The sequence below is a fragment of the Sceloporus occidentalis genome, unplaced genomic scaffold (genome assembly GCF_023333645.1).
Source record: "Sceloporus occidentalis isolate IW3139 unplaced genomic scaffold, rSceOcc1.0.p SCAF_1, whole genome shotgun sequence".
Lineage (NCBI taxonomy): Eukaryota > Metazoa > Chordata > Lepidosauria > Squamata > Phrynosomatidae > Sceloporus > Sceloporus occidentalis.
This window is the reverse complement of record NW_028316981.1, coordinates 119230557-119364970: the sequence shown is the minus strand read 5'-3', so window position 1 is coordinate 119364970 and position 134414 is coordinate 119230557. Positions and strand designations below refer to the sequence as shown.

The following is a 134414-nucleotide window of genomic DNA, read 5'->3' as shown; positions in this document are numbered from 1 at the left end:
CAGATCTCTTCCAGCAGGCCTTTCTTGAATAAAAGCACTTGGCTAAAGAATTATTACTCCTTCAGATCTTGTATCATGATACCACTCTGCCCATTGTTTATATTGCTGCTAAATAGCTTCTTTTAAAAATTAATTTTAATTCTAATGTGTTTAATTCTGTTTTAAGGGGGAATTTTGCAATATTATATGTAATAAGTACTGTTATGTTGGATATTTTAACTATGTTAGCCTCTTTGATTGTTCTTTTACAGAAAAGCGGAGTACAAATAAAAGTTTTATTTATTATTTTATAACTTATTCCCAGAATCCCCCAGGTGGTATTTTTGATGAGGGATGCTGGGAGTTACAGTCCAAAAAGCAATTTCCAAGTTCTGAGGAGGCTTGGAGGGTGGCTCATTACTTAATTGTCGTTTTATTTTTGGACTAGAACTGATAGACTGCCCCAGACATCATGCTAGCCAGGGTATTCTGGGAGCTAGGGTCCAAAAAGCAATCTTTTGCAGCTCGTTTTTAAAACAAAATCAAGAAGATGGAATTGCAAGAAAGTATATTTTAGGAGATGTCTTTAGTTAGAAAAAGTGTTTGTAAATTTAATCCCTAGCTGTGGACTAGAGAAAATATGAGGTTTAATCCAAGGATACTAGATTTGGTAAAGGAAGTCTTGCAGATCTAGGTCTTTAAGAAGAGGTGCTAGGATCTGGTGCATTGGCACGTTTGGAGGTTGGACTTTTTAACTGGCCTGTAATGGCTTCCAAATGCTTCTCATGGATGCGGTTGATGAAAGAGAAATAATCATCCACTGGTGTGATGGTGACATGTGAAATATCCGAAGCTGCACTTTCTGATAAAGCCAAGCTCATGCTCTCCTGTTAAAGCAAACAGAAAGGTCAGTTGTATCATCTATTTTTTGATGCCAGGTCATTCTGCTATCCAAAAGGTCTACTGCACATAGCTTATGCTGTGTTGTATATCAGCATCCTGATCCCAGCAAATTTTCTCTAGTACACAGCCTCTTGTTTCCCAATGAAAGTGCCACCACCAAACATCACCCACCCTTTGCTGGAATCCCATCAGGCCACACTCATGTACAGATAGCTCTTGGCAGTGGGTTGGTAACAGAATTACAAGGCTTCATACCGTCTCTAATCTATAAATTGCTATTGCATCAAAAGCATTTGGAAATGCTGGTTCAGTCATAAAATTGAAAGACATGTTTAATGAAAGATGCTTGGGGGGATTCAAGATTTGATAAGAATGAAGACAGCATTGGTTATTATACAGGAAGCATGAAATGAAAACCTCACTTGGCTTGTACTTTCACAGTTGGCTTTTCCCAGCAGACAGGGTCCTAACCTCCTGTGTTCTGGGTTAAGCTCTTCCTATTCGCTCCTGTAGGCAGGGACAATAAACAAAAAACCGGCCCCTATATAGGGAGGAGCTAACCCCCCTGGGCCTTAGTCTTGTTCCTGCCTAAACTCCTAGCAGGATGTGTCTCTTCGAGCCAGTGAAGTTTTTCCTTTCTTCGAAAGTGGTTTGAGAGTTTTCTTGGCCTTCCCTTCTTCTCCTCTCTCCTGCCTTTCCCCCCTTCCTTGGTGGTGGCTATGGCAGAGGATCCCAAGAGCACTGGCTAAGGGTCATCCTTAGTTCAGGCTTCCCTAGCTCAGGGTCTGCCAGCTCAACAGAGGGAGCTGGCTTCAGAGGGAGACCCATTGGGATGTGTTTGCTGTTGCTCTGCAGTTTCTTCACTACAGCCACTCCAGTCCTTTTCTTCTCTTCGTTTCTCTTGCTGCCTTGGAAGCATGAAGAAAGACTTCATATGGCAAGGGCTCCCAGTATTGGAGAAAGGTCTTGGCTTTGCCAATGACTCTCCCTCTCCTCTTAAGCTGCCCCCTTTCATGGTGGGAGCACAGGAGATTTCTGTAAACAGCACTGCAGCACATGGGAGCCGTGGGAACAGATGATATGGGGTATCCCCTCCATGTCTCTGTTTCTCCACATCACCTCTGCCCTGCCTGTTTAAGGCCAGGGATCAGTGAGGAAACTGGCCAGAAGTCATGGAAACTTCCCTTCTCAGCATCTCTGCTCACCCCATTTGGGCCAGAGTTCAGAGGACAGGCCAGCCAAAAGCCATGGCAAAGGATTTCTCTGCATCACCTCTACACAGCCTGAAACAGGGCCAAGGTCAGAGAGGCAAGCCAGCCAGAAGACACAGGAGAAGAGGTGAGTACAGGGGCCCTCTCTCTCTAGCCAGCAAGGAACCTTTGCCAGATCTAATGCCCTTGCGCAGGACAGGCATTGCCATGAGGCCTCTACCATGGCCATTGCAGGCACTATGCCTAGCAAAAGGTTCGGGACTCTGCCAGGAGGCCAGATGGGGGCATAAACCCTTGTTCTCCCCCTTCCTTCCCATCTCTGGTCCTAATGGCACCCAGGACCCCAACAGATGTGGGAGATCCTATTGCAGACTGGGAAACACATGGTGGTGTTGCCAGGGCTCCTGCACATTCCTTTTGAATTCTTATAATGAGATGGTGTATAAGGAGGCAGAGGACTCCTCCTTTATGTTGTACAGCTGCATGGTTGTAAAGGAAGCTGGACTTGGTCCAGCACCAACTCTAAAATGGTCTTTTTTGGCTGCCATAGAGCATCCCACAAAAAAGCACAAAGTGGCTTCATGTCCTGCCCAGAGAGAACATGGCCTCTGTCATCCACTTCTAAACAGAGGATGGAGGGCCATCTATTGGGTATGCTTTGATTGAGAGTTCCTGCATGGCAAAATGGGGTTGGACTGGGTGGCCCTTGGGATCTCTTCCAACCCAAGGATTCTATGAGAGAACACATGGATACAAATCCTCCTGTGTTCCCTCCCCAAAAATTACAACAAAAAATGGGGAAACCACTTGTGGATATCATGGATGGAGAGTTCCCTTCACCCCCAATTGTGTTTGCCTACCCCAAACTATGGCACTCTTCAGAGAACAGCTTGAGCGCTTGGCCTCTCCTTTCTATCAGAGATTATCCTTTCTCAGGACACAGACATACCTCAGGTAAATGTAGAGCCATGTCCCACAGCAGCCCCTCTGCCCTTCCCAGCTACCTATGCAAGTGGGAAGGGAGTTGAGGACCAAGCTAGCTTCTATCATGCAGCCAGGTTACTATAAACCTGCCTGAGATAAAAAGGGCTAAGCTGTAAACCCCAGCTTGAAGTCGGGGCTGTCTCAAACATAAATAAAACAAAGTGCCCTGTGAGTATGAGGGCTACACTACAGGCCATATGCAGCTATCTACCCATGATTACAAATGGTCTTCAGTCACTGCTAACTTAAGAGCAGTTTCCTCAGTGCTTGGAAGAAGCTACTGCCCAGGCAGCCTCCCTTGATGGGGCAAATAAAGGAGGGGAGAACCCCCACAGCAACAGGTCTAGGGGCTCAGATTTGCAAGAGATACTGATTAACTTTTTCTGGTGTTCATTTTATTACTGTTAGCCCATGAAGTTTGAGTTGTGCTGTTTCTACTCACCCCCTTCTCTTTTTTCCAGGCCAGAGAAGATGCCTGGAAACTAATTCAACAAGGGAAGAGGCTAGCCATAAGCCAACATGATGACTTTTCTTCCTTCCTCATGGGCCTCCATCCCTGTCTCCATTAGGGCCAGAGCCTTTTTGCCTTAGCTGGAACAGCCTAAGACATAAGATGAGCGCATGGTTCTACCTCCTTTGTGCAAAACGTTATCAGCCGTAGCACTTCTCATTAAGAGCATAAGCTTTAACAATACAGATTCATTTAAATGCTAATAAACAGGGTGACTCAAGCAAGGAGAAGGCCTCTGGTCACTCAGCAGACCTCTAATGCTTACATGCATTGAGGATCTTTGGTAAAAACATCTAATATGAGGTGATATATTGGATTAAGGTGACCAACAAAGCTCCACTTTAGTGGCAAAGGGTTATGTTCCTGTTATAAAACACAGGGAACCTCAGTCAGCTAGCCTCAGGAGAGGTGGCTCTCCTCTCCTTCCCTTTTTTCATAGGAGAGATGTCGGTTAAAGGGAAGAAACTAAAAAATACAGTTTCTTCCATGAGATGGTTCTCACTAATACAGAGGGTTAAGAAAAATTCTTATCAAAAACAAACAGACAAACGGCCTCCTCTCCATGGGGGGGAGAAAACCCTCTTCCTCCATGAGTGTTTTAAAACAATATAATCAGGTTTTTCTGCTAATGGGTTGCTTCAAATCCCATTCAGACATCCTACAGAGCCCTGAGGAGTCTGCCACAAAGATCACAATTACCTCTTACCTTGTCTAAATAGTTGCATTTTAAATAAGAATGCCTGCTGATGGGCTTGCCATTCAACTGCTCCCTGCCCTGGATAGGCCTATTGTAACAAGGTCTATCATGCATATGATGAGTTGGGCTCAAGGCCATGAAGGTTCATGCTGCCAATCTCTTTTAGTGGTCTCAGGGTGCTACAAGATTCCTTTGCATACTGTTGGACATGCTTTGATTGTGTTATCCTGCATGGCAGGGGAGTTGGACTTGATGGCCCTTGTGGTCTCATCCAGCTCCATGATTCTATGATTTTATTGTTATAAGTTTAGCTGCTGTGTGGGTGAGTGTCTTATCCCTGACTGGGTTTTCATGCCAAGGTCTGGCCCAAACAACACCATTCTGAGGCTGGGAAAATGGACTTCCTAGTGCCTGTGCCTTGTTTTCTGCTAGCACATGTGCTCAGATTTAATATACCATAGACTTACACCAGCCACCTATATGCCCACAGCGTGTGTGTGTGTGTGTGTGTGTATTCCAAAAAAAGGAAAAAACAGAAACAGAAAAACAACACCAAACTGTGATTTTACTATGCCATTATATTTTATGTGACTTGAGCTTCCATGGATTTGGTATCCATGCAAAGTCCTGAATCCAACTCCAGTACATATCGAGGGCCCACTATAAAATTTAGGTTTGTTTTCCTTTGACAGATCCTTTTTGTGGAGAAAATCCTCTCCTCAAAATTCGATACCAGAGGGCTATCCTTGCCAAGCCCTCTGTTCTCATTTCATGACTCCTTAATCAGCAGTTCATTCAGCAGGGAGACCCCTCAGCCTTCATACAGGTTGATGATAGCCTGCTACATGGAGTTGGGGTGATTTTTGAAGCCTCTAGACAAGTTCATCCTCAGATGAAATCAGACTTAATTCTGACCACAGGCCCTGTTAACACAGAGTGCATCCACGCTTCTGCATGGACTCACCAATGTCTGCAAGGTAAAGGTTAATCCAGTGTCTCCCTTGCGTAATCATGGAATTAGTCTTATTTTACACAGGTTCACAGATATTCCAGTAAAGAACTGCACATTGTTTTGAAATATTAGTTGGAGGTCAGACATTAACATTCCTCTTTCAGAGCGGTAAGTCTTAATTGCTACACATGAAATCACCTTAATATCACCTTCATTGCTATAACCAGTTGACCAGGTGATCTGTGATAGGGTGGAAGCTGCCATAGGTCCAGATTAGATCAGGTTCTATTCTGATTGATCACATCATCCACCATAATCCACCTTTTAGACAAGTTCTCATCGACTGCTTCAGGTTTTCAGTGGCTGACCTGCTATAGTCCATCCAAGATGGCATTAAAAGGGACTAAGACCCAACATGGTTATAAGGCAGGTGTCTGCCATCACGTTGGTTCTGCTCCATATGAGAGCAGCTAGAATGGTGGCCATCCTCACATTAAGAGGCTGTTGAGGGGAGTTTCCAACAGGGCCAGCCTACCAGACATCGTTTTCCATCTTGGGACATGAACACGGTCTTAAAGGCGCTGATGGTTGGTCCGATCAAATCCCTTCGGGAGGCCTTCCTCAAACACCTCTCCCTCAAGGTCATCTTACTCATGGGCATTACTTCCACCAGATGGGTGTCAGAGCTGGGGCCCTGTCCGTACGTAAAGACTTGTGTATTTTTAGGCCAGTCTCAGTGTGCCTTCGTCCAGATAGACCACTGTGACTCTGCCTCCCCACCCCCCAAGACTCACCTTTTGCACCACAGAGTACCCAGGTGGACAAAGCTAGGAGAGTCCCCCCCCCCACGGTCATCCAGCCAACTCTCCGTAATACAAACTCAGATGGCATGCTCATCCAAAATTATGTTCTGGATTAACAGCGTTTTTTCCATTTTACTGACCTGGCATAAAGCAGCAGCATTTTCAGCCGAGGAGGCTTGTTACCATGGCTATCCAAACTATTTCAGGTGGAAGACACCTTTTCTGTGGCTCTCCTTTCCCCCATCTTGATAACTCTGAATCCCCACTCCGTATTGCCTTCTACCTATTAATGTTGCAATGGTTGCTCCTTTGGTTGCTCCCTTTCCCATGTTCTCTGAATATTCCATATTTACTTTTTGTTGCCAAGAGATCAGTCTAAAGGAAAAGACTAGTTAAAAGATGGGGGGGGGGGTTTCCTCTCCACTTCCAAGCAGGGTAACATGCTCTTGCCCTCGCTCAGTCTTTGGAGAAGCTCCTCCAAAAGGGAGACCATCTTTGATGTGCCTGCCCTCCTCCCCTGGTTTCAAACTCCTGGTTTCCTGGAATACTAGGGCCAGAGTACTTGTAAATGTATTATGCAAGTTGCTGTGGATCTTTGTACATTTGTATTGACACATAATTGTCTTTGCTTACCAGTGCATCTATTCATCCTCCCTTTGCCAAAAAAGTGCAGCCACGTGGAGCGGATGGATGGCTGCATGTTTGGTAATTTGCATGGTTATGTTTTAACAAGGAAATGGTGTTCAATCTCTTTTAAACAGCTCTTGACAGTAACTGGAGAACTGCTCCCAGAGGATCCAGTTTAATGAGCTTTTGGAGGCCATGCTAGGGAATTTGGGGAGGCGTAGTCCAGAAAAAAGGTTACAAGCTATGGCTCTCTCCCCCCCCCCCCCCACACACATTTACCCAAGCTTTTAATGACTTTTAATCATTTTATACTGTTTCAATTTTTTGCATATACTTTTATGATTAAATAAAATTAGGATGGCATTTTAATCTTCGTTGCTTGTTGCTAACAGCAAGTGCCATAAGCTGTCTTGGAAATGGTTAATTATCTGGAGCAGGCTTTTAAAAATATATATTTCAAATTATACATGCAGTAAACAGCACACCAAGGAGAAAGAGCTCACCTCCATCTCCATTCTAGAGAAGAGAGGTCTGTGGTCTATAGCTGGTCTCACCATCTGCTTGCTGTTGCCTCTATTCTCTGAGAACTGCCTGCCTTCCTGTCTGGTTGCTTGCTGAGAAGACCATCTATATACCGCAGGAACAGGCCCTAGACTCCTGATTCTGAGCCAGGAACTGGGGAATCAGCATTGCCTTCACCCCTGCCTGAATGATGGTATAAGAGGCTTTGGGGGGGAGGAGGGCAGGCACATCAAAGATGGTCTCCCTTTTGGAGGAGCTGCTCCAAAGACTGAGCGAGGGCAAGAGCATGTTACCCTGCTTGGAAGTGGAGAGGAACCCCCCCCCCCCCATCTTTTAACTAGTCTTTTCCTTTAGACTGATCTCTTGGCAACAAAAAGTAAATATGGAATATTCAGAGAACATGGGAAAGGGAGCAACCAAAGGAGCAACCATTGCAACATTAATAGGTAGAAGGCAATACGGAGTGGGGATTCAGAGTTATCAAGATGGGGGAAAGGAGAGCCACAGAAAAGGTGTCTTCCACCTGAAATAGTTTGGATAGCCATGGTAACAAGCCCCCTCGGCTGAAAATGCTGCTGCTTTATGCCAGGTCAGTAAAATGGAAAAAACACTGTTAATCCAGAACATAATTTTGGATGAGCATGCCATCTGAGTTTGTATTACAGAGAGTTGGCTGGATGACCGTGGGGGGGGGGGGGGGGGGACTCTCCTAGCTTTGTCCACCTGGGTACTCTGTGGCGCAAAAGGTGAGTCTTGGGGGGTGGGGGGGCAGAGTCACAGTGGTCTATCGCAGGCGTAGGCAATCTTTTTTAGCCGGGGGCTGGGTTGCTTCGGGGGGCCGAAGCCAAAAAATAAATAATTAAATAATTTTTTTAAAAAAATAAATATATAAATAAACCAGGACAAATGTAGGACAAAATTTTCAAATGGAAGACACTTTTTTTAAAAAAAATGGAGGACACGTGAAAAAATTTGCTGATTTTAAAAAAAAAATGTTAATATAAATGCATGTTTCTGAGGCTTCTATAGACAATTGCCCCCCAAAGGCCCCGGCGGCAATTGGCGGCAGGACTGGGCTGGGGCCGGTCCCAAGGCCTTGCCGGGCCGCATCCGGCCCGCGGGCCGCAGGTTGCCTACCCCTGGTCTATCGGGACTCTATATCCCTTCACCAGGTACTCCATCCCACAATCTTCTGGGTTTGAGCGAGTGTACTTAAAGGTGGGTGGCCAGGACAGAATAAGGATTCTGTTGATGTATTGCCTGCCCTTCTGCTCAACAATCTCCTTTCTTTGAGCTGGCTGATTTGGTCTCAAGAGTGGTGCTGGAATTCCCATTGTCTAGTTGTGCTTCAACATCCGTGTGGAACCATCTCTTTCAGGAGCAGCTCAGGACTCCATGTCCTCCATAACAGCCCTAGATTTATCCCAGGTAGCATCTAGTGCCACCCATGCTATAGGAAACAATCTAGACCGAGTTTTCTGTGCAGGGTGGGAGCATGGTGATCTGGTTGTGGAGGATGTTTTTATAGTTTTATTGCCATGAACAGATCACTACCAGGTGGGATTTAGATTCACTGAAACTCGGAACCTCTTTAGGGGTGGAGGGTGATTAAGATGGTCTGCCCCAGGAGGGTTATGAATCCAGATGGGTTCCTGATGGCTCCTTGAGAATTTCTTGTTGCCTCCACAAGTTGAAGCCTTGGCTGATCTCTAGAATAGGGAAGTGGCCAGGGCAGTGGACATGATTTATTTATTTACTTAGAGTATTTATACCCCACTCTTCAGCCACAAAGGCTCTCAGAACAGCTTATAAATGGTTAATTAGACAGTTCCTTGCTTAATTGCTCCGAAGAATCCTCTCTGATAGAGTGGAGCCAAGCGAGGACCCTGGCTCACTACAGAGCTAGTAGTGATGAAATGAGTGGGACAGAGACTACAGCGTCAATGGCGGAAGATTTGAAGTGAGTCTGACTGAACACAAGCTAGAGCTCTTTGGAAAGCCTATGCCATGGCGGTGACAATAGCAAAGAAATCCTTCTTCGCTGCCACCATTGCATCCATACAATATCATCCAGCAGGGCTGTCTTGAATTGACAGGGGCCTTTTATATTCTGCCCCACAGGAGCAGTATCTAAACCATTCAGAACCTGCTGTGAAGAATTTGCACAGCACTTTGCAGATAATATTGCTTGGATCTACTCTTATTTGGATGCTGTACTTGATATATCCCTCTGCTTGTCCAGTGTTGGATAGTAATTCAATTTAAGTAGCCTGAGGACGTGGACAGGATCATTGGAGAAATAAGAGCCCCCACATATGTAATAGACCCATGCAGTTCCTGGTTCCTAAAAGCAGCCCAAAGGAGCCTGTCTGAGTGGGTTTGAGGAATAGTGAATGCCTCACTAGAGCAAGACAGGTTTTAAATTTGCCTAAAACAAGCTATGATGAGGACACTATTGGAAATATTCCTCCCTGGACCCTACCATACCAGAGCACTGTCCGTCAGTTTCCAATATTCCTTTTGGGGGCAAGTTTCTAGAGCATGTAGTGACCTTCTGGCTCCAGAGATTTCTGGATGAGACAGATTTTCTAGATCCATTTTAGTCTGACTTTAGGCTTGGCTATGGGACAAAGACAGCTTTGGTCACCTTGGAGGATGACCTATGCAGGGAACTAAACAGCAGGAGTGTGTCCCTGTTTTTCTGCTGGATCTCTCAGTGGTTTCGATACCATAGACTATGGTATCGGGAGTTGCCTCTCTGGCACTTGACTTGGGAGCACTGTTCTGTAGTGGTTTCAGTCCTTCTTGGAAGGGTGGACCCAGAAGGTGGTGCTGTGTTTGTCTGTTCAACACTCTGGCTGCTGTCCACAGATGTCCCTCAGGGCTTGGATCTGTCCTCCTTGCTGTTTAATATTTAAATTAAACCACTGGGAAAGGTCATCTGGAGTTAGGGGGTTCACTGTCATCAGTATGCTGTTGACATCCAACTCTATCTCTCCTTTAAATCCAATTCCAAAGCAGCTGTCTCTGTACTAAACCAGTGTCTGATATCAGTAATGGATTGGATGAGAATGAGCAAACTGAAACTTAATGCAGGCAAAACAGAGGTGCTCCTGGTCAGTCATTAGGCAGTTCAGGGGATAGGGATTCAGTCAGTGAAAGGGAGTTACATTCCCCGTGAAATCCCAGGTTTGCAGCTAGAGTGTACTCCTAAGTGATGATCAGACAGGGGAAAAAACTGGGCGTAAAAGGCATACTCCCGGCATAATTGCATGATCACACTGAAGATTTTCAGATGATGTCAAGCTCATCCAGGACTTATCCTGGGAAGATCCAGGAATGCACCAGCAACAAATCATTCACAGGGAAATCCTGGGAATGGTTTAGTATCAGGAACATTCCTGGATCTTCATGGGATAAGTCCTGGATGAGCACAATGTGTCAGAAAACGTACAGCATGATTGTGTGATTATGCTGGGAGTATGCCTTTTACTCCTGGCTCCCCCCTCTCCGAATCTGATAATCTCCCTAGTCTCTGATCTGAGCCTGGATGCCAGTGGTGGCCAAGAGTATTTTGCACAGTTAAAACCAAGGCACCAGCTGCACCTATTCTTTAGATGTCAGATGTGGCTTCAGTGACACATGCCCTGATTACATCCATTTTGGATTACTTCAATGTGCTCTACATGGGGCTGCCTTTGGAAACTGCTGAGAGACTTCAGCAGGTATAAAATGCAGCAGCCAAGATGTAGACTAGGGCGGGTTACAGACCGCCATTTAGTACGTAATGAATACGTACTAGGGTTAGGAAGGGGCGGTGCTTCCACACACCCCTAACCCTAGTACGTATTCTGTACGTACAATATGGCGGCGGCCATTCCACACGGCCGCCGCCATATTTACGTATTGGACGCTGTGCATCCGCACGTGTCGCGGCGTCTATGACGTCACGAGTCCGCCTCTGGCGCCTCGCGACGTCATAGAGGCGCCGCTTAAAGAAGCTCCATTTTGGAGCTTCTTTTTTGCTCTGTAACGGAGCCGCGCAGTTTGGCTGCAGCGGCTCCCTTATGGAGCAAACAGCGGCGGTGGCAGATCGCCGCAAAGCGGCGATTTATAACCCGCCTAGGTTAGTTACAGGGATCATTTGAACCCCTACCATTGAAAAAATGTCACTAACTACCAGTTTCTTTTGGGGTATAAATCAAAGTGCTGGTTTGGACCTTTAAAGTGGATTGGATCCAGACTATCTGAGACCATATGTTGCCATACAAGTGAGTGCAAGGTTTAACATCTGCAGGGGAGGGCTTTCTCTTGGTCCTGCCACCTGCACAGGCCCCATTCCCACTGGCGGGTTTGCTCCTGAAGGAACTGGGAAGATTCGGGGGGCCCCCTCCCGAATCTCCGTTAGTAAGTGCCCTCCACAAGAAGAGGGGCATTTTAACCTGAATGTCTTCTTCAGAAATCGGGGTTTACCATGAAGGCGCCTGTTGTCAATCAATCGATCGTTATAGGTGACGTTTGCAGCACTCATTGGGGCATCGGAAGTGTGCTTCCCCCCTCCTTTTTTTAAAGAGCCAGGCACAAAATGCACCAAAATGTGCATCTTTTGTCAAATTTTAAAACCTCTTTTGTGTGTGTGTGTGTGTGTGTGTGTGTGTGTGTGTGTGTGTGTGTTATGGGCATTTGGGTCAGTGCAGGTTATGATCTGCCCTTGGCCCCTTTTCAACCCCAAAATGCAAGCTAATGCATCCTGTATCCCCCACTCCTTGCCACCCCAGAATGTCTCTTACACATGTAATAATAATAATAATAATAATAATAATTATTATTATTATTATTATTATTATTATTATTATTATTATTATTATTATTTCCTCACCTTGGAAATGCCAGAAAAGAATGTGATTGCCGTGCATTCTTTTTGGCTTTTAAAAGCAATTCAGGGCTACCCCTGAATTCCTTAGAGACAGTAGCAAAAGCATGTATCATTTTGCCAATTTGCCAAATAGAGCAACAAATGTAACATTCAAATTGTAGCATTCCATTCGCAAGTCTTGCCCTTTGCAACATTTCCCCTTTGCTGGAAGCCAGCAAATGAAAGTGAAAGGGAACAAGCTGCTAGCCACGTTCTATCTATATATATCTGCTTCAAGAAAAAAAAAATGCGCCTATTTTGTCAAAAATAATTTTGAAAAATATAAAAAGGGGGGAAGGTGCCATTCGTGCCCTGCCTGTGACCTGAACTGAACTGACCCCTTTCCTCCTGCTACATTCTCTTCAGAGGAGCTTTGCCATTGCCTTCCACTGAGGCTGAGAGAGAGTGACCTGTCAGTTCCAACTAATGTAGACCCATGGAATCAATTGGGAATAAAAGGGAAATGCAGCACAGGCATTCTGACTGTAGCATCCTCATATAACACTAATAATAATGATGATAATAATAATAATAATAATAATAATAATAATAATAATGCAGGAGCAAGAGGAAATGAAATTAGCACAAGCAAGCACCCAAAATATCATGCGCATAAATTGTCAAAAATAAAAGAGGCTGCTTCTGCAGCCTGATTTCCCTACATCCCCCGGCTTAGCCCCACAGCCCTATTTCCCTTGGCAATCCTCCTCCTCCTCCTTCCTTCCTTCCTTCCTTCCTTCCTTCCTTCCTTCCTTCCTTCCGACCCTCCCCTCCCTCTGAGCTGCCCTGGTTCCTTCATCCTCCTCCTCCTCCTGCTCCATTATAGAATGCCCTCTATGGCTCCCTTCTTCCCACGGCTCCTTCATTCTCCTCCTCCTCCTCCACCATCATCACTTTCTCCACTCCCCCCTCCCTCTGACAGCCCTTTGCAGCCCCCGTCAGTCACCCTGATTTCCCCTTTTTGCTTCCTGTCACCAGATTCCCCTTTTTCCTTTGGCTCTTTCCTCCTCCTCTTCCTCCCCCTCCCCTCCAATGAGGGAATGCTCTGACCTCTGCCCACCCTCTGATCTTAATCCCTCCCTGAATTTGCCCCGATCATGATCAAGGGCAAGTTCATATTTCACGGAACCCAGGTCTTTTCAGAAAAGACGGATTTTAGCCTGAATCTCGATAGCCCGCGCTAAGGGACATTTCCTTGTGCAAGCCTCGACATGGATTGTGACAGAATCGGGCCCAATATGAACTTCACGTGGAAGAATCGATTTCAAAACTGGGTTAAAAGGTAGTATGAATGGCCCCACAGTCATGTTTGATGAGGACACAGGAGAGGGTCTTCCTAGCAGCTGTTCCCAGGCTGTGGAATTCCGTTCTGCAGAAAATCTATCTGACTCTCTCCCTCCTTTCTGTCCAATGGCAGCTGAAGACCTTTTCATTCAGGCAGGCCTTTGAGTTGTAAATTCTGCAACAACTATATGGGTGAAATGGTGTGCTGTATTTTATTTTAGTTGTCATTAATTATAGTTTAGTTTTAAATGTGTAACTATTTAACTCATGGATTTAATATATTGCTATTTAATTCTTTTAAAAAAACTTTTGTAAAATTATATTTTAATTTAATTTAATTTAAAACTTCTGGAAGCCACATTGGATCCCATTACAGGAGAAAGGTGGGGTATAAATCCAATCAACAAACAAACAAACTCTTTACAATCTGTTATTGTTGCTCAGCATTTCTTCTCTGTGTGTTTCTTTAAGGTACCAGCTCTAGTAGGTTTAAGGAGGAGGTTCTCTTGGCTGGAAAGGGAAAGGGAAAAAAATAGAGGCTCAGGTAGCTGCTGAAGGTGGTATGATATGTCAGTTACCTTGCACCTGGGAGTTAATCACGGCGCTGGTAGTTGTTAGTCCAGTAAGAGAGTTGTAGATCTTGGCATGTGTGATCTGACTTGGGCAATGGTGTAAATGGCATTTGATTCAGAATCACAGTGGTCATTACTGTGGCTTGACGACTGGGCTATCTCCTTAAATACAGGCTATTTCAGGCCACAAACCAGAGACTGAACCCACTAAGAAGCCCATGATTTGGTAACAGATGCATTCTAACAAAAAGTTACATGCACTGAAGACCACTGATCTCAGTGAGCACTTGAGTGTACTGGACTGGGACCAATACATGTATATTTGTTCCAGGAGGTATCTCAGCATTATCACTGTATGGCCACTACATGTGTATTCATTCCCCTTATTCCCACATGTAATGTTGTCTCCAATATTCTGGAGGACCAGTGCTTTTTCTTAACAGGGTTCAGGAGGAGGGAGTACCCATATTTATGTAACCAAAACAGCAGCAGCCCAAGAGGGAGGTATATCTGTATGTGCCATCATCATCTTCTTCATTCTACTTTTATTCCCAAGGACTTAAACTGTGTGTCTGTGAGCATCTCAAACATGCACATGTTTAATAGATCTGTTTACCTTTGTTGGCACACATAGTATCTTGCTGCAGTGATGCATTTTGTAAGCATGTGAGAGAAAAAGAGAGGAGTAAAATATGAGGAACCGAAGATGGTTTTTCCTCCTGCTGGCCCGTCTATTTGTAATGGAAGTTCTACTGGTCTGTATATGAGAGGTAAATATATGCATAGAGGTAAATTGTGAGCTGGGATGTGTGTGTGTGAGTCACTGCAATCAAGCAAGCTTCTCCTCTCCAGTGAAAGTCCAGGAAGGGAAAATATTAATTGTTTGCTAATTGTCCAGCTCACTTGGTCTCTTTTTGCTGTTGAACACCTTGATAGAATTTCAGTGCCCACCATGTCGGCAGAAAGCAAGCTGCTGGAGAGGAAAGCAAGAAGAAGGTATTGGCTAGGTATTTCAGCAGATTATCTGAAGAGCTAGACTAAAGTCTGTTGAAGGCCATGACTCAGATTAATAGTTAAAGGATCAAACGGATCGGATTTATTATTGAACAAAGAATGCCCCTGATCCCTATCATCCCAGTGGCTTTAGGAATGAGTGCCACCCACTACAGTGTACAGTGGCTGACAGCAAATAATACATAGCTCATAGTACAACTCTGGTGATATGCTGCAACACAGCTGAAAATGTGGCCCTTATCTTTCAGATCCTGAGCTGCAGATATATTTGGGTGGGAAGCTTTTATCCTGTTAGGTAATCAAATGTTATTTTCATGAAGAGTCATCCTCATTTATAAAAATGGCTGATCATGGCATTTAGCTCCTTTGATGTCCCCTCCTTTGGCCATTAGAGGATGACTGTGATATTTGCCAGAAATGTGTTTTTAAAACTGGTAAGAGTCCTGTAGCATTTTACGATGCTCAAATTTGTCATAGAAAAAGCCCTATTAGACTACTTGAAACTGATGGTTCCCATGGTGGGAGAACTCATTTTTTCATTATCCATCTAAGTGAATAAAAGGATCAGATCATTTTTGGCTACAAATGACACATTGAAATAATGAGGAGCTTGGGAGGAACATTTGGCTAAATGTTGCATTGTCTATCCCATGGTCCATACACAGCCCAACAGGTGCTAAGAGATTTTGCATATTTAGCCTCCTTAGTTAACTCCATGGAGGGGATAATTATATGCACACATCTTTTTGAGCGTTTACTATTGCCATCTACAATGTAATGGAGGAGGCAGCTCCTGCAGATAGGGGGATTTCAAATATGCATTTGAATCCTGTATCTTTTGCTGTTCATTAGGTTAGGATGTGTATCTGAACCAACATGGTGGAGTGGTTTAAACGATGGACCCTGGAGATCATGTTTGAGTTCCAGTTCAGTCATGGAAATCCACTTGTGCAAGTCACACCTTCTCAGCCCCAGCAAGCCTCATGATAGGTTCACCTTAAGGTCTCCATAAGTCAGAAACAATTTGAAGGTACACAATAACAATTGTTTTGCTGTTAATTAGGTCAGGATGTGTATTTGATTTTTTTTAGAGCATAGCGTGGTATTTTGTTTTTGTTATTGTTTTTTGCTTTTTTTTTTTTACTGAAGCAATTTATCACCAGCCTGTTATTACCTTTTGTATGAACAGTTAATCTTGACTTTCTGACATATATTTGTTTTTCTTTGTTCTTTCTGTTTCATTGTGGCAAATGTTCTCCATAGCTCTGGTAAAAGTTTTTCTGTTCAGCATTCTGTTCAAAGGTTGTGAGGTAACTGCAGCAAAATGTTGTCTTTATATTCTTACAGGTCCAACTACTTGTCTGTGAGTATATGTTCTTTACTTGGTATGAATAGTTGAGCTAGTTTTGGGATATTTCCTCCATTTTTACATTACCTTATACTTGAACATTTGACTGTCTGCTTTTCCTGTATAAATGTAAATCCCGCATTTAAATATTTCATTTCCAATAGAAATGCTTGAAAGAAGCATTACAATTCAAAATATGGTTTGTGTGGAATAAATTCAGATTCATGTGCAAGCCCCCCCCCCCAACACTGTGCATTCTGATGCAATGTATTCTATAGGCATTTCTCAATGGATTTTAAATGTACAGTGCAGTGTAACTGATATGTTCCTAAAGATGTTCAAAATGGTGTGCAATAATCCTTGTAGGTGAATACTACTTTTCATCATCAGGAATCATTTACAGATAGTGCCAGCCATCTTATCTCTGTGCTTTCATGAAACATTCCTATCAACTGCTTGCACACAAATAAAGCAACAGTGATAGCTAGTTTGTATGGCAGGCCCACTATATGGGAATAGCTTGCTGCAACGTCACGGGCACAGGTTTCAGCTGTACATGGTGGCTGTTTCATATGAACCTGCTGTTGTGACTGAAATGTTTCCTGCAGAAAAACAGTGGTTCCTTTTCCCTAGGAAGGAGGCTTAAATATATCCCTACTTGATGGTTCCATTCTGACATACTGTATGTGTCTTTTTAAATGAATGTCTTAGAACCTGGGATGGGGCAGGTGCAATGGCTTGGGTGACCTGGAATGGAAAAGCAGCAGGCAGAGAAAAGGTGTACATGAAGATCTCTACACACACTGTTTCCAACTTCAGATCTCTTTTTGAAAGCTGATTTTTGTAAGAAAATACGCTGCTCAATGGTGATGTGGAGTGTCTTTTTCGCTATTTGCATACAGTTTGTCCATAAATGTGTTCATCCTCTGTAGGCATTATCAGTGATGGCCCTTGCTTTTTTCTTTGGATATGTATCATATCCACCTAGTTACTACCTGATGTACTGATACGAGCCCTTTTTAGCTATCAAGTAGCGTTATGAAATATTCATAAATATCTTGTGCAATTTCTGTGAAGAATACAATGAAAAGTCAATGTGACTATAAAGTACTCCAAGGCTAGGAAGGGCTGGAAGATGTGTGTGTAATGAAATGGCTTTGGTAGGAATGCTGAGCTTGGATGTTAACAATGACAAATTTAAATCCATTCGTAGCTATGACGTTTCCTCGTCTCCTTTTGAGAAGGCACACTCTCCCACTTCTCTCATAGGTTGATGAGTTTGCAGTATGTTTTTGTAAACCACTGGGAGAATACAAAGGTAACAAAACTGACAGTTGGGACAGGAGTCTCAGCAGATAAGGAACCCAGCTCAGAAGACAAGGGTGAAGCAAGATAGCAAACTAGGGAATAATCTGGCAAACTGAAAACGACAAGTTGAAGAGGGAAGGGACCAAGGTTAGAGAAGTGCAGAGGCTAAATAAAAGCCTCTTACATGGCCTTGTGACAGGATGAGCTTGTTTGTTGGCAGAAGGGGATAGGCAAAAGGGAATTTAGGAAGCAGGGGAAGTTTGGGCCTGATACTGAAAATGGTAATGGGTTGGAAAGTTCACAAACTAATTTCAACTGGCCACCTAGAATTGGCTGCGGGTATCTCTTCTCATCTTGGTATATGTTCTTCTTTTTGCCTTGCACACCCAGTATTGTTTTGCCCATAGTCTGTGGAAATGTACCATTTCGTTGTGTGCCTCTTTGTTCTAGCTCCAGTGAGTGAAGTATTAAAAACAGTTCATATGAAGCTATATGAAAACCACTTTTCTAGTATCATGCTGTTTCACTTTAACCTTGGTCGCATCTAATGTAGTTCATTCAGCTGGGCTTTGATTCCTGCTGTTGTAATTTATTCCATGGATATACTGAAATAGCACTGGGAATACAGAAATTAAAGTAATTATAAACTAGAAAGTGTTCAGGTGCCAGAATGCTTTTTGACTTGTCTGTCTTAAAATACATTTTGAGTTTATTTGAACTCTCATTCTGAGCTGTGATCATCTGCCCCCGCTGAGAAGGTGGTAAGTACCCCAAACCAAAATGGGTTTTATGCCTTTCTTATAACTACAGCATACTAAATGCACTTTTTATATTTCAATGTGTGCATAACCAGGAACTTCTTCCCCCAGGTAATGGCATCCTTTGTTGTACTTCCCCACAGTCCTGTGGAAGTCTATAGGAAAGAAGCAGACATCACTATAAAAACTCATGTTGTGTGAGAATGCAAATCTTGACTGTGTAGAGGGTAGGCATCCTGTGTCTCTCTAATGATGGATTGCAACTTGCATGATGACTCATATTGACTGGGTTGGATAGGGCTGATCGGACTTGCAGCCCAACCCATGCCCTTGGCTTAGAGCACATAAATACCGCACCAGGGATTGGTTGATGGGGTGGATGGACTTGCAGTGAAGTGTTGGAGGACAGAGCAACAGAGCAGCCTTGCAGCCATAACCAAGCATGATGTCCTTGGTTGTGTGGTGGTGGTGGCTGCACCATTGCTCCTGTTGAAGTAAGATTCAGCTGTTACACTGGTTGATTTCCCTATAACAGTGTTCAATAATGTGTGCATTTTATCTTTTGCATTCCCAGATGGCTGGGTTTCAGTTCTGATTCCCTGTCAGCTACGGTGGTTTATTTCTTATTCAGAAAGGAAGCCCTGTGTGCACTGCATGTGTGTTACATTTATTGAGGAGAGTATGAACCAAATGGGCCCTCATGAATTATGGTCTCAAAGCATGGCTTTCTTTTCTGTACAATGTACAACAATATACTGTTTGCTCGTGCCAAGATTTCCAAGAGTGTCTGAATTGTTGTTAACCACTCCATGAAGTGTTGGTATGATCTAGCAGGTGAAGTTATTATGTCACCTTTTCCCTCTGTGTGTGTTTGCCTTTGGCAATCCCTTTCCCCCAAAGTAACACGATACCATGCTACTAGCAATAGCTATTCCTTGTAGCAGCAGTAGTGTACCATCACTGCCCCCAGTCTGCTGTTAAGGGTCATTTGCTAAGGCAACCAGCAAGGACTAAAACATCTGAGCCTTTATTGGAATGGTAGGGCATATACAGAGATTGGGTGGAGCAGGTACTGCAGAGAGGGGGTGCTATTGGGTGAATGGCAGAGTGCTGTGCTTGGTGGCATCAGGTCCATGTCTGTCTGCTGCCTTCCCTGACCAAGGTTGGGGAGGTACTCATTTCTGCAAAGAAGAACACACAAACGATGGTGGTAGTGCAGCAAAGGTGAGAGCATTTTTCCTCCCCTTGGAGCTGCCCTACTAGACATGGAAACGCACGCATGCACACATGTACAGATGTAACACAACACACAAGACTCAATTCAAGCTATGGTTAGGTGTTACTCCCATATCCATTTTGCAATTCCCACTATGGGCTGTGAATACCTAGTGCTGCTGCAGAGAAGTGAAACCATCAGTTATAGCCTGTGACTGGGACAGGGTTGCTTGCCCAAAAGAATTTACCAGCAACGTTTTGCTTTTGTTAAAAGTGCACATTCTCTTGTAGAAGTGTGAAAGGGGAAAAGTAGGAAGAATAGAAGATTGAAGTTTGGGGGGGAAGTTTTTTTTTTTTAAGATGTCCGCATTGTAGTAAGGTAGTTAAGGCATAGATGTTCGATACGTGATAGTGTATGTGAACTTGTATTTGTATATTTGTAGTTTATTAATAAAAATTTAAAAAAAAAAGTGCACATTCTCAGTTGTATGGGTTACCCTTATCAGTGTGCCTTATACTCATTTTTGGAAAACCTAAAGAACTATAATGAATCAATCCATTATTTGTAACTGTATGCTATATATGTTAAGATATATGGTAGTATTTGACAAATGTTTCAGTTCAGCTCATCTTGCTTTTAAATTGATGTTACCTGCTAGGTTCTAAGCCTAGCACCACCCATCTGTTATCCAGGTGAGCAGGCAGAGATACAGGGAGAAGCTAGGTGCTGTCACTCGGAAAGCACTAATACTGAGGCTGGGACATTAGGAGAGGAATATTATAAAAGATCTCTGGTCCTTCCTTAAACTCCAAATGGAAAGTTAGAAATCTTCTCTTCCTATATCAACTTGGGGGGATGAAGCAAGTGGGTGCGTGAGGAAGCACAAATCCAGTGAGCAGTCAAGGAGATTCTTCTGTGAGAGCGTGTTGAATCTAGCCATGAAGACTCCATGTCCCTCAGCTACTCATTTGGTCCTGGAACTCTCCCTGTCGTGCAGAATTCATGTGACGCTAGTACTTCCAATGCACAATCAGGGAACCTCTGGCCCTCCAGGTATTGTGGCATTCAGGTCCCCTCAGCCTCACTCAGCATGGCTAATGTAAGGCATTGTGGGCATGATAATCGAAAGTATCTTGAGAGCCAAAAGTTTCCTGCCATTATGATAGGGAAACATGCTAGAAAAGGGGCTGGGGGAAATGTTACCTGAGTACTGTTTATGGAATCTGGGCCCACCCTTCAACAGCAGTAAGGTTGCCTCCCAGCCTAACTCTTGTGTTTGATGGACATCAAAGGAACAAGGTAGGAGAATGGTTGGAAATGCCCTACCACTTTCTGTCCTCTATGTTGTATGTTCAGCAGCTAATCTGTTCCCCTTCTTTGTATAATTTCCCACTTTCATTCCTCTTTTACTGTCCCTAAAAGGTGCTCCTAGATTTTTAAGGGCTTCATGTAGTTGTTCCATGCTCTGTCTGTCACCCATGCATGTGAAAGCTTTGTAGACAATTCCCACCTGAAGAAGCCTCTTGTGGACATGACACAATCACAACACAAAGCCTTGGGTTGATCCACTCAGAAAACACAGGAAAGAAACAGAAAGTTAAATTGTTGAATCATGAGGAGTACATTAGAAGACCTCTCTGATCAGGGGAAAGTTAGTGACAGTCTGTCAAAGAGACCAACAGGTGAAGTTAATAATTGTCATCAGGAGGAGGATAAAGGGACTACAGTAAATGAGGCATTTTATTTATATATGTGGGAGAACTATAAGGCAGACGTGCTCTGCTCTGTCTGATGTATGCTTGTGACTGAAAAAGCCCAGTTCATTCTTCTATATTTAAAGAAGATGTTGATTGTGTATTTTGCCAGAAAGGATTGGAAAATATAGATGAGATAGTGGAGGAGATGATCTAAAACATTTAAAGAGCAGGAACACTCCTTAGCTGTAATACATATCATGAATGGTTGAGATTGTTGTTTGCTGTTTGCTGTTTTTAGCATAATTCTTGCAGGCAAACAGAAGCACACACACTCTGAGTGAAAAGAGGCTACTGTGTGTGTGAAGATTTCTTTCACCCATAGATGATTATAAAGCACTTTTGAGCATGTCTCTTGTTTGTGTCGTGCCTGAAGCTATCAAAGTGGGAGACAATGCAGAAGAAAGTACATCTCAATCAAGGCAGTTTTTACATTAGGAGCTTACAAAAGATGATTTAAGTACACATGTGAAAACAAACCATTGTTGTTAGCTGCAAAATAGGATTTTAGCATCAGTAAAATACAGGGGTGGTTTGGTGTTCTTATTAGATTAGATAATCAGTGCTGACTTCAAAAAGGTATGCTATTGTAGGAAAGAAAGGCACGAAGGCCATGGGTCTTGACAGGCAGTTAAGTAGTTATTTGACACATAAATGAGGAGAGGAATCTCTGAATCATATTTCATAGTTTGTAGCAAGCATTACCTAACGTAATTCATGAAAGGTAGAATTATCCTCGTTAAAAGTCAAAGTGACTATTGTGCTTTTGGCATGGGAGGCTAAAATTCAGATCTAGCACGGCCATGTCCTGTTTTGTCTTAATATCAGTGTTTGTCTTCCCAATGTGCCACTGCACCAGTTCTCATGTGGTGCCTAGGCATGGAAAGGACGCAGCACTGCTCTCTGGTGGTGGCAGGGTGAGGGATTCTTTTAGACACAAGTCCGGATGGCTGCTGCGCAGGTGAAATGACTGTTTCTCTGGCGAAAGGCAATGCTCTTTTTCAGGGTATTGAAAGCATCATACCCCATGAAATTCATGCACATCTTGCTATTCGCTCTGGGGAAGATGTTTTGCAGGTTTTTGTAATACTTGTAAAATACTTTGTTGGTTGTGCCAGTGTTGGTAGGGAGTGTTTATATGGCTTGTGGGGTTTATTTATACCTTTTCCTTTAAATGCCACTTTAAAAATGTGAGTGTGATTTTCACATTTTCTTAATATTTTTAAAAACCATTTTATATGTTTTTATTAATTTATGTAAGCCTCCTTGAGGGCTTTATAGAGGAAAAGTAGTGCAAGCATTTTAAAATAAATAAAACCGAAGGGACAGTATTATAGTGCCTGTGCATTTCATAACCTAATGTCTATTTTCCAGTGTTTGAGGGTGTGGGAAGAGGCTATGACATAACCTGGTTGTATGGCTTATTAGCCAAGCTCCCCTTGAGTTAGAAAAACTTGGGGATTTGGGAATTCCAGATTCTCCCAGAATCTGGCTGCATTTCTGGACGTTCTATTCAAAAGAGGTAACTTCAAAACTCTGAAGTATTACAATGTCACCCCCACCACCTCTTTCTACCTGCCCTCACCTTTGTGGCTCCAGAGTCTGATTTGTTGCTGGCATTACGTTCAGTGTTTTGGAATCCTGGGAGGTAGTTAAAGCTGACACGTTGATCATCCATCCGCCGGCTTTGTGTTTGTGCCAGCATTTCCATAAGGTTGTCCATCTCTGGTGGTGGGCTGGGGCTATCCTCTGTATAAAACAAGCAAACAAACAGAACTGGCCCTTAGAAAAAGAGAGTATGGAGGAAGGAACTGGCAAGGTCACCTCTAAATATTCCTTGCTTAAGAAAACCCTAAGAAATTCATGGGGTTGGCATAAATTGACAGATGACTTGAAGGCATATATGGACACAAGAACACAACCCTTCTTATTCAGATATCATACACTTATGCAATAAACTTAGACTTTGCTAACAGTCTCTTTGGTGTCACTGAGAAGTCAGTATTAAATGATTTCACAGAATAGTATAAGGTCTTCACACAGAGAGCATCCTGTTCTTTGCCTAACATTGCTCTGTGAAATAATTTTTTCCTCAAGTAAGAAGTTGGTTTTGTCAGAGGCCCCCAAAAAGCCTCACAGACTGCATCCCTCTCCATTGTCATAGCTGTATACACCTTCCACTTTAAAGATATACAGATGTTGTTCTACACACACAAAAGGCTACCCATCTGGTTAAAATGATGTGTCATCAGAATGTTCTAAAGTGTCATTTAATGGGATTATCTCCATCAATGCACTAGTCCTCCCCTTTCTTCTAGAAATAATAATTCTATTCCCTTGTTAGAGCAAGTGGAATGTACTAAAAATTATCCCAAGACTTCTCAAACCTTTGGAGAAGTAACCTCCCAGTTCAGTCTATGTTCCAACTCCGTATACAAAAGGAGTGTGTTCACAATAAAACAAGATTTAGAATCTGAACAGATATCACATAAGTTCCTCATATCTTTGCTTCTACATTTTTACCATCCCTTTCTAGATGAACGTAGAGTCTCTGTGCTCAGCTGGAATAGGGTCCTTTTATTATTTTCCTGTCATGATGACACTTCTTTATGATGCTGACACTTTTATATGACAGCCTGTTGATTCCACCTACCACAACCATTTGCTCGGTGAATTGTGATCAACATGGAGTCACCTAGATGTAGCTCTTTGCTTTGGCATATTTTTCATCTACTTCAGCATCTTTCTATTACATTTGTCTAGTTGGTGCTTGAAACAAACTCCGCTGACAAAGTCATGATTGTGCTATAGAAAAGGAAAATGGGCTAACATGAAAAGGTTTCTGTGGGCTATTGGACTTGTACGTAAGATTCTGTACAGGCTTTGGAAGACATTATGGCCAGCAAGAAAAACTCCCATAAAGTACTTGTTTCCTAACATGAGTCGGGCAGCTTTCTTGGACCTTCAAAGACTGGAATTTTCTATAATCTGGGGTTTAAGTAAAATCAAGATCTTTGCTCACTCTCTTACAAAAATGTATTCCTCAAAGATGATGTTCATGGACCTTTCCCCCTTACACACCCCTTCACCCAATCATGTTGAACTTACTCTTCTCAGGATCTGACCCACTCTTGCTGTGCACAATCTGAATGTTGCAGCGTTGCTCATCCATGCGTCCTCCTTGTACATGCGTCAGCAGATTAAAGAATCCTTCTTGTTCTGGGGAGCCTGACTGCAACACAAAAACAATGAATGAGCTAGGCCTGACACCTTCTTCTCAGAGACCTTACCACTCTAGGTATGCTTCATCAGCAATTTCACAAAGAAATCTCTGTGAGTCTCTATGTTCTGGCAAGCAACTTGGCAAAACACTGGGAAAAAATAATCTCTGGCGCATTACAGACCGTCCGTTTGGGGTGGCCTGTAACCGGCCCTTTCCCCGCCGGATTGGGGCTTCAGCTGCCACAACGGCAGCCTCCGAGGCCCCAATCCACTGCTTCTCAGGCAAAAGGCTGCTTCCCCGCGGCCTGGAAAGGGGTGTCCTCGGGGCTTCAAGCCTCGAGGACACCCGATGGCGGCAGGGAGGAGGAGAAAGGGGCTGCGTTGCTGGCGCAGCCATGTAAAGGCTGTGCCCAGTGACGCAAACCCCAGAAGGAGCTCTGTTTTGGAGCTCCTTCTCGTGCCGTGGAAAGGGTGCTCTAGGCGCCCTCGCGCGACGTGACGACATCACAACCATGGCGCCTCGTTTGGAGGCGGCGCGGTGGTGACGTTGTAATGGCTGCCCCCGTGTGGAACGGGCGCCGCCATTTTGTACGGACTGGGTCCGTACTAGGGTTAGGGGCGTCAAGAAGTGACGCCCCTTTCTAACCCTAGTACGGACCCAGTCCGTATTTTTATGCCTGTTTGTAACGGGCCTCAATAAACTTTTCCTCCCTCTTGGTAGAAGAAGAATTACAAATACTAGCCTAAATTGAATTGTTAGTCTCAATTATATCTTTATGAATTTGGAAACTTACATTGACTCAACAGGGCTATTTTAGTTGGGACTAATTTGTATACTAAAAGGATCTTGTAGTATATGCTTGTAGACCAGTGTAGCATAGTGGTGTGACTCTGGACTATGACTCTGGAGACTAGGGTTTGATTTTCCACTTGGACATGTAAACCCACTGGGTGACCTTGGACAGGTCACATGCTCTCAGCCTCAAAGGATCAATAGCAAACCCCCTCTGAACAAATCTTGCCAAGAAAACATCATAATAGGTTCAGCTTAGGGTTGCTATAATTCGAGAACGACTTGAAGGCACACAACAACATATCTTTCAGTTGAACTGGGAGAAAGAAACATATTTGAGGGTAGCTGTGTTGGCCATGCAGCAAAATGAAACAAAATCAAAAACCCACAAAGAGAGATTCATTTATGGGACCAATTAAAAAGCACAAAATACACCATGCAAGCTTTCAAAGCTTCACTGGCATCTTCTTCAGGCAAAGATGTTAAAAACCATACTGGAGAAATAGAAGATTGAAGGGTGATATAGGGGATTTAATGTAGATGGATTAGTTGAGATTATTGTATGATTGTAAATTTGTATATCAACATGAATGCTTATTGTAATTTTAATTGTTTAATAAACTTTTCTTTAAAAAACATACTGGAGAAGAAAAGTGACGATGTCAGTCTCAGACCTACTATTTGTCTCAGATGTTACTTCTGTTCTCAGTTAAGATGGTCTAGACTAGGATATCAATGTAGGCAGAGGCCACTTCCCTTTTTCTGAGGAAGGGGCCCTTAACAGCTATATGCTGCACTCTTTTTCTTAATGATTTTTTTAAAAAATGTTTTTAATTCAACTGCATTTTAGGACTGTAATTTATTTAATTGTGTTTGAATGATGAACTGTAAATATGCTGATGTGAACAATTTTAATAGATATTATTGCAAACCATCTTGGGTCAGGTTTTGGAAAAAGGGTGGGACATAAATCAAATGAATAAAAATAAATTCATTCCTTCTAATAAGTCATCCACAAGAGGTGCATCTCTGTGTTGGAGCTTTGCTTTTGACTAAGGGCTTCTTGTAGCCAGCTGTAGAAGTTTCAGACCAGCTGATTGCTTTAGGCTTACAAAAAGGTTACCTTCTGAGCTTAAAATCTATGCAAGAACTGGAAGGGAGGCTAAATGATAAAGGGAATATTTGTTGGAAGTGTTTTCACACAATGAAGCCTGAAATTCAGATCCAGATAATTCAAATCACAAAATAATGTGCTCCTGAAAAATAGGGTTGCCGTATCCACTCCCTCTTATCAAGACAGCTAATATGCATATTAAGCAAATTATTATAATATACATTTATTTTCTACCATTGTGTTTCAACCCCAGTACCAGCACCAAGTTAAAAGCTGGTGTAAAGAGAGGCAGACTTCCAAGCAGCTCCAGAGAGGCTGTTTGGAAGCGTTCCACCATGCTGCCTAGTCCTAGGCTCAAGCCACCAACACATTAATCACACAACACAAAGCTATCTCTGCTTGCCCCCTTTCCTTTCCCACCTTCTGGGCCTGTCAGGAGAAGCAAGGAGGAAATGGAAAAGTAAGGTAGCAATCCTACTAGCAACTAGAGCCTGCAGGGCAGGATGAGATCCTGCCAGTGCCAGTTTATTGCATGGCTTCCTGCTTTGTTGCCACTGTCGCATTTTAACCTATCAGCCTGCAATGAAGTAGAAGTCTGGGATTTACTGCTTTACCTGGCCCAGACAGCCGGGACATTTTTTAGTTCCTTTGGGTTTTCCAGGACAAATGATAACCTTACAAAAAGCAGGATCTACACAAGCCATTAGGTTGCATAAAGTAACCAGCTCAGACAGCAGAAGCAGCCATTTGTTCCTTTTGAATGCCTCAGCTGTTTTTGTTTGGTTGGTTGTTTTACTGTTGGGGGATAAAATGGTGTAGGGCTACACAACTTGTCCCGAGCCTCATAAATGAGTATGCTACCTTGGATGTGGTTCACCATGTGGTAAAGGTGCCCCAATGCTCTGAGTATATCATGCTTGGCGTAGATTTTCTGTAAACTTCATGGAATAATGGTGTATATTTTACATTATCTCATGAATGAACACTGCAGACATAGATTAGAGATGATGACATCAAAGGGCCAGCACAAGGCATTTACAGAAAGACCAGCGAATGGCACCCCACGACCATATTCACACAATTTCCACCTAAACCAAATAATTTTGATGCATGTGGCAGAAAATCTCACAAGTATCTCTTCCCATTCCTGGCAGTAAAAACATAACATACATTAAGGAGATGACAATTTTCTGCTTTTTTCATGCTACCCTAAAGCTAATGCCCAAGGCAGCCATCTCTCACTAATGGTAAGGTCAGCTCTGCTGACAAGTACATTGTAAGGTGGAGATATATGTAAAAACCATTGTTGGTTCCAGACTTAAATGCAATCTTTCATATCTAGAACAACCTTGATGATTCTGTCTGTTCCTCAGCCTGTTCTCTACTTCATTCTCCTCCTTTAACTATCTTGACTCTGGACATCCTATCTTTGGGTTTTGTTTTGTTTTTGGTCTTCTGAGAAAGAATGAGAGGGAAAAGAGAGATCCAAAATGCTTTTCTTAGAAAACCTAATTTGCAATCTTGCTAGCATTTCTGCAATGTTTATGTATATTCCATGTCATCACATCAACTCAGCCAATTGATTGTCAAAGGCTTTACTACCCCAAGCATAATATAGTATGTATTTACTGTTGCACACGCAGTTTGAGTACATCAAAGCAAAATGAACAAAATTCATTTGGACAGACATATAACTTCCTACAAAAAATAAGATCAACCCCCCCCCCCGCCAACCACCTCAAAATAACAACTTGGGTCTGATATGAAATGTTTGCTGTTACTCTGTAAACCTAATAATTTTAGTCTGTCATTTAATAGTCATGGCATTGTTTCTATCAACATGTCTACATTACAAGTCATGAATCTGCACTCCTCTCCCATTTTCTAGGATTGGTAACAACTTACCTATATCTTCCTGATGGCTATCTGCAAAGAATTTTTCACAAATCTTTTCTTTTTTTCTTTTTGTACTGGTTCAAAATTCATTGCCTTTTGACTCTCCCATTGGGAGAGCCTTTTTATATTTCTCCATCTCCACATTGTGGAGATTTTTTTTTGTATTGTTCACTTATACACACAGGAATTAAGTATTTCTATACAAGCTTTTCGAGATTGCCCACAACTGCTTTTCATAAATCATTTTCACAAATACTGAATATTTCTTAATACCTGTATAATATTTTCTAACTCTCCACTTTAAAGTAGTTAGGATTCCCTCCCCACTCACTCTTTTAAGCCTTGGAGGAAAAGCACAGGATTCAGGAAAGCACTATACTTGTGTGTCTTTATCTTCATATTAGCAAAAGCTCCTTTACATTTCCTGCACTCAAGAAACAGACATTAACACCATATTTTTTCCTGGTTCACCACAATAATTCAGCTCTCTGACTCCACTGTACACTGCAAAAATATTACAGTATTTACCAGTTCATAGTAGAATCTGCCAAGAGATTATCCAGGCAAACATAAGCCAATAGATAAGATTCAAAGTCAGAGGGCACTAGATCAGCCGATTGCTCCAAGAGGTACCTCTGATTTGTCAGCATTAGGAGGGGGGATGTTTGTTTTGGTGACTAAACAGAATGGCAAAATAGCTTGCATATATGTCCATCTGATTTTAATCACTAGAATTTATTTTTTAAAATGTGCTTACATAAGCAATCAAGTTGCTTTTCTTACTCCAGAACAATCATGTTGTTCTGGATATTGCCATTTAACTTTAAGAACTGTTGCAGTCTGCATTCTCCTCAAATTGTTTCTCCACCTTTTCTCACTTTTGGTTTTTCTCTAATAGACAAAATGGGAAGGGACTCTGTCTTGTTTTGTTGATTCTAGGTATGTAAGTGATATCAGGAGCCTTTTTAGTTGGAGAGCAAGTTAAGTATCATTTAAATACATACATAGAATAAGAATTATGCTTAATCTGAAGCTCAAACATTCTGGGTCCTTTCCAGTCCTTTTACATGCTTTGTGAATTCCCACATTCAATTTGAGAAGAGTGTGAACAGAAAGCTGAGTAGAAGGAGAAACAAGGAGTGTATTTGGAACAATAAAGGGCAGTGTCTGGGAAAACATAATAAATAATAATAATAATAAAATTTTTATTTATATGCCGCCCTTCCTACGATCAGAATCTCAGATATTATAGAACAAGATCATATTCTATAAAAATGGAGGGAGGGAGAGGGTTGTACAAGAGAGGAGAGGAGTGGGAATCAGAACATGGCAATGAAATTACGATGGAGCCTCAAGGAAGCTGCCCTCACTGCATCAGTTTTTTGCTTCCCCATGCTCTGTATTACAGATTGAGTCTCCCTTATCCAGAATCAAAATATCTGAAATATTCCAAAATCTAAAATTGCTCACACGGGTGGAGAAGATAGCAACAATGTACACAAAGTTTGTTTCATGCACAAAATTATTAAAAAATATTGTGTATAAAATTACCTTCAGGCTAATTCATAAATTATTCAGGCAAAACATAAATTAATTTCATGTTTAGACTTGAGTCTCATTTCCAAGATATCTCATTATGTATATGTAAATATTCCAAAATAAAAAATATATATCCAAAATTCAAAGCACGTCTAGCCCCAAGCATTTAAGATAAGGGAAACTCAACCTGTATTTACACTGATTGGCAGACGTTCTCCAAGGTTTTAGACAGAAGCTTTTCCAACAGCATATTGGGCCCAGTTCCAGGGGAGCTGAGAGCCAGCATAACATTGTGGTTTGAGTGTTGCACTATGACTTTGTAGTCCAAGGTTCAGTTTCCAGCTAAGCCAGGAAACTTACTGGGTGACGTTAGGCAAGTCACATGCTCTCAGCCTCAGAGGAAGGCAATGGTAAACCCCCTCTGAAGAAATCTTGCCAAGAAAACACCGTGATAGGGTTGTCATAAGCCAGAAATAACACGGAGGCACACAACAACAACGACAACAACTTTTAAGCTTGTTAATTTAAAAGTATATTGTGGCAACAGCCTCACTAACAGCTAAGTTCAGAGCCATGCTCCCATCTTAAATAGAAAAAAGAAATGTAAATGTAAATTTTAGGGCTGGGAATCATATAGCATAGCACAGCTGAATTTAAGATCATCTCATTGGAATTTAAAACATCCCTATTGGAAACCAGTAGCCAAAAACTGGCCCAATTAAGCTTATGCAGAAAGGACTGAGGCTTGTCTAGAGGAAGTGATAGAACTTGCATTGGGAGGGTGGAATGGAGGAATGTCCCTCAGCACTGGAGGGAAGCCAGAAAGCGTTAGGAATTAAGGCATTAATCTCCTCTAGGCAAGGCTAACAGTCAGTGTGGTCTGGTCACCCTGCTGCAGGCAAGGAAAAAGCAGTGACAAGGAGATCAAACCTAATAGAAGGAAGCTTTTGGATGCAGATAGCTGAACTTATTTATTTGCGAAATTACACACTATAGTGGCATGCATGACCATCCCTTTCATTAGGCTGAGCGAGACAACTGTCTCAGGCAACAGATGCTAGGGGGTGGCTGTGGCAGCTTTTGGCTGTTCCTCTTTCTTGGAAAAAACAACAACTGTATGTGCCATGTTGCCTCTCCTTCACTGCCTAAGCTGGCTCACTGCCCTGGGGATGTGTGAAGGACTCTATTCTACTGCCAGTGTTGATATAAGTTTTGACTGCCTGCCCAAGCAGTCAGTTTCTGTCAATGGAACAGAAGGAAGCACCATCTTTTCCTCTGCCTCATTCACTAAAATGTCTTGGGGATGCTTTGATGGGATCCAGATTAATAGGTCTGTCCATGCTTGTGCAGCTTTCATCATTAGATGACCATTGAGGTACCCCAGTCTGGGCTCACTTCTTTAAATAGCCTACCATATTTTTTTTAAAAAAATGCTCTCAATAAAAACTGCTTATTTAGTTTCTCTTTTCATCCAGCTTATTAATTTCCTAACTCTAAAACAATCAAGAGAGGATGGCCAGATGTGGAAAAGGGTATTAACAAATCCCAGAGGAACACCAAAACAGAATTAATATTATTTTTTAATCTCCGCTTTTATTCTTGGGTAATTTTTGACATTGTTAAAATCAGTGCATCAAGCCATCAAAGCGATGTCACTGAAAAATGAGCACTAAATGGCACAAATGTACTAGGGTTTCCAGAGTAAAAACTAGAGATGGCTGTTGGATCTTTGTTATTGTGCAGAACAGGAATTTTCAGTGGCTCTTGGTCCTTACCTAGTACTGGGAGTAGCAACACCTGCTGAAATTCCCTCTTCTTTTGTTGTGTGCCTTCAAGCACACAGTTTATGGCGACCCTATCACAGGGTTTTCTTGGCAAGATTTGTTCAGAGATTTGCTGTTGCCTTCACCTGAGGCTGAGAAAATGTTACTTGCCCAAGGCCACCCAGTTGGTTTATATGGCCAAACAGGGATTCAAACCCTGTTCTCAGAGTCCAACACTTAAACCACTACACCATGCTGGCTCTCTACTCAATCCTTAAAGGTGCAGGAGCCCTCTCCAGTTTTCAGCTACTCTTATTACTGACCAATAGATGCTGCTAATGTATTCATAGATGCAGCATACTGAAAATAGCCCACAGGATAGTACTGGAGCCAGCTAAGAATTCCTATGGGAAAGTCAGCCAAAGACATTTTGTTCTCAGAGCTGGGATAGTAAACGTGCCCATCTGAAATTTTTACATTCCAGCTGTAAAAATCAAGCTTCATAGTATCCCAAAGCTAATCAAGTTACTTTGGTTCCTGAAGCATAAAACCTTAGAAACATCTCTCAGAGAGAGAGCAAAAATATAATAATCATAAACATCTATTGATTTGTACCCCTTTCAGAACAACCCAAATCTGCTAGCTGTAGGCATCTAACTGACTCTGTCCAGTGGTGAGATGAGCCTATGCTGTGGGATGAATGGAGAGGAAAGGCAGAACATAAAACAAAATTAAATAAAGGGCTTGGAAGGTGATAAGGGAGCACTAAATTAAAGGTATAGAAGAGAGCTGGCAGAATAGGACCCATCAGAGTGAGTGATGTGATTTCTTTTCAATGGGTATCAAACAATCCTCCATATCAACTGTCCCCACAAACTTCCAGTCTTTTGAATTCTACCTCCCAACCAACCCAATACAAGAAACAAGTATCTATCTGGTATTAACCCCTACCATTACATGACTGAAGGGCCATGTGTAGGTGTGCCTTTCTATCAGTTTTGGGATCATGAGGAATATAAATAATATTCTCTTAGTCAGATGGATTTTCTTATCCTGCCTGTAATCTATACTTTCCTTACTTTGCTGGATATGTGGATAAGGCCCAACCTTGGTGGCTACTGAAGATGCCAGTTTCAAGCCATGCAATGGTGGAAGCTTTGGATGCATTGACAATGGAAGCCCTCCACTCATGCTCCCTCACAACTTGCCCCCACCCTGAACCAGCCTTACCCCACTTGATGGATTGGAAGCTGGTGCTGATGCATCTGGTACTGCTTCTGGAGCTGCCGCTGGCGGAGCTTCTTCTGGAACTGGAGCTGGAGTGGATGCAGGCTCTGATTCTGGCTCCTTTTTTTCCTCCTCTTCAGCTTTGCCTTCCACCGTTGTCATTGCGAGATCCCCTTTTGGTACTCACACTGCTCAGAATGGTTCCCTTCACCTTGTCCCAGTGACAAAACTGTTTATACCCCTAGGTTAAACAGTGGGTTGCACAGGACTTTTCTCAGCACTATGCACTTTGCACGCCCTCTGACCACTACGACAGCCCTGATGCTGCTCTTAGTGATTTATACAGACTCGCTACGACATTAAGCATGCACCCCTCCCTTCCCCGGCTCAGTGCCACCCCTCCCCCGCATGGCATCTCCACACAGGGATCAAAATCCATATTTTAATAAACACAGGCGTCCAATCTGCTCTGTCCATTGGATCCCCGTAATCTGCATAAAGATTATCCGGGATAATTGTATCAGAACAGCCAACACACACTTCATTAGGAGCATGTGTGCATGTATGCATATGTGTGCCTACCATTTAGCACGTATGTGTGTTTGTGTGTGCATGTACATGGGTGATACTACAAGGGAAGTGAAGAAAGTACCCATCCCCCCTTTGCATGGCTGTAGATCAGGGATGTTGTCCAGATATTGTTGGATTGCAATTCCCAGTACAGTCAATGGCAAGGGATTCTAGGAGCTGCATTCCAACAACATCTATAGCAACATACTTTGCCCACCCCAGCTGTATGTACAGCACAGCCAATGGCAAGGGATGCTAGGAGCTGCACTCCCAACAACATCTACAGGGACATATTTGGCTCACCCCAGCTCTATGTCGATGTTCTTTGGATCTGACCTCTTCCAAATGTCTAAAAGAATTGTATAGCCCTTGTTTCCTTGCTCTGATCCAGCAATGGTCAAATTTCCCATGGGTTCAAAAGATCACCAGCTTCCACTGGAAGGTGGATATTACACTGTTCACAACATACTACCTAGAGGTGTGGAAGCTTTGCTCTTCCAGATATTTGTGATATCAGCTCCCACAACCCTTTGCCAAAGACCAGGATGGCTAAGGCCTGACATTAAGGAACCTCTCGAAGGCCAAAGATGCCCTACTTCTACAGTGTACGCCCTTCAAAAATTGACTTAGTTGCTGGCTCAGGTCTGGCTTTCACCGCTTGGTCAGAAACTGGAAAGTCTGACTCAAGAGATGCTTCTCAGCCCTTGCCTGGCTGCCACCAAGTTTGGACTTAATCAAGAATATACTGCTACCTATACTATACTATATACAATACATCAGATTGCCACCTTTCCTAGAGGTTGTTGTTGTTTGTTGTTGTGTGCCTTCAAATCATTTCAAATTTATGGTGTCTCTAAGGCCCTAACCTATCATGGGTTTTTTGGTGGGGGGGGGGGGAGATCTGTTTGGAGGAGATTAGCCATTGCTTTTCATTGAGGCTGAGAGTGCATGACTTGCCCAAGAGGGTTTCAAGACTGAGCAAGGAATTGAAACTGGTCTCCAGAGTCACAGTACAACACTCAAACCATTATGCCACGCTGGTATAGAACCACAATTGGTCTTTATAGTAAGATGTTCTTAGCATAATAACAACAGAAGAAATTAACTGTCCTGGTCTACCTCAGAATTACCAGTTAGTCAAACTGACAGTTATGGGGCTCTTAAAATCAACATGGGTTAAGCAGGTGTGGTCATCCAGATATTGCAAAACTGCAATTCCCATCATTGTTTACCCTTGACTATGTTGGCTCCAGTATGTTTTAATCCAGCCCTGTCCAGGCATGTTGGATTTCAACTCCCCAGAAGCCCTATCAGCACAATCAAATGGCAAGAGGTTATGGCACCTGTAGTGTAAAACATCTGAAGGGTCAAAGGAACCTCCCTACTTGCTGTCTTCTCCAGTCCTTTTCTGTAACTTGGGACAAGCAGTTATGGCCCTCCCAGTGTTTGAACTGCTACTATGTAGCCAACATAGGCAGTGGTAAGAGATCATAGGAGAGAAAGTCCACCAGCTTCTAGAGGCCCTGCTGTAAACAGTCCACTGCTAGCAAGTTTCTTTTCCTTCACAGAGCTTCCTCAACTAATAATGCCCATTTCCTCCCACAAGCACTTTAAATACACATTTAAAAAAAATCTTTTCAGTTTTGATTCATGCACAATAAAGGATTCCCCAAATTTAAAATCAAAAATTTAGACTCACCATGTCTCACAATAAGCATCAAGAGCATAGGACAGGTATGTTCTAGGTTTTATTGGAGGGATGGGACATCTTTGTCCCTTTAGATGTATTATTCCACACCACCCATAACCCACATAATTGTTCATGCTGACTGGAGTTTTTAGCAGGTGAAGTCAAAAACATCTGGAGCACCAAATATCCCCCACTCCACTGACAGCTGTAAATTTTAGTATTATAAAAAAAATTCTAGAGAATCTTTATGGTGCAGCAACTAATACTGGAAGATAGTGAGCAGGCATTGCAGTAGTTGTGAGAAAAGGTACATATTACTAGTTGAAAACATGTATAAAGGTGTAGAAAGTTGTTAACAGCCAATTATTTATAGCAGAGGTGAGCAACAGTTAGTGGGCAATTGTAACTCCTATGTTCCTTCTCAACTGGCTATACTGGCTACAGTTGATAGGAATTGTCATTCAAGCATGTGGTGGCCCATGGTGGTCTATCCAATTTCCAGGGGGAAAAATTGGAAAAGAGAAAGGGAAGGTAGATTGGGAGGCAGGCTTAGACCACCAAGCTTAAGACTTCCGTTGCCACAGCATCAGGAAAGACTGTTGAGTGTCAAAGGTTGGCCTTGCCCATCTGTTGCTGTTGGCAGGCTATTAAGTCCAACAGGTGGCATGTGAATCTTTGGGGGCATAGGAGATGCCAGGGATTACTGCAGCTTTTCAAGCTCAACTGTGGCACTAACCCTTGGTCCTAGATTAATGCTGAGCCATATTGCTACAGGAGGCAATGTGCCCAATGGATCTTGGCAGCATGCTCCAGGGTAACATATACATGATTTGTAAGGGGAGCAGGGGAGAAAGTCTGAAACTAATGACAAACACTTATCGTAGGGAAAACAGGGGTAGACTACAGTGAGACAGGCTAACAGGATGGAAGGGAACTGGAAACTCCAGGCGTGTCATGCTACTCACTCACTGTATGAGGCATCTTGGCAGTCCTGATACTGGAGTAGCGAGTGCTAGAATCGTAATCACCAAGAAAAGTGCTAGGCAGGGCCTGGTACTGGTGACCAGGCATGGAGAAGGCTTGGAATGAGCAAAGAAACAAACTTCGTGGGCACTTAACACTTCCTAGACTCTTCTTCTTCACCTAAGAAAATAAGACCAAAAGAAGAATCAGGCAGTTGGATGAGAGCACAGGAGAATCTAGTCCTGCATTCTGTGCACATAATGGCCAACTGGTCACACAAGAGGAAGCCCACAACAGCACCCTTCCTCTTGTTTTGCACACCCACTGGTACTGAGAGGCCTCTATGCCTCTGATGCTAGATGTGATGCATTGACATCCTGACTGATAGCCATTAGTAACCCTAACATCCAGGAATTTATCCAATCCCTTTTTAAAGGCATCCAAGTGGTAAGCTATCATAACATTCTGTAAAAGTGCATTTCAGTTTAAATTTGCACCCATTGGCATCCTATTAGTTAATGAAGATGAAACTGAAGAGACAAATACTGAATATGCAATGGAATCCACAAGGAAAAAAGGGGGGCGATACCTTTCAGATATATATAAAAAAGCAAAAAATGATGTCAGCATTCTATCACAACTTCAAATTTTGGTAATAATGATAATAATAATACTCCATTGAAAAAAAGAAGCAGAGTCGATTTTAACACTAAAATCTTTCATCGCTAGAGGAGTAAATGAAAAACTTGATCTCCTCCCACTTTTGTAAAGTCACTCTGTATATTTTTTCAAGCCGGCTTGCATGATATGCCCTTGAAGGCTATCTCCCTTCCCCTCTCTCCCTCCCTCCCTCCCTTTCTTCTTGACCATCTGTAAAATTTAAAAAACACAAACAACCCTGAAGCCTGGTTCTCTAGTTTTTTTGTTGGTTCAGCAAATGGAATGATATTTTCAGATCCAGAAATTTCTGCTGCTGATTTCATATACTGGTATGTATAATCTTGAAGCAATATACAAAAACATTATATAGTGTTTTCCTTTTGATTTTTAATTTTCAATTTCAATTTCTATGTTTCTATATAGCCCCTGAAGAAGGCCATTTACATACTTCTTGTTGTGTGCCTTCAAATCATTTCTGACTTAGGGCAACCCTAAGGCAACCTTGTCATGGGGTTTACTTGGCAAGATTTGTTCAGAGGAGGTTTGCCATTGTCTTCTCCTGAGGCTGAGAGCACGTGACTTGCCCAAAGTCATCCAGTGGGTTTCTTTTTTTAAATTGTCTTAAAAACATTTATAACATATATCAATGCACTGTTCGTTATACACATACTTTACACAGTTGCATATTTCTCCTACATCTCTGCTTCTCCAGACTTCTTTAACATTTATTTTGCTCACTTTTCTCAACTTCTGCTTTTTATTGTTGTTTGTAATCTCCACCAGTATTATAACTGTGAATCACAGTATTTCAAAATTTACGTTATGTCTTCCCATCTTTTCTTACAAAAATCTATGATAAGGAACTATTCTTCTTCTACCTTACTCATATCTTTGTTATTTATTCTCACAGTTCATTTATCAAGATCATATATATCAGTCAAGCTTAATAGCCATTCATCTATTAATAGTACCTCTTTTTGTTTCCAGTATCTCACTAGAACAATTCTAGGTGAGTAGTCATGTTCAAATAATAGAGTTCTGGCCTCATCTGAACATTTATTTGTAATATTTGTAATATTTGTAATAATATATGGCTTGCAGCTTTTCCTGAAAAATGCTGGTTGACATTTTCTACACTTTTTCAGAATTTAAGCTTCAAAGGATCAGCTGTAGATTGAATATATCTATATATCCTGCCCAATTCTCTCTCTCTCACACTCACTCAGTCTCTCTCTCTCTCTCTCTCTCTCTCACACACACACATACACACACACAGAGCTGTATCTTTGCTTGTCCCTTCAGCAAATGTTTCTCCTCATCACCCTCACACTACTTTCCCTCATCCATCTGGGTTCCCTCATATAATCCTCCATGGCTGCCTTGTCATAGGTGGCCAGGAAAGGCCTTCACAAAGCTGTTGTTGTCTGTTTGTTGATAAGGCTCTGGAGCAACCATATTGTCAGAAAACCGGAATATTTCTTAAATCCTTGACTAGTCTTTTGTATGAAAAGCCACCTACCTGGACAGACATCCTCCCACACAGGAGATGATATGGTCTTGCAGAGATGCCCTGTGGTCACGTGTACTGAGAGACAATCAGAATAGGATATTGTAAGCAGAAGGACAACTTCTCAACAAAAGCACTGCCATAATATTTATTTTCCCACTTTCCCATGACATCCTCTCTTTGCCAGATTATGCCTCAGAGCAGGAACCCAATAGACTAGGATAGCCTGTGTCTTACCTTCAAAGCTACCAGGTCTAGTTCTTCCTTTTGTTTTTGACATGTAAAGAATTTTTCCAGATCACTATAGTCTTGCACTTCTTATTGATGTCATACTTCAGAATTCTGCAGGTACTGCTATTCTATCTTATTTTTGAAATATGTGTTGGGAGCCTAGGTCTGGCTGCTTTTCTCCACTAGATCTGTAAAAACACCTTTATCAGCCCCAGCCACACAAGATGGTCCTTGAGGGTTCTGTTCCATATTCCTTCATGTCATAAAGTCAGAACATTCGAATCCATATTCCTTCATGTCATAAAGTCAGAACATTTGAAGGTAGATGTAGATACACATTTCTCTGAGGCAACCAGGACATATAAAAGGAGAAAGAGGATATACAGTGGAGGGGAACCTATCCTCAACATGTATTTGGGGAAGGTTCTACAGATGAATTTTATTTCACAGTCATCATAGGCTTTCCACACTTGTGCTGCCATGATTCCTTGACTGTGGCCCAGAAATGTTGTGTACAACCATCCTTTCCCAGTGTAATGCAGATTCATTGTTGACAGAATCTTGGTTTTTCCCCAGCTCACTTGTTGGGAAGGATGCATTCTTATTTCCAGATTCAGAGCAAGTGGTCTATTCTTGCCTTCCTCATTTGAGACTTGGTGTAATCAGCTCTATTTCTTTGAAGGTGGTCATGAGGATGCAGAGAATGTAAACACATCAGTGGAGGCTGGCTTTATGCTTATTTATAGTAACCCCATTTGTGGGGATGGATGTTTTTAGAAGCATTATGGAAAATTACTCCTCCATTTTAAGCCATTTTTCTTTCTTACTTGCAGGTGGGTTTTAAAGAAAGGAAATAAAACACAATGGAAAAGTGTAACAAGCAACTAGATAGATCAATAAAGTATAATAAGTGGTAATGTGTGGCCCCAGAGATGTGTTTATCTGCGACTCCCATTGTCCTTCACTATTGGTTGGACCTGGTGAGAGTTGAAGTTCAATATCTGGAAGAACCCTGAGTTGTCCCTACCCCTAAACTGATTGGGTAGAAGCAGCAACCATATGGCTGTTGCACGGTATTTCAACCAAAATTCTCCATCCATCTTCAGGAACATAGGAAGCAGCCTAACTTCCACCAGAATTGCAACATCGGCAGGTTGGCAGTTTGAGGTCCAAGTGCCGTGGGACAGAGTGAGCTCCTGTGACTAATCCCAGCTTCTGCCAACCTAGCAGTTCAAAAGCATGTAAAAGTGCAAGCAGATAAATAGGTACCACTTTTGTGGGAAGGTAATAGTCCATGCAGTCATGCTGGCCATCTTTGACAATGCTGGCTCCCTTGGCTTAGTAACAGAGATGATCACCCTCCCCTAGAGTTGGAAACAACTAGACAATCTTGTCAAGGGAAAAATCTTTACCTTTACCTTTGCAACCCTGTGTTGTCTCTCCTGATGAGGGATGGCTCCAGAGTCATTGGAGTTTATCAGACAAGGGGAATTGGAAGTATAATCCGATGGCAATCTGAATGCAATCATTGGGTTTAACGTTATTGCGTGATAACCCATTACACACAAATTTGGGCAATGGGAAGTCAGTCCAAACGCAATCATGTGGTTTCACGTTATTGCGTGATAGACTGCCACATGCAAATTCAGGCAATGGCATGCTATTTTCGGGCAATGGGGAGCCAGTTCGAATGCAATGTGTATTGACATAATTGTGCAAAACTAGCGACTTTAAGTGAATGCGTTTTGGCCCCACTTTCCTTTCATTCGAATTTAAGAGAAATCCCTCCCGTTTGATAAACTCCTTAGGCAGAAAACAACCCTCCCCATCACTTACTACCGGATCCTGTCAATTGGAGAACGAACCAGGTACGCTCAACACAGAAAGCTTCTATCATGAAGCTATGGCCCTTCCATTAAAAAAGACAACCGTTTTGCCACAGCTAGTTTTTCCTTTCCTGTTGATATATTATGTTCATATAGCATACAAAGGCACACCAGAGCTGTTCTTCCTAAATGAAAAACCCAGAATCTCTCATGCCAGCATGTTCTTCTTCCTTACCTGAGATGCTACTCACAACCACTGCCTGTGGGGAAAAAAGATCCTTCTGCTTTCTTTCTCTTTCGGTGCTCTGTTGCACAATCCCCTGTTACTTACACACTATCAGATGAGGAGCTTATGGAGTTCTGTGGCCCCTGGAGCCTTGTTAGCATCAGCAATCACTGCATTTGGCCTTCCTGTGTAAAGCAAGTTTCTATGGTGCCTGACTTCCCTGAGGTGGTGGAGTTAAGAAAGGGAAGGGGATAGATAGATACAGAAAGCTAGGCTTAAATGTGACCATAGTTTCTTTTTTCTATTGTTACTTTTAAAATGGATAAATAAAAAAAAATCATTCTAACTTAAAATAACAATGACTTATTGTATAGCAGATGTGGTTGGACCTCAACTCCCATCATGCCTAATCAATATAGGCAATAGGAAGGGGTTAGGGGAGCTGCAGTCCAACAGCATTGTGAGGGAAGGGACTCATTCTCCAACCCTTCTTTATAAAATTATTGTGAAACAATTGCCACTGCCCACTGTAAAATACTTTGCAAACCAATAATATGATATAAATGTACACAATGACCTTTAAAAATATTAGTGCATGTTTCCCAGTCTTCTCTTTTCATAACTAATTACTTTTTTTTCTTAAAGGAATTGTACTGTAGAAAAGGGCAACATATCTCAAACCCAGATTTTGGGCACTATGAGCAAGGTTTAAAATACCTGGTTGTCTCAAATTAGGCTAACTTCTTAGATGTATCCAAAGGCAGGCTGAGGCTGAAAAAGGCATCCTTCTTAGGGATTCAGGAAAGAGAGTGGAAAGATCTCATAACCAATAGCATCCCTGTTTTTCCACAGCTGGCCCAGAGCAGATGGGTCCAGGAGGCGTTACTGGAGCCAGTCCAGTAATTAGGAAATGAGGTTTAAATTTAAGCAATTGAACAGTTCTAAAGTCACTATCTAAACAGCTTTGGGTAGTGGTTGCTTGCAAGGTTTTAACAGAATTAGGGGCCAGTTGCATAACTGTAAAAGTGGCAAGCGGCCACTCCCCATCCCCACCTTTGGAGGGAATCAGTTGCTTGGGGTGTGGGAGGGGATGAGGATCCTGACAAAACAACAAAACAGCAGCAGAGATTATATAGCCTGACATTGCCTGTTTTCATTGAAGATGGATGCTGGAGTGACAGGAAAACAAGCTGAGCACAACAGGGAGAAATTACAAGTAGCCAATTCCAGAATTAGGTGGATGGGATTGCTGCTTCTTTGCTGCTAGGATCATAGTGGCTTTGCTGCTGGTTTCCCTCCTAGAACATCTCTCCTCCAGAGCTGTGTGCAGTGTATAGCATTTGCAGACACAATGGAGTTTATCAAACGGGAGGAATTTCTCTTAAATTCAAATGAAAAGAAAGTGGGGCCAAAATGCATTCACTTAAAGTCGCTAGTTTTGCGCAATTAGGTGAATACACATTGTGTTCGGACTGACTTCCCATTGCCCGAATTTGTGTGTAGTGGGTTATCACGCAGTAACGTTAAACCCCATGATTGCATTCAGATTGCCATCGGATTATACTTCCAATTCCCCTTGTCTGATAAACTCCATAATAACAAAGCATACTTTGCCGAACAATCTTGCTGTACAGATTACTCAGATTACTGTATGCAGAGAAATATAAGTATGATATGAAAGACAATTTTGGAGTCCTTGTCAAATCCACATAATCATACCATCACAGGTCAGCTGGATCAAGTCAATGCAGCAAAGGTCTGTAGTAGTCCCACTGGGCCTGCACAGAAAGGGCTTATGTACTGTATTTCATGAGCCAGAGACCCTTCAACCCCACCAGCAACATGAAGGCAATGGCAAAGTACTTGCTTGGCTTTTGCTCCTGCACACTTCAGAAAACAAGCACTTAGTTTGTAAGTTTTCCTCTGTGCCTTCCCCTCTGGATCAGAATGAAACTCATCTATGCTCTGGTTATTCTCAAACAAACAACAGTACTAATTCATCACCTCCAGGCACGACCCACCCAAATGGCAGCTGCTATATAGCAATTATCCAAATGGATATTAATTGCAGATGATAATTCCCAAGCAGGGATCAGGGCTAAAAGCTCCACACAGAGCAGATTGGGCTGGGGGTATGCAAGGCAGATATGCAGCAGCAGGACACCATGTAAACATGCCTTCCAAGGCTTACTGAGGTCTCTACCCCCTTAATATCCATCACAACAGGTAGGGAGCAGCCAGCCCAGCTGCAACTAATAGTTAGCTAGCTCATGTATGAAAAGCCTGTCCCCAAGATATAGAGCCCAGCAAGCCTGAAAAAAAAAGAGCAGTTCACACACTGTGCAGTAGCAGCAAAGCCAGCTTAATGATGGTCACACACATTGCTGGATATTAAAGCCAATACCAGCTCACTGCTGCTGTTCTAAGCATGGTTCACAAATATGAAATAGTTTAAACTTACTTTCCAACTTATATTTTCCAACAAATATAATATTGAAAAAGTCAATTTACTCCTTGCAAAATCTCAGAACATTTGCTCTCACATTTTTTTAACCTATTCAGGATGGCCCCATACTTTCATGAAGCAAATACAACTCCTGCATACAGAATAGTATTCTGTTAGTGCAAAAAAAATTAGTGGCGTATAAAGAAGACAGATCTGCACATCTTTATACATATGTAGGTATGGGTTCAGTGCTGTTCACAGATTTGGCTGTGCTGCATCAGCACAACAAGCAGTGGTCTACATGCAGCAATTGGATGAAACACTACTCATCATAGCTGCCACAACTTCATCTTAGAGAGACTCTTTAATTGCAGGTATGACAAAATGCGACTATTAGGTTGCCTCCACATTGGATCGTTTAAGATATAAAGTGAACCTGTGGTTTAGCACATGAGCAAGCGTACTACTCATCTCCTTTCCTCCTCTACCATAGTACAAGGACAGCAGAAGCACATGGTTTGCTCAAACAAGCAGGGCTCAAGCTGTCACTATGATTGTGGGCTATTGATCACTATCCAGTGAGTCCCAAATTCTAGTCCTTCAGGTGTTTTGGACTTCAGCACCTAGAAGTCTCAGCCACCTTAGCTATTGATCTGGGATTCTGGGAGCCATAGTACAAAATATCTGGAAGGCTAGAGTCTGGGAATCAACTAAGCAGAACCCATCATGTTCAGGTATAACAGAAAATATTGGAAGCTGCTACTTTTTCAAGTAAAGTGAGGAAGAGGCGAGTATGTTTGTAATAGTAAGTCATGGGGCGGGGTGTTATCAGTACGCTGATGACACCCAGATATATTTCTCCATGTCTCGGTCTGCAGCTTCGACTACAGATGGCATCTCTCCTCTCAATGAATGTCTTAAAACTGTAATGGACTGGATGAGGAAAAATAGACTAAAACTGAATTCCAGACAAAATGGAGGTACTCACAGTAGGGCTTTCTAATCCAGGTGTTGAGATACATCAACTGGTCCTAGATGTTGTCACACTCCCATTAAAGGACTGTTCGCAGTCTGGGGATGCTCCTAGACTTGTCGCTCCAGATGACAAATAAGGTAAATGCGACAGTCAGGAGTGCTTGTTGTCAGCTTCGGTTGATATGCCAGCTGTTTCCTGGAACCAGGGGACCTGGAAACTGTGGTACATGCACTGGTAATCTCACGACTTCTGCAATGTGCTCTACATGGGGCTATCCTTGTGCTTAGTCTGGAAACTTCAATTAGTTCAGAATATGGCAGCCAGTCTGGTCACTGGAAAAACCAGGAGTGACCATATAACACCTATTCTAAAATCATTCAACTGGCTGCCCATTGGTTTCTGGGCACAGTACAAGGTGTTGGTTATGACCTTTAAAGCCCTACATAGCTTGGGCCCAACCTATTCACGGGGTCTTCTTCTGTACAATCCACCCTGCACACTTAGGCCCTCTGGGAAGAATATATTGCAGCCTATAATACCAGATTGACTGCAACTACCCAGAGGACCTTCTCTTCAGCTGCTCCCAGATTATGGAACGGCCTGCCGGAAGAGATCCGTCATATTACCAGGTTAGACAGCTTTAAAAAGGCTGTCAAGGCAGATCTCTTCTGGCAGGCCTTTCCTGAATAGTAACCCAGCCCATCACCCCACTGTGATTCTGTATCCCATCGCCCATCTTTGATTAGTTTAATGGAGTATTTTAATTAGTAATATGTTTAATTGTTGTTGTTTTTTTGGGGGGGAAGGGTAGATTCGGAGACTATGTATTGTATTGAATTTTTTATCTGTAAACTGCTTCGATTGTTCCAGTGACAGGGATGCAGGGTAAAAATAAAACTTTTATTAATTTTTTTTTTAGAAGAGGGACAAGGTCAGAAGGGAACAGGCCCACATAAACCTGTGTTCCAATATCTCCAGAGGGACACAAGCAATTCTTACAAAAGAAAAGGGGGCTGCTCTCTCATTTCGACAGAAGTTGTGCATATAAAACCGAAAGAAACATAGGGCCGAAATAGACAGCTCTGAAGGGGCAGCTTCAAGCTGCCCCTGAGAAAGGCAGGTGGGGCCATGGCAACCACATGCCACAACCCCAATCTTGTCATCTTCTGCCCCAAATAGGAGCGGAAAAAAGCCACCCCTTTGCTGCTGGAGCTGGCATTTTGCTGGCTCTGGGACAAGTGGCATCTGTATGCCATGGCCCCAAGGCAGCATAGAGCCAAATTTTCAGGGCCATCTGGTTTGGCCCATAGTCACTCATAACATTAGCAACAGAGTACTTGGACTTAGGTTGGTGGAATCTAGCTCACTGTATCAGAAATGGGGCAACACACATGTATTTTTAAATGTCAGTAACAAACAATTACACTGATCTCCAATAACTGAATATGAACTTGGAACATTTTGAGTTTTACACTTTCATGGTGGGAAACAGCATACATAGTAGTTTTTGGAATAGTATGAACTTCCTTTTGTTGTTAACTTATTTTCCCAAAGCATACCTTACATGTTCATTGAGCTGTATGTTTTCTTGCCTGTTTTAAGGCTAGAGGATGGATATTGTGATGACTGTTGTGATGGAAGGCTGTTATCCTATATACACCTACCGTGGAGTTCAGATTCAAGTAATTCAATGTAACTCACTTTGTAATAAAATAACTTTCACATAACAAATTTAGGATTTCCGTACCAGAGAGATTTAACTGCCCTTCTGTGATGGGATTGTGTGTAAAAGACACTATCTGGAACATCACTTCTGCAAAGAGAGTGAATGGTTCATCCGCTGTCAGAGGAGTCCATCTAAGACATTTGAATGTTACTTCTGGTTAACATACAACTTCCCACAGGCGACACCTGTTACTTTAATCTAGGGGTTGGCAAACTGCAGCCCTCTATATCTTTCTGGACTACTACTCCCAGTATTCCTCACCATTGGTTATGTTGGTCACAGCTGCTCAGAGCTGCAGTCCAACAACATCTGAAGGGCCACCATTTTGCCCACCCTTGCTCTAATCTTAAATTGATATGCATGGGAATGTGTGACACACAAAGAAGGGAGGGAGGGAGGGAAAGTGAATGGAAATTTCTTTCCCCTGTAACTCTAATTTCTACTAGAGTTACAGGGGAAAGAATGTCCCCTTCATTGCCACGCTGGAGTTGTACCACTGTCCAAGTATCACAGTCTGAATCTGGCTCAGGAGAACAGATAATGCTGACAGATAATCTTTATTTTCACTTTTATTTTGAAGACACTGGGATTTTTTTAGCAAAATTATACAACTCTTGCAATGCAAAGAGCACACAACACCTTTTATATATACATCTTCCCATGTCTTTTGAAAGTAGCAAATCATCCTTGTCTTATCTCAGTTATCAGTACAGCTCTTAGGCTCACCAAGCTGGGTGCATGGGGATAGCTACTGCTTTGACTGCATCAGGTTTTCCCTGCTGGGGATGAATTATCCTTTAAACACTTTGTCAAAACAGTAACAAAAATAATCTTCTGGGGTCAAATATCTTTGCATAGAAAGAAAAAAATCAGAGCATTGATGGAGACCAGGCAACTCCGAAGATATGCATTTAGATGACAAATACAGTACATTCCTAGAAACTCCCTCCTCCCTGAGTTTGAGGGAGCAAATAACTGCAGTGACAGAAAGATAGAAGGGGTTATTGATCTTCATTAGATATAAATCTGCCATTCATCTTCCTCATTTTGGGAGGAAGGGTTGGAGGAAAGATGGGAAGAGAAAAATAAAGTGCAACCAGAAACCTCACCACGGTGAGAAATAAGGGACTCATAAGAGATTGCTGGACCCACATCCTTGACTTGCACACAGTCCTCCCGGTGTCAGGTTCATTCAAAATAGCTGGCTGCAAGAAGGCCAGGCTGAGGGCCAGTCTTAAAAGGAGAGAAGCAAAACACAGGTATATGATGCAAGCCATCACACTGAGAAAAACTTCATCTGGGCAGATAAATAGAACTGCTGTCAGCAAGTCTCTTTAGAGAGCCATAGTTGAGCTTAGGACTTCAGTGGTTCTTGCTCTGTCAGATTGCGCACATCTTCCAGGAACTGCTTGGGGGTCAGGATGTGAGAGGAACCTGTGTAAGAGAAAAGAATGGTTGGTACAAGCCTCTTGGGAGATCGTCATAGCCCAGGTTTGCATGCAAACTGTCTACCCATCAGCAGCCACAAGCAAAATATTTGCAGCACTTCATGCTGGGGCAGAGTCACATCTATACAGGTAATATGCTTCATCTACTTCCAACACTTATCTCCTATATAATAGGCTTTTGAAGAGTAAGGCTGCATCCTTTTAGGGGAACAGGTTTTTTGCAGACAAGTATTTATGAGGGACATACTATAGGCAACCTTCTCAAATCATCCCCCCCAAAAGAAGGCCCAAAGCAAGGGCCTTTTACAGACCACTGATGCCCTGACTTGAGTGATCATTCCTTTTCTCAAATGTTATGCATTGTCAAATAATAATTTAATAATAATTTGTTTTATTTATATACCGCTATTCCAAAGATCATAGCGGTGAACAGCAAGTAAGCTAATTAGCAAGTAAGCTAATTTGCCCCCAACAGTCTGGGTACTCATTTTAGCGACCTCGGAAGGATGCAAGCCTGAATCGAGCTTGGGCCCTTTTGCTGGTCTTGAACTCGCAACCTTATGGTTTTGAGTGAATGGCTGCAGTACAGGCATTTAACCACTGTGCCACCAGGGAATAACTCAGGAATGGAGGACATTTAGCACGCCATATATTTCAGACTACAATCTCACAATGGAAGTTGCAGTCCAAACATCTGGAGGCCCTTGCAATACCCCTGGGCTCAGATAAGTCTAACAACTTCACTCTTTCCTCTTTGAAACACATTTCCTGAATTGCTGACATGCGCAGGGACTTGCCTTGGCTGCACACTCAAAAGAACACTTACCAATCAGCACCTCCCACTTCCCATCAGTGGCCTCTGTGACTTCATAGGCACAGCGCATCTCTGACATAGTAACGCCACCCAGCACATACAGGATGAGGCGAGGGCCAGTTCGGTACTCAGTTGCTGTCTTGGTCTTGTGCCAATGACCAAAGCGGGCACTGTGGGAGAAAGAAATGCATGGGGCCAGTTGCAAGGAGACTGCTAAGGACAAGCATTCTAGAAAAAGGGTAGGATTAGTTCCTGGACAGTCTTAGGCCTGGGAAGAAGTATGTGTTGCTCCAAGTTGTGGTTGTGCATATGGGATTGGGAGGGAGAAAACTTTACAAGGAACAAGTTAATAACAAAACAAAACACAGAAGTAAATCTAAAATAATAAAAACAGAAAAAGCAAGTACATACACCTTGGATAAAGAGAGTTTTCACAACCTTAGGTGACTTTTCTATTGTTCTTTCAGTTACAGTAGGGTCTTCTGTCATATATGTCCATTATACAGGCATGTACAATATTATATTGATGTGACAGACTGGAAAAATAGTATGTGAAGAACAGTTTGCCTTGTTTCATTTGGCAACTGTCCTCTAATCCTGCAGGAAATATTTATTTGCCCCTCTCACTTCTCCATGCATGCCTCACTCCAAAAACTCCCACCATATTTGGGCATTACCACCCATTTCCCCCCACCTGCCCCAATGCCTCGAGCAGAGTCAGCCCCACTGTATATTCTGCAGAGGCCTAGAAAGAGAAGCAAGAATTTTCACACAAGAATAGGTTTCCTTCTGATTCTTTTTCACTTGGCATATATGTTATCTCCAACCTTGGTTTCAGGTTGCCTGTATATTAGGGAATACTGCACTCATATATATCCTTCTGTTCTGAACATATGCCAAAAGAAACACTTTGAGGGAAACAGCTGGAACACAGATGTAAGCTCTGGAGTGTTTCTGGGGGGGCGGGGGGGGGGGAGAAGGGGGGAAGGACTCAGAAAATATTGTCACCTTTACCCACCTCACGGCAGCTTGCGAGGATGGGCCAGGGGCTGGGCAAGACACATAGGGCCACAACTTCTTGTCCAGCTTGTCTTCAGTGGCATCCTGTGGAAATATTAGTAACAGTAGGAACCTAGTCATCAACTTTTCTTCTTGTTCTACTAGAAATAAACAAGTTGCTTGCTTCTTTTAAGAGTCCAACTGGACTTTTTGGTTACAAGTGGATGACAATCTTGCCTGGACTCCCCTCTAAAATTCTGTGAATGAATCAGGGTGATTTCACAGAAAATGCCTCATCAGGAAGCACCCATAGTTGATTTGTTTTCCATTTTCTGACAAAGACTTATTTTGATGCCAAAATCTCTCCTCTGGGATAAATGTGCAAGTAGAATTCCTCTGCATGCACCACTCCTCCAAAACAGACTGCTGTACAACTAGCAGCTCAGTCTCATGCAGGCTGGCTAAACAGCACTAGCATGTACAACAACACAGTAATGCTTCATGATAAGGACTTTGGGATTAAGCCATGGTTGACTTTTTACAGTGGGAGCTTAAAATGTTTTGTGCAGCCCATCTCACAAAACTACATAGAGTTGGTTGGGGATGGGAAAGATGAGCGAACAGCTCTCTTGATTGGATTAGCTATGAAATTGAAGCTGGATCAATGGTTTGTCCCCAAATCCTCAAGAGGGCAGTACCAAGTTGAACAGTCTCGGCAACAATGCCCAGGCTAGCACAAGCAGCCTGGCCCAGGCAAAGGAATACAAACCAAATATATATCCCCTTCCCAATATTTTTTTAAAAAATCCTGCCCTGCAAAGTAGAGTGGCCATAGTATAAATTCAGCAAGATCATACCTAGAAGCATCAAGTGTGAAAGCCCGCCACCCAGCGAGAAGAGAAGCACAAGATTCAATGCAATAGCAGGCCAGCACTTGGAGAGCTGAGAAAGAGGAGAAGAGTAAGTATCTAGCATTCTGCAAGCTCTCCTAGGGGGAAGATACATAGCTCAGTGCTGGAGTACATGGTTCCCATGCAGAAGGCCATGGGTTCAAAACCTGGCATCTTTGGACACAACTAGAAAAGCTTCCAATCTGAAATCCTGAAAAGGTACTGCCAGTGAACATAGTCAATGATCTTGAGTGGTCAGTGGTCTGACTGGATATAAGACACCTACTTACATTCCATCAGACATGGTGGTCACAAGAAAATACAGCACTAAGGAGTCCAGGTGGCTTCAGCCTTAAAGAGCATTTTTAGGTGGGGGATCAGGAATATAAACTTCAGTGCATCTGAACTGCACCAAAGAGTAAGTAGAATGCTCTAGTGCACAGAGCAGTGCAATGCCATTTTACAAGGACAGCATGGGATGTAATATCTACCTACACAGCTGATGACCAGGAACACAGACTGTACCTGTCTCTTTTCCAGGATGCTTCCCACACTCTTGGATGCATGCTACAGCATCCAACTGAGAGCTTTTGCAATAGTGAAAGGCATCAATGCCTAGTTGGTCCTGTCAATTCCCATCCTTGTCTTGGATAGTATCCCTCTTACACTGGTGTTCTGTTCCACAGAGCAAGTTGCTCTTTGTAGTTAGTCACGTAGAGCTTCTGTTAACTTTTTCCTCCACAGCCCCTTCCCCTAAACCCTTTTCCATGTACCTCCATAACATCCTTAAGAATAGGGATCCATCGGGAGAGCTGATAGGTGGGCTCCAACCGCACTTTCCTCGCCGGCTTCATGTGTCCCCCAGTGTCCTGTGAGTAGAAGAACAAGTTAACCAATAAAGCAGTGAGTGAGAGAGGCAGACAATAATTCTGGATATAAGATGTGTTATGGGCAAGAACTGGAGAAAGGTAAAAGGTTGAGGAAATTCAAAAGTTTGCAGTGAGATGGAGTGGCTTACCTAACTGGCTCCAGATGTTCTGGCCAGAGATATGACACGAAGCGGGGGTGGGGGGAGAAAACAGAGCAAGAAGTGTGAGAGAGAAAGAGAGTGAGTGAGTGTGTATATTCAAATGCTACCCTCTCACATTCCACCAAAAATGGTTATGGTCCCTGAACTTCATCCAGAAGGGGTAAACATGCAATCTAATGCAGCTCTTAATAACCCTGGCACAAGCTACCCGCACAGATGGGACAAGGCATGGGAATGATGTACCTCTGGCATGATGGCAGCACCCAGACAGTGCATGTTGTACAGGATGTCGCTCTCCTGTTGTACATTGGCATGCTGGATGAGCTTGGTCAAGTTCTCTTCATTGATGCCTGTGGGGGTGGAGAAAAGAGCTGAGAAACACCACTCCCTGACTCTGTATATGTGGCTTCAAGTCAGTAAACCACCTGCCCCAAATACCTGTCCATGTATTTTATATGGTCTGTAAACCGCTTTGATGGATGGAAAAGCGGTATACAAATAAAATTTATTATTATTATTATTATTATTATTATTATTATGTCAATCTGTACAGCTATGCAAGGCATCACATAGGTTCAAAAATATGAAGGAAACAGAGGCACCCATGAATGAAAGAAAAAAAGACTAGTCTCATGAATTCGAGACAAGCAAGTCTCAAATTTTCTCAAGGGAACAAAAGGAGATTCAAACCAGGTTATAACCTTGGGAGGAAACAGGGGATGAAGGGAGAGTCAAGGGTCAGGGGTCAAGGAGGGTGGGAAGAATTCTTTCCACCTTGAAGTAGACCTTCACTACAGCCCCTGAAGCTGGTGAAAATGTAAAAAAGTACCATTCTGGAGGAAGATGCAAAGCAGGATAATGCGGATCTTATCTAATGCTGTCACGCTGGTATCCAGGACAATTGGTACAATCATCTTCATTGCATTTTTAACTTTCTCCCCTTCAACATCTGAACCTGTGGCTAGGTCCTGGGCAGTGAAAAAACAAGTCAGAAATTCTGTTCTGTTTTGTTGTCCTCCCTAAGATATCTTCCAAGATAGATGTATAGAAGAATCACCCACCAGTTAGGACCCACAGCTGTTTCACTCTTCGCATTTCCCAGTGTACTCTTTGTGTGCTCACCTGCTCCACGCTGCATAGCCTCTCCACTGTGCCTTTGAAGTTATTCATACAGTCTTCTGCCAGGTGTAGATGTGTAGAATACTACAAGATGAAAGAGGAAAGTAGGAACTAAGAGTTCATCAGCTAGCCTTCATCGCTTCCTTCTTATATCCCCAGAATGCAACCTCCCTGGGCAAGCAGCCAACTCAGGGACAACAACAACAACAAATTTAATTTCTATCCTGCCTCTTCAATAAGATCATGGCAGCTTACATCCATACAAATCATATAGCAAAATAAAATAAATCCCAATATCCCCTCCCTCCTTAAAATGACTCCACAATACAACTATAATAAATACAGTTAAAACCATTAAAACAGTAGCAACAAAAACAGTACATCATGGGCAATCATTAAATAATCCATATTAGTCTTAGTAGGGACAACTGGGTCAGTCATTCAGGGAAGGCCTGTTGGAAAAGATCCGTCTTGACAGCCTTTTTAAAGCTGTCAAGGTTAGTCAAGATCTCCTCCGGCAGGCCATTCCATAATTTGGGAGCAGCAAATGAAAAGGTCCTCTGGGTGACCGTAGCCAGCCTGGTCTTTATTAGCTGTAATAGGTTTTTCACAGAGGACCTAAGTGTGCGGGGCAGATTATATGGAAGAAGGCAATCCCGCAATAGAGTTTATATAGGCACAGAGCTGTACTTCTACGAAACCTCTCTTTAAAGTAGCTAGTGTCTAGCTACTGAAAGATCAGACAGAATCCCAGATTAGTAAATTAGAGACCACTGTAAAAAGTTTTGATTTTCTTGCTTTTGTATGCTACAGAAAACCACTGATCCACTGCTAGTGCACAGCACACAGAAGAATAGATCTTGGCACAAAGAGAGGAGCTATATGTTTAAACAGCATGTGCCCAATTTCTATGCTGCTCACCAAGGTGAAACAGAGGTCAAGTTGGGGGTAAAGATTGTGCCACCCATTTCCAGGCTTATGAAGACTCTTACCTTTCATATTAGGCTAAACACCTCTTGGAGCCATACTAGAGAACTGTGTACAGCGGTCACCATTCCATCTGTCCATCTCAATCCATCATAAATACTTCACGTATATCATGATATACAGAGAGTCAGGATTATTTTAACGATCACTTTTTTTATAAGTGCCTACTCAGATGATTTAGTCATCTAAGGTGTGGTGGTCTACCAGACTGTAGATTTTCTGCTTTGAAATCACCAATTGTTCCTCCCAAGCCTCCTGATGCCAGGTGAAGGCAGTGCAAAAACAACTTCCATGTTTGCTTTTATTTTTAGGTAATTAATATTTCAGCTAATGGATGCTGGGCAATATTTTAATTCCTGAAAAGTTTTAATTGACATTGCCAATGGATATCATCCTTAAGGACCATTTAAACAAAGTAGAATAAGTAGGGTATTAACTTTTTAAACAGGAAAAACAGCAACACAGCTGCCAGTCCCATACCCTTTACCTTGTGAAGTTCTTTCTGGTACTGGGGCATCTTCTTCAGGATCTGAGACAGGTCCTTAATGTTGGCCTAGAATGGGAATGGAAATGGAAAATTCACTGTGTGGAAGAGCCTAATTCAGAATGCAAGGTCACCAAGATCAGGGAGCATCAGAAACTGTAATGCTGACCAAACAGTGGTGGTGGGTAGAGTGTGTCGCTTGGGCTTCATGTGGCCTCTAAAAGTTGTTTTTGCTGCTCCTAATGCCCCCTTCAACTCCTTTATACTGCTCCTTTTCGGGCAAATAAAGAGGAGTGGGGACTGCCAATTGTAATAGCTACCAGGAGCAGTGATTCACTTTTTAAGTAGGTTCCAGGGTGTTCCATGTCCTCTTAAACATAAAAAAATAACAATTTTTTCAAAGCAGGAATAAGATGTTCTAGTTTTGTTTTCTGGCATTTTTTGCAATCCTCCAGATAGTCCCAGGGAGATAAAATTGGCCCCCAGTCTCCCTGAAATTGATCACTGCTGTCCTAAATGATCTGCAGGCTAGTGGATCCCAAACTCAATTAAGGCAGGAATGCTCTCTAAGCAGCCAGCAATGCTCAAGATGCTCCATGGAACTGAACTGAGAAATGTCAAGTGATAAGGACAGTACCCTGGAATATCAGGCCAGTGCCTCTATTTGCTGCTTCAGAGATTAAACACAAACCCATCTGCACCTTATTCTCATGGCCACCCTCACTCTCACTTGCCCAGCTCTTTAATTAAAGGTTTTCACTGCAGAAAAAGGGGCTCTAGCCAGCACAGCAAATGGAGAAGAATAGAAACTGCAGTCCATCACCTGGAGAATCAAAATGTGTCAGCCCTTGGCACAGAGGTTTCCTGTCCTCATGAATTCAAAATGTACTAACCTCATGCCTCTCCCCTCCTCATTATAGCACCAGAACTACTTTCTTAATTATTCCTCCCAATGCAGTTTACTCTGACAGGCTCCTCCAGTATCTTTGCTCTGACTACAGAGAGGTGCTGCTCTGGGAAAGCCCAGAAGAGGCAAAGATTGGTCCAAAGGCATCCATCACTACTGCACTACTTGATTTGAGCGTGTCTGCTCCAGTACATTGCAGCCCAGGTACTGGCTGGGAACCGTACTACATAAGACTCCCTGTAGTCCAAGAGGTAGAATATATCATGAAAAGATGAGAGATGATCAAACAGGCAGAAAGCACTCACCTTGTCTGTGGTGAGCCTCTTGCTCTCACAGAAAGTACGCAGCAGCTCTGTCACTTTCCTGTGGAAGGAATTGACATTCAGGTTCTATTCTGGAGAATTGAAGACAAAAAGGTGGCACAAGCTTCCATAGAAGTGACTTTCAGCTTATACAAAACAGCAGTGGCCCTTGCAGCCTGCAAATATCAGTGCTTCCAGTAGCTGAAAGGATGCTAATGGGAACAGGGTGGGGTATTATTTTCCCTCCTTTGAACTATGGACAAATGTGGCAAGCCAAATTAGCCTGAGAATTGGTGCTACAGCTATCAAAATGCCTCATTCACACACATCAGATATGAGTTACATGAAATGATGGGGGAAGTGTAGATATGTGTATGCATATGCAACCACAGACAAGTTCTCACTTGGAAACATCAGCAATGTGCATGTGGCGGAGGTGCACCCACAAGTCATCATCCTCATCCAAGAGTACCACTTTTTCCCTTGAGTCACTAATGCCTGTGGATTCATACCTGCAGGAGATGGGGGAAGAGCAGGAAAGAATGCTTGGTAAGACAGATCTGTCATCTCTGTGGTGAGGCAACATCCTCTCCTTTGGTGCTCTTACACATGCATGCACACACATATGTGACCCTCACCGGTAAGTGTCATTCTGGATGTTGAGCAGGTCATAGGCCATGGCCTGGAAAGTGAGCTCATGCAGAAGTGGGGACACTAGGTCATAGCTCCGGTCAACAATCAGAAGCTGTGAGCGAGATTTGTCTGGACCCTAAAAGCAGCAAAAGAGGGAAGGTGAGAAGGGTGAAACATTAGCTAGTTCCTTAGTTTTGTGGGCTTTGTGCTTTAACAGGTGGCATGCTTGTGTTTCTTGTATCTTGCTTCCCCGCCCTTCTTCAAACTGGTCTGCTACACCAGCTACCAGATGTATGCAACCTTTCCAGTATGCTCATAGCAGGGGGCAGGGTCAGCAATGCAATTATTAAAATGTACAAAATCCCTTTGCCATTCACAGTGCATAATCCTATTAGCTGAGATGACTCAGTAACTCAAAAATGTAGGGCTGTGCAAACAGCAGAGGAGAACAGCCATTCATGGTGGGACATAGTCCAGTGAACAATTTCAGGGGTGGAGACTCTGCCCGGGTCCCTATGAGGGGTCCCTTCTCAATGCTTTAGAAGACCAGCCAGCCAGCAGGCTCAGATGAAACCAAGAAGAGGAGTCACAGCATATCAAAATTATACTGTCTTGAAGATGGTAAAAGATACAACTGGGAGTGAGTGGGTGGGAAAAGAGAATGCAATTTTCACTACTAAGGCAAAGGTACTAACCACTGTTCCATATTAGAATTAGTGATGTGACATGTAACACATTACCTTTGGGGTTAACAAGGGCATAATAATATTATTTCTCAAAAAATAAAGATGATGAGTAATGTTTTTCATTACCCTTACAACCCTTAAAATGTTTGGGGTTCATTCTGAGGGATTTTTAAAAACCATTTTTACATTATGAAAGAAAAGAATAATGCAGAAAGGAACATATTTGTTAGCAGTTACTAATGCATCACTCTTTAAACAAAGTGTTAACACCAATGATCTGGTTGAAAAACAAACCACTAAAATTGCAAGTAAATAAATACTTTTGTAAAGCAATGCTCTGAGCAACAGCTGCTCTATGAATGCAGCAACAATAGCTGGGAGATGGAAGAAACTATTGCTCCAAACATCACAGCAAATGATGCTTTCAAATCATAGCATTAAGCCTCATTTTGCAGCAATTACAAAGCTGGATGGAATGGGAATAAAGGACCTCACATTGGCCTGTTACAGACAGCCAAAATAAAGCTGCTTCGAGTCACAGTGGAGGTATGGTGTTTCAATGATGCATGCGTCCTAAGAGTCCAGAAGTCGCACCAAAGCCACACTCCAGCCCTAAGGACTGGAGCATGGTTTTGGTGTGGCTTCTGGACTCTTAAGGACGCATGCATCATTGAAACACCATACCTCCACTGTGACTCGAAGCAGCTTTATTTTGGCTGTCTGTAACAGGCCATTCACACAAGATTATAGTATAGTACTGTATCCATCAGCCAATAGGGGGCAGTGCAAACATGCAAACACACACACAGAGTGTAGTGCCCTATGGAAATAGGATGCATTTCTTTATTTCTTGGAGAAACCTAGATATATTACAGAGACACAGAATAATTCAGGGCAACCTGGATGGAAAGCACACAGCATACTCTTCACACATTACACAGTCAACTTCAGTTGTTCTCACTGTGTTGCTTGCCAGATATTATGACTTAGAACCCCCAGTAGCCTCAGCCACCATGGCCAATTATTAGGAATGATGGGTAGTGTAGCTCAAAGCATCTGAAGGGCAATGAGTTGGGAGAGGGTGGTGTATTTGATTGCTGATGGAACATGTAGCCATGGATTGTAGATAGAGTTATGTTCTCACATAACTTGTGTTCTGATATTTCTCCTTCAACAAACCTGGGTCAAATTATTTGCCTCATCTCAAACTGTTCCTGAAGAGGAAAGCCATCCACTGTTCTCCCTGGATGAGGGAAAACAACCTCAGCCTGAATCCAGAGAAAACAGAAGTACTGGTGATAGGTTCATCGGGCCCGGGTAGTGGAATTTGTCCACCTGTCCTGAATGGGGTCACGCTCCCCCTGAAGGACTCAGTTTGCAATCTGGGGGTGCTTCTGGACTCGTCGCTCCAATTGACATCTCAACTGGATGTGACGGTCAGAAGCGCTTGTTATCAGCTTCAGCTGATACGCCAGCTGCGACCCTACCTGGATCGAAGGGACCTTGAAATTGTAGTACACACTCTGGTAACCTCTCGATTGGATTTCTGTATGTGCTCTACATGGGGCAACCCTTGTACCAAACCCGGAAGCTGCAGATAGTGCAAAACATGGCAGCGAGATTGGTCGCTGGTGGTTCCAGGTCAGACCATATAACACCTATTTTGAAAGATCTCCATTGGCTGCCTATTTGCTACCAGGCACAATACAAGGTGTTGGTTATTACCTATAAAGCCCTAAATGGCTTGGGCCCAGGGTACTTGGAGGACCGCCTCTCCCCATATAATCCACCCCGCACACTCAGGTCGGCAGGGAAAAACTTGCTGGAGATCCCAACTGTGCGTTATGTGAGGACCTTGCAACGGGCCTTTTCAATCTCGGCCCCAAGAATATGGAATAATCTCCCTGATGAGATCCGCTCCACCACATCTTTGGACTTGTTTAAGAAGAATCTCAAGACCTTCTTCTTTTCCCAAGCTTTCCCCCCATGAGATGTGACTTTGGTTTTCCCCCTCTATTTGGTAATGACTCTGGCTATGTTTTTCTGGATTCCCCCTACTCAGCTACTCGAGTATTAGTTTTATATGCTGTTTTATATCTTGTTTTATCTGTTTTATTGATTATTGTTATTTTATCTGGATTTGTATGCCGCTTTGATCTGAATTGGAAAAGCGGGATAGAAAAATTTTTAAAATTAAAAAAAAATCTACGTGTAAAACAGGTACATGGATTCCAAAAGCAATGCTGTTACCATAGGTCTATATGCTTTTACTGAACTGTACCTATGCACCAGTTTAGTTATGCTGATCCTCCAGTTGTGCAACTGATGGTGTGGGAGGCATCACAGCCTCACATAATGGTCAAGTAGCTCTCCGCTTACTAAGTCAAATGTGTGTGCGATTTGTGGAACAGGCTGTACCAGCAATTGCAGTTATGTGGCTTCTAAGAAAGTGCCTGTGTTTGACTAACAATTTTTTCAACAGTGTAGTGACCCAACAGGTTCTGGCCATAATCCTCCTAATGTAGCTTTTGGGGGGGGGGGGGGGAGGGAGGATACTGTTGTTGGTCATTGGCAGCACCTTCTTGCCATGTGAAAGACTCAACTGATCATTTGCATTGTGCTTTGATAAAAAATAAAAAATCCTGCAGGCAAGAAGCATTACTCTTACATATTCTTTTAAAGTGGGGATGACATTTTTACTAGTATGGCACAGCTTGTAAAAATCCCTTTTGGACCAAAATCCACCCCTCCCCCTCAGCATGTGATTGTAGCAAGCAGGAAAAAGAAGAGGTGTTGCAAGTTGTAGTCACAGGAGCATGTTGATGTCTAGGACTTTCCACTCCATTTTAAAAACTCCTTAGCACATGCTCTATGGTAAGATTTTTTTTCTTTGAAAGAGGAAAATAACCTCCTCCAGCTGCTAAGATAAGCCTCTCCCCTGTCCTGTCTCATTCCTTTATAGTGTAACAGGGAAGATTGTTTTGAAAGCCTATAACTGAAGAAGACTTACTAGAAAGCCTTACCAAGCCAAGATAAAAACATGTTGTTGTCTGGAAGTGGGCTTAAATGTCTTAGTCTTTGGATAGTGAAGATCAGTGAAATTTAATGTTTTACTAGCAAGCCAGATGGCAGAGGTTCTGTCTCCCCAAGTTTTGTTTTTATGTTACAAATGGAAATGCAACACTGTGAGACTATGAATATGAATAGTACAGTAGCGTATGCTCACAAGTGGATGAGCTCTACTGGAGTGGTGGGAGTTGAAGTCCAATTTGAGAAGGAACCGTGGGCACAAGCTAAGGTCAGATGTGATTTTTACAGATTTTCCTATCAAGCATGTGAAGCCCAGCTGGATCCCATGCACAGGCATCCCTGAGCAGCAGAACACAGTGCAACAATGCCCTAGGCTACAAACACAGTTCAGTTGTGTACAATGGTTTTCCAGGTTTGATAGATTCTCTTATCTATTATCTCATACCAGTGACTTGAGATAGCAGAAGAAGCTCATGGGCCAGATGAGGTACCTCCTATGCAACACATCCAGTCTAATGGGCCAAACGTTCCCCTTATTCCACAGGCCAGTCAACTCATCAGCATCTACCTCCCTAGCTTCTTGTCCAATGATAGTGACAAAATCAGCCTGGAAAGGTCATTGGTGCTTAGAAAAAAGGATTGTGGGGAATGATTCAAAGCACATACATTTGTGCTCACATATCACTGCAATGATGTTCATACCTCCCCCCTGCCAACACTGCTGCATTTCAGTTTTTAAAAATACAGAACAAGTCCTTGGGAGGCTATCCCTACATCTTACTACTTTGGCATTTGCTTATATACCCTAAAAGCACCAGTTCTTGTCTGATCTTGTAAACTAAGCAGGATCAGCTCTAGTAATTCATGGGGTCACTGTAAGTTAACAGGCAACCTGAACACACATGCACACAATTGAGAGAATACAATGCTGTCTTTTAAGATCTTCTCCCATGGATAGCCTCTGCAAAGGCTAAATATCTTGGTGTTTAGAGGGATATAGTAGTATCCAGCTAAAATGGAAAAAGAAGTTATCAAAGATGGTTTTTGGAAGAGACATTTTTCTAAGCATTTTGGTAGGCTCTTCCTCTTTTGACCACAGATGTGGTTAGATTTCCTAACCCAACTGTCCACTTATGTATTTTATCATTCTTCTGAAGGGCAGTCATTCCTGCCCTGTCCCAACTTGGGCAATGCACAGATTGCTTTTCGAGCATGCTTAAAGATTTACTTCTCCATTCTTCTTTTGAATTCTGAGGGAGTTTCCTCACATCTCTCAAGCAGTCATCACACTCGTGCTAGGATTGTGAAACATCTGCAGAAGCAGGTTTCTGAGAGCTGCTGGCCTTGCAAAGTGCAGAATCCCCTGACCCCACTGGTCAGATCTACCATGCACTGGCAAAGCTCTGGATATGCTCACCTCTCCCATGGTGGGATTGTCTGCTTTGAAGGCATTCAGCTTTGCTAACACAGCATGAGCCAGCAGGAAGCAGTCTTCAGAGCCACTATGACAAAGAAATGTAGTACTATTTAGGAACATTGTTTCCAAGTTTCAGATATGGGAACAAGGCTAAATGGGTGGCTGGACATGGCAAAGGGTGTATCTACTATCTCATTCAGAGATAAGCACTCAGGTTCTCCTCCTCGCCCAACAGTGGGCATTTAATGGTGAATCACCATCCTATTTAAGTGACCAGGCTAATCCCTCTATTAGAACCAGGGCACTTCCTTAATCCATAATAAACAGACAGATAATATCTTATTGTGACCCCAAAATATACCCCTCCAGCATATGGCTTGCTTTGGCCTCATTCATTCCGTATATTCTTCCTAAAGTAAGTTACAGGCCCCTTCCCTTTCTCCCCTTGGTAAATAGTAGGACCACTGCACTGACTTCCTGTAGCGAATTGAGGGATACTCCTTCAAGGTGTCGCACAAGGTGGCAATCTGTTCCGCCATTCGTTCTAAGTGTTTGTTCTTATCTTCCCTGCAGTATGGACTAAAGAGATGGTGGAAGCTCTGAGGGTTATCCAGGGAATACACCTAGAGAATGGGGAGGGGAGCATGGGAATGAAAATGGTATGTTAATGGCATAGGAGGAACACAACTTGAACTCAAATAACATCCTAGTGTTGGTCTTTGATTGCAGTGTGTCAGAGAACCACAAAGGGGCTCATTGATTAATTAACACGAAATATATGGCACAATTCTGAAGAAAGATTTTTCCAATTGACCTTATAACAGACACCCACCTCTGCACTAGATGTCAACAAGTGAAAACCTGACAGGGTAGCCTTAACAACCTGAAAATAGCACTTCTTCATTTAAGATGTCATATCATCAACACTGGGGAAGGATCTAATGGTTATATGTGAATTCTGGATATAATGTACAACACTGCAAAGATATTAAAGCCTGCCAGTTTCTTGAATCACAGAAGCCTATAATTTGCCTCTTGTGTGCTGTGCAAACAATCTAGCCAAAAGAAAATCTCTGGTTAGTATTACAACTGCAAGTTCTTTGGAAATATTATTTATTCCCTGTACTGAGACTATATAGCATAGTGATGACAATTTTTCTTTAGTCTGCCCATTCCTCCTCCCCCCCAGACCCTTTCTGACCCACAGTTGTCTCTTCAGAGGCAGCTGGGAGTCAGGAATGGCCTGCCGGGAGGGGGGGGGGAGATGGGCATGTGCCCATTCCTCCCCCACAGCACATTCCTGACTTCCTGACCCACAGCTGTCACAGGGAGGCAGCTGAGGGTCAGGAATGGCCCATGGGGAGGAGGACAAGTGGGCACGCACCCATTCATCCTCCCCCTGGACTCTTCCTGACACAACTGTCGTGGGGAGGCAGCTGGGGGTCAGGAATGGTCTGTGGGGGAGAGGAGGGGTGGGCACACACACACCCCTCCTCCCCCCAAACCCTTCCTGACCCACAGCTGTCCCTGGGGAGGCAGCTGGGGGCTCAGGAATTGCCTGTGGGGGAGAGGAGGAGTGGACACACTTCCGTTCCTCCTCCCCCCAGACCCTTCCTGACTCATAGCTGTCCCTGGGGAGGCAACTGGGGGTCAGGAATGGCCCATGGGGGGGAGGGAGAAGGAGTGGGCACACACCCATTTCTCCTCCCCACAGACCTTTCCCTGCCTCCAACTATCCCACCCTCTCTAGGGAGGAGCAACTTGCATGTGCCAGTCACTTCTCCTCTCTCCCGCCCTTTTCACGGCCTCCAGCTATCTCAGAGAGGCAGCTGAAGGCCAGAAGACTGGGAGGAGGGCTTAGAGGTGCGTGTCTGTGATTCCTTCTCCCCAGCACCATTTTCCAGCTTCCAGCTGTCTTGGGGAGACAGCTGGAGGCTGGGAAAAGGCAGGCAGGAGGAGGAACAGGCGTGCAAATACCTGTTGCTCCTTCTCCCTGGCCCGTGTCAGGTTAATAACATGGCAATGTTATGTCCCCCTTATCCACCATATTAAACTCCTCTTCTTTGGGCCAGTGCCTGCATACAAGTTACTCCTGCTCAGAGTATAGATGCTGTGTCTATGTTAAGGGGCTGTCCTACATTTTCTTGAATCCAACCTGCAAAGTCACTATCTGCTTCTGGATGGTGTCCCAAATATCAGAACTTAGGGAAGGCTGTGGAATGCACATTGCCCACTGGAAACATTCCAGCATAGAGAACTCCTGTAATAGTCAAGATCTGCACAGGACTTTCTCAAACTGTGCAGAGCAATTACAGAAAACATCTCGGAGGGTCATTCAGATGTTGTTGTTTTTAGCACAATGATGTGAAAAATCTCACTCACGCATTCCAGGTTTGTTATTCACACTATGGAACTGTACTGATGTGCATCTCTGCAAGTGTGGTTGCTCACACGTACAAACATTCGAATAAAGGTAGAGTCAACTATACAATGTATTCAGAACATGTTAAATGCATGCAGTGTTTTATCCCAGATCTATTCACATTGGTTATTTACACCAATTAAAAACCTTTTTTGGGGGGAAATTCCAGTATTGATTATCCCAGATCAAGTGCAGTTTTTAGCAGCCCCACCCCCCCATTTAATTGGGTGCATTTGGGATGCATGTGAACAACAGAGATTAAACTCAGATTTATCTTGGATTATTTTCACAGTGTGAATAATCCCTGGGTTTTCATTCTTCCCATAAAGATTTTTGCTGTGATGGACAGGGGTACTGCATTAATTTAGGAGACACATTTGTACTATGACAGTCTGCCTAACTTCTTCACCTGCAGAAGCTGCTGAATGGAAAAACAGGAGGCCCCTGTTCACAGCCACTGCCTTCTCCTTCACCCTTCTCCTCACCTGTGATTCATATGGAAGAAAGGCGACATTGATTTCCTTGAGAGTCTTGATAGCTTTGGTGATTCGGGACTTGCTGAGTTCATTAAAAAGATTTTCAGGGCAAGCTGGAAGTCAAGGAGAGGACAGGCATTACTTTTGGCCAAAACAGACAGCCGTAAAGGTACAGCATGATGATGCCCCTTTGATCGGAGCCACAGCAACCACATGCCATGGCAGCTGATCCTTTTTGCACCAGAAAAAAAGGTGCCTTTGCTGCTTCAGCGGTGTTTTTTTCGGGCTTCTGAGGTGCAGCATGTGTAAATGCTGTGCCACAAAAACGCTACGAAGTTGCCGCACATGCGGTCAGCTGTGTGGCTTCCTGGCAGTGTGGGGGAGTGCTGCTGTCTTAATGCCATGCCCCCACAACGCCGGGAACCTGGGTCTTTTTGCCGGTCTATACTGGCCCTTTGTTTCCCCCTCTTAACACAGAATACATTCATCTCTTGTTCAACCACCCTACTGTGCAATGTTTGTTATAGTAAGAGGTCCATACTGACAGCTACCAAGAGAGGAAGCAAAGGGGATCCGGTTTCACTTGCTGTCCCAGAACAGGTCATAATGTGTTCCGATTTTTATTTTACTGATTTACAGTATCTAGATAATCCCTAACCAGCTCAAAAAAAAAAGCTCTCAAAGATGATGCTGAGAGGGCCCGAGTTAAGTCTTCTGCTCTTCAAACAGAAATATGAGATTCGCCTCCAGAAATATTATGCTGGAAGTCCAAGGATGGACTTTGATGTCTTCTAATATTTATGGGTTTTGTGGGTTTTTCAGGCTATGTGGCTGTGTTCTGGAAGAATTTATTCCTGCAGTTTCACCTGCATCTGTGGCATCTTCAGAGAATGGTAGCACGGAAGTATGTGGGGTATATATACTGTGGTACCCTTGGCTGAGAGGAAGTGATTGTGTTAATCTGTGTGTTGGTCTGTTGGTGAATGGCAAGGTCTCGGAGTGGAAGGATATGTGAGGAAAACAGCAAAAAACTATGGATGTCGGCCACGAAAGCCTTCGACTTCACATCTTCTAATATTTATTTCCTCATCAGGCCCTACATGCATAAAGCCCTGCTATGAATATTGCAAATGACTGCATAATGTCATAGAATAGAATCATAGAGTTGGAAGAGACCACAAGGGCCATCCAGTCCAACCTCCTGCCATGCATACTATGTGCTTTGATCCATAACCAAAGACCTATAGGCAGAGTGAAATTGACAGCAAGATGGGCTTTAGATTGGGTAACCAACTTCCTCCATGAGCCCATGGTACCCAAATCTCAGTGGGAATACAGAGTGACCATACATACTACCAACTCTTGCTCTTACTTTATGCTCTGTTTGCACAAGAGCCATCTGTGAACTTACTGTCAGTGAAGAAGACATGGGCAGCCTTGTATGCAAAAGTAGGGGTGCCTTTGAAGTCATTTATCAGAGCATGCACTGACTGTAGAGGGAAAACATTCTGTTAGCAGCTATTTTCATATATAACTGAGCTTCTGCCACTACCTCAATATCACCATCTCATCAGTAACTATTATGTTATAATTCATTAGGAAAACCCAGTCTGCCACTAGAGCTTTGAATGAACCAGGAATAACAGATTGTTACCACACTATATGTGTTAATTGGCTTGCCTACAGTCAGGATGTCTTTGTTTATCAGCAACAACATGGTGAATGGTCCATGTTAATAACACAATTGTTTGTGTCGGTAACTTCTGTATGTAATTTCCCTCTGATATTACTATCTACGGTCCAATCCTCATCAATAAATACACCTGAAATTCGGGACAATACTTCTTATATCTGATGAAATGGCCTATAGCCCACAAAAGTTTATGATATAACAAGTTTGTTAGTCTTGAAGTTGCCAGACAATTCTTTGTTGTTTTTGACACAACCTTAATTTCTACAATTACCTTCTCTCATAAACAGTCATATTAGAGATCATTAATCATCTAGAATTTTGGGATGAACAGTGTTGAGAATTAGATGGAAGTACTGGGACTTCAGAAATTCTATGGAAATTCTATAGAGACCACCAGATAGATTACCACACTACATTCCTATAGTGTTGCTATTCCACTTTACATACTCTTGGTGCCTCTTATTACATTCTGGGATATGCAGTTTAGGGAGAGGCATTTAGAATTCTCAGCCAGTAAGCTCTTAGGGTTCATTGAATTAAAACCCCAGAATAAAACAGGAGGCAGTCAGAGTAGTAAAAGTGGAATAGCAGCACTATAAGAGTGTAGTGTGGCAGTCTGCAGGAAACAGTGACAGCAACCAATGGCATTCACACTATCACTCCATAATCTTTCCCACTGCTTTCCTCCTTCTCAAGGAATTGACAAAGTGCTATTTCAGGGATGTGACATGGATCTCAAATGACTTCATAAAGATACCTGGGTAACTAGGGAATGATTACACAATTTTTTGCCCTCAATTGTCAAGTGGTATTTGAACGTTCTCCTCAATTCAGTGTTTGTCTGAGCATAATTTCAGACTTACCGTCTCAACAGGGCTGATCAAATAGATGGCTTCCAGGCTGGGGAGGGGTTCTCGTCGTTTGTTAATATCTTCAATAACTGAAGAAAATAAATGAATGTTAGATGTCTAGATCTGGAATAGGTGGGACAGAGAACAAATGGAGCAAGGATAGCAGTAGCAGCATTTGGATGGTGGGAGAAAGAAAAATAGGTGGGGCTCAATGGATGCATAAACCATGAGCATGAAAAGGTCAAGTGGAAACTATGAGCTTGCCCAAAGTAGGACAGCATGACAACCTGGGAATTCAGCTGCGTTTGGACGAAAAATTCATGGAAATAGAAGGGAGTTACAGGGTGGAGGGAAGCTTCAATGTGCTGTGAACATCTACTCCAAAGATTAAGCAGACCACAAGAGCACCATGCTCAAATCACTCACTTGTGATTCCTTCAGCCAGAAGGTCTGACATCTTAAAACAGGACGAAAGAATGCGTGTACTGGTATGATCCATAACGAGTACCTGTAGGGATGGAGAATGAATGATGGACAAGAAGAGAACTAGTGTGGTGGAGAGGCTAGAACATTGGTCTGGGGCTTGAGAGAGCCAGATACAAGTCACTTCTCAGCTCACTGAGTGACCCTGGGCCCACACTGTCCGTCACCTGACCTAACAAACAGAACTGTTGTTCAGAGCATAATGTGAGGAGGATGAGAGCCACGTACACTGCCTTCAGTGCACTGGAGAAAAGGCAAAATATAAATGTATTAATAAGCATAAGTGCTGCTGTTACAAATAATAACAACAATAAAAACAATAATAGACCTGATGTGCCACAAGGAAGTCATTTTTATCTGTTGAGAGCATTTTTTTTTAAACAGTCACATCACTAAAAGGCAGCATGGATAAAACAAGTTCACTTTTGTTCTGCTCATGTCCTTTTGTATGCTAAAATGCTAATCCTACCAGATATACTTGACTATAAGTCGAGAAATTTATGCCTCAAATGGACTCCAAAACCATGGGTTGATTTATATACGGGGCAGTAAGTTAATACAGTTGAGCCTTGCCTTACGCAGGCGAACCGTTCCAGAGCCCTTTTGTATGTGTGTCTTATCCCTCAGCCTTCCCTCGCAGCCAGAGCTAACAAATAGCTGGTGAGACAAGGGAGATGGGGAGAGAGCGAGAGAAAGAGAGGGAGAGTTTCCCTTCCTGTTTGAATCCCCACACTCTCTCCTCTCTCTGTGTGTGTTATCCCATAGCCTTCTTTCGTAGTCAGAGCTAACAAACAGCTGGTGAGGCAAGGGAGAAAGAGAGAGCATGCTGAGGTTTGTACCCCATTTTGTGAGCCATAAGCCTTGGAAATTCTGGGGGCGAAGGGGGGGGGGGAGAGAGAGAGAGAGAGAGGGGGGGGGAGGGGGGGGAGAGAGAGAGGCCTGTACCCCGTTTTGCAAGCCATGAGCCTTGGAAATCCTGATGGTAAAGGGAGGAGGAGTGTGTGTGTGTGTGTATGTATGTGCGCACCAAGGTTTGTTTCCTCATTTTCCCTTGGGAGAGGTCCAGAGAGGGAGATGTAGAGAGGGAAGTGGTGCTTTGTTTCCCCCTTTAGATCTTTTGTAACATGTCCCAGTGTTTTGACCCTTGACTTATCCAGGGGTCATACCAAAATCCATGATTTTGGCCCCAAAAACTGCCCTGGACTTATACATGAGGTCATCTTATACACATGTATATATGGTAGATATTCCATCACCTTTATAAATTCCACAATATGTCATTCACTTTTTTTTCCAGGCCAACCAAGCACAGAGAGCTGAAAAACAATGCCCATTTCCATTGGTTGCCCTATCTGTTTTATATTCCGAGGCTCAAAATGACTAGAAGCGAAGGTAATATGGTAGTATTTAGGTTCAGATTTTGATCTCCTTCCTCAAAACATCCACTGTGAACACGCAGAACGTCAATTTTGCTTGTAAAATGGTTAGGCTGGTTGGAATTTATAAAATTCTAGAGACAGAAAATTAAATGTGAATGTGCCTTAGGGTTGTTGTAAGTCAGAAATGACTTGAAGGCATACAACAAAAACAGCAACAATAGTTTTTACATGCTGTGTAGTAATTTTAGGGTTGTGGAGTTCCACAGATAATTTCTGGAAGCCAAAAATTGTTTTTCTTGCAATGGAGGGAACTCTATCTGACACAGTGATTCAAGCAGTAATGACTCTTATAACCCAGCTCCCAGGTGGAGGAAGCTTTCTAGTACAACCAACCTTTTCAGTTAACATTATGCATAACTAGCCACAGCTAAGGGACATATCTCTCCTCCCGGCCCACACCCCAACAAGCACTCTATAAAGGCAATGACACTTCGAATGGCAGCAAGATGGTAACATGTTTCAGTTTGGAGGAAGAATCAAAAAGACATGGAAATCAGCACTATAGGCACTACAGTAAAGTCCTTATAGAACCAATGGAACAAAGGTATTGGGAATACCCTTTTAGTTCTGTTTGCAGCCAGCAATTTCATGGCTGAGTTGGCATGTGCCCTCTTATGTAAGCTCACATTATGGCAAGCTGTTGGGGCTTTAATCTCCACAGTGAGGATTGCAGAAGACTGAAAAAACACCTGCTCCCCACCTGCATACCTGCTATGCCCCTGAGATGCTGAGGGCAAAGATTACCTGAATGAGTAATAAACATGACAGAGTCCAGTGGAGATGCAAGTAAGTTTTATGACAAGGCTATGAAGCACAAATCCATTGATTATACAAGACATGTTCATGATATGCAACTTACTCCATTCCTCAGAGCCATATTTCTTACCTTCCATTCTCCTTCCTTCTTCATGCTGCGTATTACATCATTCAGTATCTCTGAAAGGAGAAGGAAAGCTCCAAGTGAACATGGAAGTATCCTCTACTGTACTTAGAACAACATGTCAATTCATGTGACAGGCAAACAATGCTCTCACTCTTCTATTTCCAACCCCAGCAAGGGTATGTTTACTGTTCACATAGGGCAAAAATAAAAATAAAAAAATGCATCTGCTATCTCTCATATATCCTGTCCTGCTAAAGGATCACTGGCAGACTAGGATTATGCTACATCACTCAAGAGAAAAATGAAGCAACACATCAAGGTCACAACACTTATATGAAAAAAATGGCCAAAGCATTAAAAAAAAAAGGCTCTGCATGACAAAACATACTGCCTAATAAGGTGGGGGCAAATTTTATTCTAGGATAAGAAATCGAGGCACTAGCAGGCAAACTAAATACTTTAAACGTCTAAATACTCTAAACGCCCTAGATCTTATTTTATATTGGAAGCTGAGCAGGGTCAGTTGTGGTTAGTATTTGCATGAGAGACTGCCAATGAATACCAGGTTTTTTAGACCAGTGGTTCTCAAACTGTGGAGTGGGACTCTCGGGGTGTGTGTGAGAGAGTTCCTGAAGGGGCACTTGGAAGTTTTGATCTCTCTCTTCCTCCTCTACTTCCCAATCTTTTTTTGTCCTGGAGGTGAGGCAAGGAGGGTACTTGGAGTAGCTGACTCGCCTTGAGGGAGGGGGAAAAGGAGAGTGGGGGAGTTCACTGGATTATGGCCACTGGCAGGACCCATCCCCATCTCCCACTTCTTCTTCCATTCCATCATTTCCCCCATACTTGAGACCTGTAGCTGCTGTATGAATATATTTATGTATATTCATGTATATACATGAATGTATAAACAAAAATATACACACTAAACAAAGAAAATATTGTTATTCATATACTATGTTGAGCAGGGGAGGGGGTGCGCAACCTCTGCATATAGATGTAAAAGGGGTCACAAGGATAAAAAGTTTGAGAACCATTGCAGTAGGCTATATTTCAGAAGAAGGAACTGGCAAAACCAGTTCAGAACATTCCTTACCTAAGAAAACCTTATGAAATTCATGGGGTCACCCTAAGTAGACAGGTGACTTGAAGGCACATGCAAACACAACTGGAGTCACCATAACTCACAAACTTGCATGAAATGACAGAAAAGAAAGACTTAAATATAGCCTTTTCACTGGGAAAACAAGGTTCTGTACCCTAATTCATTGAACAGAATCTCCCAAAAAAATTAGAGTCAAGGGGCTATTTCACAATATTGAATCATCGTACTGTGATTCCATTTAGAGAGCTGGAGTGGTGTAGTAGTTTGAGCACTGGACTGTCACTCTGGAAACCAGGGTTCGAATCCCCAGTTCAGCCATGGAAAACTACTGGGTGACCTTGGGCAACTCACATTTTCTCAGCCTCAGAGGTTTGAAATGGCAAACCCCTCTGAAAAAGCTTGCCAAGAAAACCCTGTGATAGGTTTGCCTTAGGGTCACCATAACTCACAAATTATGAAGGCATACAACAACAACAACAACAACAACAACAACTATTCTACTTAATTGCCATGACAACATCCTATGGAATCCTGGGATTTGGGGCTTAGGGAGGGATACTCCGAATTCTCAGCCACAGAGCTCCAGTGCCTCTCCAAACTATAAAGCCCAGGATTCCACAGGACGGGGCCATGGTAGTTCAAGCAGAATATAGAACTATAATTGTGTAGTGAAAAGGGATTTGAGATTAGAAACTAGGAATCCTGGCTCTGAGTCTCATTCTCCTCACAGTAATCTTTTCCTGGGATGAGGACAAGAGCCAAGAGTCTCATATTCTACACTCACCCCCTAATCTCTCATTGACAAGTGGCAGACATTTTGGATGGATTAACTGAAAGCCCTTCCTGTAGTAGTAACTGCATACCAGTTTGGTCCAATCTCTTGGGCTGTAATACATATATAATGCAAAATGCATGATGACTCATTTTGAATAATAATAATAATTATTATTATTAATATAGCGCTGTAGATTTGCATCCAAACACTAAATTGAATTAGTAGTTGAGAAAGAGATAAAATATCTCCAGAAAAGTATTTTTTTAAAAAAATATAGTTGGATTACGGTTCTGAATCTAAAACAGGAACTGAGTCAGCCAACCATCAGAAAATAGTTTAGTGTAGGATACCTCAAGCTGAAGAGGACTATACTTCAAGAAGTATCACTTCTTTTACATTAATTAATGAGTGCTAAATCCTCTGTAATTAAAAATGGTTTAATTTAAGGTGCTTTAAATACCCAGAAATGCCAGCACAAACTACATACACACACATGATAACTGTATGGACAGCTGGAATTAAAAAAAAAAACACCTGGTAATGCTTGTTTAAAGAGTTACAACAATAAACCAGAGAATGGAAAAACAAGCTGTAAAACTAGCAGCTGCAACAAAGTATTTGGAAGAATTCTGCTGCCAACATCAGAGCTGTGACTGAGGACAGCTGGCAAACTACACCAGAGGGAAGCAAAGTCAGACAGGCCCTTGAGAGCAACTAGGCGACTACCTGCCCTATTGCCATAGAAACTACAAGGCAAGAGGGTCTGAAGCAGAGATGAATGGAAATTGCAGTCCTGCACTAGCAATCAACACTTTTCATCTCTTCAAGTGTATTGCAGAAGGCACCGATTTTGGAAGAAGGACGTCCTTGGTTCAAGTATCACCTCAGCCATGAGCAGGAAGCTTTAAACAAACCAATCAGTACTCCCCTACAGTTTCAGCCCCTCTTCCCTGAAAAAAATATAGTAATAATATCATAAGATTTTAAAATTTATGTCTATGGTGCACAGTTTTTATTTATTTATTTATTTTGATAATGATTTATTATAACAATTTTATTTTCTTTGATATATATTACTTATGGATGTTTGTGTAAGTTGCTTTTTTGTGGTGGGAAGCAATGTATAAATGCAATCATGAATGAAACAATAATACAGCAAACCAGTAAAGTGGATTAGGTCATTTGATTGAGGCCATGTTTTCCTGAGCCACTGTGTTTCAGACAACCTGAAGGCACTGTATAAACATTAGATTGCTGCAACTGAGGCCTTCACTTTGGGCTACAGTTTAGAGGTCCATATTCTATGGCTCAAAGGAAGGTTCACCTCTATCTGGAAGAACATAGAATATGGTGGTCTGTTATAGATATGTACTGGTTTCTCCTGCATGCCCTCATAAGTCCTAACTATTTGCATAAAATAGTAGATTGGCTTGGTACTGAAGCTGGGTGTCCATCATATTGTTATCTCAGATGCTGGATGACCTTCTGAAGAACATCAGAACTCTTCCACCATCAAAATAGAAGAGTTAGCATATACCAGATGCAGGTTGGAAAAGAAGGTAAAAAAACTTCTCCCCAGGTTTTTCGGTTGTAGTCTGTTTGATCTGGCTTACATCTTTGCCCCCATTTTTACCTCCTTCACATGGTTATCTTAAGTTATGGGGCCTTCATTTGGAACTACTGTAATAATTTAGAAGATGGACACTCCTAGAGAAACTCCCGCAAACAATTCTTGACGGAAGAGTGAAACTAGTTTCTGTTCTAATGAACAAACTGCACAGTATACACAAGGACTTCCCCCAAAAAAAAATGAAAGCATTTTGAGTGGAGAAGTGGGGTCATTGAGGAATACGTAACCCTTTCTCCATCAGTTATCTCACCCCACATCCAAATTAATCACCTCCAGCTGTTTCCCTCTTCAGTATTTCAAAGCACATGTGCTCAGTAACTTTCTAAAAGTGCAGAGAGAAAAGCAGTTAGTGGGGAGTTACATTAAAAAAGTGTTATCACCCTTCCCAAGCCTCCATTTTACTGTTTAAAATATTATGACTGCAAAAAAGGAAAATAAATGGGTTGGAGAGACACTCAGGCTACAGTTCCCACTAGACATAAGATGATAGAGCAGATGGCCCTTTTAAGACGCTGTCCGAGTGGCTTCAGAGTGTGACGTTTAGACGCTGCACATCATGAAGCCACCCAGAAATCAGGTTAGCAGCTTCAAGGCACTCTGGCAGCACAATGTTTACATGCCACACACTGCTGGAGCAGCTTGAAGCCACCATAGAGCTACGGCGCAGTGGGGAAAGGCGGCCTTTCGCCCCCCCCCCCCCCCCGAAAAAGAAGCAGATCTTTGCCGCTCCTTTTTTGGCCAACTGCAAGGTGGATTGGGGCCGTGGCATTTGTTTGCCATGGCCCCTCTCTGCTAGTCCCCCCCCAACCAAGGATGTTGTTGTTTGGACACGTCATGAGATGACATGACTCAATGGAAAATAAAATAATGCTCAGTAAAGTGGAAGACAGTAGAGAAAGAGAAAGAACACATTACAGATGGATTGACACAAGAAAGGAAGCCACTGCCCTGAGTTTACAAGGCTGAGCTGTTGATGCCTGGGGCTCTTGGAGGTCTTGTATCCATAGGGTCATCATAATTTGAAGATGATGTGATGGCAAATGACAACTGCTTCAAATCCCCCCCCCCCCCCAATAGGAAATGCAACCATAATGAATGCCACATACAAATGTTTGCAGTATGTATGGCATATTTCCAAACTAAATCCTTGAAAAATATTGTTTTAACAGAGTGAGATGACAGAAAACACAATAAGTTTGCTAAGAGTAAAGGGTCTTTGAGTTCTTTTAACCCTCAATTCTAGCCAGTATTGCTCAGATTTGCTGTCTTCTGGGCATTCTACCCTGTGGTTGTTTCATGCAAAGAGATGGAAGGTTACTGTTAAACTCACTTCCTAACATGCAGATAGGTAATACTGTGATGCTTATTAATCTGGCAACCTGAAGGTGACACAAAGATATGATCACTGGCCAACTAGCTACACTGGACTTTCTTGAGTGCAAAATGAATACAAAACTGGGAATGCTCCCACACCTGTATTATTAGCTTCAGATACTTGCCCTCAAATATCCGCCTGCTAATAATATGCCATGTTAAATTCTTTGGGATAATTAAATTTGGGAGAATGAATAATTTAATCAATTTTCTCCCTACTGCCAGACATCTGCAGTTTTCAAAGAGATTTTGTGTGAAGAGAAAATTTCCAGCAGCTGAGAGGAGGGAGGGAGACCACCCAGCCTCTGCCTGTGTGACTCCAGGAGGAGGGGGGGGGGGGAGAAGACAGATGAGGATTGGGAAGGATGTAGTCTTCCAGGATCCACAGCTGGCTTCCCCACATGCCTACCTCCATAACATCAGGAAGGGGGAAAGCCAGCAAAAGATCTGGAGGCTGTAGCTTCCAGAATCCCTTCCTGGCTGTCCTCTCCTGCTCCCTGTGTGACATCGGGAGGTGAGTCAATTTGAGACCTCAGGGAAAATGAGAAAGGGGCTTGAGGAGATTTCTCCTAATTAGTGTTTTCAAATACTCAAAAAACTATCTTTGTTTTTTTCCCCCTTGAGCTTTTGAGTATTCTTTCCATCCCTACCACCTATTAATCCAAGACATAGTCTGAGTGCACAAGGTGCAGTGCTCAGATCTGCTTAACATACTGAAGTTAAGCAGATCTCAGTCTGGTTAATGCCTGGATAGGAGGCTTCCCAGAAGGGCATGTATTCGATCGTATCCCAGAAAAGCATGTACTCTATCAAGGTGAAATATAAATGTAGTAATACAAAAATAAATACAGTGTCTGTATAAATACAGACTCTGGCTAGTTCACTATTACTACAATAGAGAGCTTCCATAGGACACGTCTTAGGCAACAGGAGAAACACTTTCCTCATAGCTAATCAAGGAGTAAAAACCACATAAATTTTTCTGACAGATGTTCTGGGACATTGCAACACCAAAGTTGTTTTGCTGGAATGGAATGTCTCTGGATGTATTTTGATTTATCTTTAAGTTTTTGCTACCAGGCCAAACCGGTAAACCTGTGACTTATTTGCAGGAACAATCCTATTCTAAACATGTTTACTGGTTTGCTTCTATAAATTCAGTGCTCCCAGAGGATTTTATCAAGCCCTCCTTTACAGAATGTTACAGCATGGGTCCCTATCATCATCATCATCATCATCATCATCATCATCATCATCATCATCATCATCGTTAAAGAGGAAGGACAAAATAGATACAAAGCACAGTTTTAATTGATAAGACTGAGTGCTCCATTTAGAAGCACCTTTTATTTTAAGTGTACTCAGAACTGTAATTTAAATGTTCCAGAACAATTACACTAAATTAATTAATTAGATGTTCAACATTTGTTGAAAAGCAAATGTTTTCAGGTGGCACCATGTCCCTCAGCAGGCAGTGGCATCAGAAAACAGAGAAACAGTAACAGTTCTAGGAAGCTGATGCCAGATGATTAAGCAGATGAAAATTTAACAAACCCATATATCCCTGAACAGCAATGTAATGAAAACAGCACAGTAGTGGGCACAGACACAACTTCAAGGAGTAAAAGAAGTTCTTTACACAGAGCCAAACAAAAACTAAACATTTAGTGAGTCAAAGGTTTGAAGGAACTTTATAATGCTTTATAATGTGTGTGTGTTCTTCTAATACACAAATAAAAGATGACCTCAGTCAACCACTTCCCAGAAGTCAATTCTATTCATCAGGGGTGAATAGATTTCAAGCTTATGCTGTTTCATCTTTGGTTAGCATACTCTTGACCTGAAGCATGAGATAACCAGAAGTAGCTATTGGAGCCAACTAACTGTTCTTATGAGCAAACAGAAGATCAGAACTGAAGGAAGCACAAAAATAGATAATTATCAATAGTGACATTATTGGAAGACTGGAAATTGTGCTTACATAGAATACACACTCAAGCAAGGTGTACAGACAATATATGCAATAGAAAGATCTTCTCCAATCAAGATGAAATCCTGTAATGTGACAGTACGTGGTCTCCTCAGGAAGAGGAAAAACCCCATGTAGTCTTTCTACACTTCAACACAGTTAAAAAGCAATCCTGAATGCATACAGGAACCATGGTGTTTTTTTTTTTTTAAGAAGACTCAAACACTGCTGATAAAGCAAAATTCACACAGGATCATTAAAGGGCAGGCTTCTCTTGGAAACAAGCAACATCTAAGCATACGGTGAATTAAAAACCTAGGCTTACATCCACTGGGAGAAAGTAGGCATATCTTGAAGGCAACGATACAAAAAAAAAAAAAAAAAAAAGAGAAATAGGCTGCAATCTATACATACTTACCTGGAAGTACAACCTACTTAACAAAACAGGACTTACATCCAAAAAGGCATGTATAGCATTGCAATGTAAAAATGCCTGGCTTATGAGAACCATCATACGTCAATATCATCATATCACCGTCACCACACACGCACTGTGGTGACATATTCATAATGCTGTAAGAGCCTTGGCAGAAAACACTGCCAGAGGATCAGCCACCAGCCCTCTGTAATCTATCAGGAAACAACTTGCTGTTGCACCTGTCCGCATCAAATGATGCCAAAGTTTGAAATTATTAATTAACACGGGAAGCATAGCTATTAACATGACAGCTTATCACAAGAGTCACAAGCTCTAAAGTGCAGGACAGCTTTCCCCATCCTACTGTCCAACAGACATATTGGACTGGAACTGCTATCATCCCCAACTATCATGATTAATGGGAGTTGTGGTGCAACAAAATTGGAAAACATCAGACTGTGGAAGTCTAGCAAAAGAGGAAGCTGAAGATTGGTGGTCCACTTACTTTACGTGGTGATAAATTACAGTGTGCTGGCAATCTCCAATTACTTTCAATGCTACTCAAGTAATAATTCAAATCATTATCCTGATCATGACACTAGACAATTGTCCCATAAACCCATTGAGCTGTTTTCCACCAAGAAGGTGACAAGTCTAGGGACGTTATCACACTAAGGACTTACCACACGGATATCATTGCCAAATGCTCCAGAAGCGCCGGAGGTGAGATCATCTGTCATGCTTCTGAAACGCCACTGAAGCGCTCTTGTTGTTCTCCCACTGATGAATCGTTTGCTGAGAAGCCATTTTTGTAATAATGTGATCTTTCATTATTACAAAAATGGTTTCTCAGCAAATGATTTGTCGACAGGAGAACAATGAGAGCGCTTCAGTGATGTTTCAGAAGTGCAACGGATGAGGTGGCTCTGGCGCTTCTGGGGCATTTGGCAACATTTGGGCAACGATATCCGTGCGGTAATTCCCTAATGTGATAAGGTCCTAGGTTTAAGATCAGTGAGAATTCTAAAAGCAGTAGCATTGTAACTTCATTGGCCATGTCCTAAGGATAAGATGACAGTAAGAGCTGTTTGACAGTGGAATATGCTGCTTTAGAGTATGGTGGATTCTCCTTCTTTGCAGAGGCTGGATGGCCATCTGACTGTGAGTTCCTGCGCAGTAGACAGTTGGACTGCATGGCCCTTGTGGTCTTTCTAACTCTAGGATTCTACCTCAAGTTTCAGATCCTCACTTGGGCAATGGATACAACTAAAGCAATGCATAATAGTGAGCAGGTGTTAAAAGAGTTGCCTGAAATTCAGAAATTTAGCTAAATCTGCTGGATTCATTCCCAAAGAGTTTGACAAGATATGCCTCTTCTGAAGCAATGAGAATTATAGCAAAAACTCAGTAGGAGCATCTCAAAATTACCGTGATCACCAACCTTCTTTCATATACCAGGTATATAAGAGTACAGCAGTAAAATTCACTTTTCTCCAAGTGAATATCTTCAAGTAAAGGCCAATCTGCTGTTACACCTTAGACCTACTTTTCTTATCTCTCAGGAAAAACTCTACAGCCTTCCCAAACCTGGAACCCTCCAGATATGTTTGGACTATCATACCCAACCAGCCAGAATATTAAAAATCCACCAAACAATGATAATTTTATTGGGCCAACTAAAATGCACAATTACATGTTGCAAGCTTTCAAAGCTCCACTGGCTTCTTCATCAGGCAAGGTGTTAAAAATCATACAGGAGCAAAAAATGAAGATGTTAGTCATGGGCCTGCATGTTGATGGTTTTTGTTCTCAGTTCAGATGGTATGGAGAGGTATTATTTGCAGGCTGGAACTTCCTCCTTCTGGCTATGTGGATTCTCAAAGTCCAGGAAATTTAACATCTATTTACAAAACAAAAAAGATGCTTCTTTGCAATCCAACATGTCTCCTTACTTTGTGAGGCCCAGGCCCCTTTTATTAGGTGGAGGACACTGAATTTAGCAAGAAGTCTTAATGCTTGCATCAGGAAAATTTTAGGTGGTGTTGAGGTAAAACATGCCAATCCAGTCCCAATTTTAGAAAAACAATTGTTTTATCTTTGTTGGAGGTAAAAACCAGAATATTAGAAGGCTGATCTACTACAACACTACTAAAATTGATTTGGGTAGTCAGATTCACTGTGTCATCACAACTAATTACTTCACGAAATTAGAATGCCTGAACTGGGTACAGCGAGTTACAGCATTTACCAAAGGAACATTCATTTACTGGGTTCTGCACATGGTTCTACTAGGAAAAGAAAGAAAACAGTACCAAAATTAATGGCTATATTGAAGGAACCAGTGTGGCACAGTGGTTTGAGTGTTGAACTATGATTCTGGAGAACAAGGTTCAATTCTTAGCTTGGCCATGAAACCCACTGGGTGACTTTGGGCAAGTCACATAGTCTCAGGGGAAAGGAAATCTTGCCAAGAAAACCCTATGATAGGGTTGCCATAAGTCAGAAATGACTTGAAGGCACACAACAACAACAACAACAACAACAACAAATAGAATGTTGAGTTTGTTGCAGACTGATGTGACACAGCACCAAGTCAGTAGATGCTTCAAAATAGTTTTAAAAATAAGTATGAAGATTTCCTAATCCCCATCTGTCAAGCACATTACCAGGCTGGCCACTACTGTGTTATTATACTCCTTGAGCATCAGGTCTGTCAAGCTACTTGCCTGGAGGGAATTCTTTTCTGGCTGAACAGATTGTCTGCTGCTGTTATGGGCCTTCAAGTTATCTGTTGTACAGCAGCTCTAGTCTAAGCTTTTCTTGACAAGATTTTCTCAGAGAAAGTTTGTTCCTAATCTCCATCAACCATTCCAATTTCCATTCATATTCACGTTGTAGCTCTTCATAACCAGTAACTTTGACATTATAAACATACAAGGAAAAGAAGGAAAGTATAACTAAACGAAGACAGGAGAAGCACATACAGTAAAATGCAACTTAAATTAGATGTTTATGGCCCTATACAGACAGGCCAAAATAAAGCTGCTTCGGGTCACTATGGAGGTATGCTGTTTAAATGATGCATGCATCCTAAGAGACCAGAAGCGGCGCCAAAGCCACAATCCATTCCAAAGGACTGCAGCGCAGCTTCCAGCATCATTTAAACAGCATACCCCCAAAGTGACCCAAAATAGCTTTGTTTTGGCCTGTCAACAGCAAAAAAAGTGGGGCTCAAAATGAAACAATGGCGGGACACAGACCACCCAAAAAGGACAGTCTTCTCATGCCTTGTTTTGCTGCGTAGCTCCCTTGTGCAGCAAAAAGGATGCCAATGGCACACTCGTGATGTCCTTATGATGCTGGGACATGTGGACCCTAAGCGTCTGTCGCATCAAAATGACGGCGCATGGATACCAAAATATTTGGATGCTCAACTGCCATTATATACAGTGACCTAGTAAAAGGGTGTCCTTTATATAAAAAGGCAACATTGTTTGCTATTTGAATTTTTTTGAGGGGAATATTTTCTAACTGTGGTTGGTTGAATCTTTGGATGCAGAATCCATGAATATAGAGAGCTAGCCATAATCATTAAGTCAATATGACACAATGGGGGTACAGTCACCTTTTGACGGAATAGCAAAAGAGAATAAATGAAAAATGGTCAACTGATAAGATTTTCCAGAGGGATTTGAATCAGTGCATCCCTTTCAACCAATGCTTCCCTTTTCTAAACCAATCAGGAAAATACAGGTGGGATATAGACCGCCCCTTTGGGACGGCCTGCACCCGCCCCTTTCCCCAACATATCGGGGCCTCAGCTGCCACAGCGGCAGCCCTGAGGCCCCGATCTGCTGCTTTTCCAGGCCGCGGAGAAGTGGCAAAAGGCCGCTTCCCCGTGGCCTGGAAAGGGGTGTCCTTGGGGCTTCAAGCCCCAAGGACATCCCGACAGCATCAGGGAAAGGGAGAAAGGGGCTGCTCGGCCCCTTTCTCTTTGTATCGTTGGCGCAGCCATTTAAAGGCCATGCCAGCGATATGCGTGGCCAAAGGAGCTCCAAAACGGGGCTCCTTCTGGCGCTGCAAGCGCCTTTCAGCAGCACCAAGACGTCACGTCCGTGCCACCCCATTTAGAGGTGGTGCGGCTGTGACGTCGTAATGGTGGCGCCCATGTAGAAAGGGCGCTGCCATTACAACGCCGCAGCAATGTACTAGGGTTGTGGGGTGTCTGGAAAGGACGCCCCGAGGCAACCCTAGTACGTGTGCAGGCCAGCGCTTTCCACCAGTCTGTACAGCACCACAGTTTCTAGTTTTGTCTGAAATTACTATGTTTCTACGGGCACTGTCCACCTAAATAGCTTGTCTGGAAAGAATGATGATAAAAAGACACAGCTCTTAAATCTTAAAACGTTAATAAGAGAAAGGGGCAATTTTGTACCTAAATGTGAGCATTACTCACCCACTGGAGTGATCCATGATAGCTTGCTGCCTAAGGTAGTGCAGCAAATACCACTGTTACTCACACAAGCCATAATACATCGCACCCCAAAAATCCTTAGGTATATGAACATCACACTGAGCTAGTAACAAGATGTTCTTGTGAAGAATTATTTATTTCCCAACAATATTTTATTCTCAAGCTAGCACACACCACACATGGTTTTGCAGACACATCTCTCTACGGTTGCAACAGAAGAATGCTTTCCTCTCTTAGCAGTGTTCAGAGGACTTTCCATTTGTGGTTGCCATTCATGGGGGTGTTTTGGTGGGAAAGTAGTGCTAGAATGAACGGCTACTAGAAATTTTCCTTACATAATATATTCACATATCCCGGTGGCTGCCATGCTCAGATAATTCTGAGTTACCAAGTGGGGATATAAAAGATATTTAAATATCTGGATCTTACAGCATTGGTAGCCCCCAAGGTTGTGCTGCACACTTGTACAGAAATGTCAACCCAACAGGGACAACTGGAGTTAGCTCCAAGTTCTGTGAAAAGTTTTAAAATAATATGGATAATGAACACTTGGTAAAAAATAAAAAAAAATAACAGAGGCTGGAGGGAAGGGAAGGGATTTCCAGTAAAAAGATAGGATGCAAGATGTTGCTTTCTCTTGTGTCTCCTCGCCTCAGATCTGGCCCTTGAGAGCTAGCATGCAATAGTGAGCAGAATGCCTAATTTGGCTGGTGAGATCAAGGTTCAGAATATCCACTCAGGCAATATTGTACATAGTAGAACGGGTGGTGGTGGTATCTCTTCTCCTTCAAAGGCCACATTCCCTCAAGATAACCTGTTGGAGACCACATGCTGGTAGTACACAGGGCAGGACAAGACCCCAAAGTGTCTGTCACCCTTTAGCTCTCTCAGACAAAAACTGTCTCTTTCTGTGATACAGCTTCTCCTTCTATGTCTACTAGAGTACCATATGAGGATATAGGGACAAACTAGGATAGGGCAGGACAATACCCCAAAGTGTCTGTCACCCTTTAGCTCTCTCAGACAAAAACTGTCTCTTTCTGTGATACAGCCTCTCCTTCCATGTCTACTAGAGTACCATATGAGGATATAGGGACAAACTAGGATAGGTGACACCTGGCTGAACTAGACTACATGAGAAAAGGATCTGGGAGTTCAAGTAGACCACAAATTGAACATGAGTCAACAGTGCGATGCAGCAGCTAACAAGACCAATGCGATTTTAGGCTGCATCAATAGAATTATAACGTACAGATCAAGGGAAGTAATAATGCCATCTATTTTGCTCTGGTCAGGCCCCACCTGGAATATTGTGCCCACTTCTGGGCACCACAATTTATATATGATGTTGAGAAACTGGAGTGTGTCCAAAGGAGGGCGACTAAAATGGTGAAGGGTCTGGAAACCATGCCCTATGAGTAACGAGTTAGGGAGCTGGGTATGTTTAGCCTGGAGAAGAGAAGGTTAAGAGGTGATATGATAGCCCTGTTTAAATACTTGAAAGGATGTCATATTGAGGAGGGAGCTAACTTGTTTTCTGCTGCTCCAGAGAACAAGACTCGGAACAATGGATGCAAACTACAGGAAAGGAGATTCCACCTCAACATTAGGAGGAACTTAATGACAGTAAGAGCTGTTCGACAGTGGAACAAACTCCCTGGGAGTGCAGTGGAGTCTCCTTCCTTAGAGGTCTTTAAACAGAGGCTGGATGGCCATCTGTCGGGGATGCTTTGATTTAGATTTCCTGCATGGCAAGGAGTTGGACTGGATGGCCCTTGCGGTCTCTTCCAAATCTATGATTCTAACTTTTTGCTACCAGAGGGCTTGTAAATTAGACTCAGAGTGGTCTTGGGAAAATCACCATCTGTTAAACTTGTGCTTTTCAAGCTGTCTGATTTGTGGCAATGGCAATTCTCTCCCCCACCTTACAATGTGCCAGGGACAGGTACTGTTTGGACGCCCATTTGCTATATGCATTTTTTTCTTTTCTGCAAACTGTCTAAGGACCAGCAGCTGAGAACTTGTGGACCAGCATGAGTCCATTTGGAGAGTATGCTCTCTACCATATCTTCTCCCATCCACTAAAAAATCTATCCCCCCAAAAAATCCCCACCTGCTAAGACAGTGGTTCTAAACCGTTGGCTCTCCCAATGTTTTGGACTTCAGCTTCCAGAAGTCCCAGCCAGCTTGCCCAAATGATCAAAGATTCTGGGACCTGAAGTTTAAAATGCACAGAGGACCCAAGGTTGGGAACCACTATGCTAAGAGAGAAGGAAGCATTATCATCAATTGACTGATTAATTGATTTACTGTCATTTTTAGCAGAAATGCCCTTCACACCTTCAAGGCCATCTTGGGGCATTTTGAAGTTATTTTGAAAAAAACACTGACTCCTGGAGGCCCCAGGGGCATGAAGACAACCTGGGTGGGGCACATGTGGCCTTTTGGGGCACACTTTGCCCACCCTTGTCATACAGCAACTGAGAACAAAAATGGGAAGGGGAAGCCCAAGAACCCAGGGTCCGCTATGAATATCTGTTTACAGTCCATTTTTACCCATTTCTTTCTGATTCCTAACTTCTGACCCCCAAGGTACAAAGAAATTTGCTCATCAACAGTGTGATACATTATATCTTCTGTATTGCACTAGTTTTGTTCAAAGGAAATGGTACATTCCTGAGAAAAATGGAAATGTTGAGAACGCTCAAGAATGAAATTGCTGAAATCCCTCTGGAAAATCTTACAAGTTGACAAGTTTTCATTTATTCTCTTTTGCTTTTCCCTCAAAAAGTCACACTACTACCATTATGTCATATTGACCTATTGATTATGGTCAGCCCTCCATATCCACAGATATGGAGGATATGAACTGTGTTGAGAGAAGGTGGTTTGACCTACAAACAGGACTGGCTATTAGTCCAACACTTCATGAACATGGGTTAGTTTAATTGCTCCTCATTCCACAATATTTCTTTGACAGACTCCATATACAACCATAATAGCCACTGTCCCCAGTTTGTCAAGACTGGCTTCCAGCCATACTGCCATGGGCTGACTGCTGCATGGGTCTGTTTTAACAACACATGATGAAACCCTAAGCAAATCTATGCTGGGTATCTGGTCATATCCTTTGACTTTCAAACAGTTGTGTATAAACACCCAGTTTTTGGTATCTACAAGATGAATCTACAAAATGATGTTGCTACTACATTATCATTTCAGCCAACTACAGGACACTGAAGGACAAGAAAAGTTTGTTTGCTGAAGGAGTTTTCAACCACATAAATCCAGCTTAAAACTGTTCTATTTATTGGCATAGTTCTCTGAATAAATTTACAACTGAGCTGGCGGTGAAAAGAATGAATGCAAGCAACAATTATCAACCAAGTTTTCTACCATAAAAGAAGGCAAGCAAACTAATTCCAAGCCAACATAGGTTTGGGTGGAAAAAAATTCTTCAACCTCTTGTGTGTTTAACATCCCACCCTTCTTTTATATGGTCTGGAATCAAACAACAGCTGTTAAGAGCAAAAAACAAAAAACAAAAAACAAACATACAGCAGAAACTAGATAAGAGATATTAAACTAACAGCAATCTTTCTAAATTACTGAAACTTCAAGGATCTGAGCAAACACACTTAAAGAACAAAGATCCCAGTGAACTTCAACCAGCTACTAAGGCAGCATAAGAGCTGCAGGCCATCCTTATTTAATAAGTATTAGCAGGCTAGCAGCTGCTGCTTATTTGTTTTTTTCCAGCTGAAATGTTTCACAGGCAAGCTCTACTACAATGGATGTTAAAAAGCGTATAGCAGTGGGAAAAGAAAGCATAATGTTATTTTGGTTAAAGGAAAATGATTTTCCTTTTAAAGCAGGCTAGTAATTAAATACTGACCTGGTTGCTAGTGGTGAGCAAAAATTGTCTGCAAATGGCCAGGGAGTATGCTCAGTATGCAGCTCCTATAATGGCTCTTTCAAGGCAAATGAGCACAGAACTAGTGATTCTCGATATGTAACTTTAAGCCCACAGCTAGACCAAATGATGGGAAAATCTAGCAATAAGGAGTAATTTGAAGATAGAGCTGGCACCAGACTTGGGGTATGTGTGTGTGTGTGGGGGGGGGGAGATGAAGAACAGCTTAGGGAAATGGAGGAGCAGAAACGTGGTAAACCCCACCCAAAATAACTATTTGAAATGTGATAAGCCCACACCCCAAATATCTATTTGTTATGCTATTTTAATGGGTCTTCCATGAAAAAGGACAAATAAGTTAAGGTACTTTAATGTATGTTCCATGAAAATGGACAAATAAATTGGTGAAGCAGGAACAAAACAAGCTATTTTATAGAACATCACAGCTGGAAATGGCTAGAAATTGGGCAGAAATCATTAGGTCATTAGATAATGCATGTGAGTCTATCACATGGCTGAATCACAGATTAACATGTGAGCTCTTTAATGTGAATCATAATTTTTTGTAACTGGTATCACTGGGAACCAGCATATTTTTTGTTGTCCCAATCTTCTTGTAGTTTCTTCTTGTAGTTCTTCTTGTAGTTCTCCTAATCTTCTTGTAGTAGACGGCAAAATGCTAACAGGGGACAGAGAAAAGGCGGAATTACTCAATACCTTTTTTGCTTCAGTCTTCTCAAAAAAGGTAAAGGGTGCTCAACCTGAGGATAATGGAGCAGAGGACAGAGTAGGGGAATTTCAGCACAGAATAAGTAAAGAGATAGTACAGGAATACCTGTTTAACCTAAATGAATATAAGTCTCCAGGACCAGATGAACTACATCCAAGGGTATTAAAAGAACTGGCAAATGTAATATCGGAACCATTGGTAATAATCTTTGAGAACTCCTGGAGAACAGGCGAAGTGCCAGCAGACTGGAGGAGGGCAAACGTTGTCCCCATCTTCAAAAAGGGAAAAAAGAGGATCCAAAAAAATTATCATCCAGTTAGTCTGACATCTATAACAGGAAAGATTCTAGAGAATGTTCTAGAGAGTCTGTGAACATCTAGAAGGCAATGCCATAATCACAAAAAGTCAATTTGGGTTTCAGAGGAACAAGTCATGCCAGACAAACCAGATCTCTCTTTTTTTAAATAAAATTACCAGCTTGTTAGATGATGGGGGTGCTGTGGATATAGTATATCTTGATTTCAGTAAGGCATTTGACAAAGTTCCCCATGACATTCTTGCAAACAGGCTTCTAGAATGTGGGCTAGACAAGGCAACTGTTACATGGATTTGTAATTGGTTGACTGGCTGAACCCAAAGGGTGCTCAATAATGGCTCTTTTTCATCCTGGAGAGAAGTGACCAGTGGGGTCCCACAGGGCTCTGTCCTGGGGCCAGTGCTGTTCAACATCTTTACCAGTGGCTTGGAGGACAAAATTGGGGACATACTTATCAAATTTTCAGATGACACCAAATTAGGGGGAGTAGCTAAAATGACCTGAATAGACTAGAAATCTGGGCCAAAGCTAAAGAAATGAAATTCAACACAGAGAAATGTAAGGTCCTGCACTTAGGGCAGAAAAATGAAATGCACAGATATAGGATGGGGGACACCTGGCTGAATGAAACTACGTGTGAAAGGGATCTAGGAGTCCAAGTAGACCACAAGTTGAACATGAGTCAACAGTGTGATGCGGCAGATAACAAGGCCAATGCAATTTTAAGCTGCATCAATAAAAGTATAGTGTCTAGATCAAGAGAAGTAATAGTGCCACTCTATTCTGCTTTGGTCAGGCCCCACCTGGAATATTGTGTCCAGTTCTGGGCGCCACAGTTCAAAAAGGACACTGAGAAACTGGAGCGTGTCCAAAGGAGGGTGACTAAAATGGTGAAGGGTCTGGAAACCATGTCCTATGAGGAACGTCTTAGGGAGCTGGGGATGTTTAGCCTGGAGAAGAGAAGGTTAAGAGGTGATATGATAGCCCTGTTTAAATACTTGAAGGGATGTCATATTGAGAAGGGAGCAAGCTTGTTTTCTGCTGCTCCAGAGAACACGACCCAGAGCAATGGATGCAAGCTGCAGGAAAAGAGATTCCACCTCAGCATTAGGAGGAACTTCCTGACAGTAAGGGCTGTTTAACAGTGGAACAAACTCCCTCGGAGTATAGTGGAGTCTCCTTCCTTAAAAATCTTCAGAGGCTGGATGGTCATCTGTTGGGGATGCTTTGATTGTGATTTCCTGCATGGCAGGGGGTTGGACTGGATGGCCCTTGTGGTCTTTTCCAACTCTATGATTCTATGAATCTATGCAAATACAGCTATTTCGAAATCCCAAACTCTTCTAGTGCCAAACATTTCAGATAAGGAAGACGATTGATATACACAATTGTATGTGTGTATGCGATGTGTTGCTGTGTGCTTTCAAGCTGTTTCCACAACAACCCTAATGTGATCCTATCATGGAATTTTCTTGGCCAGTTTCTTCAGAGTGAGGTTGCCACTGTCATCTTCTGAGGCTGAGAGAGTGTGAGTTACCCAAGATCACCCAGTGGGTTTTCGTGGCCTAGCCTGGGTTTGAACCCTGGTTTCCAGGGTCACAGTACAATGCTCAAACCACTATACCATGCTGGCTCATACATAAATAATGATGGTTAATTATCCCAAACATTCAATAAAATATTAAAAATAAAAATGTATCTAAACTTAAATTATCTAAATTTTAAAAAATGAAGAGTTAGTTTATAGCTAACTTCCTCTGTATTCATTGTTCTGTTTGACAACTTTATCACTATACCATTATCTTTCAAATGTACTTCATAGCACTCCTGCTGTTCTTTTGCAAATGGAAATAGTGTCTTAGCAGGAGAAACTAGAGTCCAGTTGCCCTTCTCTATTTTTGACTTAAAATTTCTGCAAGGGAAGAAGAGAGACTTTTAAAATCACTTCTTTAAACGAAAAATACAGGCAGTACAGATAGTAATGGCTCTTTGCACCAAGGGCCAATTCACACTTCATGCAGGAAGTAGATTTAACTGACAGCATGAATAACACTTTCTGCAGCATTACACGTAAAGGAAAGACATAATTTCAAAACATCCATTGGTTAAAAGGCTGGTGATAATTCAACTTCACTTTAGTCCATACCCCTATTCATTTAAATTATTATTTTCCTTCCAATATTTGTCATTGTACAATCCATTCAGAATGCCAGATAAGTAGAAATCCACCAATATCTACTGTTAGATTTCCCCTCTCAAGAGCATTACATGTTGGTTTGGGTATCTTGACCAAAAGGGAGAAGAGGTAATGGCCTTACAACACTTTCAGTTAAACCTGCATCTATTACTACCACCCTTGGACGACACAAGAATTATGCAAATATTTATTCTTGCTTTCAAAAGAATTAGAACAAACCAAAATAGTTCTTTTTTCACACTGCACTTTAACACTGGATTTTACTCGGTGGCTTGCACTCCCAAAGTAAAGCCCCACCTTTGCTATGTACTCATTATGTGGCCTTCTCTAAATTCCTCTCACTCAACCTCAAGCCCATATTTGTTGAAGGGAAATAGCAGCATTGTATCTCACAGCACTGTCATGAGACCAACCACAACAAATTGTTGTAAAACATTACTAATTAAAAGCACTGCTAGTGCCATTGGTTGTGACCTGACCTTGGATATTTCCTCCTCTTTCCCAAGGAAGGATTTTAATAGAATCACCCTATTTCAATAACAGCAACATTACTGGGCTTTTAAAATAATTTGGTTACATGCAAACCTGAAGAAGTTGCCCCAAGGTTTGCAGGGATTCCAACACAGAAGCAGCAGCATTGAGCAGATACTAATTTGCACATTACATTTACATTAAATCATATCCAGCAGTTATATCATATATGGAAAACACCATAAATGTTCGCAGTAAATTTGATACTGGCCAATATAATGCATATGTTAGGAAACTGTATAATAAGGATAAAAGAAGGGTGTGGGGGGGTGAGTACCAACTTTAAGTTTGGTTTCTCACCTTCTTTCACAGAATAAACTCACATTCATTTCTTTTACACTCACCTTAATCTGGCAGGTTTGCATAACATTAGCATTAGCTGGCAGGTTTATATAACATTAGCATCATAAGATAACTGGTTTTGTATCACTAGCCTTGCACAACTTTGGCACAAAGGCAAGTAAGAAAATGAAGCAAGAAATCAAAGCTTACAACCTCCTATGTGGCCTCAGTCTTTAACAAACAAACAAACAAAAAGCTGTTCAAACTTTCAGCACATGTGTGTGAGAGTAGGTAATCCAAAGTAACCTTGTCTTGTGAACAGGAAACAAAAAACATCCCTAGGCAGTCTCTATTCTGTGCTCTATGATGCTTTACTTCTTACAGTTGGCCAATTTTTTATCAAACTATTACTTTCCACAAAGAGACAGAAACTGAAACCTACAACTATGGGTGTGGTGGGACGTGGGTTTAAACTGTTCAGTTCTGGGTGCTACAGCTCAAGTAGAACGCTGGCAAATTTGAATCAAGTTGCCAAACAATTCTGGGGATCATAAAGGTTGAAGTAAATCATACAGGATGACATGAAGAAGAAAATGAAGCTTTGAAAAAAGAAGAGGCAGTACATTTTGAAATTTGAATTTTGAAACACCACCATCAAAATTGATTACAATAGATCAGCAGAGAATGTGAAGATCAGGCAAAAAAGGAAGGCTTATATTAAGAACCAAGTATGCAAAGGGATCTTGTAGCACCTTTGAAATTAAATGGGGGACAAAACATGCGGCCCAAAAGGGCCACCCCAAGATCACACAGGGCCTGTTTGTGTTGTGGCTGCAATAGTTGCATGCACCCGGCCCCGGATTGGACCGCCACTGCAGTCCCCAACCGGCCCACCGAAAAGGAATGCATTATTCCACTCCTTTTCTGGCTGGGAGAGGATAGTAGTGTGACCTGGGTTAAAGCTCTCCCAGCTGGGTATGCTGTCAAGGAGCAGGTTAGGGAAAGTAGGCGAGGGGGAGCAGTGGCCATGGTCCATAAAAATACCATCAATTTGACCAGGAAATCGGTCCAAAAAACAGAATACATTGAGTATATTTACCTGACCCTGAAGGCTAAGGACAGTCTGGGGATTCTGCTAGCATACTGTCCATCCTGTTGTCTAACAGACTCCCTGGCCAAGCTGACACAGCTGGTCTCAGAGCTGGTGTTGGAGTCTCCCAGGCTTTTGGTCCTGGGGGACCTTAACATCCCCCCTTTGAAGCCGTCTCATTAGATCTGACAGTTGCAGCTCGGGAGTTCATGGATTCCATGACTACCATGGGCCTGTCCCAATTAGTCTTGGGTCCTACACACTGTGCTGGTAATACACTTGACGTGGTCTTTAGTACAGACCTGGCATATCCGTGGGCAGAAGTAATCAATACCTCTGCCCTGTCATAGACGGATCATTTCCTGGTCAAAGTGGGACTGAAGGCCACTACCCAGATCCCCCTCAGGGGTGGAGGACCTGTTAGAATGGTCTGCCCTCGAAGGCTGATGGGACCCAAAAGGTTCCAGGAAGCCCTAGAGGGTTTTATGGCTGGGAATGATGGCAATTCTGTCGAAGCTGTAGTTTATACCTGCAATAACGATCTTACCAGGGCCATAGACATTATCGCTCTCAAGCATCCTTTCCGGCCCTCTTCAAATAAAAAACCATGGTACACAAAAGATCTTCATCAAACGAAGCAGGCTGCGCAACGACTAGAGCGCCTCTGGTGGAAACATCAACATTTATCTGACAAGACACGCCATAAGAACTTATTGGATTCTTACGGAGTGGCAATCAATGTAGCAAAGAATTCCTTCTATGCTACACGTATTGCGTCTGCAGAGTCTCATCCAGCAGAGCTGTTCAGGTTGGTTAACGAGTTAACCCAGCTGTCTCCCACCCCGAATCCTTTATTGGAACCAACTAAGGCCTGCTGTGATGCTTTTAATGACTTTGCAGACAAAATCTCTCAGATGAGGGCTGATCTTGATGCTGGCATTATAACAGAGACAACAAGAGAGGTATCCAGTGACTCCGTGGACTGTATTAAACTGGATCATTTTGAGTTTGTAAATACCGATGATGTGGACAAGCTCCTTGGAAGTGTAAGGAAGACGATGTGCCCTCTTGATCTTTGCCCATCATGGCTGACCACTCAGGGAGGAGATGCAATAAAAACATCATTACAATTTATAATAAATGCATCCTTTCAGGAGGGAATATTTCCATCTAAATTGAAACAAGCGATAATGAAACCGCTTTTGAAAAAACCCTCCCTAGACCCCCTGATGAGAAACAACTACAACTCCCTTTTACCATTCTTGGGCAAAGTGATTGAGAGGGCAGTCACCTTCCAACTCCAGGCTGTCTTGGATGAAACCAATTATCTAGACCCATTTCAAATTGGCTTCGGGGTGGGATACGGATTTGAGATTGCCATGGTTGCCTTAGTCAATGATCTCCGTCTGAGTATCAACAGGGGAAGTGTGACCCTGTTGGTGCTCTTAGACATCTCAGTGGCCTTCGATACCATTGACCATGGTATCCTTCTGGAACGCCCGAGGGAGTTAGGTAATGGAAGCATTGCATTCCAGTGGCTCCACTCCTACCTCTTGGGCAGATTCCAGATGGTGAGGCAGGGAGATAGTTGCTCTACCAGGAGAGAGCTGACATCTGGCGTCCCTCAGGGCGCCATTCTATCCCCCATGCTGTTTAATATTTAAATTAAGCCAATGGGAGAGATCATCCAGAGACATGGAGCATGGTGTTATCAGTATGCTGATGACATCCAGATCTATCTCTCTATGTCTCTGACTGTTACAGTGACTAAGGACGGCATCTCTCCTCTGGATGCCTGCCTAGGGTCAGTAATGGGCTGGATGAGGGAAAACAAACTCAAGTTGAATCCAGAGAAAACAGAGGTACTCGTGATAGGTTTCCCCAAGTCCAGGGATGGAGATCTGTCAACCAGTCCTGGACGGGGTCACACTTCCCCTAAAGGACAAAGTTTGCAGTTTGGGAATACTCCTGGATTAATCTCTACAGTTATCATCTCAAGTGGATGCGATGGAGTACACCAAGGAATGCTTGGTATCAGCTTCGGCTGATACGCCAACTGCATTCCTACCTCGACCAAAAGGACCTTGAAACAGTGGTACATGCACTGGTAAGCTCTCGCTTAGATTTCTGTAATGCGCTCTACGTGGGGCTACCTTTGTACCAAGTTCGGAAGCTTCAACTAGTTCAAAATGCGGCAGCCAGATTGGTCACTGGAACATCTAGGTCAGACCATATAACACCGGTGCTAAAATCCCTTGACTGGTTGCCAATTAACTTCTGGGCGCAATACAAAGTGTTGGTCATTACCTTTAAAGCCCTACATGGCTTGGGCCCGAGTTACTTGAGGGAACGCCTCTCCCTACATAATCCGCCCTGCCTCTCAAAACATCCGGGAAGAATTTGTTAGAATATTCAAAGACCAGGGTATCAATAACTTCCCACAGAGCATACACAGCCACAGCCCCCAAACTATGGAACAACTTGCCGGAAGAGATGTCTTATCACCACCTTAGATGTCTTCAAGAAGGCACTTAGAACAGATCTCTTCCGGCGGGCCTACCCACCTGATTTTTTATAAAGCACTAAGGAAAATCCCCACTTTTGGCTGCAGTTGTGTATTTTAGATGATTATTTTATTGTTCTGAATTGTATTTTTGAGTGATGCTATTGTTTTACTGTATGGGTTTTAAATGTTGTTACTGTTTTATGGTTGTAATCCCACCTCGATCCTCAGGGAGAGGCGGGAAATATAAATAAAATTTATTATTATTATTTTCAGGCTGGTTTTGGGCCGGCTTCTGTGTAAAAGAAGTTGTAGCATATGTTTTCATAGACCTGGTCTAATTCTTCAGATGCAAGTTTACAACTACAAACAACATCCTTTTGAATACCAGACTAACATGGCTATGTCTCTGAATTAAGAACACAAAAGCAGAAGCAAAAACCATTAATAAATGTATTAGTCTTTGAAGTAACGGGTTAATTCTCCTTAAAATTCCTTCTTTTCCAAAGCAGCATTTGGAAATGAGAGATTCTAACACACAAGCACAAATTGGAATGGGATGGCTGCATCAGTAATGGCCAGCTAATTAATGCAGCATAAAGAGATGTCATTTGTAAAAATGCAACATGCATGAAAATCTATGAAGAACTTTAAAATGCTGGTGCTTAAAATGATACACACACACAGTATAAACACACCACAGAAATTTTGAAGACCACTGCTCACACATGCTTGTCACTGTCTTTTTTCCCTCCCTATGCAGACAACACCATACTACTAGCAGAAAACATCCCCGATTTGGAACAATTACTAAGGAAGGTCACAGCTGAATGTGCAAAGACAGGCTTAATGTTGAACATAAAGAAAATAAAAATAATGACTACGGAGTAAATTCAACCTAACCAATGAGGAAATCGAAAGAGTAAAAGAGTCATGGTACCTAGAGATGAACACTGAGCAGAATGCAGACAGTAGTGTAGTCAAGAAATCAGAAGACTAGGAATGGGAGTTCATGAAATAACTAAACAAGATCCTAAAGAGTAAAGATATTAAAATGAACCCTAAAGTCCAACTTGTCCAAGTCATGGTAGTCCCCATCACTATGTACAGATGCAAAAGCTGAACAGTGAAGAAAACAGACTAGAAGAAAATCAACTGTTTTGAGTTGCAGTGCTGGAGCAGAGTTCTGAGAATACCACAGATAGCCAAAATGACAAACAAAAAGATCAAGCCTGAAATCTCCCTTGAAGCAAAGATTATTAAGCTGAGGCTGACATACTTTGGCCACATCATGAGAAAAGACACTATGTAATGCTAGGAATGGTGGAGGGAAGCAGAAAGAGAGGAAGGCTGCAGGCCAGATGGGTACTCAATCAGGGAAGCCACTGGACCTGAATCTACAGGACCTGAGCAGAGCTGCAGAGGACAGGGAAGTGGGGAGATGTCTTCTCCACAGGGGCAGCAAGAGCTGGCAGTCGACTGGAGGGCTGTTAACAACAACATAGTGATTTTTAACACCTTTGCCTGATGAAGAGGCCAGTGGAGCTTTAAAAGCTTGCAACATGCATATTGCACATTTTGGCTGGGTGAATGAATGTCTTCACTTTTTTGTGGATTTTGGATTCAAAGACCTAGCTGTGTTATTCTGGACAATCAGTGTGCAAAGCGATCTTGCAGCATGTTTGAGATGTGGTGCTGGAGAAGAGTGCTGAGGATCCTAGACAGCCAAAAAGACAGACAAATGGGTCCCTGAACAGATCAAGCCAGAAATCTTCCTGGAAGTCAAGATGGCAAACTGAGGATGTCATGTTTTGGTCACATCATGAGAAGGCATGAGTCACTGGAAGAAGCAATAATGCTAGGAAAGGTGGAGGGGAGTAGAAAGAGAGGAAGGCCGCATGCTAGATGGATGGACTCCATTTCCATGAACTGAGCGGAGCAGTGGAGGACAGGGACTCTTGGAGGTGTCTCATTCACGGGGGGCACATGGGTTGGGATTGACTCAAAGGTTAACAACAACAACAACAACAACAATGCACCTTTGAGACAAAATGAAAGAAAGAAGTTGGTAGTATGCACTTTGGTAGACTTCAGCCTACTTCCTCTGATGCAGGTTCCTCAGAACATGCCACTTCCTAAGTGGAAGATGGTAAGAGAGACAAAATGGGACTCAGGGAAGAAGGCTAAGATAAGAAGGAAAGAAAGGAAGGGAGGAAAGAGAGAAAGAATGGGTAAGATAGTGTTGGAAAGACAGAAGGAATAGAAAGAGAGGTATAAAGTAGAAGGATTTTGAGCGAAAGGGAATGATTAAAAAGCCATCAATGCTTGATTGTGTTAGAAAGATGGTCAATTAAAGAAAAGTATTAATTAAGATGCAATCTTGGCATAAATAGGATGTGTCTCTATGTTGCCTATGCCCATGCTTCAGTGCTAATATTTAATAAAAACCCTTTTTAAAAGAAAGGGGAAAGGAAGCTGCTCCTTCCCCAGAAAGGCCCATCTGTCTGAGGAAGCAGGCTGGCCTCTGGCAGAGCTCCTCCTCCTCCTGATGCTGATGCTGCTGCTGCCACCAGCCTCTTCCTTGCAGTCGGTCTCAGAGCCAGAGGCGGGCTTTGGGTGTCAGGGGCCACTGGGGCGCAGGGCTTTGAGCATCGGAGCAGGGCTCTGGAAGCCTTGGGCGAGTCACACTCTCTCAGCCTCAGAGGAGGGCAGTGGCAAGCCTCCTTTCTCCATCCTGCCCCCCAGGGGCGCCCCTCCCGCCTCCCGCCTCCTGCTCAGGGGGAGCTCCCACATGTCCTCCACTTGGGGAAGCCAGAATGTTTGTGTCGGAGGGTAGCGTTTTGCTTTGCCTTTGGTTCCCCTTGGGCCGTGCCCCTGCTCCCTTGTGCCTGGCCTTCCTCCTCTGCCATAAGGCCCCCTCCCTCCCTCCCTGCCTGCCTGCCTCCAGCCCCGGCCCCTCCGCCGCACTCACTCTCTCCCACGACCGCCTTCAGCCCCGCCGCCGCTGCCGCCGCCGCCGCGGCCGCCCCTGGCGCCATGGCCCCCCGAGTGAGTCCCGCTCCGGCCTCTGCCCCGGAGGCCGCCACTTCCGCCTCTGGAGCCGGCGGGCGGAGTCGGCCCGGGACTCGCCCCTTCCTCCTTCTCCGACACTCCCCTCTCGCTCACGCCCCGAGGAGGGAAGGGAGAGGCAGAGGGAGAAGGAGAGGGGGACTAGGCCCCAGCAGGCTCCCTCCCTGGCCTCAAAGGAGGCCCAGGCCCCTCAGAATGGAGGGCCCTCGATGAGAATGGCTAGAAACCCTGACGGACAAGATGTTCCCGCCCTCTGGGAGAGTAGTGGAGCCTCCTCCATTGGAGGTCTTTAAGCAGAGGCTGGATTGCCATCTGTTGGTGGGGCTTTGACTGTGCATTCCTGCATGGCCCTTGGGGCTCTTCCACTTCTATGGTTCTAGGTGTTTGCTGGTCCAAACAAGTTTTAGCACCACTCTATTAGCACTGCATATTGACTCTGGGGGAGCCAGCATGATGCACTGATTTGAGCACTGGACTACAACCCTAGTGACCAGGGTTCAATTCTCGCTTGATCATGAAATCTACTGCCATTAGGGGAAGGCAATGGTAAACCTCATCTGAACAAATCTTGTCAAGAAAACCCCATTATAGGTTTGCCTTAAGGTGGATACCGGAGGCAGGTGTCACCCACTGCAGTGGTGCACTGTTGGGGCACTGTCCCCCTCAGTATGTGACACCACTGACTCCTGCTGGGGGGGAGTGGTCTTCAGAGCAAAAGCCCCACAGGACTGTGGTCTTGCCAGGTTGGGGGCTGGGAAAGCAAGGCAATTCGTCCCCTGCCCCACACGGGATGACACCAACACAAGCGACACCACTGACAAAGACCACTGCTTTGGAATGTGTCTTTGTGTTGCCCTTGCTCCTCCTTTCAAATGGGTAGCTTTGCTTATGTACAAGATGGTAGGCTTTTTTCTCTGTGTAGTGCTCCCCACCACAGAATAGGGAACATCTGTGCTTCATGTTGATTTTTTAATATGCAGGGATACCAGGTCTCTAAAATAACACCATGGGAGAAAAACATTGCATCACTTGGTATTTGTGAGCCATGAAACTATACATACATGTGCTTTGAACTAACTATGGCTGATTCAAGCACAACCCTTCTCTAAGAGTATTTTCGCATGTCAGGCTACAGTTGATTTATAATTCCAATATAAAACACACTGGGAAGAATACTAATTTGTGTGAAAAGTGCTTCTCATCTGTGGTTTTCCTCTGCATTACTGAAAATTGATGTTCACACAAGTGGTGCAAGGCTGCCTAGGGCAATCTGTGGTTGAACAGTGCAGCCCTGTCCACAAGTTAGCAACAAGTCCTTCTTGTCCATGTTACAGTAGTCTAACTCCATGTTACAATAGTGTAAAGAAATTCCCAGAGTACGGTTGAGTTTCCCTTATCTGAAATGCTTGGGACGAGAAGTGTTTTGGACTTTGGAATGTTTGCATATACTGAGTGAGACATCTAGGAGATGGGACCTGAGTCTAAACATAAAAATCATCTATGTTTCATATATACCTTATACACATAGCTTGAAGGTGATTTTATACAAAATATTTTTTAATAATTTTGTGCATGAAACATGCTTTGTGTACACTGAACCATCAGAAAGCAAAGCTGTCACTATCTCAGCCATCCATGTGGACAAGTTTGGGTTTTGGAATATTTTGAATTTTGGAATTCCTGATGGGGGAGACTCAACCTATATTGTGAGGCCTTTCCAATGCTGTATTGTGAGGCCATTCTAATGGCCTCACAGTTGTGAGGCCCATGACTCTTAAAGCAGCGTGCAGCTGCTTTAAGAGTCATGGGAGTGCACAGGGGTCTCACATGATGGGATTTCAAGATGTGGTGTCATGAGATTATAGCAACAACAAAGTTCTGGGGGATAGAAGGAAGACAATGGAAGATCAGAAAGAAGGTTGTAGTACTCTAGGCAAAAAATTGTGAGGGCAGTGGTGGGTGATGTCCACTGGAATTAATAGGATGTCCACCTGAGACACAGGCCAAGGGATAACAGAGGTACAGCTGGTTACAGCTAGTTTTCTAGCCAACATCTTTCTTTTCAAGCTCTAAGTGCATCTCAATTTACCTTTCCCACTTTGCTGTTTGGGAATAACATTAGCATTTAACTAGGGTTAGGTGGTGTCCTATATACTCAAACAGTAAGGCCATCACTGAATCAGAGTGTGAATCCAAGTTTTTGTCAAAGGAGCTGTGCCCTGTTGGCTGGATCTGCTGGAAGAAACCAGTGAAAGAGAACTATGACTCAACTATAAGCATTGCCAAAATAACTGCTTTATCACCACTAATGGCAGTTGTAAAAACGGAAATTACTGGGGTCAAAAGGAGGCCAGCAAGTGGTTAGGGTTTTATTCTGGGACCTTGGAGATCCAGGCTGTATACAGGATGATTTATCCCACAAGGTGGTTGAGAGAATACAGTGGAGACATGGAGAGCCTTGAGTTCATGGGAGAGAATGCAGGATACACGTTTAACAAATAAACAATCTCCTCTGTACCCCCGGGTGACCCCTCTCTCTCTTTCTGTGAATGAGTATTTGCACATGCATGCAAGCATGTGTGTCTGTGCACATGCTCCTTTGCCAACACCCAATGTAATACCTGGGACTGAAAAGGCCATGTATATCTAGTGTAAATAAACCATGAATCACAAAATACTAAACACCAGCAACAACCTCATTCCAAGGAAGCAAAACCTGGGGTTATACCTGCATAGTCATTCAAGATTAGGGAAGGTCAGGAGATTTATCTTGACTTGTGGCACTTCTATCAGGAGGGAGACTGTTGTAATCTTAGCACACCCTGCATACCCTGTGTTGTATTTAGGGTCCCCATATTTCATATTCCATATCTAGAGCTAGCATGTTCTTGAGAAGTGGCAAAGGTCAGACTCACAGGAGAAAAGAAGTGAGACCTGAGGCATAGGAACAAGCCAGGTAATAATACAATCAAAGCTACTAAGTCCCCCTTGCTTTCCCCAAGTCATCTGCATTTCCTCTTGCACCTTGAGACAAATATTTCCTTGTACTGAAAGCAGTAAGTCAACCTCTCTGCCTACCTCCTGTTGTATTTCCAGACAAATCTCCCTGTCCACCCATCTTGTGGCTATCCTGAATCAATTGCTGTTTCTGTCACACTAAAATTGAAGCCACCAACCATTCCAGAATCCCATTGTTGATTCCCGGGAAAGGGCATCCAGTCCTTGTTACCTTACAAGATAGCCCACAGCTTGGTTTCAGGTATAGGTTTCTGGTATAAATATCAGTCCCAAGAACTTAGTCTCTGTGCACCCACAGTACGCATACAGTTGTCCCAGGTTACACTTCGTGTATGAAACCGTGCTACCCTACTCCCAGACCCCTCAGTCTGAGCCACAGCTTTCTATGGTATACTTATTAGACAGGTAATTATCACCCCCTGCAAACCCATCAAACACCGCTATCCTGTTTCCATATTTCTATTTTAGTTAGCTTTGAATAATGTGTCTGTGTGAATTGGTGTTGTGTGTGTGATTACACTCCACATTTTTTAAAAATAAAACTCTTAATTCACCCCACACCTGGAGTTCTTCTCAGTTATTACTAGTATATAAAGGTGCAAAGAGTCTTAAAGATTACTCAGCCTCTTGCAGAAATTCATTTCCCCAACATTTAAAATGACACTGACTTACTTGCTGGGGATCTCCTCCAGTCCCCCACCTTGGTTTGGATAATGGTAAATAAAAAGAATGTATTTCTTTGCCAATACATTTGTTTACCTGGCAGGTGGGATATGGAAGGTACATTATCTGAATAAAAGAACAGTAGTGTTCTTTAAAAATATGCATGAGGAACAAGGATATAATTTTATCATGATTCAAACAAAGCAGTAGTTTCACTGGGAAACCCCTCTTTTGGATTTTGCCATTCTCAAGAGTATATTTACAAACAATATTAAATATCTTTCATGCCATGAGATTTTCATCTGCAAATGTTCTGGACAATGTGATCTTGTCCCCTTCGTGTCCTGGGAAATAATTTTTGAGCAAACAAGGACATTTTTTCACAACATTGTGCAAGGTACTGCCTTGAGGTATGTGTAATAGGGGATGGGTTAAATCTTTTGAAAAAGCAAACCAATCAGATGTAACATTCTATAATTCTGCTCCATTTAAAGGCAGCTTATTTGCTTAGTGAGTGAAACTTTTTGAAAGATTCCTTGCTCTTGAAGGTGAGTATGAGTGTCTTCTTTTTAACAAGGCAAAGTGGGGAAATAATGGCAAATAGGCTTCAGTTTCTTCTGGGTACATATGACAAACTGTGCTATAGCTCTCTACCTGTTTTCCAAGTAGTAAGTCCTATTAAATAAAATGAAGTGTACTTCTGAGTATCATGTTTATTTAGTGGAACTTACTACTGGGTAAACAGGTGGAGGGTTATAGGTACAGTTTGTAATATGTACCCAGAAGAAACAGAAATAGACCTTCAAAATTTGGCAAGTTTATTTACATGCACTGTAAAACTCTCAATTGAAATTTGCCAAATGCTGAGGTTTATAAGTTTTATTTTGGTTCATACATGATTCATTTGATTAATAGTTTGTTTCTAACAGGGTAAACTGATCAATTTCAAGTTTATATTTTAGTGGAGATGTTTCGAGAACCCTCAATGAAGTATTTATAGTAGTTTCTCTTATCGTTGCTATAGATTCATATTTGGTATGCATAAGAAAATCATTTTAAATTTATTCCCAAGGCATGTAGCGAGTAAAGGATGATGGCTCTGTGGAGATCACTACACATGGGTTTTAAACAGCAATTTCCCTGGGAGGGAAGTGGCTTAGGCAGTACTGATCGCATGATGCCACCTTCCACCCATAGCTGCCCTGTCCCCCAGCCGACCCTTTTCATTCATGAGGTAAACCTGTGAATGGCATGGCAATCTTGCAACTCCCCAGGTGCAAGAGGTCACTTGTGTGATAGGCAGTCACATGGTGTCAGAGTCCCCTCCTATCCCCCTTTCCACCCTTGCTAATCTTTTTATTTATTTATTTATTTCCATTTTTTTTGCACAATTCTGCAATTCTGCAGCCTCAATTGAATTTTTTTTTTAAATCGCAGCTGCAGAGCTCTGGAATTGCATAAACAAAATTAGAGAGAAAGAAAAACCCTAGAGGCATGCTGAGTAGGGCATGGGGTGTGTGGAGAGGCAGGATTAAGGGACAGGGCAGGAAGATTTTGGGAAAGGAGGCTCATTCCAGAGGAACTATGGGATGGGCATTGCAGGACATCCCTGCTTGATCACCCTCCAAACAGCCCAAGAAGCATTGGGGGAGGCAAAGCGATTTTAGGAAAGAAGGCTCATTCCAGAGGAACTATGGGATGGGCATTGCAGGGCATCCCTGCTTGATCGCTCTCCAAACAGCCCAAGGAGCATTGGGGGAGGCAAAGCGATTTTAGGAAAGAAGGCTTATTCCAGAGGAACTATGGGATGGGCATTGCAGGACATCCCTGCTTGATCGCCCTCCAAACAGCCCAAGGAGCAATGGGGGAGGCAAAGCGATTTTGGGAAAGAAGGCTCATTCCAGAGGAACTATGGGATGGGCATTGCAGGACATCCCTGCTTGATCGCCCTCCAAACAGCCCAAGGAGCAATGGGGGAGGCAAAGCGATTTTGGGAAAGGAGGCTCATTCCAGAGGAACTATGGGATGGGCATTGCAGGACATCCCTGCTTGATCGCCCTCCAAACAGCCCACAAAGCATTGGGGGAGGCAAAGCAATTTTGGGGAATGGAGAGCCTGGACATCCAGGGATCTGAGGGGGGGGATCGAGCCTTATCTTCTCTCTTCCCCAAAGATTCTCTCCCCATTAATGAAGCCCGCTGCCTTCTCCTCCTTGATCCGATTTGCCAAACCTCCTTCTAGTCTGGGGAGACACAACAGAAGAGCCTTGGATGCAGTCAATTTTAATTGGCTGCCCCCCCAAAAAACCCCCAAGACTTGCGATGTCTGAAGCCTACGCACTTGATTGACAGCTTGTGGACACAAATGGGAACGGGAAGCAAGTTAATCCGCTTTAAAATAAAGCGATTTAAAATAAATGGGAATGAAAACAAGGTTTAAATGAATCGCGGTAATTTGCCCCTTTTGGTAATGGAAATGATGGGAAAAATTCGAATTATTCCCGGAACATAATCAGAATAGCTCCAATATAATCCGTTTTATCTGCCAAGTGGGAACGCACCCCTAGTGGGCAGCAAAACTGAGGCAGGCCAGAAAGAAATAGGTCAGCAGCCAATGTGCCCCTGGTTAGACTATAGTGGTGGTTTGCAGTCTAGTCAGTAGTCCAAACAGTGGCACACTGGCTGCGGTGACCAATGGACTCACAAATCCCTTAAAAACATAACATGCTATTATTCCAGCTACAGAAGGAGTAACCTTGAAGAGTAATCTACCTCCACTTGTTGTGTCAACTTCTTAGCTAACTAATCATAGTTTTTACTTACAAAAACACATCTAGGAGAAAGGTTTTGACACAAGAAGCAATCAATGGGGAGAACAGTATATTTTCATGTTCTTATTTTATTGCCAGTCTTCACCTGTGTTTCAGTTTCTCTTTCAATTTCATATTTCTTTACATGCTGAAGAAAGAAGTTGGAGCCCATGGAAGAGTTCTGTGAAACTTGAAAGCTAGCTCATTGCTCTGTCTCTATAATTTTTAGTTGGGATCCCAGTTGGTCCCAATAAAGAGCATGGATCTTCTGTAAATTGTGAAGTCAAAGGCTTTCATGGCCAGCATCCAAAGTTTTTTTTTTGTTGTTTGTGGATTTTTCGGGCTATGTGGCTATGTCCTGGCAAAAGGTCAGGAAGAAAATCTTCTAGAACATGGCCACATAGCCTGAAAAATCCACAAAAAAACTTCTGTAAATTTCTCAAGAGCTCTGCTTCTCCTCTCCTGTCATCCACATTTTGCTGTCCCTGACATGATAAATGATGTAATGACAACAGCTTTTCTTCTGCAGGAAGTTCTGCACCACCAAAATGATGAAAGTCATTGTGTTCCTGCTCTTTGCTGTGTTGATTCCTGTAAAGTATGCAAATGCTCAGACATGCTGCACTGTTGACAGGGCTATTGATGAGAAGATCAAGGCAGCCATTGATTCCAAAGGTATTTGTATCTGGGTCTAGCTGGGGAACCTTTTTATGCTTGGAACTCAGGAGATTATCACACCCGGAAACCTCACCAGGATAGACACGGGATTGAAAAGTCAAAACCGGGTGTTATTGCATGTAGCCGTGGCCAGGCAAGCGCAACCTGTATGCAGCCCAGACCCCAGCCGCACTTATCCAGCCACTTTTCAAAAATGGTGAGCACTCGTTTTTGAAAAGTGGCTGGATAAGTGTGGCTGGGGTCTGGGCTGCATACAGGTTGCACTTGCTCGGCCGCAGCTGCATGCAATAACAGCTGTTTTTGGCTTTTCAATCCCACATCTATCACGGCAGGATTTCCAGGTATGCTAATCTCCTCAGTGTCTCATTGGCCTTCTAAAAAAAATTCAGTTTCCCCTTATAAGGAGTGTCCCCTTCTAATGATAATCCACAATGCTTTCTTGGAAGAGGAAAGATCCCAAGCTTGTGACCAAAATTGTTATTTAGGATTTGCATCCTCCCATAATGCAAAGAAGAAATGAGGAATATCCATGATGGGAAGACCACCTTGTCCAGGGACTGCAGCCCACTGGTATAATTGCTGCCTTGCCACCAGGCAGTTTCTTAATTTAAAACAAATTGCATGGAGAGACTATGCCTTATTCTGAAGTTCACTAGTTCTGGGAGGCCTCTGCGAGAACCATCAGTTTTCAGAGCGAGATGCATTCTACCCCCATACCTTGTTTTAAAGGGGGAAAACAGTTATTTGCCACTCCCATGCCAAGCAAATTTGGTGATCAACAGATGTGGGAAGGGGGGTTTCCATAGATCCCTCAACAACATTGTTCCTTCCACTGCGTAAAGTAAAAAGGGTATGAGCCATAATACCATGTTCCCTTCTTGTAGCTCAGGTCAGAAAACTAGAAAACAAAAGCTGTTTCCCTGCTGCAATATTATTGCTAGATCAAGTTTGTTTGTGCATTTACTGAAGTATGTCTTATCTTGGCTCCATTCTGAACTGAAAAGCCCATCCCAGTGATTCACAATTTTTCTTGTCAGATCCCAAGACCTGATACCTCTCAGGAGAGACTCTTAATTCAGTTTTCTGGTTCTCTTGCTTGCCCTCTGCTGGATAAGCACACATCTCCCTAGATGGCTCAACCCACAGCTAACAACCATGCTTCTTAGAGCATAGTTTCTGCCACATAAGATTAATGAAGGAAATAATATGAGTATTTATCCAAGGTTATTTCTATTGTGTTTCAGCAGAGGTTGACTCCCAGGGTATTGCAGGTAGGATTTCAGAATAAGGCAAAAACAGAACTTAACTGGGAGTAAGGCCAACTGAATTCAAATGGAAGTTACATTTGAGAATGCACAGGAGATTTCAAGTCAAATGACAAATTGCAGTAATACATGTTTTAATAATTTTCCATAATTAGTTGGAAAACTGCTCAAAAGGTCTTTAAATGGCTGTGCTGCAAGTTGGAAGAGAGTCTTAACTGGAGTGCCTCAGGTTTCTATCCTGGGGTCATTACTCTTCAACATTTTTATCAGTGACTTAGCTTTATCACACTAGCGGGCAAACAGGATTTAAATGAGAGTTAAACTAGAGAAAACCAGGAAATGCCTGAAGTTTATCACACGACATTTCCTGGTTTTCTCCAGTTTAACTCTTGTTTAAATCCCGTTTGCCCACTAGTGTGATAAAGCTCTTCAATGATGAGCTAGATGGAATCCTCATCAAGCTTGCAGGTGATACAAAACTGGGAGGGGTGGCTAACACACTGGAAGTTAGGAAAAGAATTCAAAGAGGACATGATAAACTAGAAAATAGGGCAGAAATTAATTTAATGAAATTCAATAGAGACAAATGCAAAATTCAACATTTAGGTCCCCAAAAACAAATATGCAGGTATAGGGTGTAGGATACATGGTTCAGAAGTACCACATGTGAAAAGGACTCTGAGATTATTGTTGATTGTACATTGAATATGAGCCAGCAGTGTTTTTGCTGCAGCAAAAAAAGCAAATGGTATTTTAGCCTGCATTAATAGAACCATGGTTTCCAAGTCGAGGAAGGAAATAGTCCCCTATATACTGTGGTGGTCAGGCCTCATCTGGAGTGTTCAGTTCTGGGTGCCTCATTTTGAAAAAAAGACAAGTTGGAGTGATTTCAGAGAAGAACAATAAAGATAATAAAAGGTATGGAGAACAAAACATATGAGAAGAGGTTGAAGGACATGTTCAGATTGGTGAAGAGAAGATTAGAATGTGACATGATCACACACTTTAAATGCTTCAAGGGCTGCCACAGAGAGGAAGGAACAGGTTTGTTCTCTGCTGCCCCAGAGAGTAGGACTAGTTCTAATGGTTTTAAGTTACAGGAGGATAGATTTTGATTGTACTTTAGAAGGAACTTCTTGACAGTAAATGTGTTTCAGCAATTACCTAGAGAGGTGATGGTGTTCTTTCACTGGACATCTTCATAGAGAGGCTGGACAGATGCTTTAGCTGGAGGTCTTGCACTGAGCAGGGGGTTGGATCTGATGGCCCAGAAGCCTCTTCCAGATCTATGATTCCAATGATGGGAGAGGAAGAATAGTATTCAGTCTTACATCCTACATTCAATTGTCTCTGTACATGCTGCTTGCTATTAATACACAATTATTAATTACTGAGTCAACCTGTGTAGAATTGTTATTGAGTCACAGACTTTTCAATGCACATATATTCAATAGGATTTCACCTCCTTTGTCCCCCTGTCTTGGTTGAGGCTGTGCATCTTTAGCAGCTGTCATTACACAAAGACAAAGTAATAGGTAACAATTAGATTTCTACCTGCCCTCTAGGTGTTAATGACACAGAGTGTCTGTTGTAGGTGGGTGGAAGATAAAGTGGGAAAAATCTACCATTGTTTCTCGTGACTCAGTTGGAGAATTCTGCTCATTTCTTCATAGAATGGCCAGATTCACTACACTGCTCACTGTGTTATAAAATATTTGTTACCTTTTTTTTTATTTGTTCTATTTTTATTAAGTTCTTTTTCCAAGAAGCTGCACATTTTCCTCCATCTATTGTATCCTCACAATATCCTTATGACGTAGGTGAGACTGAGAGATAGTGACTGGCCCAAGGGTAGCTTTGTGGCTGAGCAGAGATTTTAATCTGTATCTTGCCAGTGCTGTTTGTCCAACATTGTGGCTCACTTAAGGACAACCCTTAGCCCATGTCTGTTGTTTGTATGGCTGGCCTACTCCCCCACCCCACTGATCTGTCATAAGTTGGGCTGTGGGAAATAAGAGCTCATCACAATGCTTGGGGTATATGTTAAAGTACTCCCTGCTATGACCCTGATCTTGAATATATGTATCTGTAATTGAATTCATTTGACAGTGTGTCCTGATGTGACCCTCCCCCCCAAAGTGTTATTTTGTGGTCTGTGTGGTCCCTATCCCCAAATGTTTGACATTCTTTGCTCTCACTATTACACTGCTGTCAATCTCAATGCTACACTTTTGCCTACCCATGTTGTTACATTCTGGTTAGCATGAAGACACTATAGTTGAACAAAACTTAGATCAGCCTCTGCATTTCAACAAGAACAGAAAATTGCGACTCCAGATGTTTTGGGGCTGCTGTTTTTTATAATCCCTCACCATTGGCTATATTAACTAGTGCTGATGAAAGCTGAATGTCAAAAACATCTGAAGGACCACAATTCCCTACTTCTGTATTACAAGATGGCTATGCTCAGGATTCCTGTGAGCTAGTGTATCTTCGTGTATTGTGTACAGGCACTAAAAACATTTCAGAAAGCATAAGCAACTGGAATCTACGACTGACTAGTGCTACAGTTAGGATGGGCAAGACCAAAGAAACTCAGTACAGTAACGTGTAATAAAGAAGCATGCTCATGGGAGACTATAATATAAATATAGGATAGACATGACCCCAAGCTGCTTGAAATTGATTTCTTTGTTGTGTACAGAGCACATCAATGCTTCCTTGAGAATGAGAGTAAATTCACATTGATCCTAGATATTTGTATAGCAGCATTAGAAAAAAATCCCTGGTTTTTTTGGGAGCAAGGACAGCATATGGTTAATCAGCATATGGTTGATAGTAACCTCTTTTCTCATCTCACAGTGTCTGCAGCTCTTGAAAAGGCCCAGCTGACTTGCACAAGTGTATCAGCTCGTGGTGCTGATGTCACCTGTCCTTTTGGTAAGACATTTTGTTGTGTTGTGGGAGAAGCTCTCATTGGGAGCAGATCAGGAGTTGTGGGAGGTATGTAGGTAATAGGGTAAGAAAGAGATGTATTCTGTAGAAGAAGGGCATGCACATTCCTATGGATGTTTGCTTGTTTTGTGTATAAATAACATAAACAGGCAAGCTAAGATATGATGTTCTATGAGTCTGGTTGATTGTTCAGCTTGATAATTAGCAGATCCATTCTGAAAGTTTGTATTCTGTTGCGATAGTATTAGATGTGGGCATCTTCCGCACCATAATGGTTCAGATGCTAGGATGTCTGTTTCTCAGTCATCACTTTTATACCCACAGGTTACAAGGCCACTGGATGTGCCTGTGGAATGGCCTGTGGTTCCTGGGATATCCGTGGTGACAACCAGTGTCACTGCCAGTGTGCCAACATTGACTGGACTGCTGCTCGGTGTTGCAAAGTGGTGGTTGTTGGTTGATGGCCCCCCTGCTTCCTGATGTCTACAGGGCTCCATCTTTCAAACTTAATAAAAATGCATCTAAAGAGTTCTGAATGTTCAGTGCTTGAGTCATTTCCTCAACCCATATGTGAAACTGGGGCCAGTAATTGCTGAAGTAGTGTGGTCATTTTCAAGTCTGGGATACAAGGTGATCTACAAAAGTTAAAATAAATATAACTAAAAATGTACATCATAACATAAGTTTAAAATAAACTGTTGTTGTTGTTGTTGTTGTGTCTTCAAGTCGTTTCTGGTATATGGAGACCCAAAGGTTACTCTATCATGTTTTTTTTAAAGCATGTTTCTTCAGAGGGGGTCTGCTATTGCCATCCTCCAAGGCTGAAAGAATGTGACTTGCCCAAGGTCAACCAGTGGATTTATATGGCCAAGCAGGGATTTGAACCTTGGTCTCCAGAATTCTAGTCCAACACTCAAACCACTACATCAAAATAAAATATCTATATAATTAAAAGCAGTTAAATATATATAATTTTAAAAGTATAACAATTATAAACAAAACCCCATCATGTGAAGTTCCTCTGGAGCAGTCAGCCCTTCAAAGCCTACTGAAAGAAACTGCCTACAAAAGAATAGCAAAGAGGGGACCAGTTTAACTTCTCTAGGAAGGGAATTCCAGAGCCTAGAAGTAGCCACCAAGAAGGCCTCCTCTTGGGTTCCCACCAGAAGTACGAGTGAGGGTGGTATGACAGAGAACCTCTAGAAGATTTCAAGACATGGGCAGACTCATATAGGAGGTAGCATCCTCCAGATACCGTACCTGCATGATCTTTGTACAGTAGGATGACCCAATTCTATTTTGTCAGCTTTCCCCTTTGTTAGCCAAAGTACATTTTTCTGAATTTTGTTGTGTGTGTGGCATTCCACATGACCCCAGATGTACCCTGTAGATGACCCCAGTACCACCTGGGCGATGACAGGCAGGTCACACCAACGCCACCTTAAAAATCCCATCCCAAGGCACGAAGGCAGTTTGAGAGTTGAAAATGGGATCATTATCACTTCCATAATCAGAAGAATGGGCGATGATTGCTTAGACATCTCACCTGATGGGCCAGCTAATGACAATCTACTTCCCATTTACCTTGAATATTGCCAGGCCAGATTACCTCACCCCATACAATCTAATACCTTTGCCCTGCCCTTATAAACCCCTGGAAATCTCCTCTGAGTGTGATAGTTTGGAGTTCATGGGGACACTATGTCACTAATCTCTAGTCTAGCTCTGGCACTTCCATTCACCCAACACTCTTGGAATGGCTGTGTCCCACACCACTTCACCCTACTGGACTCCGCAAGCAAGCCCCATCTATAGTATCACCTGTAGTTCTGCCTTAAAATCTATTCCAAGCTAACCCCTGATTTCCTAAGCCTTGAATGAATGAGTGTATGGTAGTGAATTACTGTGTGATTTCCCCCCTTAATAAAATAATACTTCTGCCTCTGCATCATTTCGCCATCATTTTGCCCTCTTGGTATACAGGTGGGAGACGATTTCGTAGGTTCCTTGTAGGCGACCCCCTCTCAATTTGAGCTAAGTAAAATTCCTCTACCTAGATTTTTGTCTACACCTTGCAACATTGTCATGTATAAGGAAAGCTTAGATAGAATACCAGTGTTATAGAATTCTGGACTGTACTACTCCAGATTGCAGCAGGGAGCAACATCTATAACATTTTCTGTCTTTCAACAATGAAAAATCTGTCGGTAATATACCAGTTGTAGAATATCAAGGAGAGGGCTACACTCAACTTTTTGACCTAATGTTCTACTTTTATTTGTACCTGATTTTTTTTTTGGGGGGGGGGGAAGATGGAGTAATTTTTAAAAATCACTCAGAGATTGAATAACCTAGAATTCTACCTCATTTTCTTTAATGTCTGAAATAGCTCTTAGAAATGGGCAAAAGTGTTAAGCACGGGATGTAGTAGGAAAACAGTCTATTGTCCTCTCAGAGTTAGGCAGCATTATTTGACATGTCCTGTCAAATAAATATCTCTGAACTGAACTATAATTGTGAGTGATTGCAGCCCCTTTTGTGGCAGTTGCATGGAAATTTGTTTTCATTAGGTTTGAGTCTATACCCTGTACTTCATGTTCCTGTTCCAGGCTTCAAAGGTTACTGACAGATCTCAGAACCTAAGAGTGATTCTGGTTTGAGCTGGGTGACCTTTTCCTCACAGCTGCAGAATCAACTACATCTTATACAATAAGTATACAACATGGGTTGAACACCCAAGAGTCCTTGCCCTTTTTATTTTTAAAAGTTTTATACATTTGCATGAGTTTTAAACATTATACAAAACCTTTATACATTTACATCAGTAAAACAAAATACTTGGAATTATTCCTTTTCGTATTTGCCACGTCATTTAGGTTTGTTCGTTTCAGTCTTCAGAGGAAACAAATAACTCTATTAGCTTTCAAACAGCAGTTCAAATTAAAAGAGTGAGACAAAACCAAATGTAAAATGTATTAGTATAATTGAAGAGAGAAGATCAATTGTTTATGCCCTGTTGTTTTTAAACCTCATGTTCATTCACTTTCTACTGCCATTAATAGCAAATTCTGTGATGCAAGTGTAATACCTATTATGGTATTGCTAGCTAAAAATCATAAAAACAAACGATTACTAGTTAAAAAGTAATATTTTACAGTTTTGCTTCTCTTCAAGATTTACAAAATATAACATCCTTATCTTTTAAAGTGATCTGATTCTGTTAAAACTGAATTTGGAATTACTAGTCAGTAATGTTAATTTGCAGGACAGATATAAGTCAATAGTGCATTCCAAAATGCAGAATTCATACATGAAATTTATAACTGGAAGATGGCACCTAGTAGTTTTTACAAAGAATGCTGTAGGGCAAGTATCTGCAGATGAATTGGCCATCTAGGGAAACAAGTCTAAAGAACACAGGCAAAGAGTAATGTGAAGAGATGAAGGCTTCGCCTGCAAGGGTCAAAAAGCCAATTCCCCCCTTGTTCTGGCATTGTCCCATTTGGATGACACACAGCCCAAACCCCAGATCTGATTCAAGCAGTGTGGATGATATCGGGTATGTTCCACAGCATACCACAGGGTATAACAATGTTAAAATGGGGTGAATAAACTAACCTGTTGCTCCTGATCTTCTGGACAGATGTGGAGCCCTCTGTTTTTGTACCACAGCGACTGTCTGCACAGGCATCCCACTGGGCTGTCTGATGCATCTGCTGAGGTCAGAATGAGGTGACCAGCATATAATCATTCTTACTTCAGAAGAGAGCCACCCATGGTGGCGGATGCACCAGGCACCCAGTAGGATGCAGTGGTGCAGAAATGGCAGTTGAGATAGATGAAGAGCTGGGATAAATTAACCCAGACTGCCTCCAGAGTATCCTGGCCAGTGTAGACAATCACGATACTGAGCTAAACAGGGTTTTATTGCAACTCATTCTTAAGTTCTTACCTTTTCTGTCTGCAAATAATGGCTGCATAGTCTTCCACATAAGGTAGGCACATGTAAATAGTGCCCACAGGAAACATTTGTGTGGAAGAGGAAATTTGAACAGGTAATACTTATATGACATATTGCATGAGTTAAAATTACATCTTCCACATAGCTTTTAAGGTACAAGAGTAGAGCACTTTCATTTCTTTTAAATGGGATGATGCTATCTGCTATCTTTTGCTTATGCTACAAATGAGCTACCTTGGCACATAAACTCTAGTTTTTTTCTGTATAGCTTTGCCATCATCCTATCACTGAGGCAACTATTCCCCTATATGCAAGTCATTTACAGCAAGAAGCCTATCTGTGTCTGCTCAAAAGTAAATCTAATTTAAAAGTAAATCCAATTCAGTGTGCTCTACTGTCAAGAAAAATGGTATAGGGTTGCATTTTGCAATTGCACTTCAGTTTCATTTTTGTCTAGTTATTTCTCACTTTACAGCAAATATAAATGCTTGTATAATTAAAAACTAGTTGGAATTCATATTAAAAACTGGCAAGAGGAAAGGATAAAAGCACAGGTTAGAAGTCTAATCCAGAACAACAATCTTGGTTGCAGAAGCTGATTTCCCCAGTGCATTCTCTGTTGTAGCTGTACCACACATGTTGCAAATATCTCAGTACTGACTACAGCATATGTTAACATGTTTAAATCAAGCTTTCTTGGGCAGTGTATTTATTTCCTCAGCCATTGTGTGGTAACAGTGACAGAAAATATGTATTCAGAGACATAGCTTTGTTTGCCTGGAATATGCATGTTCTGGGAAAGAATGCACAATTCTTACATAAAGCACCAACACAATTGATGTGGAACTGAAATACACCATAGTCTTGTATGTAATAACTCGGAAGACTAACAATGAATTTGTGGCAAGAGGACAGATAAAATATCACAACACTTGGTTTGCACCTTAAATTAACCTCTGTGCATATGTCTGCCAATACAGCCTCTGGGAGCAATTTTAAAGCTATTGCCCACATTGCCACTGAGCTGTCTAGCTAGGGGCTAATTTACAGAGGGATGAAAATGAATTTTAGCCCCGTTTCAGCCCCATTTCTAGCTACATGTACAATGTCTGCTGATTCTTGAGTCAAACCTTCCTTTCTTCCAGCTCTCATAGGTTAAATCTGGGATTAAAAGTATCACAGTTTAGTGTTATTTTTTCTCTTTAATCTGTGTGTATGCGTGTGTGCTTTTTACATGTGGATTGCACGCTGGTTTAGTTTCAGCCTTGCTCCTGCACTGGGGGTGATTGGGGGAATACTGACATTATTTACTTTTTCTACAACCACCCTTTTACAGACCATTTGCACATGCACACTACTGCATGGTATTAGTCCTCAGAAAGGTGCAAGTGACAGGGGTGGATGTCCCCAGCAAAACAAATGGGAGGAAGATACAAAGGTGTTATTGCTTTGGAGAGTTTCAAGTTCCAAACTCACAACCTGGTAGAGTGTGATCAAAGCTGAGACTAACTGAAGCACAGACTACAGACATTACTACAGGTGGCTTTTAAACCACGATTTCACAGGGAAAGAAGCAGCTTTGGTGATACCAATCACATGATGCTGTCTCAGAGCCATAGTTGCCTTGCCCCAACCTGTTCCCTTTCATTCACAAGAGAAACCCTTTAATGACCTGGCAATCACACAACTCCACAGATGTGAAATGTCACTCCCGGGGCAGCTGCATGATCACTAGATACATGTAGTGTCAATGTCCCCCCCCCTTCCCTCTTACTATTCTGCAGCACCCTATTACTTTTATTTCCCCCCCTGTTTATTTTCTTTTTTTCTTTTTTACCTTTCACGGCAAATTAAATCACAGCAAAGAGCTCTGGAATTGAGTAGGGAAAAGGAAAGCACACAAACAAAAATCCCTAAAGACATGATGGGTAGGTAAGGAAGGGAGGTTGGATTAAGGGAGAGAGTAGGAAGAGAGTGGGATGGTGGCAGCAGCCCCAGTTGTACGAATTAGAAGATGTGTGGTGATAGCTGCTCTCCAAGTGGTATGTGGCCATTTTATTGTTTGCTGTGTGACTGCCATGAAAACAGGTCTTGTGCAGAAGAGTCCTACATGTCAACACACACACACACACACACACACACACACACACACACCAGGATAAAAGAAAAGACTTAAATACAATCCTTTTTTATCCCAAATTTAACCCATGACAGCAGAAAGAAATGAGGGATTAGCTCAACATAGGGCTGCATAGTTATTTTGATTCTCTTAGTATTGTCACTGAGAACCAGTTTTGTCTGAACAAGAGAATAGTTCAGGTTTTCAAATATGTTTCAGAGGAAAGTATGTGTGCCTCAGTTGCAGCATGCAGATGGTGGCTGGAGATATCTGCAATTGCATTTTTTTCAAAACAATTTTTAAGACATGCACAAAGGAAATGAGCCCTGTTTTTGAAAATACTGATGATATAACAGGTTGATTTTCCCTTATCTGAAATGCTTAGAACTAGAAGTGTTTTGGATTCTGGAATTTTGGAAGGGACTTTGAAGTATTTGCATAAACTTAATGGGATACCTTGGAGATGAGACCTAAGTCTAAATACAAAATTTATTTATGTTTTATATTCACCTTATACATGGAACTTGAAGCTAATTTTATATGCAATATTTTTAATAATTTTGTACACAAAACAAAGTTTGTGTATTGTGTACTATTTCAGCCAGCCCATAGACAATTTTGGATTGTGGACTATTTCGAATCAGCCTGTATTACATTTCTAGGCTTTATGAAAGGTTTTGCAGGACTTGAAGCACTTACTCAAGATTCATTTTCCTTAAAAACAGCTCACTGGAAATTTACAGCATTTTTGGATGCAAGGTTTATTTATACATATATATGGGCTGATAATAAGATAGGGATTTACCCAGCATAACATCCCAGCAGATTCCTTCTCCACCAGATGTCAAGGACAGATGTGGCCAAAATACAGCCTGTGAGCGACATCTGCCCCCTTACCCTTGTTGCCAGAGCTTGTTACTAGAATAAATATCTGAGTAATGGGGACTGATAGATTTACTAAAATTTTAAAAATTAGTTGTATGGGAACCTGGGGATCACTGACCAACTGATAATATTGCTTGATTTTAACCCTAGGTATTTCCAAGAGAAGCAGTATTATAATAAACTGGATTGTTGGTCCATCTACCTTATATGCCTCCCAGCTGTTTTTAGGGTCACTACAGAACCCAAAGATGGCGGCACAAGTGGGGAAAAATATTTTTGCACTAAAATAAGGCAGTCCATGGGCAGGTGCTTTTTGCTAGAAGAGAATCTCATTTTTAAAAGTCTTCAAGGAGTGTGAATGTGTCGGCCTCCAGAGCACCTTTTTTTAGTGCAATAATTTTGGTTGAGGGAAACTGGAAGTTGTGTTTTCACACTTTCAGGGGCACAAAATGGGCTCCCAAGCCTTCTCAGGTTGCCCATCCCTTGTCCATAGTTTCAGACAGTTATAGAGGTTCAGCCTAGGCCTGCTTGAACATGTCAGTAGTTGAAGCTGGGATTCTGCACAGGCTGTGGTGGCTTCCCTCCCTCCCCATCTATCCATTTATCCATCCATCTTGGTTTTAGTTCTAGTCAATGCTCTCTCTCCCCCCCCCCCCGGTCCCATTCTTTTACTACGATGCCACAGTAGGTCATCCCAAGGGATAGACTTTTACAAAGAACTGCTCACTGCCTGAGAATAAAACATGACTTTTACCTATCAGGGTAGTGGGGATGATAGATTAGCCTCCTGTATGAACAAAATGGCCCCCAAAGATTCATGATCTCTCAGGCACACAACATTCTGTTCCATTTACCAGCTGACGCACAGCTACGTCAGCCATGAGCAGAGACATTTGCCTCTCTTATTCCATAATATAACTTGGCAATTATGTTTCTAGGCTTGCGTTAATGAAGATAAGCTCTCTTTCCCCAGCTTTTCTGTCTTACTATTCAGGAATTTATAAGAGCCTTCTCAGGGGAAAAAACTCTAGCAACAGTCAGCATCAAAATGTTTCCAGATTGTTGCCCTTGTCCTTTCCTAGAATGATCCAGTGGTTTATTCACAAGGCATTTCAGTCTCATCTTGCAACAGATGAAGCATGGGTGTCCTGAAGATGCCAGCCACAGATGCTGGAGAAACGTGAGGAAGAAACTCTTCTAGAACATGGCCACATAACCCAAACCCCCCACAAAAAACTATGGAAGCCAGCCATGAAAGCCTTTGACTTCACAGAAGAACTGGAATTTATCCACAAACTACAGTCCCTCAGCAATGGATTGAACAAAGACAATGGTTTCCTGACTCACTACACACACTTCAACACTATCTAACCCCATCCTCATGGGGGTGCCCTACATTCACCTATTTCCCTCACCACGGGCTAGTCGCATTGCAAAAGTGGACCTGCCAGTTCATCTCCATGCACAAAGACCAGTTTCCTATGCCTATGTGCACTAACGACCATCGTTAAAACTGGACCTGCAACTTCATCTCCATACACAAAGGATTTGTAATTTGAATTGACATCCTCACATACCAATGGCATATATATATGGATGTACCTGGCTTCAACTCCACCAAATGCATCTGAACAAGTAGACTGAAGTCTACAAAAGCTCATGCTGCCAATTTCTTTCTTTCATTTAGTCTTAAATGTGCTACAAGATCTCTATACATACCATTTCCACTATTCTCCATCCTGTTAAGGCAAAGTGAGCAGAATGGTAAAGCACTCACTACAACCACAATGCATTCACGTACAGTGCTTTAGATGAATTTCACATGGAGTTTGATAAAAGGCCATGAATGCTAAAAAGTTACTATAAATCTAAACCTTTATTGCCTTATACTGCTTCAGTGGACTCTTTCATCTAGACATCACCAGAAATTAATCGTGATCTTTGCTAATATACTACAAGGACCATCATATGTCTATTTACACCTACGTTTCAACTACCCAGAAACTTGTATACTTCACTCAAGACCAATTTGAGATGCAGCTGGCTTTTATATTCCCAGCAATGGGGATCAGCCATTCCTTCACTACTGAAATATGTATTGCTAGGTATAATGTGATATCTACAATCCCCACCAACCTTTTATTCGGTCCTTAAATATCCATTTTGAGACTGGATCTAAACTGCAGACTTCTTGGCCATAACATCTAGCCTAAATATTGGATTTCTGCTTTTCTCACTACTAAGCCTGACAATGAGTTCTGAAGAAGTTCCTGGCTACACAGTTACAAACCCATATAAGGCAACCCCCCCCCCCCCACATCAAGAACTCAGCTCACTTCATAGAAAAAATAAACAACCTCAAACTCAAACTCAGAGACAGACTAATCAGCTTTGATGTGGTCTCCTTGTTCACCAAAGTTCCCATAATGGACACTATGGTAAAATTTTTCTGGAAGACATCACAGCCCTGTTTGAACATTCCCTCACCACAAGCTACTTCCAGTGGGACTTCCAGTGGGACTACAAGTAGGGAGATGGGGTAGCCATGGGAAGCCCTCTGAGCTCTGTGATAGCATACTTTGACATAGAACACTTTGAAAAGCAAGCCCTGGAAACAGCACTAAAAAAGCCCACAACGTGGTTCCGATATGTGGATGACACTTTCACTATTTGGAGCCATGGAGGAGAAGATCTGGCTGTGTTTCTCAAACATCTGAACAACATCAACCTAAACATTCAATTCATGATGGAAAAAGAAAAGGAATGTACATTGTCATTCTTGGATGTCCTGGTCATCTGTAAACTGAACCAATGAATGACACAGTATACAGAAAACCTATACACACAGACAGATACTTACACAAGAACTCCAACCATCACCCAAGACAAAAAAAAATGACAATAAAACCACAGGTAGACTGTGCAAAAAGTATCTGTGAACCCTACTTCCTGGAAGATGAACTGAAGCATCTAAACTAGGTTCTACGGGATAGTGGTTACTCCAACTCAGACATCAGAAGAGCTGCCAGACCCAGGAAAAACCACAGGAGTGAAGAAAAACAACGAGTCAAAGGGAAGGTATTTTTACCATACATCAAAGGAGTCACAGACAGAATAGGAAAACTAATGAGGAAACACAACTTCCAAATGATCTACAGACTGACCAAGAAAATCCAGCAAATGCTGTGCTCAGCAAAGGACAGGAGAGACCTTCTCATGGCCGCAGGAGTTTACCGCACACCATGCAGTTGCAGATAAGTCTACATAGGGACCACCAAATGCAGTGTTCAAATGTGAATCAAAGAACACGAGGGACACTGCAGACTGGGTTAGCCAGAAAAATCAGCAGTAGCAGAACATGTTTTAAACCAACCTGGACATAAAATGCTATAGTTCTTAAGGAAAAAGGTATGTAAATAGTCAAGATATCTGGTTGGCCATATTTTTTTTTAAATTACCCTTGTTATCTTCAACATGATTTGGCAGATATTGAGCTACTCCTTTTGAAGACAGAGTGTAACTAGTGTGTCTGCTGAAGTCTGTCTGCTTTTGACAAAAGTGTCTGCTGGAGGTTGCAAAAGCTTCTTGTGAATTATGTTAGAGTCGTCTGGTGGAGCCTCTCCAGAGAGGCCAGTTGATGTGTTGTTTGCCAACCTGGCTGGTGTTAAGACTGCTGATTTTATAATCATCCAATTTGCCAAGCTGATAATGTGTTTATTGCTGATTAGTTCTGACTTGGATGTCTGCTGTTCTCTTTGGAGACAGATAGCCTATGTTACTAGTTAGAATTATACTGATGACTTTCACTTCAACATCCAAAATATTTTACCAAAAAGTCTGTGAGGCCTGGAAGCAGCTTTGCAGTTCATACTTGGCTCAGAGACAAGATGGAGAAGTGGAGAAGGCGTTTGATGACAAGGGGGGGGGAAGGGGGCTGGTGGGGACATTAGTGACATGAAAGATGAGGAGGAAGTATGAGGGCTGGGAGTAGTGACTAGTAGGTGTGTGGGTGGAGGACTCTATGAGTGAATATTTAGGACTTCCATTCCCAGCTGTGTTTACAGGCTTGCTTAAAGGTGCACATGGGGAGAAAAAGAATGGGAATATAAACGTGTAGCAAAATAGGGTTGGTGCATGAGTGGTAAGGGAGGCAAAAGAAGGAAGTGGCAAGATGGAGGGTAAGAGAAGATGAGGGGTTACATGTTTGTGTGTGTGTGTGTGTGAGAGAGAGAGGGGGGAATAGGTTGGTCTGCATGTGTGCAGGAAGGAAAAATGGGACAGTTTGAAGGGGATGGTTAGTGGGTCTGGGAGGGGAGGCTTGCAGGAGAGTGAAGCCACAGAAATAGGTTATGATGGGGAGTGTGGAGGTAGGTGGTTGAAGAAGAGAGAGAGGCTGGAGTAGTTTTGCTCCAGCAAATGGTGGAACAACTGGAGCAGGGAGTGGAGAAAAGGAGGGGGGCAGGAGTTCCAATAAGGCATTGACTGATGTGGGCACAGGTTTAGGTAAGAGCAGGTGGAGATACTGCTTGATGGCAAACCCTTACATCTCTATACAAGGTTGTACATAGGCAGTAAAGCCCACTGAACACAGTGGAACTTACTCCTGAAGGGGGCCCAAGGCAGAAGGTGGAAGGATTAACACTGGGTATCAAACATTCTAGATACTTCACTAAAGATGGGGTCAGGTGGATTTCCCTGGGAGAGGCATTGCTTCACTTGCTTTATTTCCATTGGTAGGGATAAGGGCTGCCACAGCCTCACAGTTTGTTTCCTGAGGTGAATACCTCAGAGGCGTTTATCAGACGGGGTCTCTGCCGCGTGGAACTGGGGCTTTTGTGTACTGGGCGATTCGCATTCGCGTGCTAACGCGAATGTACTTTCATACCTGGCATCGTTGGATGTGCACCCCTTCTGCGGGGTTTGCGAACTGAGTGTGTACTGGCTCCTCTTTTTGGCGCGTGTTGGCGAGGGCACTTAATAAGTGGATTGGCGATATCTGCATTGGGGCTCTGTTTGATCTCAGTGTGAATGGGTCTGGTGTGAATTCCCAGTCCTGAACTCCGTCGCAAGACTCCCAGATTCCAACTCTCCCATGATGCCCTGTTGCAATTTGCCCCACTTTTCCTTCCAGTGGGTCTTTCCTCTTGCCGGTTCCAGGGAAGCCGGGGGAGGAGCGCTCTTGGCGCAGAGGAAAGGTAAGCTTGCGGTCCTTCCAGGGGTTTTTCTGCAGGTTTGAGCATGTTTCGCTGTTGCAAAGTGGGGTTTAAATTTACCCACTTGTGACGGGGTGTGTGTGTGGGGTTTCTTCCAATGTTCTTTCTGCTCCTTTCCTTCGGTGTGCAACCCATCCCATCATCCCCTGCCTTCTCCCTGGGGCCCATCTGAACCTCTCCTTTTACCTGCCACCGATCCCATCATCCACTGCCTTCTCCCAGGGTGTCCATCTGCACCTCTCCTTCTGCCTGCCACCAATCCCATCATCCACTGCCTTCCCCCAGGGGCCCATCTGAACCTCCCCTTCTGCCTGCCACCGATCCCATCATCCACTGCCTTCTCCTAGGCCCCCTATCTGCCCCCATTATTTGACCTGCAACCCATCCCATCATCCTCTGCCTTCTCCCTGGGGCCCTTCTGCACCTCTCCTTCTGCCTGCCACTGATCCCATCATCCACTGCCTTCTCCTAGGCCCCCTATCTGCCCCCCTAATTTGACCTGCAACCCTCCCAGAGAAAGCCCTTGGACAAGTCACACTCTCTCAGCTTCATAGGATGGAAATGGTGAACCCCATGTGAACAATCCTCCCATAGCTAGCATGTGCATATATATGATCACTCATAGCTATAGTTATCTACCCGCCTGTAGACCTTCCTGTACATGTATGAGTGTTTCTGGGTATGATATCAAGTAATATTTCTTTGGTTGCATTTCTTTTCAGATCCTGCAGCACGCTGGGGATGACATTTCTGGACACTGCAGCATCTGATGTTGGGACCCCCACTTTTTGCTGGACTTGCTTGGGGGAATACCTTGCCTGGTCTATCCTCAGTGTGTTCTTCTGAACTTCCCCGGCACCAACTTGTACAAAAACCCGGGAGACAAGCAATAGTTAAATAAAAGATTTTAATTATGATTTTTGGTCTATCTATTTACTAAACTGCCGGATATATATGCATACATATATAAATGTATATATACACCACCAGACACAGAGCATATGTGATTTCATATGTGTGAATATATATATATATATATATATACACACACACACACACACACACAGAGACATGGACACATATATACATGGACAAATATATACATACACACTCAGAAATGCACACACAAACCTACAGCAAATTACGTTGTATATATATTGGATGATATATATATATATATATATATATATATATATATATATATATATATATATATATATTTGTACCTACCTGTACATACATACATACACACACACACTCACACCCATACCCACACTCTCTCACACACACATGGACCCCAACAGATCCAGGGAATATGTAGGGGTGTGTGTGTGTTTATAAATATATACACACACACACACACACACACACACACACACACACACACACACACACACACACAGAACATGTAGTAACAAAATTATAGACATACTGTGGTGATCCCTGGGGGAATCAGCCCTGTGCGTGGCTATTACTCCCAGGGAGTCCCTTTAACACTTTCCCCTCTAGGATCTCCTAGGTCTTCATTCCCACTCCCTGCCAAGCTGAATGATACCCCTTGAGGTCCTGTTTCTGCTGCCACCACTCAGTGAATTTTCCAAACAACCTTCCCCCAAGCACACACTGAGACTTGCTAGGGGTCTCTAGATTCCTTCCTTGCTAGCTTACAGCAACCAGTAGACCGAGCGTTAAGACGCATATACAGGAGCAGAGAGAGACAGCAGATACTTTTAAAGAAAGATACTTATTTTAAAGAAATAGATTAGGATAGAAAGGTATCCTTCGTGCAAAGCCTCCTTGCTTCACAGGTACAGAAAACATAGTTACAAAGATGTTCATTCAGGCAAGCTATTTGATAAACATAATAAAAGCCTAGACGCACTATCTAACACCTTTCCTAACTACTCACACAGTGATGGGATTTGCAGTCCGTGTTGAGTTCTTGGATGCAGAGAGCTGGCTCCTTGCCAACTCCACCTGCATTCCTGAGCCTGTTCCTCACAGACCCAGAGAACAAAGAAACATCTGGTTCCCCCAAGAGGAGGGAAGGAGAGACAAAGACCACATGGCCGCAAAGGGCCTTTTAAAGATTTCCCATAGAATGTTCTTGAATCTCGCGGTCCTACTCTCTGATTGGTCAGTTAGACCTTACATTAGCTATGATGTCACAGCTCATTAGCATGTGATGTCAGCTCTCATTAGCATGTACCTCCCCCTAGATTAACCTTTTGTAGTTCAGGAGAAGTCCCCAAATGACTGGAGGGCCCAGTCATCACACATACATATGCATACATATATATATGCAAACCCACAAACAGAGCACATGAAACTACAAATATATGCATATGCATATGTGTGTGTGTATACTGACACGCGAACAGCCAACATGTACATATATATGTGCGCATATATAAATACATACAAACACACCCACACAGAGAGCATATGTACTTCTACGTGTGTATATAATTTTCATATGTGTGTATACACACACACTCTTACACACAGACACTCACACACCTAGAGCTAATGTAATCATATATATCTCCATATATATGTGTGTGTGTGTGTGTATACACACACACACACACACACACACACACCTAGAGCAAAACATATATATATTTCCATGCCTATGTTCATATACATACATACACACACTCACACGTAGTGATTAGAGAAACCCATGTTTTTCTTCTCGTTAACTGAGAGCTTGAGGAGAACTTTTTAAAAAAATATTCGTTCCACAAATCTCTCTTTCAAAGGGTGATTTCTTCTCTCCCTTTCAGCAACTGGCGAAATATTTTTCACAGATTTCTCTGAATGACAATAAAAGACAAGGCGAATAATTACGCTAATTACTTTGCATTTCAAACTCAATTACCATGTCAAAAGGAAGTTTGGCAGAGGTTTAAAGAACATTCCTATGCTTAAAATACCCTGAAGGCACACACACAAAAGGGAAAAATAAACAGTCTCAACAAGAAATGCTAGAGTTGAGGGGACCCTCAAGGACTATCCAGTCCATCCCCCTTCTGCTATGAAGTAATACATAGGAATACATGGCATACTAGAGGACATGTATTATTATTATTATTATTATTATTATTATTATTATTATTATTATTATTAACCTTTATTTATAAAGCACTGCAAATTTACACAGTGCAGTACATACAATCTTTTTAATCGGACGGTTCCCTGCCCTCACGCTTACAATCTAACAAGACACAACACAAAAGGAGAAGGGAGTAGTGGTGAGGAAGGGACCTCTCTAGTAGCATGTCCTAGAGGACATGTAGTCTGACCCCTGTTCAACATCAGGATGTCACTGGAAGATGGGACAAACTGAGGGTTTTCTTGGCATAAAAAGGAGTTTTGCCATGGGATGCCCCTCAAGCTGAGACAGTGTGACCCACCAAGGACGTAGCCAGGATTTTGGGAAGGGGGGGTCAAGACTAAGTGCCACCATTTTGAGAGGCTAAGAGCCCCCTCAAGACACAAAAAGAGGGTCGAGCGTTTACCCTCGACACCTCGATGGCACCACTTTAACTTCCGTTATGGCTTCGTGCTATGGAATCTTGGGATCTGTAGTTTTGAGGACCTGTTGAGTCATCTGTCAGGTTCCGCAACAAACTACAAATCCCAGCATTTCACAACATGGAGCCAAGGGCAGTTAAAGTGGCCAGCTGGATTATTTTTTCAGTGCAGATGCAAACTGAGTCCTTCCTCTGAAGGTGTTTACATCAGATAAATTCAGCTCGATCAAGCAAAGTGCAGCTGCTCGAGCAATGAGCGGCAGCCACTCTGTTCATGCTCAGAGGCACTCTGCTCATGCTTTGAGACACTGTATTCCAACTTCTGAGCTGAGTTAAGAACCCAGGCTGCATCCACACATTTCATTCCCACTTCCAAGAGGGATTTTTAATTTTAAGACACACACACACACACACACACACACACACACACACACACTTTTTAATTCCAAGACCTACCTATCTATCTATCTATCTATCTATCTATCTATCTATCTATCTATCTACCAACCATAATTTTTAATTCCAAGACATTATACCTTCCTTTCTTTTTATGAAAAACAAACCCCTTTAAGAGAATCCTATTTTGGGAGAAAGGCAGGGTATAAAATCAATCAATAAAAAATTATAGTGCAATAGTCCATCAGTGCATGGCTTGCATTATAAGACTTTATACCTTTATACATTTAAAAACAATTAAAATCACAGTAGGCTCAGAGTGCTATAGAATCATGGAATCATAGAGTTAGAAGAGACCCCAAGAATGGCTATCCAGTCCTACCCCATTCTGCCATGCAGGAACTCCCAGTCAAAGCATCCTCAACAAATTATGTAATGGAGGTGTCCATCTACATTGTAAAATATATACTATAGCCTTATTAGACTGCAGTTCCCAGCAGACTGTGGTGCTCCTCTTTTTTGTTGTTGCAAAAATCCAGAAATGACTGTTTTTGAAAACATGAGTCCATTCTCAGGAGAAATGTCCAGAGTAGAGTCTGAGTCTCCTTTCTCTGGACTTCTGAAACCTAAATTATCAGCTCAGTGTGTAGAAGCACAACATTATTTTAAAAATATTGTGCATTAAATTACCTTCAGTTTATGTCTGTGAGATGCATATGAGACATACATGGATCCCATCTCCCAGTATATCCCATTAGACATACAGTACTGTATAAAAATATACCAAACTCTGAAAAACTCCAAAATACATCTAGTCCTCAGCATTTTGGGTAAGGGATATTATTATTATTATTATTATTATTATTATTATTATTATTGCATGACCTTAGCATCACCATGAGAGAGGTGCAGAGAGAGAGAGTTGGTCATGTCTTGCCTCTGAGGCTGAGAGAATGTGACCCTCACAAAAGAGAATGTGGGAGAATGAGGATCTGCTGAACTTTTCCCCTGCCATTCACTTCTCCTTTTGTCTCTTGTCCCTTTAGATTGCAAGCCTGAGGGCAGGGAAATATCTAGTAATTTGTAAGCTGCTCTGATAGCCTTTTGGCTGAAGAGCTGGGCATTAATAATAATAATAATAATAATAATAATTATTATTATTATTATTATTATTATTGACAAGGAGAGTGCAGAATTTCCAGGAATGAGAGAGTGTGACTTACCCAATGTCACCCTGTGGATTTACATGGCTGAGCTGGGATCCTCCCAGTTCACCATAGAAATTCACTGGCTGACCTTGGGCAAGTCACATCCTCTCAGCTTCAACTCCAACTCCTAGGTATTCCTTCATGGTAGGTTTTATTCATGGCAGAATTCTTGCCATCACACCCTACTCTGCTCCTAATTGAGGATTCCTGCTTGGCAGAAGAGCACTGCCACTTGGCACCCGACCCCTCCCCTTCTCATCTGTGAGGGTCACACTATCTCAGCTTCAGGGGCATCCCATGACAAAACTCCTCTTTATGCCAATAAAACCCTCGGTTTGTCCCATCTTCCAGTGTCATCCTGATGAGACAGTGTGACCCACTTGGCTGTTGATGTTTGTTGCCTTCTGGTGGGCACTCGCAGTGCTTTGGGAGGACCCTGGCAAAACGGAGCAAGAAGGGGGGGGTTGTGGGTTTTGTGTGTGTTTAGAGGGCTCTTGCAATGAGGACATGCCAGTGTCTTCCTCTGAGACCCAGAGAGTGTGACTTGCCCAAGGCCTCCCAGAGGGCTCCTATGGCCATCCAAGCCCTGAGCTCCCTTTCCCCATGACCTCTTGGAAATATGGCTGTTGTCGTGTGTTGTGACTTTTAGGACTCTCCTGGCATGCAAGGCTTGTTGGGGGGGGGGGGCAGTGCCTCCCTTTGAGGCTGAGAGTCTGTGCCAGGGATATAAGAAAACAACAACAACAATATCTGGGTATTGTAGTTTTGTGAGACATTTAGCCTTCTTTGTCAGAGAGCTCTGGTGGCACAACATACTACAAATCCCAGGAGTTTCCATAGCATTAAAGTATTGTCGAACTGGATTATTTCTGCAGTGTGCAGCCTTATTAGACTGCAGTTCCCAGCAGTCTGTGGTGCTATCAGAGCAGCTTACATATTGTTAGACATTTCCCTGCCCTCTCTCTCTGCACCTCTCCCATGGTGATGCTAAGAGGTCATGCAATAATAATAATAATAATAATTGGCACATTCTCTCAGCCTCAGAGGCAGGACATGACAAACCTCTCTCTCCAGCTCTCTCAAGGTGATGCTAAGGCAAACCTACATTTATTTTGCATTGTGTGTGTGTGTGTGTGTGTGTGTATGTACTTGAATTTCTTGGCCTTGGAGAACCCAAATCAATGTCTCCACTGCAAGGTAATCTCCAGATCATAGTGATGTAACTGTATTTCATCAAAGTGATTAGTCATTGTTTTATCATCAAAATACCAGTCTTAATCCAAAAAACTGTGGCCAAGACCTTTCCTACTAAGTTTTGAGATTTCAAGTTCTTCTCTTCTGTGAGAATTTGAATGTCAGAGCATGGCATAAAGGGCAGAAGCCTCACCTTTTGTTATCTTTTGTTTTTCAAAGCAAAGCTGCTGTGATTAAGCAAAGTTGGAGCAAATCACCCTAACAAAGGAAATAGCCTCCAGGATGAATGGTAGCTTTTCTTACACAAAATATGCAAATAGTGGCCATCGAGAGTCAGATGAAGGATTCTTCTCTCCCCCTCATTTTGAAATGACTAACCATCAAGATTCTTACTCATTGATCGAGAACTGCTCAGAATTTCTCCTCTCTAACATGTTATAGAAATTGTCGAATTAGGCATATTTCTCCTAATTTTTGAATTTTGGAGAATATTCTTTACATCCCTACTCACACGCACGCAGAACCGGGCATTGCTAATTTGTTGCAAGTGAAGGTAATTGTTACATTAAAACCAAGCAGGAATGTGGAGAGGAAACAGTAACGGGCACGTTGTATCGCATTGTTGCAGTGCATGAGCTTGCTCTCCAGCTGTTTACCGGGCTGTCATGTGAGGCACGAAAAACAGGAAAAGCACATGACCCCCCTTTTCACCCCGGAAGCGTTTAAGGTCGCAACCCATGCAGAGCACCACTGAGCATGCGCGAGGCGGCCGATATGAATCGGCCAATCCATATGTTAAGGTCTGGTTTGGTAAAACATTCTGCACTCAACGCACTTCGCACGAATGCGCATTGGGCAATTCAAAACCCGCCAATGCGGATGGACTCCCAGGTATGAAAGTACATTCGCGTTAGCACACGAATTTGAATCGCCCAGTACGCAAAAGCCCCAGTTCCGCACGGCAGAGACCCCGTCTGATAAATGCCTCAGTTTGCTAAATGGTAGTCTCCTTTGAATCACAATGCAACACCACCAGATGACTTGCTTCCACTGCAGTGTTGCTACACAGCCAGCTCTACCAAAAAGGGTGAAATGCCTGCCTCAGGCAGCAGAGTTCTGAATGTTACGAAAACACAGCAGACAGGTCATTATTTTATTTGTTATTTTATTAGCAGGAATGGGTACCAGTGCTTGGGCAAATTTCTGCCTCCTGTGCCAAATTAAATTCACTGATTATTGCTACCATGTATTGAAACATAGGTAAATATACTGGGCCAACCTTGTATTGGGGTAACAAACCCAATATACTATACAGATGTTGAGTTGCAGCAATGGTTTCTTTCCTCTTCCTGCTGCACAGTAGTCTGTGAGAACTACACTCACAAAACTGAGCCCTGTTAAGGTTGCCACACTTCTTCTGTTAGACTCCATGATTAAAGGGAGGGAAGGACTTTGCAAAAATCTGCCTCTGTGAATGCATGTAGAGCTGCATCCCTGATCATTAATCTTCAGATACATTAATTAACAGCAGCCCCTTGGGCAGCAACTACAGTAAATGCTCTTCCAGGCCAACAACAGTCTTTCTTTCTTTCTTTCTTGACTGCCTCACTGGCAAATAGGGATACAATTGTTTGACTAATTAGGATGGTGTCCATTCTTCACAGGGACCTGAATAAGAGATTAGCCCTTCACTGGAGAGCTTTTGTGTTCATCACAAGAAGACTTCAGGTGGTCTTTTGGCCAAAAAGAGTGTTTGCTAAATGTGATACTTATGCTATAACTGAACTGATAATATTCAGATCATGTTTGTACCATATATTTAAAAGGCTGTTGAATGCAGAGTAGGACCACAGAAAAAGATGTGTTCTTCTCCTTACAGGCTTCTTGAAATCTGTATCTAGCCATAAATCTGTTTTATTTGTTATCCTGTGAAGATTTTCTGCATAATTACATTCCTCTTTCTCTAAAACTAAGGAATATGATAAAATATTCCTTATGTTGATCTTATTATCTTTAATATATATTAAAAAAGAAAAGAAGAGTTCCTCCCTCTCAACTGGTGATGACCATGATGGATGTACCTCATAGAGCACTAATGGTGATCTCAGCATTATAGGCGATTTAGCACAACAGTCATCTTCAGAAAGAATAACAGAATCGGGGAGAATGAAGTAGTAGAATCCTGAAGCAGAAGAATGAATAGCCCAAACTTCAAAAAGTTTTTCTTTTTAACAGAAGTCCCAGAATCCCCTCACGAGCATGGAAATGAGTATATTTTTTAATGTTCTATGTGAAAAACTCCCAACACCAGTAGGAACAAAGCTAGAATAGTTCTCACAGATATGTTACTTTTCTTTTGGCAGTTCTGCCCCCTTTCTGAAATATTTTCCTGTAAACAGGGCAAAACAAATTCTGTACCATAGTGCTAACTGAGCTCCCCTCCACCATGCTATTTATTTATCTTTAAAAGTAATAAATGCAGGGGCTAAAGATGTCATGTCTCATTTAGCCTTAACCACATGCAATTGGGAAAATAATCCATTTCTTCCCATGTTTTCACCTAGTTTCACTTCCCTGCCTTTCACTGTTCACTTTCCAGAATCAAATTAGATTGCATATTTTACTACCGCTATTTTAACTATCTGCAAATTGCTTTGCACACCACAGGTGCCAAGTAAGTGGACACATATACATCAACATCCTTTCTACCAGTAAAGCAGCATTGATAAGGAAAAATAAAACCCTGCTAGATCTTCTTAGGTTGGACTGTTTGTTCTTCACAAGTACTTGAATCAATACCCTGTATGCTATAAACATGGAAGTATCTCAAAAACTTGTACAAATGACCTGTTATTATTTTCATCCCTTTGTGAGCAACTCCCACAGTGTCGTATCCTTATAGACACCACAATAAGCAATGGGAGCACTTTGTTCCTATGCAGAGTGAGAATATATTTGTCTAGGCCCTTTGGCAAAGAGAGAGAAGCAAATTCATGTCAATTTGTTGAATGTTTTATTCCATGATGCAAGAGGAACAGATGCGGCTATGTTCAGCAGCATGATAGGTGCCATTTATCAAAACATAAAGAGAGAGCAGACCAGTGGTAAAAAAAGTTGAACTGAAATAATCAGCAGGCACAACGACCCATGTCTTTCAGGACTGAGAGTTAATTTACTCTCTAGAGAAGCTGACATCAGACAAGTAGAAAGGTTAAACTTTAATTTAGTGAGGTACTAGTGATCCATTCTGCTGTAGTCATTAAAGTGCTGGACAGTGTCAAGGGGCAAAGTCAGCTATCCCAATTTAGCAGAATGAGGCAGCTGCCTAGGTTTCAGATACCCCAGTGAGGTTTGGAGGGGTGGGAGGTGTTGCAGGACAGGCCTCTATGTACCACATGGTTTATTTGTGTCCTTTAATTAGTCTGCTGTTTTCCTATGTGGGGGAAGATATTTTCCTTTCATCAATGTTTTAACTACATTTTGGTTTCTAAAGGGATCAGCTTCTATATATGGAAAGGGAGACACAGAGTTGTCCTTCCTTTGGGCAGTAAAGGTTTTGGACTACCAAGCTTACTGGGCAAACCAGTCAGTCATCTTGCAGACTAATCCAATTCATAGGGTTATTTTGAGGAAGAAAAGCAGGGCCAGCTCTCTCATTAGGCAGAGTGAAGTGTTGGTTGCCTCAGCCAGCAGATGGTGGCAACTGGCCACAAGGAGACAGTCATATAGCAGGCAGCCTGCCCTAAGCCTGCCTGATTTCAGATTAGATGGAGGATATCATTCCATCACCAGGGCTGAAGAAAGATTTAAGCCTGAGTGCAGGGAACTGTCTATTATCCCCTCTGTTGTAAGCCGCCCGGATTCCCAGTGATTGGGCAGCATATAAATAAATCATATTATTATTATTACCTAGCAGTCCAGTGTGCTTTTGTACATGGAACATGAAGAGACAGGTTACATTGTTTTATATCTCAAGCAGCAAAATCTCTTAGGCTCATCCTGATGTATGCTCTTTTGATCACTAGGAGGTGTAGGAAGAGCACCATCAGCATCAATATCAACAATAAAAATTTTAATCACATAACATCACATCAACATTTCACAGATGCAAACTGGGATACATGTGGTCGAGCTGCAACATCAGAGGTCAAAAGGGTGTGACCAAGCAAGAAGAATACAATAGCTACTGGTAAAGAACACAAACAACTACCATTTTAAGCAGAGGAACCCTGGGATTTATGTGCTGAGTTTGGAAAAATCTGAGATAAAAGCAAGAACTCAAATCAATAAGTACAATACTTTGTGTGTTATGCAGAGCACGATTAACAATTCATATAATATTATAAAATACATTATTGTAAAACCAAAATACCTTTACCAGATCTGGTTAATAATTGGCAAGTGGGAGCTGTGTGAGATCCACAGGCAACTTGTTGCCTACTCTTATTTGAAATGGTGCCAAACATCTGGAAACAACAGACAAGAAGGGACCAATCTATTCCTGGTCATTAATGGAGCACTAAACAATGAAAGTTGCTTCAACTATCATTTGGTATTTACTTTGAAACTTTGGAGATCAATGAAATCTGTGGAGAAGAGGATAAAAGCAGCAATATAAAGACAGTCTAGAAAGACAGAAAGAGGATGGGTAGTAGGAAAGGGACTATACTATTTTTTCCTCTTCCCACACAAACACCCTCTTATCCATCTTCATTGCTGTGCTGTTGTTGTTAACTGCCTTCAACTTCAACTTATCATGGCTATGAATGAAAGGGCCTTATCAGACATGGGGGGTTTGCACCTCAGATCCGCAGTCACTCCTGTTCTAGCAATGCGAAATGTGATGTTTTTTCACACCGGATCTGGAGTCACTCGTGTCTAGCAATGCAAATTCATGTTAAAACATGGTGTTTTACCACACCTGGTTGCCTTTCCGTTGCCCTTCTGAATCGAGGGGGAAGCGGAGTCAGTTTGATTCCAGACAAGTCACGTGATGCAGATTCAAGCAAAGCGTGGTGAGTGCACATTGTATTACCACACCGGAACATACTTTGAGGGTTCAATGATGTGAATCGGCACTTTTGTGCATGCTCAATGGGGCTCAATGGGGATAGGTTGTAGGGGGACACTGTGGCCAGGACTGGGATGAAGGAGCAGGTCACCAACAATACAATGATTTAATAATAACATTAACAAACTGGCTGGTCCAACAGGTGGCTATGAAGAAAGGGGCTAAAGGGGGCATGTATAGGGTGGCCTCCATGACTTTTCTGTGCCAATGTGTCACTGGGCGATATGCTGTATGAGCAGTTGATTGCTTGTGCTTGAGTGCTTGTGCTTGCTTGAGTGGCTGGTCATATGGCTTGAGGCTTCAAATGAGCTGACAGGGGATTGGGATGAGGGTGGTGATTGGTGGTATGTCTGTGTGCATATGTGCATGTGCTTGGGGTGGGACAGGAAAAAATAATGGTGTGGCATAGCTTGTACCCATGAATGCACCATTTTGGCGGGTTTGTCCCTGCAGATGAAGGGGAGCGGTGCAGATTGCCTGTGGGTGTTCCAGCCACTGTGGGAGCTGGTGGTGTGGTCAGCAGGTTCTCCCTGCAAATTGGAAAAAAACCCAGAGGTAAGGTAAGCTGCTTTTTCCTTTCTGTCTGAGCAGCCTTGTCTCTTCTAGTGATTCATGCCTTCTCATGATATGTCCAAGTATGACAGTCTCAGTTATCTGTCCCACTCCAAACACATGACTATCTTGGCTTCTAAGGAGAGTTCAGTCTTGATTTGCTCTAGGAACTATTTATTGGTCTTTCTGGAAGTCCATGGTATCTATAGAACTCTTCTTCAGCACCACATTTCAAATTAGTTGATTTTCTATCAAGGACCAGCTTTCACAAAAATTGTAGAAACTGGAAATGCTATGCTTCATTGTAAGTATGCCTTTTTCTCACTGTACTTTTTTCTGTCTATGGTGCCTCTCTGCTTATTGAGGTCCTTATGCTAGAGTGTGTCACCATGGTATTGCTACTGAGGGGCCTATGAAAAGCTCTTCCAAATAGATCATAGGGATGAGGAGAATGCAGTGCCTATTAGCAAGTGAAGAAAGAGATGATATCGACCAGAACTCAAAGGAGATGAGACACCCAGTTCTTTGAGAAATTGTCTTAAATAAAAGAACACTTGGACATTTTTATATCAGGAAGTTCAGCCATTCTTGCCCTTCAGAAGTGTTAATGGGAGAAAAGATGCTTCTTTCAGGAAGCAATCACTGGATGTTGTAAATTCATTACCCATTCATAAAACTAGAGATCTGGGAAAAGAGTAATGTTCTTTTATTACTTAGTTAAGAGGCCTGAGAGAGCACATGCCCAAGAAGTGAGTAGTGAAGGACAAAACCTTTTAAAAACAAAACAGGTTCTTTTAGGGAGAGGACGAGCCATCACTTCTTAAAATAGGTGGAGCAGCAAATGTAATAACCAATGCTAAAGTTTGTGATAGATATTGGGTATACTTTTTGAAAGGCAGGTCTGCACTGATTCTGGCACAGAGCTGTCACCATCAATACAATTCCTTGGTCATTAAAAAAAGGAGAAAAAAAAAAAAAAAGACTGGCCCTTATCAGACGACAGGTTTTGCAGCTCCAATCTGGAGTCACTCCTGGTCCAACCATGCAAATTCATGTTAAAACGTGATGGATTATCACATGTGATTGCTTTCTATGGGGAGTACTTCCGAGCCAGATCCAAAGTCAGTCCAAAGTGACTCCTGATTTTTGTGAATTCGCTAACAAACGAATTAAAAAAAATTGTTTCCAAGCCCACTTTGCTTTCAATCCGAATTGGTCTGGTGTGGAATACAACTTTGTTTCTGTCCTGGTACACCCCCCAAACCTCCAAGGTGGCAAATTTACCATGATGCGGCGCTGCAATTTTGCTCCATTTGCTTCCAGTACGCCTTCAAGAACGGAGACTGCATAATATTTCTTTAATAATAATAATAATAATAATTTCCTTCCTACCTCTCCTCAAGGCTCAAGGCAGGGTACCCAAAGGAGAACTAGGCACCCTGTCTCCAGCCTTGAGGAGAGGCAGGAAAGAAATTTATTATTATTATTATTATTATTATTATTATTATTATTGATAATAATATTTATTTAATAATAAAAACAATTTATTTCTTGCCTCTCCTCAAGGCTGGAGGCATAGTATCCAAAGGAGAACAAGGCACTGCAAAATAATAATAATAATAATAATAATAATAATAATAATAATAAGTTATTAGCTTGCTGAGGCACCAGAGCTCTCTGGCAGAGAAGGCTCAATGTCTCACAACACTACAGTTCCCAGAATTCCATAGCACTGAGCCAGGACAGTTACAGTGGAGTCAAACCAGATTATTTCCCCAGTGTGGCTGCAACCTAAGAGAAGGCAACTGTTACAAAAGGAAAGGAGAGTGGATTGGATTCAGGGAGGTGGTACTTTAGGGAGCATAGAGAGTAAGGGAAACTGGATCATTTCTGCAGTCTTCCAAAATGAGTCTCCTTCCGATCCAAAGGATTTACTTCCAAGTAAACCTGCAGCTTCTACACTGATTATTTTGCAGTGAAGATAGATGTAGATGTGGTTGAAATGGATGTGGGCTCTGACAGGGAGGATAGATGTATAAGTGGCTGAAATGGATGAGGAGAATGACAAGAGGATAGATGTAGATGTGGCTGAAATGGATGGGGGCTCTGACATGGAGGACCTATTTGGATTTGGCTGCCAGGGATAGGAAAATAGAATGGAGGAAGAAACGTGAAGCCATCATTCACGTGAGGCTAGCATTCACATGAAAGTGGAACCAGGAAGTGGCCCCCTTCTTCAACTTGGAAGTACAAAGGTTCACGATGTGTTCAGACCCCCACTGAGCATGCTCAAGGGTCTCAATTCGCATTGGTAAATCTTCGTGGTATGTACTGGTGTGGTAATTTAATGTGCACTTACTCCGCTTTGACTCAGGAATGACTACAATTTCGTTCTTCACGTGTGATAATTAATCACATGAATTGCCTTGGATTCGAATTGACTCTCTTTCCCCTTCATTTAGGATTGGCTCTGGATTTTAGTTCAAATTTCATGTGTGATAATGGCCACTGTGATCCACTCCCTCCATATTGGGTTGTTTGATGTAACCTGAAAACAAACAGGCATATCCCAGAAACTTCATTATCAAAAAGCACTGGGGAAGATGAATCTAGGGAAATTCCCTCTGGACCCAAGCAAAGACCAATCTAGCCCAACATTCTGGTTGCTGGCACACTGCAGAATTAATTCATTTTGATGCCACTTGAACTGTCATGGTTCTATCATATGGAATCCTGGTATTTGTAGTTTGTTAGGGCACCAGAGCTCTCTGACAGAGAAGCCAAATATCTAAAAATCTACAGATCCCCAAATTCTATAGCATTGAGCTATGGCAATAAAAGTGGTGTCAAACTGCATTAATTCTGCAGTGTAGATGGAGCCTCTGTTTACACAATGGTTGATCAGAAGAATACAGGGAGCCCCTAAGCAGTATATGAAAGCAAGAAGAGCCTCCAACTCATGTTCCCCAGCCAGCAATTGTGTTCACAGCTGTACTATATACCCTTATGTTGTAGGTAACAGATATCTACCAAAATTAGTAAATATGGATACATTATGCTACATGAATTTGTCAAATTTCCTCATTTAAAGCCACAGAAGCAGGTGGTTATAACTATATCTTGTTGATAGCAAATGCTATTGTTTAACCATGAGTGGTACGAAGCAGTACTTTTTGGGCTTTATCCCCACCATTTCTGCATTTTTCACCATTAAGCTTCATTAGAGTACACAATGGGAATACCTTGCCAGCCAGGAGACAAGAAAACTATAATAATAATAATAATAATAATAATAATAATAATAATAATAATACACAAGCATTTTTCAGAGCTGACTGAAGGATTCTGGGAGTGGTCTTTCATAAAAGTAACATTCCCCAAGCTCTAGCTGTGTGTTGCTCTCACTGGCAGTGACTCTTAAGGTAAACCTGTCACAGGTTTTCTGGGGTTGAGAATGTGTGTATGAGGGGGAAAACAATAGTTTGTACAGTTGGAAAGAAAGGCTCAAATTACATTTAAAATGAAACTGAAGGGATAGTGCTGGATGAAAGCAGGTTTAAGAAATCTGGTTACAGAATAAAAGAGATTTGGATGAGGATATGATTTTAAAGAGGATTTTAGTGATGCTTTATTACATGTAATAAACCTCTAGTCTTAATTAGAAATAATACTATTATATGGAAACATGCTCATGTTTGTCTGGAATATAAGAATGCAAAGGGGTCTTGTTGTAGCAACTTTGAGACAAATTCAGAGAAAGATGTTGCAGCATAAGCATAAGGAATTCTT

General features: G+C 42.5%; 3 protein-coding genes across 6 annotated transcripts; 1 reads left to right on the top strand and 2 right to left on the bottom strand.

Moving 5' to 3' along the window:
• Positions 1-637: 637 nt before the first annotated feature.
• PCP2 (Purkinje cell protein 2) lies at positions 638-33249 on the bottom strand. The gene is made up of 4 exons (XM_089533309.1): positions 32916-33249; positions 24467-24590; positions 22944-23107; positions 638-866 (listed from the first exon to the last, which is right to left on the bottom strand). Exons 1-4 carry the CDS (start codon positions 33072-33074, stop codon positions 678-680), a joined length of 636 nt encoding a protein of 211 aa, XP_089389435.1. The 5' UTR covers positions 33075-33249; the 3' UTR covers positions 638-677.
• Positions 33250-46289: 13040 nt separating this feature from the next.
• LOC149322031 (syntaxin-binding protein 2-like) lies at positions 46290-95145 on the bottom strand. Of its 4 annotated transcripts, XM_089533267.1 has the most exons (19): positions 95002-95138; positions 68730-68779; positions 66348-66429; positions 65934-66010; positions 64789-64867; positions 63387-63490; positions 60954-61102; positions 60480-60564; positions 55352-55482; positions 55118-55225; positions 54717-54774; positions 53508-53573; positions 52037-52117; positions 51744-51882; positions 51158-51264; positions 50658-50753; positions 49014-49099; positions 48008-48165; positions 46290-47167 (listed from the first exon to the last, which is right to left on the bottom strand). In XM_089533267.1, exons 1-19 carry the CDS (start codon positions 95066-95068, stop codon positions 47088-47090), a joined length of 1803 nt encoding a protein of 600 aa, XP_089389393.1. In that variant the 5' UTR covers positions 95069-95138; the 3' UTR covers positions 46290-47087. The 4 variants fall into 4 exon arrangements, with proteins under 4 accessions (XP_089389393.1, XP_089389412.1, XP_089389402.1 ...); XM_089533286.1 differs by lacking the exons at positions 46290-47167; positions 48008-48165 and adding an exon at positions 50903-50921 and having other exon boundaries at positions 95002-95144; XM_089533295.1 differs by lacking the exons at positions 46290-47167; positions 48008-48165; positions 49014-49099 and adding exons at positions 49851-49936; positions 50903-50921 and having other exon boundaries at positions 95002-95145.
• A 4106-nt stretch (positions 95146-99251) lies between these two features.
• On the top strand, positions 99252-107196 carry RETN (resistin). Its single transcript, XM_089533254.1, has 4 exons — positions 99252-99328; positions 102119-102264; positions 106395-106472; positions 106812-107196. Exons 2-4 carry the CDS (start codon positions 102138-102140, stop codon positions 106946-106948), a joined length of 342 nt encoding a protein of 113 aa, XP_089389380.1. The 5' UTR covers positions 99252-99328; positions 102119-102137; the 3' UTR covers positions 106949-107196.
• The last annotated feature ends 27218 nt before the right edge of the window (positions 107197-134414 follow it).

Coding starts and splice junctions, on each gene's coding strand:
- PCP2 (XM_089533309.1), bottom strand. CDS start 33,074: ATGACAACGGTGGAAGGCAAAGCTGAAGAGGAGGAAAAAAAGGAGCCA. Junction 24,591..32,915: donor CTTCCAATCCATCAAGTGGG/GTAAGGCTGGTT, acceptor TTTGTGTTGCAG/TCAGGCTCCCCAGAACAAGA. Junction 867..22,943: donor CAGACTCTGGAGCCACAAAG/GTGAGGGCAGGT, acceptor TTGCTTTAACAG/GAGAGCATGAGCTTGGCTTT.
- LOC149322031 (XM_089533267.1), bottom strand. CDS start 95,068: ATGGCGCCAGGGGCGGCCGCGGCGGCGGCGGCAGCGGCGGCGGGGCTG. Junction 64,868..65,933: donor TGATCAGCCCTGTTGAGACG/GTAAGTCTGAAA, acceptor TTCCCTCTACAG/TCAGTGCATGCTCTGATAAA. Junction 51,265..51,743: donor TTGCATCTTCCTCCAGAATG/GTACTTTTTTAC, acceptor CCACCCCCACAG/GCATCAATGAAGAGAACTTG.
- RETN (XM_089533254.1), top strand. CDS start 102,138: ATGATGAAAGTCATTGTGTTCCTGCTCTTTGCTGTGTTGATTCCTGTA. Junction 102,265..106,394: donor GGCAGCCATTGATTCCAAAG/GTATTTGTATCT, acceptor CTCATCTCACAG/TGTCTGCAGCTCTTGAAAAG. Junction 106,473..106,811: donor TGATGTCACCTGTCCTTTTG/GTAAGACATTTT, acceptor TTATACCCACAG/GTTACAAGGCCACTGGATGT.